Source organism: Anolis sagrei, chromosome 5, assembly GCF_037176765.1.
Source record: "Anolis sagrei isolate rAnoSag1 chromosome 5, rAnoSag1.mat, whole genome shotgun sequence".
NCBI lineage: Eukaryota > Metazoa > Chordata > Lepidosauria > Squamata > Dactyloidae > Anolis > Anolis sagrei.
Window position 1 is genome coordinate 160777367 of NC_090025.1, and position 120457 is coordinate 160897823.

At 40.5% G+C, this 120457-nt stretch overlaps 4 protein-coding genes across 7 annotated transcripts; 1 reads left to right on the plus strand and 3 right to left on the minus strand.

Moving 5' to 3' along the window:
• Nucleotides 1-783: 783 nt before the first annotated feature.
• Nucleotides 784-14370, minus strand: WBP2NL (WBP2 N-terminal like). The gene is made up of 8 exons (XM_060777147.2): nt 14216-14370; nt 10782-10890; nt 8762-8897; nt 7350-7442; nt 6398-6652; nt 4874-5017; nt 3671-3747; nt 784-2661 (listed from the first exon to the last, which is right to left on the minus strand). The coding sequence occupies exons 1-8, from the start codon at nt 14272-14274 to the stop codon at nt 2614-2616; spliced, it is 921 nt and encodes a 306-aa protein (XP_060633130.2). The 5' UTR covers nt 14275-14370; the 3' UTR covers nt 784-2613.
• Nucleotides 14371-18262: 3892 nt separating this feature from the next.
• Nucleotides 18263-56566, minus strand: SEPTIN3 (septin 3). 3 transcript variants are annotated; one of them, XM_067469167.1, is made up of 11 exons: nt 56461-56566; nt 53828-54752; nt 35324-35515; nt 34845-34973; nt 34153-34234; nt 32441-32578; nt 31416-31533; nt 30509-30604; nt 29014-29110; nt 28071-28122; nt 18263-27014 (listed from the first exon to the last, which is right to left on the minus strand). In XM_067469167.1, exons 2-11 carry the CDS (start codon nt 54729-54731, stop codon nt 26879-26881), a joined length of 1944 nt encoding a protein of 647 aa, XP_067325268.1. In that variant the 5' UTR covers nt 54732-54752; nt 56461-56566; the 3' UTR covers nt 18263-26878. The 3 variants fall into 3 exon arrangements, with proteins under 3 accessions (XP_067325268.1, XP_067325267.1, XP_060633127.1); XM_067469166.1 differs by having other exon boundaries at nt 29014-29113; nt 56461-56563; XM_060777144.2 differs by lacking the exons at nt 53828-54752; nt 56461-56566 and adding an exon at nt 49668-49894 and having other exon boundaries at nt 29014-29113.
• Nucleotides 56567-62051: 5485 nt separating this feature from the next.
• Nucleotides 62052-76298, minus strand: SMIM45 (small integral membrane protein 45). 2 transcript variants are annotated; one of them, XM_060777143.2, is made up of 3 exons: nt 75884-76298; nt 71786-71836; nt 62052-68242 (listed from the first exon to the last, which is right to left on the minus strand). In XM_060777143.2, the coding sequence occupies exon 3, from the start codon at nt 68238-68240 to the stop codon at nt 68034-68036; it is 207 nt and encodes a 68-aa protein (XP_060633126.1). In that variant the 5' UTR covers nt 68241-68242; nt 71786-71836; nt 75884-76298; the 3' UTR covers nt 62052-68033. The 2 variants fall into 2 exon arrangements, with proteins under 2 accessions (XP_060633126.1, XP_060633125.1); XM_060777142.2 differs by having other exon boundaries at nt 62052-68245.
• A 10925-nt stretch (nt 76299-87223) lies between these two features.
• CENPM (centromere protein M) lies at nt 87224-92729 on the plus strand. The gene is made up of 6 exons (XM_060777141.2): nt 87224-87531; nt 88960-89039; nt 89265-89363; nt 90396-90475; nt 90925-91016; nt 91954-92729. The coding sequence occupies exons 1-6, from the start codon at nt 87475-87477 to the stop codon at nt 92092-92094; spliced, it is 549 nt and encodes a 182-aa protein (XP_060633124.2). The 5' UTR covers nt 87224-87474; the 3' UTR covers nt 92095-92729.
• Nucleotides 92730-120457: the final 27728 nt, after the last annotated feature.

Here is a 120457-nt window from a genome sequence, read left to right on the forward strand (position 1 = left end):
GCTTGTATGGATTTTTGTATCTGTTTATGCTAGTAAATGTTAAAACATACCTATCCTTGCTCTTTGGGCTTGAATATAGCCCACAATAGATACTCAGTGATCCAGTCTTTTTTATTAAGGGTCAGCAGCTTATTAGAAAGAGACAATTCCAATAATTCTTCACAACTGATGGCTGGAAAGAATGGAAACCTCTGTCCATCAAAATCTGGAAAGCCATAAGATTGCCCACTATGCTGTAAGTCAGGGGTCCTCAAACTAAGGCCCGAGGACTGGATACGGCCCTCCAAGATCATTTACCCGGCCCTTGTTCAGAGTCAACCTAAGTCTGAAACAACTTGAAAGCACATAACAACAACAACAATCGTATCTCATCAGCCAAAAGCAGGCCCACAATTCCAATTGATATACTAATGTTTATATTTGTTAACATTGTTATTCATTTTAATTATTGTATTGTTTTAAAGGTTTTTTTGCACTACAAATAAGACATGTGTAGTGTGCATAGGAATGCATTCATGTTTTTTTTTTCAAATTATAATCCAGCCCTCCAACAGTTTGAGGGACTGTGACCTGGCCCTCTGTTTAAAATGTTTGAGGACTCCTGCTTTAAGTGGTTCATCTGTAGTTAGGGAATCCAAATACCTTTATTTCATATATACATTTCCACTTAGAAGCCCAGAGTTTCTCTCCCTCAGATGTTTCTTTCCCAAGTGGGAAAATGGTATGTGGACTATTTGCTTTTTGTGTTAGTCTTGGCATAAAGTAACCACACAGACCTTAGGATAGTTTTTATATGATTTCTATTGTAAGAAATAAAATCCTTCTGCCCTCCAAACCACTTCCCCAAATTCACCAAGTTATCAATACACCACCACAAATACAAATATTTCAATAATTCTGTATTAAAGTGCAATTCAAAAATATTACAAACAGATCTAAATATTTAAATTATAGAAGGCTATTAAAACCTCCTGGATGCACCTAGAAAGGTATATTAGAAAAGCTGTTATACTGAACCATATGCTCAGTTGCTAGGGGGAAAATAGATAGAAAATAATTTGTGAACACCAAATTGTATATGGCTTGTGATTTTTCTCATTTAAAAACATGGAGGGCAAGGAGGGGTTCCCTAAATAATTTGGTTTTATGAAAGTTCTATTCCCCATTACACCAGTGGAGTGAAAGTTCTCTTTAGAATAAACATAAGGAAAATATGAATGTAATATCTCACAGACAAATTAGTAACAGCTTAATTAAGACGGCCATTAATATAGGAACCTAATTGCCTATTTGACCTTCTTAGCGCAAATGTAATCCGTTGCCAGCATAGTTCAGCTTCAAAAATCTTACCCTATGATGACAAACAGCTCTGACCCAAACACCATTCCTCAAGTGGCTTTCTAAATATGTAAGGGCTTGGTTCTGCATATCTAGGGAACTGACAAGTTCAAATAGCTTCAGCAGACTGCTCAAGACTGTCCTAAACTACTTTCTAAAAATCATTTCAAATTCTGTAACAGAAACTGTACTTTTAGGTATCAAACATACATCTGTCTTATCATAACACCTTATCAAGAAATTATTGGCAGAGATTGATCCAATTCCCAAGAGGCCAACTGTTCTGCTTGAGTTTTGTTCTCAGACCACTTTGGCCAGTGTTCCTTGCTCTGACTTGTGTACTCAGTTTTTACTTTTTTGCTTAACTGCATTTAAATCTTTGTTTCCAATTCAGATCAATGGGATTCTCCCTACATTTCCCATCTAAAGCCATTTGAGATCTGTTGCTATATGCTCCATGCCAGGATACACATTTCAGATAGTGATCAAATAGACAAAACAAAAAGAAGCAGGGAACTTATTACATACAATTTCACATATGATCCCATCTTTTCACCTAATAGGGTTTTTGTTTTGTTTTGCAAGGGATAGGCTAATTAAGCTGCAAAAAGCATAGAGAAGAACTTTGCTGCAAAGATATATGTGGTTTTAAAAACTATAATCTGGAGATGTGGTGCTATTTTAAAAGACAGTATTCAATGTTTTGGTCCCTCTCTTTCTTCTCTAGCTATCTTTGGAGAGTTCCATCCCCCTACCTGATACTTTCCCAGGAAAGCAATACAAGTAACTACACGTTTACAATGTTCCCTCTTATGCATTAAACTGCACGGAGTGAGAATTGCAACATGTCAGACCAATGCTCCAAGGCATGCAGAGATGCCTGAAAACACATAATATTCCCCTCAGATCCAAGCATCTTTGTCACATTATGGAAGCAGTCTGTTTCATACAAAGAACTTCAGTATTTCTTGTTTATGTATGGGAAATGGCTTCATTTGGAGTAAGGATAATTCACCGCCCTCTTCCAAGTGAGGCTAAAACAGTCACGGCAGTCCTATCCTGGCCTCAAGAGAAAGAGCAAGCAGCCAGGAAAACATTGCTGACATTGCTTTTTTGTACTGCCATGCTATAACTTTAAGAACAGTGGGTTGCATATGTCACCCAATTTGGTGCGTGTTACTGACACAGGATGACCTGGAGACAGAACCAGGAGGAGGCGGCAACAGCAAAGTCTTCAAGGACAAGAAACATGGGAGGGTGACTATTGGGCTCTTGTTAGTTGTTCTTCTTCTCCTCTGGTGGTGCATAAGGAGGTGGCTGATCCTAAAACAAAGAGAAACTGCATTCAGTCAGCACACCCACGGTACATGGTGTTTTCCATTTTGCACAGTAAATCTAAGCTTTGCTGGTTTTCATAGCTTCTGTCTGCCATTAAGGATGCATCGCAGGTAACTAAACTGAAGGTTATATTAGCGCAGTGGTTCTCAACCTGGGGTCCCAAGATGTTTTGGCATAAAAACTCCTAGAAATCCGAGCCAGTTTACCAACTGTTAGGATTTCTGGGAGTTGAAGGCCAAAACATCTGGGGACCCCCAGGTTGAGAACTCCTGTATTAGATTAAGGTATTTGTGATGCCCAGCATTCAAGCTGGACAAACATCTAAAAGGAAGGACCTACACAGTATAATGTAGCACGTGAGAAATCACAATTACTTTGCAAGAATACACTACCCCGACAATACTACTCAGCACTGTAATGTAATAATACACTGCTTCGTGCCATTTGCATACACTTGGAGTAGGAAATGTAAGTGGTCAACTAAGAGGCCTGTCTGCCAACTGCCTCAAAAACAAACGGGAGAAGAAATACTTTCTAAAATGTTCAAGCATTGGTGGTATTCAAAGGGGCTTTTGTTATTCTTAATTGCAACCTGAATATTTTCTAAAGCTTATCTACTATTGGCACATACTACCAAAGATAAAAGCTGAATTTGTTTTCATGTAAATTTGTTTTCATAGTTGTGCAGTGGGTTAAACTGCTGAGTTGCTAAACTTGCTGATCAAAAGGTCGGCGGTTTGAATCTGGGGAGTGGGGTGAGCTCCCACTGTTAGCCCCAGCTTCTGCCAACCTATGCAAATGTGAGTAGATCAATAGGTACCACTACTGAAGGAAACCTTTACCTTTTTTTAAAAAAAGATGCATTTTATAATATAACCCGCTAAAGTATGTTCGCCTGAATGCCAAAGCAGCAAAAACTAAACAAAAAACTCCAGTATGTCACACTCCCTTGCTTTCCTCTCCCCACAAGACCAGCCTCAGAAGGATTCCTTACCATAGGCATGTAGACATTATGAGGATTAGCTGGGTTATAATATGCACTGGAAGCTGCCTCAGATGCTTTATTTCCACCTATAACACAATAATATAATAAATCAGGGTGTTTTGTTTGATTTTTAATCTATACAACACATAGACTGGTGTCCTGTTGGTTTATGCATACAAAGGTTCCTCTTTGGAAGTGCAGCTACATAGGTGCTCCCATTGTGCATACACAGGCAAAGATACCTTTGAGTGAACATTCACCTGTGCAAGGTTTGGGTAGCACAACAAATGCATAATTCCACATGGAAATGTTTGCTACACAACCTCAACATGGAATTTTAACAGTAGTTAAAATTCTCAGATCATTTTGGATGAAAGGAAAGAACATATTCTGCATTTTTGAGAAGAAGAAAGAACAGAGCATGACTAAGCACCCAGCAGCAACTTGGTTTTATATGTACTGAACCACATTGTATTTGGAAAGTCAGGAAACTTCAAAAGCCATCACAAAGAGTCTTAGATCAAGTAACACGATTACCAAGAGCATAGCATGCACATATCCAGGTACCAATCTATATTTTCCCAGGGATTAACTAACCACATTGGATTTTAACCAAACCAGTGAGTAATTTGGGATCCAAAGCACCTGAGAACTTAGACTGTTTCACAGGAGTCACTTCACATCACTCAGAAGTTCCAAACAACTTTGTTACTAAAAGGCCACTAACAAAATCTGCTGACTTCAGCAGGATAATAATCACTTTTAATTCATTCAGAGACGTTCCATAAAATATATTATTTTGGCTCTGCAGACTATATTCAGTGTTTTGAACTATTAGAAGAAGCTCCAGGATTTCATTTTAAGACAGGTGTTCCTCAAGCAGCAGAAAATGTGGAGGATCAAAAGAGATGCTCAGGCTCACAACATCTGGAAAATTCACGCTTCCTCAAAGAACCTACTGAAAATGTAAAGAAATTGATGCCTCCTCCTGAAAATGCTCATTGGAACTTGGATATTCTCTTGATAGGCCACACCAAAATCATTGGAAAAGACTTTCTATAACCAGAAGCCATCTCTGGGTGATTTAGGGTGATATATTTTCTGCTTTGGAGTAACAACAAAGTATTTTTAGTCCTAAAACGTGACTTGAGTGATGGGAAGCAGTGGGGGTACTCAGTAAGCCCCAAAGTGAAAGCCATCCTGTAGCCTTACCTGGCATTCCTGGTTCCGTCCAGGTTCTAGGGGCTGAAGGTCCTGCCTCAGGTGGTGCTGAAGGTCCTGCTGAAGAAGGGCCAGGGTACGGAGGAGGAGGAGCCATATACATGGGACCCATTCCAGGAGGTGGAGGATACATTCCTGGGAAAAGGAAACAAACTCCATTAACTGTCCATGCCTGCATCACTGCTTCTTAAACTGTGGGTCGTGACCCCAAATGGGGTCCCTTAAACTCAGTGTTGGGGTCCTGAAAAATCTGGTACCAATAAAAAAAAATTAGAATTTCTTGCAAATGCCGATTTGTTATCAGTAAATGTTTGAGGTTTATACCTATGTTGTATGTCTAAATACAACATATGTTGTATGTCTAAATACACTGGGTCAAAAGGGGGCCCAAGTGGAAAAGTTAAAGAAGCCCTAGCCTACATTACATTATGTTCCAATAATCAGCCTGGGAGTCTTCCCATATCACTTACTCACAAACAAGCTGCACAAATATGTGCTGGTCCTGCCATTATTCCCATTAGTTGCATAAGCCAGCAGAGGTCATCTGAGCTCTGCACAGATAACAGTGGAGCTGGTGTATGAAGATAAATCCTTACTTGTATCTTGTCCAGAGAAGCTTTCCTTTTCCTCAGTTAATGTATTCTATGTCATCTACACTTAACAGGATTGTTTCTACAATGGCAACTCTTTCATGATGCTGTTCATATTTACAATATGTAGGCCAGTTGCTTCAATGGTTTCATTTATATGGCATGGATAGTTAATAATTCTGTCTAATTCAGACAAGACTGAGCATTCCCTTATCAAAAATGTTTGGGAACAGAAGTATTCCATCTATCCCCCCCCCCTTTTTTTTTTGGATTAAGGAATACTTTAATATGCATAATGAGAAATCTTGGAGATGGCACCCAAGTTGAAACAAAAAATTCATGTATGTTCCATATACATTTTATAAGTAAAGATAAAGGTTTCCCCTGACATTACGTCTAGTCATGCATGACTCTGGGGGGGTGGCGCTCATCTCCTGAACAGCCGGTGTTGTCCATAGATACCTCAAAGGTCATGTGGCTGGTATGACTGCATGGAGCACCATTACCTTTCCACAGAAGCGGTACCTATTGACCTACTCATATTTGCATGCTTTCGAATTACTAACTTGGCAAAAGCTGAGGCAAACAGCAGGAGCTCACTCCACTCCCTGGATTTGAACCACCGACCTTCTGATCAGCAAGTTCAGCAGCTCAGTGGTTTAACTTGCTGCACCACCAGGGGCTCCAATGTATCTAAGGCAATTTTATGCAGTGTTTTTTATTATTCTGTGTATGAAACAGTTTGTATACATGGAACCATCAGAAAGCAGAGATGTCACTGTATCAGCCACTGATATGGATAATTCTAGATTATTTTGGAATTCAAGAAAAGGGATGCTCACCCCATATTATATATTACATGTAATATATATCACAAACGAGTACCATTTAAGCATGATATGAACCACACTGTTAATTCCTTCACCTTGAGGAGGTGCATATGGATATCCCATAGGCTGGGGAGCAGGTCCATATCCATTCATTTGCCTAGGCACATAAGCATATGATCCATAAGGAGCTGGGGGTGGTGCAGCATAGCCTCCTGGTGCAGGTGCATATCCTCCTGGTGCAGGTGCATATCCTCCTGGTGCAGGTGCATATCCTCCTGGAAAAGGTGCATAGCCCCCTGGAACAGGGGTATAGCCGTAGCCAAAGCTCTGAGCAGGAACTCCCCTGGAAGCTAAAAGTAATATCTTTATTAAGCAATATTCCCCACAGAAAATAATGCAATAATAAATAACAACAAAATTTTATTTATAGACTGCCCTCTCTCCCTGAAAGGACTCTGGGCAGTTTACAACACAAAAAGGCAAATATCCAATGCCCAGACAAATGCAAACAAAATTTACAATAATGCAATATAATAAACATAATAATGACAGTGAACTTATTGTATAAAAATATTGATGTCAAAATGAAAAACAAGATACAAATAATCACATAGAAATAAGTTACACTAATCACACATTCAACATTAAACATCCCAAATGATAAAACATTTAAAATAAATGGAAATTGGCTGATTATAGTTGTTCTTGAAGTGTACCCACGTGACCATGAGGTACAAGTAGGTCAGCCAACATTCCAACTGATCTGCAATAATTGAATGCAATAAACTTCAAATTGCTAGACCTTAATAATTGACAGACTGCATTTAGGCAAAATGATCTCCTCGTCTATCATATTGATGACATTTAACAGTCTTGTATGTATAGCAGTTATGGAGGAGACTGGAATGGCATATATTATTGCATTTAATGATTAAGTATTGCTGAAAACTTCCTTGAAGTACAGCTGTTGATTGGTATCACCTGAATCAAATGAAGCTCTAGAATACTTTGTATGGAGGAGTAAAGAAAAAAAGGAAAACATCTTACCATCACTTGCAAGTCTAAACATCAGCTGTCCGAATTCGATGGCACCTCCGCTGAAGAAGCTTATCTTAAAGGAAGCTTGCCCTTCCCAGTCACCTAAGAAAAATATCAGGTTCACATTTGAATGATGGTGGCTACTAAAAAGACCATGAGGTACACTGCTTTGCTGAAGTCACCCACATTTCTTGGCAAGTGAAGACAATTAGTTCGATTTGACTGCAGCAACCAAAGTTTAAAACATCAAAACCGAAGAAGTGTTTCAGGGTGCTAGCAGAAGGTATCAGTACAGACTCTCTATACCAGTGGTTCTCAACCTGTGGATCCCAGATGTTTTTGGCCTACAACTCCCAGAAATCCCAGCCAGTTTACCAGCTGTTAGCATTTCTTGGAATTGAAGGCCAAAACATCTGGGGACCCACAGGTTGAGAACCACTGCTCTATACCATCAGGTGCTTCTCCCACAGCCTCAAGGACAATACCAAGGATTACTGTGGTCTTTCTCACAGCCACCACAAGTGGTTCAAAAAGGAGCTATTATTCAAAGTACCATACAAAACTGGTTATTTTCTGATAAAGATTGGAAGAAGTCCAACTGATTTATTTTTACTGATTCATTTATGACTTTAATGAAGGCCTAACAAGAATGGGACTAAAACCTTCACAGCATTCTTACTTCCAGGAGGCAGGGAGGGGGCTCAAAAAATTCTGAAACATGCTTCAAAATTAAAACACATTTCCTTTCCCTTTCCAAACCAAACACAAACAATCAGAGAAGAGGACAGAAGACTAGAGCAAATTCACGGAATCATTTACAAGCCTAGGGTATTTTCATGCTACAAGAGAATCCAATTTCTCACATTGTATGGAGAGATGCATCAGAAGCACACTTGAACAGAAAGAGCATAATGCAAGTATTTTAATTAACATGTTACGCACAGTACAAAGATACATAATAAAGATCTCAGTCACTTATAATTTTCTAAAATTATAAAGAGAATAAAAAGAAAAAAGTAATTGATAAATTTCAATACAAGTGGACTAAATATCTCAAACATATAGAAGCACCTTGCAAATTGACATATTTTTAGACATTTGATCCTATTATTTGTAATGTAATACTAATTTTATAATTATGCTACAACTTGACAGGAGCACACTACAATGTGCTCTGCTTTGCTGCAATGGAAAAGCAAAACTGAATACTTCCAGTAGAGCACTGGTTCCCAATCTTTGGTCCTCCAGGTGTTTTGGGCTTCAACTCCCACAATTCCTAACAGCTGGTATGCTAGCTGGGATTTCTGGGAGTTGAAGTCCAAAACACCTGGAGGACCAAAGGTTGGGAACCACTGCAGTAGAGTTTATGAATGACCTGGACACAAGGAATTTGTTTGTCCCTGCAAGCGGTTAATACACACCTCCTGGTTCGGCCTGAATCACTCCTTTGATGTAATTAGCAGAAAATACTGGCTGTTCAATGGAGCACCCTTTTACAAGGTAGTACGGCATAGAAAAGGACATCATTGGGTCCTTGCCCTTGGACACAAAAATGATCTGCAAGATATTGAGTTATCAAACTTAGTCACACATTTGCTCTTTTAGAGAAGGTGAATAGCAGAATGCAGAAAATATAAAAATTATATGTAAAACAATCCACTACAAATCACTCATACCTTCAAGTTAGGCCAAGACAATTGCTCACAGCAAATTAAAAATGAAAAACTACATCACAGATCGTATTAAACATTTCTGCAAAAAATGGACCAAAAGAACTATATTTTTTCCTGTTCATTTATACAATGGTGTTCAGAAAGATCAACTTAGTAAGGTAAAGCCAACATGAGGACATCTTCCAAACTTACATATAAATTCAACTTAAGAACAAACCTACAGAGCCTATCTTGTTCGTAACTTGGGGACTGCCCGTAGCAATTTTAATTGTTTGTGGGTTTTTTGGGGAGAGCTGATTGTATAGAGTTGTACCTCTAGCTGCTGAAAGAACCCAACAGAATCCTGTCCAAAAGCAGCAGCAATTTAAAGCAATAGCTTAAATGCATGATTTTTTCAATATAGAATAAAAAATAAAACGAATGATTGCATATGTGGTTTGTTGCCCCTTCTTTGTTTTCATGCTTTTAAAAAACAAGCTACAGAGTAAGTTCTAGAGAAATGTAGTCACAACAGAAAAAGCTTTGTTTCCAGCTCTTACCAATCTGCAAGATCTTTGTGAAAGGCATTGAAAATTAGCTGAGAAGACAATTGTAAGGTACAGAAAGATTTGTGGAGCAGGCAGACTTCAAATAATCTGATTCCAGCTTTAAAGGTCAGCAACAGTTTTGGAGTTAGGTGCCACCTCTACGCTGCACACTGCACACTGCACTTGCCCTATAATCCTTACATATCACCTGTCACATTTTTAATCCTGTACCCTTTACTCTGGCCGGCCCAGTTTTATCTTGTTTGATGTATTGTTTATTGCTTGTGGTTTTGTTGTTTTAATACTGCTTTAATTGTTTAATTTGCTTTAAGTGTATTGTTATGTTGTGTATTGAGGCCTTGGCCTTTGTAAGCCGCATCGAGCCCTTCGGGAGATGCTAGCGGGGTACAAATAAAGTTTAATAATAATAATAATAATAATAATAACCTCGGGACCTAATATAAGTCTGGGGAAAATAGGCTGCTAATGCAGGTGTACTTTTTTGCATTATATACTTCAAATGTCTTTTTCTCATTAAAGCTTACACTTTAGAACCACAGAGCTGGTATTATGAGTACGTGCAAAGGAAGCACAACCCACTTTCTATAGGTTACAGGCCAGGTGGTAAATCAGGCTAAACTGGCCAAAGCATTCAATAGGTCCTAAGGTTAAGCCAGGCATCTTCAAAATACTGATATCACCATAAAAGACAGAATAACTCCTCCAAATGTTAAATTCTTTAGAATTTTCACTTTCAGAAAGATCATGAAGACAATTCCAAATTAACACCTCTTTCACAGAGGATGAGAGATCACAACCCTTCTCTTTGTTCTGCTGAGGAAACAATAATGGCAACCATCCAATTTCCATTTTATGCCAGTCAGCAACCTTTCCCACATCTGAAGTCCTCACTGGAAATAACCTGAAAGTTCAATCATAATAAGTCTGAGAATCCTCAATGAACTTGTGGCAGATGATCTCAATATTAATAAAGGGAAAGTGAAACCCCCCTTTTTGCATAATTCAGCTTTCAACTGCGGTAGAAAATCATTCAAGTGAAGAAATAATCCAGTGCTGAAAGACCTCAGAACAGTTGCAACTGAAAAAAGTATTTTGTCAGTCAACTATAACTGGGATTAGTGTGTACATCTGAGTTGTGTTCTCAACTACACAAATAAAGATCATTTTACTAGCATTTAAAATGTACTTGAAAATGCAACACATTCTTTCCCAAGACTTACCCTGTAAGGAGTGAGAAACACCATTCCTTTCTTGGTGCCCTTGAAGACTTCTGGTTTACTAGTCACATCAGAAAAGGTCAGCTCCACATCTTTACAGTGTTTGAGAATACTTCACAGAAAGAGGGAAAAAGTAGGTAAGTTAACATTTGCAGTGAATTTCACAGAAAAAAATACAGGAGAATCTTGGAATTGTATTTAAAACAACAACTTTTCCAAGCTCTGATTAGAGCCAAAGAAGCGGTTCCACAATTCCAGCCATAAAGAGCCATTGGCAATCCAAGGATCAATGCAAAAAAAGAAAATGTAATTCAGTATACACTAGCTTTTGGAAACTAGGATGCATTGCAATTCTATTGGACAACCCTAAAACTAACAAATCAATAGTAAAATTCACCAATCTTTTCTTCTGCTGACATTAGTAACTATCTCATCAAACCATTTTGAGTAGTGACTGAAAACTAAAACATTCCAGAGGGATTATTTTGTTATACCTCCCTGTCTAAAAGAAAAGTTTACATCAATGTCAATACCACTGTTCAAAAACAGCTTCGGTGATTAAGAACATAATCTTGTAATGCAAACTCTGTTGTTTGTTATGTGCTTTCAAACCATTTCTGACAACCCTATCACAGGGCATTCTTGGCGAGGTTTGTTTAGAGGAAATTTGCTTTTATCTTCCTTTGAGGCTGAGAGAGCGTGACTTGTGGGTTTCCATGCCTAAAGGGGGATTTGAACCCTGATCTCCAGAGTAATATTCCAAAGCTCAAACTACACTAGCTCACCTGGAATAAAATTCACTCAAACTGAATGTTTTACACATCAAGACATACATATTTCTTGTGATAAATATACTAAAGGGAAGTTCTTCACAGATAAAGGAAGAAGCAGACTGTAGATTATATTCAACAGTAGACTTCCTCAAAGGGGGTCTTTAAACAGAGACTGAATGAAAATTTTGGGAGATTTATTTATTTATTTCATCTACTTATACCCCGCCCTTCTCATCCGGGGGGGGGGGGGGGGGGGGGGACTCAGATAAGCCAGATAGTCCTTACAATGCCTTCTAACTATGATTCTTTGAAAATCTTCCCTTTCTCTATGGGTCAATTCTATGTATATCTACTTAGGAGGAACATTTGTTGAGCATAATGACCTGCATATGAGTAAACATGCATAGGACCGGATGATAAAGGAACACAATCTGGCTTCTTGTAGTTGCTGTGTATTTTGAAGTCATTTCTGACTTTTGGTGACCCTCAAAGTTTTCTTGACAAGATTTGTTCAGAATTGTGTTCCTTTTGCTTTTCTCTGAGGCTGAGAAAGTCACTCACTGGGTTTCCATGGCTGAGTAGGGATTCAAACTTTGGTCTATGTCCCTCTAAAAAGGGGCACAGATGCCAGCCATCCTATTCTTGCTGACAAATCACACCTTTACATAGCTATTCCCTACTCATTTTGAATCCTGTCAAATACACATTAAACCTTACTGCATTCTTATTAACACTAAGGATAGAGACACTGCTATATTTATTTCATTTATATCCCACCTTTTTCCAATATAGGAATCCTATTAAATGTATGTATGTATGTATGGATGGATATGGATATATTAAAATGTATTTAATATTAAACAACCTACACAATAAGATATATTTAAAATAGTTAAAAACAGACCTAAAGCACAATGAAGATAAAAATAAAGCACATCCTATTAAAGCACCATAAGAACAGTCACAGTAGCATGTGACCTTTTCACTTTCCAAAACATACATCAGAACTTTCTTATGGCCAGAGTGGTTCATAATCAATTTTAAATGTATCCCTTCCTCAATAAGTTTTGAATACCCTTTTGAGAATTTCCCTGATTTCCTTCCTGCCCAGGAACATTAACAATTGTTTGCCACTGCTCAAAAACGTGTTATGAAAGAGCCCTGCGGTGCCTTCCAATCCAGCTCTCTCACTGACTAAACAGAAATCACGTGACTCTGATTTAATTCTTGTTGGTTTTCCTCCCAGGTCTGTATCAGCACATAAAAAACAAATGGGTTTTCTAAAGCAACAAGATTTAATCTGCCAACCAGATGCGTGTGTTTTGTTCTTTACTGCTTGATGTTAGGGCTGACAGTACTTTTGTTTATAAACTAAAAAGACAGGTTATAACAAAAACCACTAAAGAACAAAACACATGTATCTTGTTGGCAGCTCTTTTTTACTTGGATTATTTACTTTAGAACATATGGTGGTAGAAAAGTGGCATCTCCTTTCACCGTTTTTATGTAAGAAGTGATGCAATGTCAGTACAGCAGTTATATGACTTAATTACATTGAAATGGTTCAGCAGACCATAACTACGGTCTACACATGCTTAATGTGATCTTATTTTAGAATCATAGAATCAAAGAGTTGGAAGAGACCTCGTGGGCCATCCAGTCCAACCCCCTGCCAAGAAGCAGGAATATTGCATTCAAATCACCCCTGACAGATGGCCATCCAGCCTCTGTTTAAAAGCTTCTAAAGAGGGAGCCTCCACCATACTCCGGGTCAATGAGTTCCACTGCTGAACGGCTCTCACAGTCAGGAAGTTCTTCCTCATGTTCAGATGGAAAATCCTCTCTTGTAGTTTGAAGCCATTGTTCCGTGTCCTAGTCTCCAAGGAAGCAGAAAACAAGCTTGCTCCCTCCTCCCTGTGGCTTCCTCTCACATATTTATACATGCCTATCATATCTCCTCTCAGCCTTCTCTTCTTCAGGCTAAACATGCCCAGCTCCTTAAGCCGCTCCTCATAGGGCTTGTTCTCCAGACCCTTGATCATTTTAATCGCCCTCCTCTGGACACATTCCAGCTTGTTTCCATTGGCAAATTTTTTTGTTTCCATTGGCAAAAAAGGGAGAACTCCACACTGGAACAATGTCTTATTCACAGATCATTTGGATTTCAGTAATGTGCTACATTGGGCCTGAGGCTGTTAGGAATGGTGGGAATTGAAGTCCAAAACACCTGGAGGGAGGGCCCAAGTTGGCTTTTGGCTGCTCCAGTGTCATCATTGCTTTCCCTCAGGATTTCCTCTCATTGTCCCCCTTCGCATCGAGCACATGACTCATGGGGATTATAACAAAGGAGTCACAAGGGGGGAAAGTGTGTCACAACTACTGAGAGCCATCTTTTATTTATAAGGAAGTGGGCTGGTCTCAGAGGGCCCTTCTTCCGGGTTAAAATACGTAAACAAGGCCCCTCAAAAGGCCCTCCTCGCTGCCACTTTTGGAGCCACAGCTGGAGAGAAGTCCCAGAAGGGCTTGCCTGTGACTCTCCGCCCACCAATCAGGTGCTAGAGCATCCCCTCTGACGTCACAGTCGCTCTCGGGACGGTGGGCGGGGCCTGCGAGGGCGCCCCTTTCCCGGCCGAGGCCTGAGCCCACCGCCCTCTCCCCGGTTACCTCTCCCCGTTGGGCGGGATGACCCCTCCGCCTTCCGAGTGGTTCCTGTTCAGCGCCATGTTCCCGGCCAATGGAGCCAGGCGGGGCGGGCCTTCCCTTTGGCGTCCCTCGCAGGCCGTGACTTCACGGCGCCAGGCCCGCCTCCCGACGCCAAAGATGGCGGGCGGCGTTAGAGCGGAGGCAGCTTGACGCCTCTCGAACTGCCCTGGCCGAATGGGATCATGGGAGTTGTAGTCTGGCGAGGCACCAGCGCTCTTGGGCAGTGAAAGCGGAAGGCCTTGTGGGACTACAGCCCCCAGGATCCCATTCATAGCCTTGATCCATGGCGGTTAAAGTGATGACAAACTGCAGACATCCTCAGAGATTGTGGGAACTAGGAAAGTGGAGTTTATATATCTGTACAGTGGCCCTTATTTCTCATGCCAGTAAGGTAATGCTCAAGATCCTGCAAGGAAGACTCCAGCAACCCATGGAGCGAGAGTTGCCAGATGTTCAAGCTGGGTTTAGAAAAGGCAGAGGAAGGAGAGACCAGATTGCCAATATCCGCTGGATAATGGAGAAAGGCTGGGAGTTTAAGGAAAACATCTACTTCTGCTTCATTGACTACTCTAAAGCCTTTGACTGTGTGGATCATAATAAATTGTGGCAAGTTCTTGGTGGGATGGGCATCCCAAGCCACCTTGTCTCTCTCCTGAGGAATCTGTACAAGGACCAAGTAGCAACAGTAAGAACTGACCACGGAACAACAGACTGGTTCAAGATTGGGAAAGGCGTACGGAAAGGCTGCATACTCTCACCCAACCTTTTTAACGTGTATGCAGAACACATCATGCAATGTGCGGGGCTTGATGAATGCAAAGCTGGGGTGAAAATTGCTGGAAGAAACATTAACAACCTCAGATATGCAGATGATACCACTCTGATGGCCGAAAGCGAGGAGGAGCTGAGGAGCCTTCTAATCAAGGTGAAAGAAGAAAGCGCAAAAGCTGGGTTGCAGCTAAACATAAAAAAACTCAAGATTATGGCAACAAGAATGATTGACAACTGGAAAATAGAGGGAGAAAATGTGGAGGCCGTGACAGACTTTGTATTTCTAGGTGCAAAGATTACTGCAGATGCAGATTGTGGCCAGGAAATCAGAAGACGCTTACTTCTTGGGAGGAGAGCAATGTCCAGTCTCGATAAAATAGTAAAGAGTAGAGACATCACACTGGCAACGAAGATCCGCCTAGTCAAAGCCATGGTATTCCCTGTAGTAACCTACGGATGTGAGAGCTGGACCTTAGGGAAGGCTGAGCGAAGGAAGATCGATGCTTTTGAACTGTGGTGTTGGAGGAAAGTTCTGAGAGTGCCTTGGACTGCGAGAAGATCCAACCAGTCCATCCACCAGGAAATAAAGCCCGACTGCTCATTGGAAGGAAGGATACTAGACACAAAGTTGAAATACTTTGGCCACATCATGAGGAGACAGCAAAGCCTAGAGAAGACAATTATGCTGGGGAAAGTGGAAAGTAAAAGGAAGAGGGGCCAACCAAGGGCAAGATGGATGGATGGCATCCTTGAAGTGACTGGACTGACCTTGAAGGAGCTGGGGGTGGTGACGGCCGACAGGGAGCTCTGGCGTGGGCTGGTCCATGAGGTCACAAAGAGTCGGAGACGACTGAACGAATGAACAACAAATATCTGTGTCATGTCCAGGGTGGGAGAAAGAACTCTTGTCTGTTTGAGGGACGTGTGAATGTTTCAGTTGGCCACCTTGATTAGCATTTAATGGAGGAAGGAAAGGGCCTCAAAGAGATCCCCTGCCAGAGCAGTGCCATGGAAAAATTGTAGTTAGGCCTTTTCAGAGCTGGAGAAGGGAGAAAGTAGACAGACAGCAGTCTCTCTGACACCCAAGCAACGATGGTTACATATACAGTGATATGGCACCTGGACACATCAGGTGCCCAAAATGGTGACAGAAGCTCCCTCTGGGCTTTTAAAAGATTCAAAACTAGAGCAGCGTAGCCCTTTTTATTCCACAACATATCCACCATTATCCCATCAGACTTATTTTTGATAACTCATTAGTTCAGAGTTTTCCAAACATTCATGCTGGTGACACACTTATTGAATATGCTTCATTTTGTGACACAGTTTTAGTAGAAAGCGATGGTTAAACCAAGCCTTTGCAAGAGATACAGACACATACATAAATTGTAATCACAAAATGTATAGGAGTATAACATATCTCATGAAAAACCTCTTTATTTTTAAAATATATGTGATTGATTGTTTAGTTTACATAGACTCAGATGTTTGTCATTACATTTGCTCAACACATCTACACACAAACATTGTGACACACTCTTTGGAAAGCTCTGCTCTAGTTTTTCAATAACCCAAGAGAACTAGGTTGTAGGCATGTGCAATCCATGGTTCTAAAGTACTTACAAAACTAAAACTCTGGTGGTGAAAACTAGGAGGCGCTGGTGCTTTGCTTCTACAGTGTTGCTAAAGTTCTGGTGATGAAAATTTCAGAACTCTAACAAAACTTTCAAAACTTCATTATTATTTCATTATTGATGATTTTTATGACAGAACCAATTCGGAAATGCCTATATCATCAGTTGGGAGGCTCCTCCCCCCTCTGGCACCAATTGCTGTTCTGGCCAGAGCGAAGACAGAAGGCAGCAGAAGACATTTCCATCTTGTCTTTACTAATAATATAGTATATTGTACATACATATAATATTTATAATATTATAATGTAATACAATATAATACTAGTAATAATAATACAATACTATAATTATAATTATATATTTACATTACATTACAAATAATATTACAATATAATGGCATAGTGCAATAGCATAATATATAATACTGATATTGTACTATGCTAATAATATAATATATTGTATGAAAATATATATTGTAAGCCGCTCTGAGTCCCCTTCGGGGTGAGAAGTGTGGCATATAAATATCGTAAATAAATAAATTTATAATGAAATTTTGAAAGTTTTGTTAGAGTTCTGAAATTTTCACCACCAGAACTTTAGCAACACTTTGCTTCTATAGCAACACTGTAGAAGCAAAACACCAGCACCCCCTAGTTTTCAACACCAGAACTTTAGTTTTGTAAGTACTTTAGAACCATTTAGAACCATGGATTGCACATGCCTACTAGGTTGCAAGTAAGCAACCAGGTGTGAAATGTGTAATATATTAGCACTATAGCACAGTACTATCTCATCCATTTTATAACAACTTGTTGGTATGTTATAACTTGATCAATAACTTTAGTTCTTTCATTAATTCTAAATTCAAATGTAAGTCCATCAGGTTTAGTTAATAAAGACAGTTAAGTTACTCCTACAATTGGTTGGAACAAATTAATGTCTGTGTCTCAATCTACTGCAGTGGTGTAACATTTCTGGTTTTTACTTGATCTGGCATTGTAAACCTTTGTATGTTGTTCTGCAGGACAGTAAGGTCTTGGCCTGTTGAAACAGCTGTAGAATATATTATGCCACAATGCTGAAATCAGGGCTGTAGCCAGGGGTTTTTTTAGGGGTTCAACCCCCCCCCCCCCCCAAAAAAATTTCAGGTTAAAAAAGACCTGGTTTACTCATGAATTTTAACTGGTTAACCAAATCCCCATGCTAAGTCTATGAGACACAAAAAATTAAGAGTCCCTCCAGAACTGCAAGCACTATCTCAAGCAAATATTGACAATTTATTCACACTGTCATTACTTGCAGCAATAGCCGATGTAGCGAAGCAACCAAGTTGGGGGGGGGGAGTGTTGAATGCTCTCATTAAGGAGGCCAGACTTGGTGGAGGTGGTTGACAGGGGCGGAGCTGCAGGCTATTGAAGGCTGCTCTGCCCCCTGCTGTGCTCTTTGCTTCAGTGTGAGCTAAGAGGCAGGTTTCACCCCCCCCCCCCCAAATTTTCAACCCTCCTGGAAATTTTTTTCTGGCTGAAATTATATCTTGAGTTTGCTCATTCTGAACAAGGTATGGAAGACATGTTTGTGTACAAATAACCAAATAAACCACATGTTCAAATAACTTCATTTTAATCAGACAACAGAATACAGAAAGTTAAGTCTAGCAACATTTACATCACTGGTATGTTTTGTTTTTTTGTCATTTTTCTCAATAAGGGCTGGACATATGAGTAGAGGACTTCATCATGATACTTTCATGGGATAGAGGTATTAAAAGGATCTAGACCTTGTTCATGCTTTCGTTTGTTTCTCTGCCAGAAAACAGAAACTTGCTGATCAATCTTCTATTAACTTGCTTCCAAAAGGATCTTAATTACAGTACCAAAACGATCAAGGTGTATCTCAGTATACACAATTTCAATGTGGGATTTGCAGAAGCCACAGTAGATTCTATTGTTGTCTTCTTATTGTGCGTGCCTGTTTCTCTTTTATGATCTATTATTATAATACAGATCCATGTAAAACATCACAGAATAAAAACATACAAGAGGGAAGCCAATATATTGCTATGAGATATTTCCTTTCTTAATACAATTTCAGTGATCATCATATTTATAGAGATCAGAGTGCTATAGAAGCACTAAGTGTACTCTGAGTGTCACTTGAATTAGGGGAGTTTTGGAAAAATTAAAATACAGTTTTATAATAATATCAGTTGCTGCCTGCTGCCAAAGAGGATGAACACCTGATACTCCCACAGTTCAATCCAAAAAGATAAAAAGATCCACACTGGCATGGAGTGCATGCAAACCTTTGCTTTCCCCCATTGCAATCAGCATTTACTATATTAGACAAATAGATAGTAAGTAGATGAGAAAGTCTTTTAAGGTAAATGGATCTGCTCAGTTCAGCATAAAGATGGGATTTTAAATCTAATCTGTGCTGAAAGTAAATTAAAAAAAAAAACAAGAGGATGTTACTTCTTTAGAGTGAAACAGGCAAAATTGTTCAGTATTAATACTCTTTTGATATACACAGACCAGACTTTCAGAGTCTTGAAACTGGTGGCCCCAAAGTAAAACACACAGTTGGAAGAATTTACACCAGCAAGAATATAGTCTTTTTTCCATGTCTGGCCTGAAGTACACCACACCTTCACTGGACAACAGCATCACTGCCTTGTATATTTTGCATTATTTGTTGTTAGTAAATGTCACCATCAAATGAACTGGATTTACAATTATGATGTTAAACACACCATACTTGACATTTAAAAAATCTTAAATAGCTAGACATTAAAGACATTCAAAGCCTTGCTCAAATTCAACTTGTTGCCATATGAGGCTTGAGTGACAGCTGCCAAGTCCACCCTACTTTAATTTATTCTGTGGGAATAATTCTCAGAGTATAGCAGTTTCTTCATTATTGCAAATAATAGAAAATAATGCAAAGTACTTCATAATGTTCAATGGTAACTTGGAGAATATTGCCAATCGACATCATAAATCTGGATTTGAGTGGCTCATAGTGTGGTGGCAACAAGGTATATGTGACACCCCACAAATATTACACAAGCTTTATTGGAATATTTATGGCTTCACTTGAAGTTCTTCAAATCCATCACTTTATGCTTTCAAATTCCTTGTAAACTTTGCTTTAGTAAAAATGTACAAGATACAATTCTCAGGAGATGTTTAAATCATTTCTCCTTCATTAAACCCTAAAACAGAGGTGTAACTAATCCAATACTCTCCCAAGTCTAGTTTAATATCTGATGGCACCCACAGCAGTCCCAAAAATGAAATAGTGGTTAAAGGTTCCCCCTTCATTATTATTTTTTTTTACTTTGACATTATTTTTGGGAGACCCACACCTCAATTACAAGTGAAACTGCCCTTCCTGGAATCCTTCAGAACTGGAAAAAATACCATTTAAAAATACTGGAAGAGATTTCAGACCTCAGGAGGGGAAATGTATTTTGACTACCTCTGAATTAAACATTCTTAGAGTACTTCCATTCCCTTTGTGTTATTTCTTATCTCTCTGCCTTGGGACATTTTTTTTTAAATCGAACTTTTCAGAGTACAGTTGTACTTCTGAGGCAGCGTACAATTTTTTTTAAAAAAGTTGTAATGTAACTAATTTGATAAAACTGAGCAAAACTATAACTGGAGAACATTAAAATACTAGCAATTACTGTGCTATTATTTTTTGCATTGAAATTCTTTCAATGCAATTTTTTGCAATGAAATTCTGCCTTCCCTATCCTACTTTAAGAAATCATTAGAAATTCCCTTTTTAATTTATTTCTTGATGTTCTAATTAACTCATTTTATGCTTTTTCCTACTCCTGGGTTAATTATTGCATAGTTTTGCTTTATTCTATTTGGTTTTGGCTTTTAATGTAGTTTAGCTAGTCCATAGCTTTCCATTTCCCCCTCTAAGTCCCTTCTCCTTTTGTCTCTTATTTTTTAGATTGCAAGTCTACACAAACAATTTGTTAATTTTGTTTGTATCCAGTGCAGATATTTTTAGGCACTTCCATATATGATGTTTTAGCTTCAGTCTATTTGAAAACATACCCATGGAAGAACCCACAAAATTCAATTTGAATGTGATTTAAGCAACGTTTAGGGTTCTCCATAAGACAGTTGAACTGTTTGCAGTAGTCCAAACTGGAACATATTTTGGAAATACATTTTCAGCTGTAGATTGTTCTTGATATTCTTAATTGGTTGGTTGATATGGAAAGGGAAACCATAAACATAAACTAAAACTGCAGATCTTAGAAAAGGTTAACATTTTTGCTTAGAAAGATTTTCTACCAAAAAGGCTTAGTTTACTGCATTAAATTAGTGGACATTTGAGACAGATGGTTGACAGAGGTTGAAATGACCACAAGCAACATTGCTACTCGATTACTAACAAAAGAGAAGGATGGATATATAAGCAATAATTCCAGGAAATAATGTTTTTTTAAAAAAGACTTTTTCTTGCTTTTGGAAAAAGTTTTTTTGCTTGAATGTAGATGAAGAAACAGCTGATATGCCTGAATTCCAGCACCATTCTGAAAGCTTTCCTAACTAACATGTTACACAAAACAGCGCTGATGCAGGTTGAAAGGTAGTACAGTGTTCCCTCACCTATCGCGGGTGTTACGTTCCAGGACTACCCACAAAAAGTGAAAATCCACTAAGTAGGGACACTATATATGTATATCAAGTTCTGAGGGTGAGGCAGCTATCTCTGCCTTGCTAGCTATCTCTGCTTTGCTTTGCAATCCCTCTTGATTGGCTGCCTCTTTCCCGAGGGGGAGGGTGAAACCCCCTTTCACTCCATCGTTGCCAGGCGGTGGGATTAGAATGCTACTCTGGGTAACTGCAACCATTCATAAACTGGGAGGCAAAAACTCACGAAATAGTGAGTCTGCGAAAAGCATACCGCGAAGTAGCACGGGAACACTGTATAACTCCTTTAGCCCATTTCCTCTACTTTGACTCCCAACAAAGCAAGCAAGAGCAGATATAGAAGCAGACCTTCTAGAAATGTCCTGCTTTGTCCAGTGATGCTTATGTATATGGGAAGACCAACATGATACTGAAAAGACCTCTAAAAAAGTACCTCAAGAATATCTGATAACCTCTTCTGATGTACACAGTTATCCTGATTATCATTCCTATCCCCAAGCTATATGCCAATGCTTTTGTTATTACATGGGAACATTTAGGCTGCCATCCTTTACACACTTACTTTAGAGCAAGCCACTCTGTGGAATTCACTTCTGAGAAGACATGTAGAGAACTGCGCTGTTTCTACATTTTAAAGAAAATTACAATGCTTCTAACTACTATGTTACAGCAATAATCGTTATCATAAAGAAGACTATAGTAATAACATGCACTTCCTGCAGCTATTACAATAATAAATGACCCTTATGGCTTTACAGATCTTCAGATATGTCATGAAATTAGATCTCACTCTTGAAAATCATACACAAAAATCCTCTTGACCAGATTAAGATCAACAAGCTCATTTCATTCATGGCATAAATTATGTTTGGTTAAGCATATTCATAACCTACTGATCTCACTGGCCTCTCGATGGCAGAGCTAGATAGATAAAGAAATAAGGTAGAATATAAATACATTAAAAATAAAAGCCTGTCTCAGTGATGTGCTTTCTTGAAGGCAGATCACAAGGATCAGTAAGACCTTTTTTTTCAAAATCCTAGGATCCGTGGACTGAATTTGAAACCAATAAGTCTACACATGCTAAACTAAGAATGTTTCTGTTGAATATTGTCTGTTAGCAAACAGTTAAATCAGTATGGAAATAAATGTGGAAGTGGCATAAGTACAGTGGGTGGTTCCAGATGGGGTTTTAATTCCACAAGTATCCTAACCCATTCACAAAATTTTACAGGAGATCCAGACATCATCATTTCCCATCCTGTAACATGTTTTATAAACATTTCTTCCATATTTTTTATTTTGACAAAATATCACAAAGAGGAAAAGACAGAACAGTTACACAGTATGTTTTGATTGGTAACACTAGGAGTTCTCCATCTGAAAACACCTTGTACTGGGGGTAAGGAAGAAATGTGTTTCCAGATTTTGCTAGATTGCCATTATCCATGGCCAACACAGCTAGTTGGGAAGGATCATGGGAATTGGAGTCTGTCAACATCTAAAGGGTAACACTTTTTCATCCCTGCTGTATAGATGGGTTTTCTTCAAGCAATAGAGGATAGTTATCTAAGGAAGAAAGGTCTCACTTCGTGAATTTAAACATAGAATAACAAGCCCATTGGAAATCCATAAGCATGGTTCCTGCAAAGATAGGTTCTGTCTCTCTAATATTTCAGAGCTATATGAGAGTATTAATAAACAAGTGGGGAGGGTTGGTCTGGTCAATATTATTTACTTAGACATCAGAGCCCCCAGTGATACAATGGGTTAAATCCTTGTGCCAGCAGGACTGCTGACTGACAGGTCAGTGGTTCTAATCCAGGGAGAGCTGAGTGAGCTCCCACCTGTCAGCTCCAGCTTCTCATGAGAGAAGCCTCCCACAAGGATGGTAAAACATCAAACATCCAGGCCTCCCCTAGGCAACATCCTTGCAGATGGCCAATTCTCTCACACCAGAAGTGACTTGCAATTTCTCAAGTCACTCCTGACACACACACAAAAACCCCTTAGGCATCTGAAATTCTTTTGATAATGTCCCTCACCAAAGAACCCTGATTATACTTAGCAACCATGGAATAATAGGAGGATTGCTTGTATGGATTGCTAACTTGTTAAACAGTAGAAAACAGAGAAGAGGTCATTTCTCAAAATGTAGAGATGTATACAGTGTGGTTTACCATGGGCTAGTATTGGGCCTGATGCTTTTAAATTTGCTCATATATGATCAATGACAAGTGAGCAGTGAGGTGGCTAAGTCTGCCGATGACACCAATTGATTAAAACTGAAACGAGCTCCTGTATCATCAGATGTAGGCTACAATGACAGTGCTCTGTTGTCATAAGTGCCAGTGCCATGTGTCAAAAGGCTTAGCTTTTAAGTCAAGGCAAAAACCCCGAAGGAGGAGTTTCCAAGGTGCTGCAGATCAGGATGCTGGGAAATGTCAACTATGGTACATTGCTCTCCTGATTGCAAACTGCATTGAGCTGGAGGGAGCTGGAGGGACCCCTGGGGTTCTACCAGAGCTGCATGTCTCAAAATGCTTTATGGTCAGAAAAGCACTGTGATTGTCATTTCCCAACAACTTGATCTGCAGTGCCTCATAACCCTTCAGCTGTCTGGCTCAAGGAGTAGGTTTTCGAGGCCACATTTGGTCACTGACAATCATAAATGTAAATCCCCAAAGTTACTATATAGTACATTTGTCTTACTGTCTTGTTAGTATTGGACAGTATGCCGCAACTGGCAGAGCTCTGAACTTATTTCTCCAAACTGGTAAAAATATGGAACCAGTGTATTGTGCAAGTGAGTCCCCCATCCCCCCCATCCTCCACCAAAAAAGGGCCAGATTTCATGATGGGCATAATTAGAAATCAAAAATAAAACTGCCAATACTATGTATCTTTTATACAAATCCAAAGTGTGGCCATACTATAAATGCTGTGTATAGTTCTAATGGCTGAAAAAGAAATTGTAGAGCTAGAAATAACAAAATAGTAGAATTTACCACCATAGCAAATAATTAAATTGTGGAATTTATAACCGCAATGTGCAGTTAAGGGTTGCGAACTTGGATAGCTTTTAAAAAGGTTACAAATCCATATTGGATGGCTTCAAAGGCAGATAGTATCAGCTGCAGGGAAACATGAGCAGATAGACAGAGTTGCCTTCATGCCCTGCTTGTGTGGTTCCTGTATGCAACTGGTTGATCCCTGTGTGGACAGTGTTCTGGAGTCTTTGGTCTGATCTAGATTGGCTTTCTTATGTTTTTGTGTATACATGCAAAAGCATGTGTATCTGGTATGTGGTCATCAACTTGAACAGATCTGGGTCCCTAGAGTAGGAAATCCGCTTGGAAGGGCCTTAGAGCACCTCTTGCCTTAGTCTTTTCAATGAGATTTAGAAATCACCCAAAAAGTGTTTTGACTAGCCAGCCCTCTGCATCCATGGATTTTCCATCCATAGATTCAACTAACTACAGCTCTAAAATACGTATTTGGGGGAAGGGGATTCCAAAAAATAAACCTTGATTTTGCTGCATGCTAAACATTACATTGAAGTGTAGGTATACCCTGTTGTAGCCTTCTGCCATTTCAGGTCCTTGGACTCTCTCTAGCACTCATTCTGGTTTATCTTTGCTTGCTGTTATCATCTTCCTCCCTCCACGTGCCCCCTTTTCCCTTGCTCCTCATCCAACACAATAGCCATTTTAGGGAAAACATGCAGGCTGTGGCTTGAGGTGAGGTAAGGGAAGAGGAAGTAGTAAGAGAAGATGGATTAGAAGGCAAAAGGCAGGATGCCAGGGAAGGAGATATGGCAGTGTCAAGTGAAGCAAAGGAGATGGAAGAAGAAATCAGGTGAGGCAGTAAGAGCAGGGGCAAGGAAGTGGTGAGGATACTCCCAGAAGTGGGGAGCAGCCTCATTTTGTGTCCTGCTCTCTTAGGCAGCTATCTCAACTTGCCCAATGAATGAACCTGTTGTTGATAAAAGATGTATAAATGTTTGAAAATGAGAAAGGGTGGTTTCTTCTTTGAAAGGAGTAGCAATACCGTTCAGAGTTCCTCACACCCCAGAAAGTATCATGATCACTTTCTGGAATGTAATAAAGGAAGGCAGAGTGGAACAGAGATTATCCAGGGCTTGCCCAAGGCAATGAAGGCCTCGTGACATTAGAAGACCACTTCTGCTTTCCAAGCTTTACAAAGATGTCCAAACATCTTCAGACTTTTCCTCCAGAGCCACAGAAGCTAGGCACTTGCTCTTACTTTTTTTTTAAAAAAAAGCATGGGATCAGGATTCTCTGAAACACAGAAGTTATATTCTGTTACTGGCAGTAAGTCAGCAATCCCATGGGTAGGCTACTTGGGCAAAGCCTATCATGAGTAAAGTCAGAATAAGAATGCTATATTGTGTCCTCAGAAGCCTCTTCATGCTGTTTGACCTCTCCCTGTATAATATGTAGGGACCTCTTGGGTGGGGAGGGGTAATATGCCCATCCCACGGTGTTCTCTGCTTAGCAGAAAGCTATCCCCTCATAGTCAATGAGTCAGAGGGAGAAAGGCACAATTGGAACATGTCCTATTTGTCATGTTTCTACCTGCTGCAACAATCCAAAAAGGACTGTCAGAATGATGTATCTTTATTTAAAGCATTCTTAGGGCAACTCTATAAAGCGCTCTTAGGGCAATTCTAATAGCAGAACCAAGAGATCGGACAATGTAATGATGACTTAAAGGTGGTCTTTGTACCTAACAAAAATTGTTTGCACCACAGTCTGAAATGTTTCTTTCTGCAAAATACTTTTTTTCTACACCAAGAAAACTATTACTTACAGATCAAATGTCAACTCTTTTTTCTTTCTTTCTCTACAGCTTTGTCTCCAATCAGTCTTTTGACAGAAAACAAAGAAACCCAAATCCATCTTTCCACACTGGAACATTATTTCTAATTAAACACATTTACCTGGCAACAAATCCCCGCATCAACTTCACTGGCACTTACTACCACACAACAGTGCTTAAATGCCAGTCTAAAATCTATTTTTCCTTCTTCTATGTTGAGAAGTGAATCTATGACACAAACCAACTATCACAGTGCAAAGCAACCCAATCTCTTCCAGACCAGTGACACTTGCATCCAAAGTATGGCTTTCTGTTTCCTCCATAGTGCTTACAACACCCCTCACTGATCTCATTTTTTCCCTCCTCTTTGGAAGCATTTCACATGCCCCAGAGATTTTACCACTTCCAAAATACCCCAAACATTTCCCACAATCAGGATGCACAACTGAATACTGGAATACAAAGGAAGACTAGAGTCTGCTGTGCAAAATACAAAATTTGAATAATAATAATATTAATAATAATAACAGAACAAAATGGGGACGTTTGGAGAAAGTGGAGGGCCACATCCCACATTCTTCCCCCTTATGCACACACAAAGGGTATTCCACATGCTTCTAAGAGAGGCCTGAATTCAAATCAAGGGATGGGGAAAGAGTGGATATGATTCCAAGACAGCAGACAACAGGATGGGTCATTCACAGGTTACTTTCGTGGTTTTCTTCTGTTTCTACGGTCACTGGAGGGAGTCCTCCATTGTCATTCAGTCGTTTAGCCCTGTAAGTCTCATAGTGGATGTTGTGTGTTACTTCTTTTAAATCCTGAAGATGGGTCCTGAGGAACAGCAGAAAAAGAAGAATGCAAGAGCAAAAAAAAAAAAAAGAGAGAGAAAGGGGAATTTTCCACATTATGCAAGTACAGCAGCACTTGTGCAACTCTTCGAATGTTCAAAAAACAGAAGGGATGGCAAAATAATATAGGCTCCACAAAGTCACCCGTTCACTAATTAATGCAACATTTCTTGTACTTTTATCAGTTTAAAAGGTGTACATGGCTTATTTTTAATTTCCTAATGATCAAGGTTATTTTATCCCTCATCATAGCAAAATTTGCTTCTGACCTCAACTTAACCTCTTTTAGAATTATGAGAAAGTTAGGCACCATCTTTACATGTTCCAGTTTTGTACTCTTTCTTGAATCTACTGCTAATCTATTTCTTTAGATGATTTCGAATACTTATATGAGAAAGGTAAGGAAAGTCTCATGTTGCCACTTCCTATTCACCATGCATGTTTTCCTATCATATCTCTCCCCCCACCTCTATTGCTTACCTCTGTTCTAACACCTTGAACGTTTTGGCTTCCCATTCTAACTCTATGATGTTCTTATTGAGAGTGCATATTTTTAAGATAACAGGACAATAAACAACATTACAACTGGAATTGTACCACTTTGGCCCCTTCCACACAGCTGAATAAAATCCCACGTTATCTGCTCTGAAATGGAATATATAGCAGTGGGGGTTCAGATAACACATTTAAAAGCAGATATTGTGGGACTTGTTGCCTTGATATTCTGGGTTACATGGTTGTGTGGAAGGGTCCCTAGTTAAATAAGGACATTGTGATACAGGTTGTATCATTTTCAGTCTCTTGCCTAATATGCATTCACATGGAGTTGTCAATTTTCACTGAGCTATTCAGCTTGTTTAAGATCACCTTTCAGGAGAGTAATAGCCATTTCAAATCCAATCAGTTCACTATTCCAACTTCCACGCTAAATTATATCACCACTTTAGTATAAGCATATTTTTTTTCTTTCAGTTTATATCTTACCAACAATGTATTTTCAGTTTAGTAGACATCATTCTTCAATAGGGAATCAACTCACCTAATGACAAAGTCTCGGAGTAGAGCAAATTCACAGTGGTTGAGATTCTCCACTGTAAATAAAGGAAAAGACATATATCATGCCTTAAATGGAATTCAAGTTTTTTATTATTTCAGAAGCAATTTGAGAATACAGTAATAATGTGTTTAAAACACACAATCAAAGCCAAAAACTTGGCATTATGCTAGAGTTCTTTTGACCAGAAGCTGGCCATCTTGAGTGCCTCTGGTGTCGTTGCAAGGACTCAATAAAAGAATAACAGAACTGAGAAGAAGCTTTCAAGATCACCCCTGCCTGAAGCAGCGGTAGTAAAAATAGAGTGCTTGAATTTAACATACACACTCCACCCCCAAGATCTGTCTAACATCTGAGATAGTGGATTTAGATTAGTGCATTGGACAACTATGGAGATCAGGGTTTGAATCGCCCCTCAGCCATGGAAACCCATTGAGTTGTCTTGGGCAGGTCATGCTCTCTTCAGCCTCAAAGAAAGATAGAGGAAACCCTCTTTGAGCAAATATTGCCAAATATGATAGGTTCATCTTGGGCAGCCATAAGTCAGAAATTACTTAAAGGCATACAGCAATAACAAAGCAAATATATCACTTAAACACATTTCAATTCCAAACTGTAACACAGAAAAATCTGTGGAAGTGGGGGTGGGACTCTAAGGCCTTTGAACATACCATAATCATCATGACCTTGGAAAACTAAGCAGCTTGACCCATTAACCAAACCAATTATTGATGGTTAGTTGACTATCCTTTTAAAAAGAGAAGGATCTGATAATCCCAGGGATGTCAATGTTAAGAGAGCAATACATTTCCTCCAACAACACTAGTACCATTTTAGGACCTGTTGATTTTTCTGTCTTTTCATCTGCAAGTTATTGATATCCAATAATAGATCACACAAAAACAATAGAACTGATGTGTATCTCTACCTTCAATAACTCCCCAAGGTGTCTTCCTGCCGAGGACCCTTTTCCCATTCACTTGATACTCCTTGTCGCTGCCTACTACTGCAAATGGCATACTTTCCTGCTGAAAATACATAGTAAAATGAACTTGTGTTAATTTTCTTCCTCATATTTTCTCTGATTTTTTTCTGTCTCTGTCATGACACCTTATTCCTGCAACACATTGTTTTATTGAATAATGCATACGTGTATCTATTTTTAATTACTCAGAATCAGGTCTTTACACTATAGACCATCATAATGGAAATAAAAGCAGTGTATACTTAAAAGTGTCCGATGAACCTTACTCCCCAATAAGTGTGTTAACAATTGGAGCATTAGCATTTGCACACCATTAACTTATTTCTGTACCGTGTAGGTACCTGTAGGAACTTTCTTAGACACACTACCATTTTTACTTAACAGTATTCACAATAGGATTGTTATAAATTAATACTGAACAAGTTGAAATGCTAGTACCAACTTAATAATATTGCTTAGACGCGACACGAAAACACCAGTTAAATGTGGGCCTGCACCAAATGAAGTGGATGTATGCTGCAATATATAAATTTACATGAGGTTAAGTCAGTGGGATATATTTATGAGTAGGTACATAGTTATGCTGTTAATAAACAACTGACCAACAAGTTCTGAAAACGTGAGGAATAGGCATATGTGCAGGTAATGCTCACACCAAGCACTTAAGAGCCACATTACATATTTAATATATAGAAATATGGTATCTATATTTCAATTAAAGCAATTGAGAAAAATAATCTGCAAAACCCTGAGAGAGCAGTGTGCGCCTGACAAAACGATTGTATCCAGAATTTGCTTTCTGTAGGCAGAAACGTTCTGCTCACAAAAGGTGCTCTACACCATTTGCAGGGATGTTCCTTCCCCTTCAAAGAACCCTTTCCCTCTACCAATCCAATTAAATATTGGCCAAATATAGATCCAATGCACACAATATAAACATGTGTGAAGACAGAAAGTTGACATTAATTTTTTATTTAGCCTGACCCGTCAAAAAATAAATGTGATCTAGTTATTACCAAAAGTTCAACCTAAAATAAATGTTATTTTAAATTAATTTGGAAGAATCTATAGTTTAACTGCGCCCTTCCCTCTGCCACTCTGTATAGTTGAAACGTTTAACTAGCTATACCTAAGTAATCACTCCAGTTCATATTAAGCAAGGTGAAAATTCATCAGTAATCATTAAATTCTGGTGATCATTCTATGATAGATAGCCAGTGTGGTATAGGGCTTTGAGCATTGGACTACAACTCGGGAGAGCCTCTGCTTGGCCATGGAAATCTACTGGATAACCTAGCACAAGCCCACACTCTCAGCTCATGTGATGGTTTCACTTTGTAGTTGCCATAAACTGGCAAAAAAACAACAACAACCCAAATCATTTTATGATAACAAGACCGATGCAATAGTCCATTAATTACTGTTGTAGACATCTTACTCTGATTTTGTCGTTCTCTGTCTTATCTTCAAGGTCTTCATCAAACTCTTTCTGGGGATAAAATTCAATTCCATTGACTTCTAATTCCTTGCGGACCTAAAGTAGGGAAACATTTCAAAATGAAAAGCTACACAAGAAGAGTATTTCTGACACATCTCTGAAACTGTGAGTGTATTTATAGGTTTGCTGAATGATTTCTCAATAAAGAGATACTTTTTAATTTATTTTGTGTCAAAAGTATTTCATAAATAAGTTTAAAACTGATAAAATGGAGCACAAGAAATTAAACAGTTTTAGACCAAAAATGGGCAATAGCCACTGCATCGTCTGTAGCTTTAAATAATTCTTCTTCTGTGCATGAGGCAGGGCATTGTGGGCAAGCATACACATACGAAGTTGTTTGTTCTGCTCCACAGTGGCACTAAGTGGAGGATTCTTCTAGTTAATGCCATTTTGCCAGGTTGTCTTTTGATCTGCCCACTCCGCTTTGAGTCTGTTTAGGGACTTCCAAGTTTCCCATTCTTGGTTTGCCCTGGGAGGAAGACACTAGTGGGGGCCATCCAATCAGAATTTCCTGGTTTAGCTTCCCAGAGAGATTCTCTTGCTGTTGCTGGGGGAACATTAAGAGAATGGTGCTTCTCATGAAGCTTTCCCTTGATTTGAGTCTACTAGGAGGAGGCTGCTAGCCATATAGTGAATGGCTTTCACAGTGTTCAACCTTATTTCTGTCACAGTTAGCAGCAACTTCCCATCACACATCAGGGGAGGGCAATGCCAGCTAGCTTATAGAGTCCATCAACAGGTGTAGGTTTGAGACATCCTGCGATTATTCTACATGTCTCATTCAGTGCTACATTCACCTGCTTTGCGTGGACAGATTTATGTCAGATGGGGCAGGCATACTTACCCTCTGTTTAAATTCTATCTTCTCTTCCAGGGTCATGGTATCTGCCTTGGCAATAACTGGGATGATGTTGACTACTTTGCTCAAATGTTTCATGAATTCCATATCTAAAGGTCGCAAGCTACAGCCAAGGGAATAAAATGATTAGAACATCATCATATTCCTATATACAAAAGAAATAACTTCCTGATAGTCCTAGCCTTCCCACAGAACTAAAATCTTATATGTCATATCTAAGCCACAAGGAGGAAGGAACATGAAGTTCCTCTGTGGTTATATGCATCTGCCTTTTCTTCCACGGCTATGGATTTCAATAGTGATTACAAACACAGAGAGAGCTGATAGAAGGAAAAAAAGATTAAACAAGGAGGCTTGGAAAGTCCAATGCACAAAGGAAAAAAGAGAAAAATGAGGGAAAGGGGGCTTTGCTACATGGTGTTGTGTGTAAATACTATACAGAGACATTTATTTTGCCAAATAGGCACTTGGAAACTCTTGACAGGTAGCAGATTCCCAATGAGCTTATACTGTCAAGAAAGTTGTATCATCTTAACAGAACTTAGAAAGTTACATTTGAGATGTAATTCATCTGCATTACTCATTATTTAGTATTTTGAAAATAATGTGTTATACTCAGTGTTGCATTTCCCATTGTTTTGGTTGTTACTTTTCATTGCACATATCTTTAGAAATTATAAGTATTTTGAAAATAATGTGTTGTCATTACTCATTGCAATGTTGACAAAACGACTTGTTGCATTGCCTATTACATTACAGTAGAGTCTCGCTTATCCAACACAAATGGGCCGGCAGAACGTTGGATAAGCGAAAATGTTGGATAGTAAGGCGGGATTAAGCAAAAACCTTTTTAATGTCAAATTACATTATGATTTTACAAATTAAGCACCAAAACAGAACGTTGGATGAGGAAAGGTTGGATAAGTGAGACTCTACTGTAGTTGTTATTTAACCACCATCAGCCCTATCCACAGAAAATTACGGACATACAGAAAAATTGTGATACATACGAGTGACCTGTAGGAGATATAAAGTAGAGGCAACAGTGAACTCTTGTGTCTGGGATTCGTTTCTTTCTTGCAATATTCACTTCTTCCTTCAGGAATTTCTCATATTGCTCATTGATATATTTCTCTATGGGTTCCCAGCTAAGAGAGTCGAAAAGAGGAGGGAAATTCAGGTATCATACACTTAGAGTTCCATTACTTGTTATAAGCCCAACAAAATAAATAATACTGATTGCCTTTTTATGTATGCCAGTGAATTTGCACTTGCACAAGGAGGGAATCTACTGTGGTTTTGGCATACCTTGGTCCTACATCAAAGTGATGTAGGGAAACCAGGTGTTGCAAGGCTGAAACACCAGCACTTTTTGATACATGGGGACAATAAGATCATCTGCTACACCCTTCAAGTTTTTCTGTTCCCTCTCGGGGTGGGGCCGTTAGGAATTGTGGGAGTTGAAGTCAAAAACATACAGAGGGCCGAAGTTTGTTCATGCCTAGTTTATACTGTAGAATTAATGCAGTTTGACATTACTTTGGCTGTCATGGCTCAATGCTAAGGATTCATGAGAGTTGTAGTTTGGTGAGGCACCTGTTCTCTTTGGGAAAAAAAGGCTAAAGACTTCATAAAACTACAGCTCTCATGATTCCATATCATTGAACCATGACAGTTAAAGGGGAGCCAAACTGCATTAACTCTACAATGTAGATGCAACCAGAATGAGATGCAGAATATATGCCCATTCATTCATCAACATAGTCTTGCCAGATCTGAAAACAAGGAAATATGATAGATTTTCTTAAATTGCCTATGCTGCCAAAAGTCTTCTAATCCTTCAGAAGTGTTCTTCAGTGTGGACTGAGGATCTTTGCCACCATTTTATGTGGAAGATACATGATTTTCCTGCTCCTGCACAGTGGTCCACAATTTAGATTTATGTAACCCCACTAGTAGGTCATGCTTTTGAACTATGGTGTTGGAGGAAAATTCTGAGAATGCCTTGGATCGCAAGAAGATCAAACTAGCCCATACTCCAGAAAATAAAGCCTGACTGCTCACTGGAGGGAAGGATATTGGAGTCAAAGATGAAGTACTTTGGCCACATAATGAGAAGACAGGAAAGCTTAGAGAAGACAATGATGCTGGGGAAAATGGAAGGGAAAAGGAAGGGAAAGACCAAGAGCAAGATGGATGGATGGATGGTATCCTTGAAGTGACTGGCTTGACATTGAAGAAACTGAGGATGGTCACGGCCAACAGGGAGCTCTGGCGTGGGCTAGTCCATGAGGTCACGAAGAGTTGGAGCAACTGAACGAAGAAACAACAACTACTAGGTCATGATTCATCTAGTGGAATTATATGTGTCCATAATTCCTGTTTTACATAGCTTCTTAACATTTCTGTATTATCAGAAAGTCCATTTTTACTGCTCATTGTATATATATTTATGTTGAACTTACTGACCTGGCACCTAACTGGTATATACAGTATAACATCAGCTTTGTTGTGCTGAGTAACTGAGATTTGAGAACATCTCCAGCCTTTTACTATCTCTCCACCTCAAGGGAAGCTTGTCTCAGAACAAGGAAATTTTGCCTATCTCTTTTGCCTGTCTATTTTTCCTGTCTAAAATCTTTATTCCTCTATTTACTTATTTGAGTTACTCAGCAGAAATAGAGATTAAAACTGAGAACTAATATAGGGACAAAACACTTACCAGTTTTCATTGTTGATCTGGTCACCAAATCCAGGTGTATCAATAACTGTCAACTTCATTTTGACACCACCTTCTTCAATAACTGAGAGAGAACATGTTGTTATTAATTCACATTTAAAACAAACATTTCTGCAATAATTAAGATGTCCGCATGTATATGCTTTCAAGTCACCTATCAACATATAGAGACCTCATTAATTTCATAGGCTTTTCTTAGGCAAAGAATACTCAGAGGTAGCTTTGCCAATTCCTTCCTCTGAAATATAGCATACAGCACCTAGAATACACTGGGAGGCTCCCATCCAAATACTAACCAGGCCTTATCATGTTTAGCTTCCAAAATCTGATGGGATCTCGGACATGAAGCTCCCTAAATATAGGACTAAATGAAAATGGAAGAGGTCTCTCTCAAAGTATAAATTCCTTTAGAAATAACTACAATTATTTATGTCTTTAGATATTCTAGGTGGATGATGGAAACTGAGCACAACAGAGCATGGACCCTTGGTATGATCCCCAGTTTCGCACCTATACAGACACTATATATTGGGCCTGATGTGTGGTGATTCTGGTGGACTCTCTGATGAGGTCCTGGCCATAGTGTCTTTCACAGAGAATGAAGATATACTGTTTGAATGTCAAGAAGGAAATGAAACAGCTGACTTTCAAAAGTCCACTGCCTTAGTTCTTACCATGCCCAATCGCTTTGATTTCTACTGTCTTGGGGATCTTCTCCTCCCGGTTCCAGCCTGAAGACTTGCGACTCACTTGGGATTTGAATAAGGTGTTCACAAGAGTTGATTTTCCCAGCCCACTTTGTCCTAGTAAAAGAAATGTACAGTATTTTTCACAACTCTTTCAAGTTCTTCCTTACTACTATGTTTCGCCTTGTTTCTACAAGAAAAGAGGGCTTCCTGCATTTTTGATTTAGTGTGTCTGCATACAACAAGTTTTGCAAACAGAGGCTCCTAGGAATGCTGGTCTGTTTGTGGCAAGGGCACCAAGACAGCCACACTGACAGCATATGGGTCACATAGCCCAAGCCTATCCCCTCCAGAACTTTTAATAATTACTTTTTTGGTTATGTAGTCCAAACTAGGTGTAGTTGAAATGTAGCAATTTTTTCAAGCTCTGGTCCCATCATACAGTCATTATACCCAACCCTTCCTACCTACAACCATAATGTTGAAGTCAAATCCAGTTTTCATGGTCTTCTTGCGCATTTGCTCGATGATGGTGTCGATTCCAATGTAGCCTAGTAGGTTAGAATTAATGCCAACAGGTTTCATTGGCACCACTGGCTTTGGCCTGGGCTCTGGCACCACTTCAGACATGGCTGCTTCAGGCTTGGTTTCTGCTGGGCCTGTAAGCAGAAGGGAAATAAGTGGTTAATTTCATGCAAAGACATCCACACTCACTAATCTGCATGCTGAAATCCTAATTCCATTTTTGTTCACATTGAACCACTGGTTCCAACCTTTGAACTTCCAGGTGTTTTGGACTTCAACACTCAGAAATCTCAGCCAGCTTACCAGCTATTAGGAACTGTGGGAAGTCCAAAACACTTGGGGCCCAAACACTGCGGGATTGAACAAAGTGCAAAGGAACTAAGGTAGTTCTACCTGTTTAAAGGTCCCTTTTGGATGTCATTTCTCTGAAGCCTCCAGCCACTGGTTGGGGAGATTCTGAGAACTGTAGGCTAAAAGCTAATCTTTGAGAGACTAGCCATAAATAGCAATATTTTTACAAATACAACACCAGCATGCATATTGTTCTGCACAGAAATTAAGAGAGATGTCTTAGCTAAAGGGTATCTCCTCATCTGCTACAAGTAAGTTGAAAATCAATGATGCCTTAGAACATTTTTCCACCCCACAATATGTTGGTAAGTTGAAACAGCATCTATTAAATCCAAACAAATGGTAATTACGCAGACCATTCCCCATTCTCTTTTCAAAACCCCATTACCTTCTTTTGAAATTGCAACACCTAGTGTTGTGTAGTGCAACCTAAATGTGATTTGGCCAACTGAACAGAAAGAAGAGTAATCACATCATAGCAACAATGTGGTACAACATACATGGCATAGAACATGCAGTAGAGATCAACAAGCCGATAACTCAATGTTACTTTGAGTCTTCTTGTGGAGAGAAAAAGCAGGGTATAAACAGAAAAATAATAATAACAACGCCATAAAATCCTTCAAATACAGAAAGATAATCTTTATACAATCCTATCCCTGATCATAAACAAGTCACTCAAATACAAAGTTTTCAACAATGCAAAGACAATGAATTTCCATCAGTTCTGATTAAAATCTTGCAATATATTGTACTCCTATTTACAAAATTGGATAAAAAAACATTATTTTCTTTGACCATGATGTTGGACAAATGGAATGGATCTAGGGTTCTGGCATTTGCCTTGAACCCGGTTCCTAGTCCACCTGCCTTGTATTTCTTTCTCCCAAAGGACAAGGGATTCATTCTGCTAGAGTTTATCTGCAACTAAAAATAATCCCTTTTCAAAGGACTGAAAGAAACCAACATCTTTTCAGCTGAATGAAAGTAAAGTACTTTGTGACTCTTACAGCACAGAGACAGCCATACTCCTTAAGAAATTGGTCTTACTCACTCATTGCCAATAGCAATGCCCAAACACTTCAAACAGTCTCCATATAGTGCTTCCTCTTTTCCTTTATTCAGTGCCAAGTCCTTTCAGAGAGTGCTCTGGGGAAGCCCTTTAAAACAAGTTTGTATGCTCTAAGGTCCAGAACTTGGAAACAAAACTTTTCTAGACTATCTCCAGAATCCTACTTCAAGCTGTGATCCAAAAATGGAATGCTCCCAAGGATTAGGATAGCTGATGAGGAAAATTATAAATCAGAACATCTATGGCTGTGGCTGGTTACGTCCTCTTACACAAGGCATTCTTTGTTTCTCTAGTTCTGTTACGCATGTAGCATCTTCTAGTAGTTATTGGAATCCCAATGTCTGAACATCATCTGTTTGCCATTACGTTGACCCCTGACTTACTTTCAGACCCAGGTTAAGACATTATCCTGCCCAAAATGAAGAACTAGTGTGGGCTCCCCCCTCATGTAGTCACCAACTAGACTGCCATTGAACTGCCTTCACACACAGTCTGCAAGAAATAGGAGGCAGCAGCTTCCCCCTGCAGCTATTGCCACCACTTAGGAGCAGCAGACACGTAGACACCTGGTCAACCCTGCCAATAGCATTGGTTTTTCTTATTCATAGCAACATCACAGCCATTCCCTGCAGGCAGCAATGGAAGAAAATGGGGCCAAGGGGAAAAAAGGATGGAGGACTCTGATTATTGTTTTTTGTTGTTGTTTTATTATTATTTTTTTCTTGATCAAGATCCACAGTGGCTCTTTAGGACTCGATCCAGAGTCAAACAGCCTAAAAAGCCAGAATATCATGAACTGGGGGAGAAATGAAAGCATCAGAGTTTTGTGGTACAGTGTGCCTCACAAAAGCAACCGTAGTCAGAAAAAAAATTAAATAGTTACCTGGATCAGACAAAGGAAAACTAGCTGCCAATGACAGAATGTATGTTTCATATGGATATGTGCATTACAGATAATGCATGGGTTATAAATAAAGATGATGATGATGATGATTTGATATATAACAAAATTAGTACACAGCAAACAAGATTACAATGCTGGCTTTTGTATTTGATCACACGTCGGACACTTCCCTAATATGCGTGATGTATCAATGAATAATGCGTGCAGATCTGAGTAGGTTGGCCTTTTGCATCTGACAGATGGTAATTTTGTCAGCGCTGATGGTTTTCAAGTGCAGGCCAAGGTCTTTAGGCACTGCACCCAGTATACTGATCACCACTGGGACCGCCTGTACTGATTTGTGCCAGAGTCTTTGCAGTCAATCTTTACATCTTAATATTGTGTCAGCTTTTCCAGTTGCTTCTCGTCAATCCTGCTGTCACCTGGGATTGCAACATAGATGGTCCATACTTGGTCCCCCCCCCCCCCCACACACACACACACAATTGTGAGGTCAGTAGTATTGTGCTCTAAAACTCTTGTCAGTCTGAATTCAGAAGTGCTAAAGTAGTTTAAGGTGTTCATTTTCTGTAACTTTTTCAAGCTTGTGATTCCACCAGTTCTTTGTCACAAGGAGATGGTATTTGTGGCATAAGTTCCAATGGATCATCTGAGCAACTGTGTGGTGCCTCTGCTTGTAATTATTATTATTATTATTATTATTGGTAATAATAATCATCATCATAATAATAAGTCATGTGAAGACAGAATTTAAATGCAGAGACTGGTATATGTTATCCAGCACAAATAAGGTTACTTTCACCTATTTGGATTTGCACACTTTTCAGACTATCTGATTTTAGTATAAGATTTTGTGGATTTCAGTCCACCCCCTCAGATGCACTGGTGAGACATGAAGGTCAAAAGCAGCTCTCCTCAGCTAGGAGCCTACCTTCAACATTTCACAGTTTGTGATTTCTGTGCTTGACAGGACATTCCCTGAGGCGTCTGTTGCCATTTGCTGTCTTGAAGCAGCTCCCACCCCTTCCTAAAATAATTCAGTTGCCTCACAAAACATGAGGAGGGGTGGCCAGTTCTCAGATGTCTTGTGCTCTCCCATCCCTTTTTAAAATCATGATATGATGTATACTGAAAATAGTTCAATCCTGCAAACCACAGGATTTTGCTTAAAATAACCCTGGCATCATGTGTACTCACTATATGTGTCAATAATCTATTTTAATTTAAGTTAATTATGAGCCACCCAATGCTTAGTAATGTGGGGTTTACAAAACAAAACTGGGCCCTGGGAACAGTTAGCCGAAATGTAACTTTCCCAAGCTCTGAAGAAAAAGAAAAAAGCTAAGTATCACAAAATCAAAACTAGCTTATTTACTCTTCCCAGGCTTGTTGTTCTAACTGGTTTTGTCCACTTTTCTTTCCTTCAGTTTCCATTGTCCCACAATAAATACAGCCTTTCTTCACAAACTTTGGCATGCTCTGAGAACCCAAAAACCTTCCCCCTTCACATTGTCTTTCTTCTGAATAAGCAGCTAGAATTCCTCTCGTCTACTTTTGCCAAGGTTTTCTTATTTTGCCAAGCAGCTGCCTCTGCTCTTAATTTTTTCCCCTCTTCTTCTTTAAATTTCCGCTATATCCTTTGGGGCTCTAGTGCAGTATTCGAGAATTGTTGGTTTAGGCCAGTCACTTTGTGGACGTGGAGCCAATCTGACCCCATGGTTTGCACTTGCTGGCCCCTTATTTTGCTAATCACTAGCAAATGTTGTGAGTCACTTTGCATCTCAATTAAGATAAAAGCAGGATATAAATAAATATAATAATAATAATTTTCACAGCTATGAAGTTTCTGATAATCTTTCCCAATATAGTTTTTTTTTGTTATCTGATCATTTATTTATTTAAACCTTTTAAATGGCATTTCATCTGTAAGATGTTCAGAACATCTGAACATCAAGCAAAAAGTGGGCGCTAGAAACAACATCATACGAAAGCTGACTGGCACAACCTGAGGATCACAACCAGACACAGTGAAGACATCTGCCCTTGCGCTATGCTACTCTGATGCTGAGTATGCATGCCCAGTGTGGAACACATCTCACCACACTAAAACAGTAGATGTGGCTCTTAATGAGACATGCCGCATTATCACAGGGTGTTTGCGCCCTACACCACTGGAGAAATTATACTGCTTAGCCGGTATTGCACCACCTGACATCCGCCGGGAAGTAGCAGCCAATAGTGAAAGGACCAAGGCAGAGACATCTCCAGCTCATCCCCTGTTTGGGTATCAGCCAGCACGTCAACGACTTAAATCAAGACATAGTTTTCTTAGATCTACAGAGACACTCGCTGGAACACCCCAGCAAGCGAGAGTCCAAAAGTGGCAGGCCCAAACTCAGCACCTCAATCCATGGGTGATACCAGATGAGAGACTCCCCCCTGGGCACACAGAAGACTGGGCGACTTGGAAGGCGCTGAACAGACTGCGCTCTGGCACCACGAGATGCAGAGCCAATCTTAAGAAATGGGGCTACAGGGTGGAATCCTCGGCATGCGAGTGCGGAGAAGAACAAACCACTGACCACCTGCTGCAATGCACCCTGAGACCTGCCACATGCACAATGGAGGACCTTCTTGCGGCAACCCCAGAGGCACTCCAAGTGGCCAGATACTGGTCAAAGGACATTTAGACCAACTACCAAGTTTGCAAAATCTGTGTGTGTTTTTTTCTTTTTCTTTTTAATCTGTGTGTTTGTTTTGTTCTGTTAGAATTGTAACACAATGGTATGGTTGCTGATGACACGATAAATAAATAAATAAATAAATAAATAATCTGTAAGATATTAGGTCACTCTACAAATATTATTAAAGTGACATAACATGATTGTATGTCTAAATAATATAGTTATTGTAGTTGGTGTGTGACTTTCCAACTTATGGCAACCCTAAGGCCAATCTAAACATTTTGTTCAGAAAAGGTTTGCCTTTGCCTTCCTTTGAAGCTGAGAGAATGTGACTTGCCCAAGGTCACCCAATGGGTTTCCATTGCTGAGCAGGGATTCAAACCCTTGTCTCCAGGATGGGAGCCCAAAGCTCAAACCACTAAATAATGCTGGCTCTCCAGTTAATATAATTCTAATGAGGGAATATAATTAAAACAGTACCCAACTCTGAACGATGTCATCGCAACAGCTAAAAGCAATAGGTATAATAAAACAGACCAGGCACTGCAAGAATGTTTGAACGTATTCAAGAACACTTGAAGTGTTGGTGCCAATAGCATCTTGGGTGAAGGGACTCCTTAACTGGAGAGCCACAGCTGACATGGCTGTCTCTCACACACTTAGTAACACATGATGTACTCCAGGTACATGGGAAAGATCTTGTGATTCCCATTGGTCACTGGCAGGCTCCTTGGCAGAATGGGACTCTTGTAAATTTTGGGTTCCAAGTTCTTTATAGCTTTACACAGAGCCACTGGCACCTTTAGTCAGAAGAAATCCCTGCCACTCCTTCAAAATAGGTAGGATGTGATTCCAAGTGATTATGCAGATTACAACTCTGGCAGATTTGCTGAGGTTTCAAAGCTGTGTTCAAGGGCCTGTGATAGACTTCTATCATACTTCAAGCCATAATTGAGTGTGATACTGCTAGCCTCCAAAAAAGGAAGTATAGGTTACCAAGTTCAGCACCAGTGAACATACCTTATTCCTTCTATGGTGGCTGCTAGTTTCGGTATCAGTAGAGTATCCACTCTGGGTTGTAATCTGAAGTTTAAATGAACAATCCAAGGCATTGAATTTTCACTTCAAATGAGGTTTGGCACTTTGGATAGCTCATTTACAGGCTGGGAGTAATTACCTCGCTCAATAGGGTCTACTAGGCATTACTACCCATGACACACACACACACACACACAAAAGTCCTTCATTTGAGGTAGAAGAACTCTAGCTCTCTCGTATACAAGAATGTAGATTTCTTTGATGCAGCCTTCACTTTGCAATCAACTAATTGGAGACTGGCAAAGACAGCCACAATTTTTGACATGGTCAATGAACTGGAAGCAAAAACATGGAACAGGGGAGAGAGTTTACTGTGGAGGGCAGGGTTGTCTTTTTCTGCTGCTGTTGCCCCAAGCACGAATGGCTTACTGTGAAATAGACAGTTCCAGTAATTTTTCCTTCCTTCTTTAGCAATAGGAGATGCAAGGAAAAACAGCTTTTGAGCATCTGGGACCCAGGTTTTACTGTCTGGGCTTCAGTAACTTCAGAAAGGAAAAAATATGTCAAGCAATAATGAGAAATCAGAACTGGAATTAGATGGGACGATGACCTATAATCACCACTGCAGGGAGAGAGGAGAGGATTGGTGGGGACATCTTCACATCTCATTTTGTGTACAAGAATTTGTGTTAGGTTTTGTTAGTTTGTCTATCACCAGAAATAATCTAGACTGATAGTTTTATTTCCTTTTTCATTTATCACCTATGGAAATTCTGATCGGATTCTGAAAAGAAGATTTTAAAAAATACAGTTTTGCAAGACAGGCTGAGTTAAAGGTTTTAGGAAGAGGATAGTCTGTATTACAAATGGCAAATTGGGAGGGGGAACTATAATTAAAATACCTGTCTGTTTTTATTGTATATTTTGCTATTGTATGTGTGTGACTTTGATGTTATTATTTGTTTGTTTGTATTTTATTTTGCTTGATTGTAATTCTTGGACTTGGCCTCATATTAGCTGCCCTGAGTCCCATTGGGGAGATGGCAGCAGGGTATAAATAAAGTTTATTATTATTTATTATTATCATCAGATGTTGCGGCATTTGGGTACATTTAACAGCAACAAATTATCATTTAGGTACTCTACTTTTATATACACACATTATTTTTATATTTTTTGTTTTATATTTATACATTTTAGTACATGTTATTTACTGTTGTTTTGTTGCCATCTTCAAGATGCTGTTTAGATTTTCTTCCTCATTAACAATATATCTTGGTTTGCCTTAAATGCATTTTATAATTTCCCCCTGAGTGCTCAATCAGATAATAAAATTTAACTGATTGCAATAGTTATATTACTCTGGTTTTTTTTTTTACTCTATCATTTGCTGCTGTGTTGGAGGAAAGGATGTCAACAACTTAAGAGAGATGTCACCATATTGCTGTTGTAAAGCAATGCTTTGTCTTACTTGACTGCTGAGCATGGCTGCCCTGTTTGGCACAAGTTGAAACAGGTGAATATAGCACTAAATGAAACATGTAGAATAATCACAGGATGTCTCAAACCTACACCTGTTGAAGAACTCTATAAGCTAGCTGGCATTGCCCTCCCCTGATATGTGACGGGAAGTTGCTGCTAACTGTGACAAAAATAAGGTTGAACACTGTGAAAGCCATTCACTGCATGGCTAGCAGCCTCCTCCCAGTAGACTCAAAGGAAAAGTTTCATGAGAATCCCCCCCCCCCAAACGAGGGTCTTCCTCCCGGGGCAAACCAAGAATGGGCAACTTGGAAATCCCTAAACAGACTCAGAAGTGGAGTGAGCAGATCAAAAGATAACCTGGCAAACCTAAAGGAATCCTCCTCCTTGTGTGACTGTGGAGGTGAACAAACAACTCCACATCTGTATGCTTGCCCACTATGCCCTGCCTCATGCACAGAGAAAGAGGTCTCACGGAATACCAAAGTCAGTGTTTTCCAAACCACTACATTTCCAATTTTTCTGAAAGAAGGAGACTGAAGAAGGCTGATACGAAGAGAAGCAATTCACTTGAGGTGTGGTGCTGAAAGACAGTTCTATGGATACCCTGGACTGCCAAAAAAGGCAACTGAATGGTTGCTGGAGCAAATCAAGCCTGAACTCTCCCTGGAAACCTAGATGATACTTTGGATGTATCATGAGAAGATACGACTCACTTGAAGGACAAAAACAGGGCAGAAAGAGGCAGGAAAAGAGGAAGACTACATAACATGTGGATAGACATGTGGAAGAAGCCACAGCCCCCAGTTTACAAGATCTGAGCAGGACTGTTGAGATAGGGTGACAGAGATCTCTCATTCATAGGGTTGCAGTGTGTCAAAGTCGACTTGATGGCAGTAAACCACAAAGGAAAATCTATGGCATGAGATTGTTTTTCAGAGGAGGTTTGCCACTGCCTCCCATAAAGGCTGAGAGAGAGCAACTTGCTCAAGGTCAAGCAAGGATTCAAACCATGGTCTCCAAAAACACTAGCAAAGAACTCAGATCACAGCACCTTGTTGGCTCCTTATCTGTGAACCACCTTTGGGTCTCACTTAATTGTGTATGTAAATAGATAGATAGATAGATAGATACTAGATGGATGGATGATAGATAGATAGATAGATAGATAGATAGATAGATAGATAGATAGATAACTTATTGGTTGCTGTTACTACCTTGGAACCAAACGAAAATCCATAATGTTTCTTTCTTTCTATACCTGTCATTCCATCTTGGACTGTATATGGAAGGCTTCTTTCCTCCTCTTCTGTTTTTGTGCCTCCCCTTCTACTGCCTCATGGGTTGTCCTCAGTTCCTTGGCTTCTTAATACATCATTGAAATGTAAGTAAAATGTGCAAGCTTCAGAATTCCCTTCCAAGTCCCTGTCTGAGTAATACTGTTTGGCATAATAATAATTCAGCTCGCTTCCAATACTCCTCCAGTTTCACCAAATGCTGTCATTTAGAGATCCGACTTTCCTTGAAGCTTTTGGAAGTGCCCACACATTCAATGCTTACAAAAGGTGCACACTGAATGTACAATTGTGTTAGCCAAGCACTTATTAGTGGAATAGTTTCCATATGATTTCAACAGAAAGGAAAAAACCATGAAAATGAACAAAATCTGGCTACCAGTTTTTTAAAAACTCTAAAATTAGAACAGATAATAATAACAACAACAACCACCACCACCACCACCACCAACTGGAAAAGCTGACAGGATACGAGGATTTAAAGATCGAACTGCAAAGACACTGGCACAAGCCAGTCAAGGTGGCCCCAGCCTAAAGACCTTGGCCTGCACTTAAAACACAATCAGTGCTGACAAAATTACCATCTGCCAGATGAAAAAGGCCACCTTACTGGGATCTGCAACCAGCCAGACTTTGAAGCTGCAAGGCCATCAAATGCTAATCAAGGTAGTCTATTGCAACATTCACACTTGCCTCAAGCAGACAATAGTTCTTTCTCGCACCCTAGACATTCCACAGATATATAAACCTAGTTTCCAACAGACCTCACAACGTCTGAGGATGCCTGCCATAGATGTGAGTGAAATGTCAGGAGAGAATGCTTCTGGAACATGGCAAGGCAACCCGGAAAACTCACTGCAACCTAGTGATTCTGGCCATGCAAGCCTTTGACAACACAAGTTCCATATGACTTTCCAATTATCAATTTTCTGAAATGGTCAGTTTTGTCCTTTACGGAAATATAGAATCATAAGTTCATAGTGCTATTTTCTTCAGTACTTCCGGATAAATGGCGCCTACTATTACACTACCAGTCAAAAGGTTCTGTACAATTATGCCATTTCCCTCTTCTTAAAGGATTTTTATAATAAGGGAAAAAAATAAAATGGAAGCAATACTGGAAAAACACGTGAGAGCTATAAATGGAAGACAATGCTGTCTGGAAACCGTCCCACCCCCCAGCCTGACTATTCATAGAGATAGGAAGACAATAAATACCTCGTATAGAAACCGTCCTCCCCAGAAAGCCATAAAAAGAGGACTTTTCACCTCTGTATAATGTGAAAGGCATGTAGATCTTTAGGAGAAGCCAATCTTAAATAGGTCACAGCCTCATAGGCTGGTCTCAAGTCCCATTCCTTTGTACTGCATGCCATTTGACTGTAAGCAAAATATGCAAACTCCCAAATTATTGAGTTCGAACTCCCAAGCTTCCAGTCTTCAACCGCATGTTTAATTCAATAATTCATCAGCCTTAGGATACCAAAAGAGATTTTCAAAAAGCAGCATTTTGGAGGATGTGCAGATCTTTTGAGCAGTGAATAATCCCAAATAGCATATAATCTAGGAATGGGCAAACTTTGGCTCCTGAATTGTTTTGGACTGCAACTCCCACCATTCCTAACAGCCTCAGGCCCTTTCCTTTTCCCCCTCAGCTGCTTAAGCAACTGAGGGGGAAAAGGAAGGGGCCTGAGGCTGTTAGGAATGGTGGGAGTTGCAGTCCAAAACAATTCGAGAGCCAAAGTTTGCCTGTGCCTGGTATAATCCCAAATATTTTCACATAAATATTGGATTTCTAGAACCACCAGACTATTTTATAAACACAGTTGGAATCCAGATGTTGCATTTCAGGGATATAGTCCTGGTTTATATGGGGTTTACTCATGGGGAAGCATTTCCAGGACTGCAGACTCCACTTTCTCCCTTCCAAGCCTTGAAGGCCACCTTGATCTACATTTGGATCCATAGAATGAAGGACAGAAAAGGGATCTTCTCCCCTTCTACCCCATTGATTGGACCGTTCTCTTGCTGTATTTCCCACACAGGCACGGCTGACATCTATGTCATTGCAATATAAAGAAAAACACTTGGAAACCGGTAATCGTGGGAGATATTGCTTTAAAAGCAGAACGCCTCAAGTTCATTCCTCATCCTTGCCCGGAAGGAGAGGGAAAAGTCGCTGTTTCAAAGCCACCCTCCTCAATCGGTGTAGACAAAAGAAGGCCCCCCAACCAGACTCTGTATAAGCCATCTTCCTATGAGATGGTTCACTGGAGCAGTAGGATACATTTGCCCAGCCCAGCAGTTTCTCTTTCCCCCTTGATTCATGAAATCGCCTCAAGAAACACGCACACAAAAGATACTAGCCCTGTCCTCTTGCAACCTAACAGCTTAGTCCCTTTAAATCACATCCATCCATTTGTGTTGTCAACGGCTTTCATGGGCAGAATCACTTGGTTGCTGTGAGTTCTCCTGGCTTTATGACCATGTTCCAGAAGCATTCTCTCCTGACGTTTCACCTGCATCTACGTCAGGCATCCTCAGAGGTTGTGGGGTCTGTTAGAATCTAGTTAATTGGGGTTTATATATCTGTGGAATGTTCATGGTGGGAGAAAGAACTCTTGTCTGCTTGAGGCAGGTGTGAATTTTGCAACTGGCCACTTTGATAGCCTTTCTGCTTCAAGGCCTGGCTCGTTGCTGCCTGGGGGAATCCTTTGTTGGGAGGTGTTAACAGGCCCTGATTGATTTAGGTCTGGAATTCCCCTGCTTTTTGAATGTTGTTCTTTATTTACTGTCCTGATTTTGTGGTGATTGTGTGGTGGAGGCTCCTTCTGTGTGGTGGAGGCTCCTTCTTTGGAAGCTTTTAAACAGAGGCTGGATGGCCATCTGTCAGGGGTGCTTTAAATGGAATATTCCTGCTTCTTGGCAGGGGTTGGACTGGATGGCCCATGAGGTTTCTTCCAACTCTATGATTCTATGATTTTAGAGTTCTTTAATACTGGTGTCCAGGTTTTGTTCATTTTCATGGTTTCCTCCTTTCTGCTGAAATTGTCCACATGCTTGTGGATTTCAATGGCTTCTCTGTGTAGTCTGACATGGTGGTCCAGCATTTCTGTGTTCTCAAATAATATGCTCTGTCCAGGTTGGTTCATGAAGTGCTCTGCTATCGCTGAATTCTCATGTTTCTTGATTTGTGTTTGGGCAATGCTCTGTTTGGTGGTCCCTATGTAGACTTGTGATTAATTGCAACATTCACACTTCCAACAGACAAGAGTTCTTTCTCGCACCCTGGACATTCCACAGATATATAAATCTCACTTGCCCAGTTTCCAAGAAACCTCACAACCTCTAAGGATGCTTGCCATAGATGTGGGCAAAATGTCAGGAGAGAATGATTCTGGAACATGGCCTACAGCCTGGAAAACTCACAGCAACCCAGTGATTCTGGCCATGAAAGCTTTCAACAACTCATTCTTCATCCTTGCCAGGCAGGAAAGTAAAAATGTTGCTGTTTCAAAGCCATCCTCCACAATCAGTGTAGACCTGTGTTTCTCAACCTGAGGGTTGGAACCCCTGGGGGGGGGGGGGTCATGAGGGGGTGTCAGAGGGGTTGCCAAAGACCATAAGAAAACACAATATTTTCTGTTGGGGTTCTGTGTGAGAAGTTTGGCCCAATTCTATCGTTAGTGGGGTTCAGAATTCTCTTTGATTGTAAGTGAACTATAAATCCCAGCAACTACAACTCCCAAATGTCAATGTCTATTTTTCCCAAATGCCACCAGTATTCACATTCAGTATCTGTGCCAAGTTTGGTCCAGATCCATCATTGTTTGAGTCCAAAGTGCTCTCTGGATGTAGGTCAGCTACAACTTCAAAACTCAAGGTCAATGCCCACCAAACCCTTTCAGTATTTTCTATTGGTCATGGGAGTTCTTTGTGTGCCAAGTTTGGTTCAATTCCATTGTTGGTGCGGTTCAAAATGCTATTTGATTGCAGGTGAACTATAAATCCCAGCAACTACAACTCTCAAATGTCAAGGTCTATTTTCCCTCAAACTCTGTCAGTGTTCACATTTGGCCATATTGAGTTCCCCTGCCAAGTTTAGTCCAGATCCATCATTGTTTGAGTGGTGAACTACAACTCCAAAACGTCAAGGTCTATTTCCCCAAAATTCCCCCAATGTTCACATTTGGGCATGCTAAATATCTGTGCAAGTTTGGTCCAGACCCATCATTATTTGAGTCCACGGTGTTCTCTGGATGTGGGTGAACTACAACTCCAAAACTCAAGGTCAATGCCCACCAAACCCTTCCAGTATTTTCTGTTGGTCATGGGAGTTCTTTGTGTGCCAAGTTTGGTTCAATTCCATTGTTGATGGAGTTGAGAATGCCCTTTGATTGTAGGTGAACTATAAATCCCAGCAACTACAACTCCCAAATGACAAAATCCAACCCCCAACCCCAACAGTATTCTAATTTGGGTGTATTGGGTATTTGTGCCAAATTTGGTCCAGTGAATGAAAATACATCCTGCATATCAGATATAAAATTACAGTTATGAAGTAGCAACAAAAATAATTTCATGGTTGATACAGTTCCTCCACAACACGAGGAACTGTATCAAGGGTTTGCGGCATTGGAAAGGTTGAGAGCCACTGGTGTAGACAAAAGAAGGACCCTGTATAAGCCATCTTCCTTTGAGATGCTTCACTGAAGCAGCAGGTACATTTGCCTAGTCCAACAGTCCCTCTTTCCCCCTTGATTCCTGTAATTACCCCAAGACACACACACACACACACAAAAGATCCTGGCCTTGGTCCCTTGCAGCCTGACAGCTAGGTCCCTTTAAATCACATCCATCCATTGATTCCTCTTTCCTGCTCATCCTTTGAATGTATGGAGGAGAGGCCATCCACACCCCAAACCCTCTCCCCCTTCTTGTGCTTTTCCCACACAGGCAGGGAGGTGTATTCATAGAGTTGGAAGAGGTTTTCCCTTCCTTGTGAGTGTCCTCGCCTTCCTTTCCCTCTTTCCTCGACTCCTAGGGTCTCCCCGCCGCCGCCGCCGCCCACCCGTGACCCACATCACAACAGCCTTGGATCCCAACGTGGCCCGAAAGGGGAGCAGCAAAGCAGCTTGCAGGCGCCACGCCAGCCCCAAACCCCACCGCTTGTCTCCTCTCCGCCTTGGGCCAGCTGGGCTCGGGCCAAGCCTGGGTGTTTGCCGCCTCTGGCCGGCTTTCTTCCCTCTTGACAGGCAGATGGGCCACGGCTGTGGGTCGGAGTTTCCCCCGCCCTCCTTTCTCCCTTTCTCCCGCAAAATGAATGGAGAGATGCCTCAGCATCCTTCCTCCTGCATCCATCCATCCATCCATCCATCCTTCATCCTTCCTTTCTCCCTCCCAGATCATCCGCATGGACCATCACCACCTGCCTGCCTGCCTGCCTATCTATCTACCTACCTTTAAACATGAAGCTCTCCTTTTGTCTCTGGCTTCGGGGTTGGGGTGCCTCCGTCGTCGTCCTCCTCCTCTGCGCCCCAAAGGCTCCCCCACCCCCGGAGAAGATGCAAAGCGGGTGGCGCCTGGCTTCCTCTTCCTCTCCTTCTTCCTCCCCCCACCCCTTTTCCCTCCTTCTTCTCCAAAGGAGATCTCAAAGCAACCCGGCTGCTGCCCAAGCCCAGCTCACGTGACCTGCCTCTCCCCCTCCCTCCCTCCCTGCAAAATCACACCCCCCCCCCCCCATTCATTGCCTCCCCCCTTTTCCTCTCCCTCTCAGGACCCCAAAGGCTAGGGCCGCCCTGGGAGGCAGGAAAATGGATGCTGGCTCTTGGAAAGGGAGGGTGTGGGTGCTAAATGAATGGGAAGGATGGGGCCAGAGCCATGTTTATTCCCCCCCCCCCAATCTTTTATTTATATATATATATATATATATATATATATATATATATATATATATATATCTTGTCGAAGGCTTGTATGGCTGGAATCACTGGGTTTTTCAGGCTATATGGCCATGTTCTAGAAGCATTACTATACAATATATATTACAATTTATTACTAATATTATATTATATATTATTATATTATACACACACACATATAGTAATATAATATTATATAATAATATCTAACCAGTCCATACGTCAGGAAATAAAATACAATATATATTACAATATATTACTAATATTATAGATAGATAGATAGATAGATAGATATTGATTTATAATATTATAATATATAATATTATAATATCCAACCAGTCCATACTTCAGGAAATAAAGCCCGACTGCTCATTGGAGGGAGGGATATTAGAAGCAAAGATGAAGTATTTTGGTCACATATTGAGAAGACAGGAAAGTTTAGAGAAGAGAATGATGCTGGAGAAAATGGAAGGAAAAAGGAAGAGGGGCCGACCAAGGGCAAGATGGATGGATGGTATCCTTGAAGTGACTGGCTTGACCTTGAAGGAGCTGGGGGTGCTGACAGCCGACAGGGAGCTCTGGCATGGGCTGGTTCATGAGGTCACAAAGAGTCGGAAGCGACTGAACAAATGAACAACAAAATACTAATAAGAATACAATATAATATTACAGTATAACGATTTTATCCTGGCGAATGGCTTTTATATAATTTTATGTAATTTATGTAATGTAATTGGTAACTTAACCTTGGAGGGCTGTGTCCCTAGTTTGGGGACCCCTGCAATACACCTATCAGGCCAATGAGTGACCATCACTCATAAAAATGCTGAAAAACACAGAGGAAGGGACTTAAAAAGCCAAAAAAGCAAAAAGATGCTACAGTGCATGTGCAAAAATGACTCCCCTGGCAAACAAAATATACAATAGCATATCCACATTCTCTTCCAGACTACATCTCCCAGCATCCCCTAGACTAGGCCCTTTAGGAGAAGAGGATGATCCAAATGCACTGCTCCCAAACTGCAAGCTTTTTTCTCCTTGGATTTTTTGAGAGCATCCCAATCCCTGCATATTTCCAATTTCCTATTCCTTGACTGCAACTCCCAGCAATCCTCCAGATGGATAAGATTAGATAGAGATAGATAGATAGATAGATAGATAGATAGATAGATAGGTAGGTAGATTGATCAGGAGGACTGCTGGGAGTTGCAGTGCAAGAATAGGTAGAAAAGTAAGAAAGGGGAGAAAGAGGAAGGGAAAGAAAAGGGAGGAGGAAGAGAAGAGGAAGACAAGGAAGGAAGGAGAGAATGAAACTAAATAAGGGAAGGAAGGAGGACAAGAGGGAGGAAAGGTTGACCATGGCAATGCTAGTCTTATATAAATAAAAATGTAATGTTTGTTTGTGGGATTAACTTAACTCAAAAACCACTGGACAAATTGACACCAAATTTGGAGACAATGCACCTATCAGGCCAACAAGTGACCATCACTCATAAAACACTGAAAAGACTTAAAAAGCAAAAAAAAAAAACCCATGACAACGCATGCGCAAAACCACATATATACACTAATATATACACACGTATACACATACACACACACACAAAACACATATACACAGATTGGGCCACAGCAACGTGTGGCAGGGGACAGCTAGTAACATATTATATTGTATTTACATATAACTTGTAAGCCGCTCTCAGTCCCCTTCGAGGTGAGAAGGGCAGCATATAAATGTCCTAAATAAATAAATAAACCACTTCATCCACATTCAGCATTTTAGCCCCACTGTTTTCAGTTTTTTGAGGATCTCAACATGGTGCAGAGCTTGAGTGTTAGGACTACCACTCAGGAAGACAGAGTTTGTCCCCCCCCCCCCCCCCAATTTGGCTATACCATCCCATTACATGACCTTGGGTATATCACATTCTCTTGGCTGCAGAGGAAGGCAATGGGCAATCTCCTCTGCACACATTTTGCCAAGAAAACCTCACAATGGGGCCTTGAATGCACACAATGACAGCAAATGGTTTTTTTGTGTGACAGGAGCGACTTGAGAATCTGTAAGTCGCTTCTGGTGTGAGAGAATTGGCCATCTGCAAGGATGTTACCCAGGGGATGCCCAGTGTTTTTGATGTTTTACCATACTTGTGGGAGGCTTCTCTCATGTCGGAGCTGACAGAGGGAGCTCATCCGCGTTCTCCCTAGATTCGAACCTGTGGCCTGTCAGTCTTCAGTCCTGCCTGCACAAGGGTTTAACCCACTGTGCCACTGGGGGCTCCTAGCAAATGAAAAGCCTTGAAGGCACACAATGGCAGCAAATGAAGCCAGTGGCTTATGGAGAGCGTTCTACCTCCATTTACACCTTCCACCATCCTAAGTCTTTGGAAACAGCAAGGAGCTGCTCCCAGCTGCATGGAGATGTGGAGTGTCTGCCAGCAATGATCTGCCTGTCGCCCAGGCGAGGGGAAATCTGCCTCCCTGTCAGTGTGCAGAGCGTGCCCAGGCGGTTTCTCCATGCGCCTGTAGGCATCCACATCTGTGTGTGTCTCGGTGCATTTGTCATGGTGAGCACGAAAGCCTCAGAGCCGGGAGGCGTGTCTCGTCCACACCTCCAGTTCTCCACATCTCTCAGACATTTGCATTTGCTTTGGCAGATGGAGAGACACCCACCATGTGCAAAGGGAAGCAATTTTCACAGGAGATGAAATAAAAAGCACAGCTCATGTAGAGATTGCTGACCACGACAGTTCTTTCCGGATGTATTTCACTGCATGTAGCCAGGCTGGGGAGCCATTGCCCCATGACCAAGAAGTGAAATATACCTCATATCAGTATTCATCCATGCAGTCTTCTTTACAAATGATGACTGATGGATATGCACAATATTTCTGCAAATCCCTCTGGTTTAACATTTGGATAGCTGCACTTAGCCGGCATAGCCGACACCTACATAATCTTATATCCTGCCTCTGAGAGAGAGCATATATCTCATTGCTTACATCCAGACAGTTACATCCAGAATGGACTACTGTAATGCACTCTGTATGGGGCTGCCTTTGAAGACGACTTGGAAATTGTAGCTAGTGGAAAGGTCAGCAGCCAACTAACTGGGGCAAGCTCTGAGGATGCCTGCCATAGATGTAGGTGAAACGTCAGGAGACAATGCTTCTGGAACATGGCCATACAGCCCGAAAAACTTACAGCAACCCACTGTCTCTGAATTAACCTTTTTGTCAATTTTCACAATCCTCTAGATTTATATTTGGCTAGAGGTCTGCTGAAAAAAAATGTACCTGTTCCAACTTACATAGAAATTCAACTTAAAAACAAACCTACAGAACCTATCTTGTTTGTAACTTGGGGACTGCCTGTACATCACAATATTGCTTCAGGGAATTCTGGGGTGCAGTTGCAGCAGATGGTCCTCATGTCAATGGGGTGGGGGTGGAAGGGTGGGAGTTATGCCACCCCAAGTCTTAGTTTAAACTTTAAAATAGCTATCCAAGGTACGGACCCTGACCCCCCCCCCCCCAATGGATCCTTTAAAGCATTGTCTAAAGCCCAAAGCCTACTCACTATACCACAGACATAAGAGGCACCATCTGCCGTCAGTGTGTGCATCGTGTTGTTCAAGACAGAGCTCACCACTCCACATATGTACACCAATGCCAGACCCATGCTCCCTGTTGGACTTACAGTCAAATGCATCTGGGTTTGTCTCAGGAGGAGAGGTGGAATCTTCAGAGATGAGATTGGCCTCCGTGGCTTCATCCTCAAGGCACTCTCGAGATCCAGTATCTGTGTTGTTTGAAACATCACATCTTCCCTCAGAAGCAGGTTCCTCTTGAACAGTTTCCTTCTTTGGTGCTGAAATAGTGAGATGTTTTGGAAGGGTTTCAGGAGATGACTGAGGGGACAATGATGGTGGGTTAGAGGGAGCCGCATTTCTCTGAGAACCTGGTATCTCTGTGTCTTTAACTTGATTTGCACCTTCACGGCAGCAAGCAGTGAGCAAATTTGTAGAGCTCTCATCTGCAGTTGGGGGAAAGATCTGTAATCCAGATGGTGACTGGGGGCTTGGTAAACGCGACTCCCCTCGCCTTGCTTCCTTTCTAAGGGGAACCTTCTTGAATTCTCTCTTTGCCATGTAGTGTAGGAGGAGTTGTCGGCCAGGTGGAGGGGTGCTGCTGCTCTTGTTAAGCGTAAATGAGAGCGAACTTAGTTTCCGTGGTTCCAAACCATTGGCTGCTGTCCACTCAGGGGGCTGTGATGTTGGGTGAGGAAGGCATGATGTGAGGACTTCATGGCTACGAGGTGGTTTGGGGGGACCAAGCCGGGAATTAAATTTGGGTATCCCTTGGCTCTTTCCTAAGGAGGTCCGTTTCATGGAGTCTTGCATGAATGAGTTGAGGCAGGTGTCCTGCTTCAAGGTGGGGTTAAGAGCTGCCAGTTTTCCACTTCCACTGCCATTGCCACTTCCACTTCCAACAGAGTGAGTTGAACGGCCTGGGATGCGGCTGGGATTGGACGAGGCTCCTAGAGTTGGAATATGCCTTTGAATCCGGCGGGAGGAATGAGAATATTCCTTCTCCATTGTCATGGCTTGTTATCTCTGTTCTACCTAAAAGGGGGGGGGGGGGGGGAGATAAAGGAAGATAAAGGAAGCACTAATGCAGGGTATTCATCATTCAGTTCTAAATAAAACAAAAAACATTGACTTAGCCATGACCTTCTGTCAATGACTGTGAACACAGCTCCCAGATTCTCCTGGCCAGTATGTGTCCATCTTGCTGTCTGGGAATTTAAAGAGATGCAGTCCAAAAAGTAGCTTTCCATCTCTATGATATTTTTATTATGTGGGACCTAACAGACAATCAGTGTGGTATAGTAGTGTGAGTATTTGACTAAAACTCCAGGAAGCTATGATGCATATCCCCAAACTGCCTTGGAAATACACTGGGGACCTTAGGCAGATCATACTCTCACAACCTAAGGGGAAGACAATGGCAAACTTTCTCTGCATATCCCCACTCCCCCTGTGATAGGATTGCCATAAGTTGGACTTGACTAGAAGGCACATGGCAACAATGGGACTCTACATTTGTTGCATAATCAGCCTGAATAAGCTTCAGCTTTCAGAAATCTACTTTGAAAATATGCAAATCCTGGGAAGGTAAGTTGCAGATGAAATATATCATCACAATTCCCTTCAGGCTGCAGCTTCAGTCTAAACTGAAGAGCCCTGAAGCAAGTTTTACCAAAATATCACTTTATCAAAAACCTCAGACACAAAATTTCCTTCTAATAAAAAGTTGTCCCTGAGATCAACATATTTATTATTGGCCCAGCCAATGGAAAACACATGCAAAAGTTTACATCAACATTTTGTTTGAATATTATTCACAGAAGCTTACAAGAAGGTATGGTTCACACAGCCATATAACCCAGAATATCAAGACAGAAAATCCCATAATATTTGCTTTAACTGGGGCCCCTTCCACACAGCACTAAGTCCCAGAATATCAAGGTAGAAGATCCCACAAATATCTGAGTGTGGACTCAGATAACCCATTTCACAGCAGATATTGCGGAATTTTCTGCATCAATATTCTGAGATATAGGGCTGTGTGGAAGGGCCCTGGGTTATGTGAGTCCACACTGCCATATATTCCAGTTCAAAGTAGATAGTGTGGGATTTTACTTAGCTGTGTAGAAGGCACCAGAGAGACATTTTGCTTCCCTGCTGCATGCAAGACAATAACCCACTTCTCAGCCTGTTTACTTGTCCAGTTTTCATATGAAGAATAGGAACAGAGACAAATGATAATTTGCAAGAATTAAAATGATAATTGTTGTGTAATCACTTCACTCTTATTTTGAGCAAACAGATCTTTGTAGTGGGTTGTTGTAGGATTTTTTGGGCTGTATGGCCATGTTCTAGAAGCATTCTCTCCTGGCATTTTGCCTGCATTTATGGCAGGCATCCTCACAACCTCTGAGGATGCCTGCCATAGATGCAGGTGAAACGTCAGGAGAGAATGCTTCTAGAACATGGCCATACAGCCTGAAAAACCTACAACAACACAGTGATTCTGGCCATGAAAGCCTTCGACAATACAGATTTTTGTAGTGTTTCAATCATTTTCAATTCCTGTTTGACTAGAGTTTGCATGAGACAACAGAAATATATGTAAACACAGAACATAATATCTATCTCGGTCTGCTTTTTGATATCTTAAAAATGATTGCCTGCTTCAATTGTTTTCCTTGTTCCGGCATTTATTCCCATCAGAGGATTCTTATGATGAAAGAGAGCATTAAAGGCTTACCTGGGATGTAGGTGTGAAGGAGCTGAGTTTCCACCATGAACAAGTATCCAATATCCCAGAGACTTCATAAATATTCCTGGGTTTTTTTCAAAGGACAACTGGACCTTCTCCTGGGCTCTTGTAGATCATAGCAAACTCTGCCAAAATAGTTGACTACATCAGCCGTTACAAGAAGCTGCAGATGTGTAATATTCAGATCTCCAGAAAACCATGGTGAGTGGATCCACCCTTCTTCCTCATGTGCTTTTTTCTTTTTCTATCCATTCTCTTTAACTGTGGAGTGTTTCCTCATCCTTCTAAAGTGAAAAACTAAGGGAAAGGGGAGAACTTGGAGCTGAACACAGCTCAACACAGAGACATGAAGGAGTGGGCAGGGGCACTGAATGGGAGCACTTGTGAAGAGCTCCAACAAGAAAATGAGAAAAAAAACACACACAAGTGAATGCATCCTAAAGGTCTCCTTGCATGGAACACTGTCAACAACAGCAAGCACTGAGAATATTCATTTTCCAGATAACAACTTAGCAAGCAAATCTCACATGCATTTCAGATACCTGTCTGGGTGGATGGAGAGTGAATAGAATCATAGAATCATAGAGTTGGAAGATACCTCATGGGCCATCCAGTCCAACCCCCTGCCAAGAAGCAGGAAAATTGCATTCAAAGCACCCCTGACAGATTTATTTATTTATTTGTTTGTTTGTTTATTTATTTATTTCATTTACTTATACCCCGCCCTTCTCACCCCGAGGGGGACTCAGGGCGGCTTACAGTGGGGGCACAATTAGATGCCCAAGGCAATTCACAAGCAATACAAATACAAACAATTCAACAATTAATTAAAAACATCAGTACATAATAAAACAATAAAACAGTCTCATGCTCAGGGTTCAGAGTCCATATATCCATTCCATTCCATTTGTCCTTGTCTATCATCAGATCCTTCAGTTAGCTGTCAGAATGACCAAAGGCTTGATCCCAGATCCAGGTCTTCAGTTTTTTCCTAAACGCCAAAAGGGAAGATGACGATCTAATCTAATCTCCCCAGGGAGTGAGTTCCACAGGTGGTCATCCAGCCTCTATTTAAAAGCTTCCAAAGAAGGAGCCTCCACCATGCTCTGGGACAGAGTTCCACTGCTGAACAGCTCTCACAGTCAGGAAGTTCTTCCTAATGTTCAGGTGGAATCTCCTTTCCTGTAGTTTGAAGCCATTGTTCTGCGTCCTAGTCTCCAGGGCAGCAGAAAACAAGCTTGCTTCCTCCTCCTTATGACTTGTTTTTTATCCTCCTGGTTTCAAATCTCACCAGCACTAAAGGCTTTAGGAGACAGATTGTGGATGGGGGCTCATTATGGAGGTCTGTTGTGAATCCGTCTTCACCCTGAGACCCTGTTCAGGTTCTGAATGTTTGACATGAGATGACTGAGATAACATTGGGATTCTGTTGCTGTACAAACTACCCTGGTGCCTAAAAAATGGACTTGCTACGGTGGTTTGTAAAGTAGCATTGGAACCCAGATTGTTGGTACTTGCAGACATGTTCACACTACCAAGACTTCTGAGTTAATTGTAGCTCAAGAATTTGCAGCAGACTTGGGGTTGATCAAAGGACACATACATCACGATACACATATATTTTGACATGAAAGAATTCTCCTTCAGACTAATTGAAAAGAAACAATTTCCAGCATAAGCTGTTATGGACTTTAGCCCATTTCATCAAATGCATGAAGTGAAGCCTCTGGGGACAGAGATATACAAATGGAAAGGCATAGACTGGCATTCTATCAATGACACATGCAGGCATAAGAATTTTTAATTTTAATTTGGGTTTTTGTGTGTGTGTCAGGAATGACTTGAGAAACTGCAAGTTGTTTCTGGTGTGAAAGAATTGTCCATCCACAAGGACATTGCCCAAGGGATGCCCAGATGTTTTGATGTTTTATCATCCTTGTGGGAGGCTTCTCTCATGTCCCTGCAATGGAGGGAGCTCATCCACGCTCTCTCTGGATTTGAACCTGTGACCTGTCGGTCTTCCAGTCCTACCAGTCGCAGGTTTAAATCCGGGTTATTTTTAATCTGTGGGATGCAGACTGCCAGAGTTGCAAGGATGAAAATCTGGTCCATGAGCCTAATCCTGCTTTATTTTATTTTATTTCTGCTCCTTTCACGCCACCTGCCATTCCTTCCCTACTGCTGACCATGGCATATGTTCTGTATCAGAAACTAGAGCTGATATGGTCTATCCAATGCAATTTTCTGAATTAGCACTCCAAACCGAATCTAAAGTTGACCAAAAACTGATTCGTAACCCTTTTGGTACTAGCGTTGGAGAGTGGTCCCTGGTCAAAGTAGTCCCTGGTCAAAAAAAGATTGGGAACCACTGCTGTAGATGTTGATATTCCCTTCCTCTATCTGTAGCAAACCTCTTCTCAGACATATCATAGTGCTGCTAAAGAATATGCAATAATCATATGTATGCATCATAGATCTATGTGTGTTTTTTAAATCATATTTTCAAGTTTCTGTAGATTTGAGGGTATGTTTTTAAAATGCATTTTAACAATACATTTAGTACATTCTATCAACAGGGTGGGAGCCCAGTTCCAAATAAGATGATTCTCCTGCACCAAATAAGGTTGATTCACTCCCCAAAGGAGGAGTGAATCAGAAGGGCCAGTGGGTTGACTTAACATAATGTGATTGCTCTTATTTTAAAATGCATCAAGCATATGTGGGTAGATAAGGCTTTGTAATTGTTCAGTGATTGATCTATGGTCAATTCTTCAGAAGGACAAGCAAGGTCAGCAAGGAAGGCAAGGCTACGATCGCACCAAAACAGCAACAGTTATAAATCCTCTTGACAGAAAGTATCACTTAAATATCACTTTGGTTATTCCTGTCACTTTAAAGAGATGCCAGAATTCAGAAGTGACAATTTACAAATTTACTGCTTATTTGTAATTCATCCCCTTTTATGATAATTAATGCAGTAGTATATTATAAGTGTTACATTAGGAGGAAAAACTTCACTACTTTTGGAGCATAACTCTTAGTTACTTTTATAGTTAGAGGGATGTGAATTCATAGTATTGTATGACTAAATCAGTGTCTTCTGTTACTTTCTTGCACTCTTTGGGTTGTGTTGTGGCAATGAGCAGTTGAAGCCAAGAAGAAACTATGTATGCCTCATGGCCTATAGCATTCATTTTAAAAAAAAGATTAAAAAGTAATTATTTTAGTTACTTTCAAGAATGCAAATAACAGCCTTTGAATTATAAGAATAACTAAGTTCTGGAGGGCTTGGAACTATAACTGTAACTAACTACTCTTCAGAAATAACTTGCCAAGCTCCAAATATTTATTTATTGTGTCAGAAGCTAATTGGGTACAGTTATAATGTATTTTAAAACACAAACAAAGTTAAAAACTTGGCATTATGCTAAATGTCCTTTGATCAGAAGCTGGTGACTTGGAGTGCCTCTGGTGTCGCTGTGAGAAGGTCCTCCATTGTGCATTTGTTAGGGCTCAGGTTGCATTGTGGTAAGTGGTCTGTGGATTGCTCTTTACTTCACGCACATGTCGTGGACTCCACTTTGTAGACCCATTTCTTAAGGTTAGCTCTGCATCTCATGGAGCCAAAGTGCAGTCTGTTTGGCGCCTTCCAGATCATCCAATCTTCTGTGTGCCCAGGGGGGAGTCTCTCATCTGTTATTAGCTACTGATTGCGGTTCCAGGTTTTCGCCTGCCACCTTTGGACTCTCACTTGCTGTAATGTTCCTGCAAGTATCTCTGTAGATCTTAAGAAGCTGTTTCTTGATTTAAGGCATTGGCTTGCTGGTTGATATCCACATAGAGGGTCAGCTGAAGATGTCAATGACCTGGTTCTTTCATTACAGGCTGCTACTTCCCGTAATGTAGCAACAATCTTATAGATGCCTTTCAGATACTTAGTTCTATAGTGCTTTTCTTGGATCTTTCACTATTTTTCTTGGCTCATAATTTGGAAGTGTTTAGCTTGGGAATAGAGTCTCCTAAGTCATTAGATCCTATGAGTTAGTCAGATTAATACATGGAAAGATTAATATCTATCCAATCATCATACACACTTCAATCTTCATTTGGTGTTTGTTTACAGGGCATAAAAGCAGGAAGGGGGTGGAACAATGTGCTCTCTGTGGAATATTCAAAGGGCTTGGAATCCTAACATTACTTCCATTCCAGGCCTTTGACCCTACCACATTCTTGCCAACCTAACCCTGTCATTCCCAGACAAATCTGCCTTAAGTGGTACACACTGCAGTGGATGATATGATATTGTTGGACTACAGTTTATATCTGCCTTACTCAGCAATTCAATGGTGAGAGATGATGGAATTTGCAGTCCTATAATCAGAATCCCTCTTGTTTCCCATCCCTGTTGTAAACCAGTGGTGCACAGATCCCTTAGTTTATTATAGTTTATTATAGGGGATCCTCAAAAAATCATGTTATTTATAATTTCTGTGCATCATTGAAGATAGCATACTAAAATGATTGCAACAATATCATTCAACATCAAGATCCCACCTTTCTTGAACCCGAAGGTGACTCAAGGCAGCTTTACAACATAGGCAGCTATTCGATGTCATTAAAACAATGTAAAAATTACAATAAACATTTAAAACAGAATTATATAATACATACATTAAAACTTTTAAAAACACATAAAACCGTTAGCTTCACTATTAGCCTCGTTGTCCAAAAACACTGTCCAAGCCATTCTAGTATTCGATTTCACATAGTTCTGTGTTTATCTATTGCACTTGGTTCCCAAAGACTTGTTTAAAAAGCCATGTTTTCACTTTTTGCAGAAGGTCAGGAGGGAAGAGGCTGATCTAATATCCCTAGGGAGGGAGTTCCACAGCCGAGGGGCCACCACTGAGGTGTATGTAAAATGAGAATATGTAATTAGTTGTAGGTTTGTAGTCAACAAAGATTATTAATGCATGTTGCTAGTTATCTTATGGTGACTTTATGAATTTAATAAGATCTCTTAGGCAAGGAATTCTAAGAAGTGATTTTACTATTTCCTTCCTATATACCTATAGCACCTGGGATTTACTGGTGGTCTCCCATTCAAGCAGTAATCAGGGCTAATCCTAAGAATAGGAAGCCATGGGTCCTAATCTAGAATGTGTTCTTGATCCTGACCAGGACCTGCGCCAGTTCCTGGATGAATATTGCTCCCTCTTGGCTGATATTTGTCCCCAAATGGTATTGTCTGCAGGTAACAGAGAAGAAATTTGTATTTTGTAACATGGAGTCATGGTGTAGTTTTTTGGAAAGGCCTTGAAGGTTTAAAGGCCATGGGTGACCTTGGGCCTTTCCTCCGCCTTGGAGGAAAGCAAAGGTAAACCCTTCTGAACAAATCTTGCTAATAAAACCCCATCATAGGTTTGCTTTAGGGGTGCCATAAGTTAAGAAAAATGACTTGAAAGCACACAATAATCTGAAAAAACAAAACATGAACATATGCACCTCATAGGCTTAGCCAAGGAAATCCCTGGTTCAAAAATTTCATATAAATACCAGAAATAAGAAACAACAGGAAATGTGTTTCTAATAGTTTATTACAATTATATATCTGTTCATATTAAAGCACTAATTGACATGTAACATGAAATAGCATTTCATCAGGAGCAGGATAATTCACAAATGAACAGCACAAAATTATGCTGAGAAAAATACTTTCCAAGACATCACAAAGGCATTGCACTGCTTTCAGCTTTCTCTTAGCTCCTGAGACAAATAAGTTCACAGTTAAATTTACAGTAAAAGACATCATGAGAACTAAAAAGAAATATGGTTTTGTAAGTAAACTAACATCACAGCTTATTCATATATTGTTGACCAATATTAACAGTGACCTCTGCAGCGTATTTGTAAAATACTACACCCACTTTATCTCATTATTGTTCATTTCAGTGCTCTCCTAATATCAGAATAATGCAGTAAATGATGAAATGGAGTGATCAGAATGAAATTAAATAATTTATGATAGAAGTCTAAAACACCATATATTTATTTGAGTGTTTACATCAAATATGGATATGTTTTAGGATTTGGACTATTTCTAGTGGGTTTTTTTCCAGTTCAATAGTCGCCCCAGATGAGGCCTAAAAGCTATAATCGAGGTATGACAATAACATGTTAATACATATATTCACTATAGAAAAGAAGTTATCAGCGTTTGAGATTGAGTAGATACAGGTTGTTGGTTGTTCTAATCAAGGAGTAAGAATTTGTGGCTCTCCAGATGTTGCTGAACTCCAACTCCTATCAACATAAGTAATGTTCTAGGATGATTATAGTGATAGTCCAACACCATTTGAAGGGCAACCGACCCCTCATAACCTCTGTTATAATTTCTATGTCTTTTTAACAAAAAGAAAGCTTGGATAAACAGGCTTTTCAGTTTCTTAAATCAAATAATATATATCAGCTCCCTCTATGTTAGGAAGATATTTCCAAGTATTTAGCTTGCTCTACAGATTCTAAGAAGTGTTGGCACGCAGAGCTTTGTCTGTTTAGTTTTTTAAAATATCTTATGCTACTAAAATAAAAATCATGCTGGTAACATGTGGGGGCAAAGAATTCCTGAGTTAACCCAGGACAGAAATAAAAAATTGCAAGCTTTTTTGAGAGCTTTTAGATCAGTGGTTCTCAACCTGTGGGTCCCCAGGTGTTTTGGCCTACAACTCCCAGAAATCCCAGCCAGTTTACCAGCTTTAGGATTTCTGGGAGTTGAAGGCCAAAACACTTGGGGACACACAGATTGAGAACCACTGTGTTAGAGGGTAAGGATATTAATGGATACTAGTCATATTGGCAACATATTCCTTCCAGTATTGAAGACAATATGCCTTTACATGCAAGTTACTGTGGAATACAAGTAAAAGGGTATATTATGCTCCAAGAGACCTCTCAAAGGCAACAGCTTGGCCATTAGGGTCCAAGATGTTGGACTGGATAGACATTTGGTTTGACATGGTACAACTGATGATCTTACATGTCAAGATTTTTCACTTTTTTAAAGAATGTTGGGGTTCAAAACTTCATGAGTATATGAAGCTCATAGTTGAAATGAAAATTTGATATTCCAATTACATGCATGTAGCTTATGCAGCTGGTTTCTTTTCCATCCATGACTGGACACCAGGCTAAAGTCAAATTCCATTTTACTTCCACATATGGCAGACCCGAGCCAGCATAATGTAGTGCAGTGGTTCTCAACCTGTGGGTCCCCAGATGTTTTGTCCTTCAACTCCTAACAAATCCTAACAACAGGTAAGCTGGCTGGGATTTCTGGGACTTGCAGGCCAAAACACCTGGGGGCCCACAGGTTGAGAACTACTGATGTAGTGGTTTCAGCACTTGTAAAGGCAACCCCCTCTGACCAAATGTTGCCAAGAAAACTCTAAAGGAAAACCCTGGGCTTCGTGGAGTCTCTGGAGCCACGCAGGCGGCAGCAGGCCAGGGAGGAAGGCCTTCCCCGCCATGCCTCAGGCCACCGCACTTCCGGGGTCCCTGCCCTCCACTGGATGTAAATATTTAATATTTAATATTTTTATTAATATTTTCAAAAACCCGCGAAACAGTGAGTCTTCTAAAAGGAAACAGCGAAGTAGTGGGGGAACACTCACTACCAATGCAGTGTATATCAGTACTCTGTGACTACTGCAGGATATATTCTGAAGTTTTAGTGAAATCACTGTATCTGTAAAAAGCATACAGCTAAGGGATGACTACATGACCTAAATTATTTTATAGTGAGAATTACTTTAGTTATATGAAAAACACATTTGCAGTACAATCAAAACACAGGATATACTGCAAACATACCTTCTCCCCTCTCACTATCACCATGTGATGCAGCCCTGAGAAAAGAACCTTCAAACATGAGCAAAATGAAGTGTTTTAGTGCAAAAATATTTTGTGTAACGAATCCCCCCCCTCAAAAGAACAACATAGAGTGTTAAATAACAATGTAGCCAGTTCAAAAAGTCATAAAACTCTAATAAAACTTTTATAAAGGATACTTATTGCTGCCCCATTGCACAGCCTGGGGTCCCTTTATTTGCATTGGTTATCTAGTCATCACAGAAGAAATCAAGGCCCAGAAAACAGGTCTCCAAGTGACACTCAGAGACTATGGCTATATTAGCAGTACCAAGTAATTGGTCATGGACACAGATGGATGACCATTCATTTCTATTCATGATAAGGAGCAGAATATCATCTTAAAACCCAACAATGCTGCCTTTTCATAGGGCCTACTCAGACTGAAAAATAACCCAGAACACATTGGACTTACGAATTGTGTAGTCTGCTTGTGCACCTGCTAGTTGTCCCACTAAGAAAAGGACTGGCTAGACAATGGCTTGCTTTTTGTGGTGTTTAATACTGGCATCGTTATTTCTTTTACACCAACAAAAGAAAAACATCAAAAACATACCACAATCCATTTATCTTGCTTGTCGGGAGAAAAACAAGCCAGGGAGTTGGAGTTGGACTTCACAATAAACAAATTGCAGATTGAAGGCTTGAGATTGTTTAGCCCATGAATGGGCAAACTTGGACCCGCCAGGGGCTGTTAGGAATTGTGGGAGTTGAAGTCCAAAACACCTGGAGGGCCCAAGTTTGCCCATGCCTGGTTTAGCCAGTATTCCTTCTAATGGGAGGAGTCAGGCACCATAAAAACAGTTTAATAAAAAGACCATTCTTCCAATTCAAAAAGGCAAATCTGATTGTGTGCATTCCTCTTTTAGTTTAATCCCCATTGTTACCTGAACAATCTTGCACATAGTTAAGATACCTATCACACTTACACAGGGATACTCAAGGCCCAGTGCCGAATCAGATTCATACATGCACTCACTAAACAGAAGGTGGCAGTACCATCTGATCTTTATATATCACAGAATGCCACTCAAAATGCTCTGTGATGTTTTGGTAACTAAGAAGAAATCCAATACATGCATGGACACATGCACACTCAGTATAAATAAATAAATAATTGTCAATTTGTCATTTTTATGTCATCCAAGGGCTGGTGCTTATTTTGCTTAATAGAAAGGCTGGTTCTTGGGGAGCCTGTTGCTACATGCAAGGACCTCTCAATTGGGGCCAGCAAACAACCAACTGAACAGTACTAGGAATAAATGGAATTTGTAGGTGCTTAAAAAGACACATATTCCATTAAGACCCATGGCATTTTGCTGTTTATAGCTTCCCAGAAATCTCAGTTAGTGGCTGGCCATACTAGCTGAGGGCTTCTGGGAGTTACTGGCCCCAAAGTAACCTTTCCAAATTCTAGTCAAGATCTATGGTGCAAACCATCCTGCTCTTTTAGCCATCTCAGAAACTGATGTTTTCTCTCACTGTCTGTTTGCCTATGTGAAGGGAAATAAATCCCATAGAAGTTTTTATGCAGCAGGTCAGATCTGATACGATCTTTACACCTGCATGGATAAAAAACCCCACATGCTAAAAAACCACCAAAAAAACAATGTTTCCCCTTTTTGTGCTAAAACTGTATTTGCCAATGTTAGCAGTGTCTTTAGGCAGTCACTTACTACAAATCACACATCACAATATACTCTACTCAAACTGCTGAAAGAACAAAGCATCCATTATCAGGCAAGAGTAACCACTGGGCAAACAATTTTATCCTACAAACATTTCATTGTGAGCTCACTGAAAAGACACGATAAATGACTGAGCATGTTTCCAGCAGGCTTCCAGGTTCCTGTGGTAGTATGTGCTCCATCACGGAGTATGGCACAGAATGAAACAATAGACACAATGGAATGTATTGAAGTATATGGGAAGGCAGCACCTATATATGGCAGGATAATATGGGAGACAGAGAAAAATGATGTGCTATTGGGTAGAAGTGAGTGTATTCAGCACCCAGTGTAAAGATAAGTCTCTGGTGTTGAGGGCAGAGTGAAATTTGGGGACTGTCTGGAAAATAGAGAGATGTTATTTTTTATGGTATCAATGTCTGTGTTACCTTCTTATGGAATGTATATGCATGAACACAGTGGAGAAGTAAAGGCACAAGTCCCTAACCTAAAATGGAATGTATACATGTAGAGCCGGTTATCACAAGACTAGAACATTATTATGGTAAAACAATGGAACATGTAACACTGTGCCAGAGAGTATAAAATCCACTTTGCAGTCAAAGAGGATAGGGGCTATGGAGACACTCTCTGTGCCATAAGTCAAGGGTGGGAATCTGTGGCCCATCAGAAGCTGTTGGACTGGAATGCTGGGCAATGCAATCCAACAACTTCTGGAAAGTCACAGTTGTCTGCCCCTGCCATAGGTTCTAGATTCTGCCAATATTATTAGTAGGCTATCTACACACTATAAACAGTATAGTTGGGATTACAAGTGAGTCTATTTTCCCTTTGGCAATGCAACTTCCCTATAAGAAGCATGGATCAAAGTGCAAACGCTCTGAAAGGATAAAAGAACAGTGCTACTTCATAAACACCCAATACAATAGAGGTATAGAAGGATGGTTAGTGTTTGGAACTGCATGGTCACAGCTTGCATAATAGTTCCTTTTAGAAGGCATGCAGAAAGGTAGGTTGTGTGAAGATACTTCACAGTTAGATGTTTTGTTGATCTGTCTAAAAAAATAAACAGTGACTGAGAGGATACACCTGATAGGTCTCCTTCAGAAGACAGCAGCAGGAAAGGATTGAAAAAGTGTTTTTCCCACTGTTGGGTTCTAGATCACACAAGTCCAGAAAAAATAGTTCTCATGCTTGCAACAAAAGCCTCAATAAATCATAGAGAAAGCCCCTTGCATCCTTATTGATGTTTAATTAGCATAGTTAATCCTAAAGTGATTTTCAGAAAAATGAATTTTGAGGCAGAGAGCGCTTTTGAGCACTGAAACTCTCTGAAATCCAAATGTATACAAATAGACAATGAATAAGCTTCACAAAATGTGCCATTCAATATATTGGAGCTCAATGATGGATGTCAGAGGGGAATTTGGTCTGTGTAATCAATCAATTCTGAGGTTTGTACTCAACTGAGAAACTTACAGCAATGACGTCGTGGCAAGAGTGGTCTTTAGGAGTTGGACACTTGCCCAGGAGGCAATCAAGCAATAACTTCAGATTACACTCACAGTAAAACATTGTATATTCCTGGGAAATAATATACAAAGTTTTAGTAAAGATCTAGCCATTCCAACCAAGCTAACGGAAAGTATTAACTTTGAAGGGTCAAAAATTCCAAATCAAGAGATGTCCCAATCTTTAGGGCAGTTGTTTAAAGACCGAAAACATGTGCTTTGAGATGACATCAGCCTAGAAGCCTTGTCTTAGAAGTGTATATGACAACAAAGTATACTTTTAAAGGGAATTCATGTCAGTAAGAAAGGAAGTTATGGTTTGACCACATCATTTGCAGTTTAAAAATGCCCTGAGTTAGCTCTCACTGTAACTTGAAAAAGAAAATGGACTTTGTATATTATAGATACTCTCACATTTCTATGTGACAGCAAGATTCTAAACTTCAGGCACTGCAAATGCAAGGTTATCTCGTATCATCAATGTTTTCCGAAGGTCTCGTTCCATGATTGGCCGTTGCGTCCGCCATTTGTGTGCTTCCTGTAGTCCTGGCTCAAAGTAGTATATACAGGCACCAAAGCCCACCAAGATCAGAATTGAGATCATCAAATACATTGGCACAAACCAATCCAAGAAATGAGGCATGGCTGCTGGAGAAAAAGAAGGCAAATATACATTCTATTAATATTGTGTATAGAGTGCATAAAATCACAATCAAGCTTATCAATATCAAATTAAAACCCACTGCAAATATTCAATACTCGTAAGTGAAATTAGTTCTGTAGTATTCAGAATGAAATAGACAACTCTAGTTTTGTCGGGATTTATAAAGTTTCCCCTAAGCATTCGGAACACAATACACACATGTAGGTTTTATGCATGAAGGTACTGGATAAAAGTTTGACCTGCACCTGGAGGTCATGTGCAACTTCAGCTAACATGATTCTTTCTGACTCTCTGTGGCCCCCAACAAAGACCGATAATGACCAAATTTGGCACACAGAGCCCCCATGACCCGTTCAGGAATTCAAACAGATAACAAACACATGTAGGGAAAAGGTCCAAAAGGCTAAAGTACAAAAGGGAAGAACAAGGAAACAGCAGGGCCTCTGTGTGGAGAAAATGATGAAATGCTGACAGGAGATAGGGAAAAGGCAGAATTACTCACAACCTTCTTTGCCTCAATCTTTGCCCGAAAGGAAATCAGTATTCAACCTGAGCAATATGGGGTGGACAAGGCAATAGGGAGATATGCAACCCAAAATAGGTAAAGAAGTAGTCAAGGAATACCTGGCTACTCTAAATGAATTCAAGTCTCCAGGATCAGATGAACTACATCCAAGATTATTGAAAGAATTAGCAGAAGTCATTTCAGAACTAATAATATTTGAGAATTCTTAGAGAATGGAAAAAGCCCCAGAAGACTGGAGGAGGGGAAATATTGTCCCTATCTTCAAGAAAGGAAGAAGAAGAAGAAGAAGAAGAAGAAGAAGAAGAAGAAGAAGAAGAAGAAGAAGAAGAAGAAGACAATTACCATCCAGTCAGCTTGACATCAATACCAGGAAAGATTCTGGAGCAGATCATTAAGGAGGGAGTCTGCAATCACTTAGAAAAGAATGCCATGGTCACTAAAAATCAATGTGAAATTCTCAAAAAATAAGTCATGCTAGACTAATCTTATCTCTTTTTTCAATAGGGTTACAAGCTTGGTAGATGTAGGAAATGTTGTGGATGTAGCATATCTTGATTTCAGTAAGGCCTTTGACAAGGCAAGGTTACTCATGATCTTCTTTCAAACTAACTAGTAAAATGTGGGCTAGGCAGTGCTAATATTAGGTGGATCTGTAATTGGTTAAGCAACTGAACCCAAAGGGTGCTCACCAACGATTCCTCTTCATCCTAGAAAGAAGTAACTAGTGGATTGCCACAGGGTTCGGTCCTGGGCCCAGTTCTATTCAACATCTTTATCGATGACTTAGATAAAGGTTTGCTGATGACACCAAATTGGGAGGGATAGCTAATACTCCAGAAGACAGGATCAGAATTCAAAATGACCTTAACAGATTAGAGAGCTAGGTTAAAACTAAAGAAATTAATTTCAACAAGGAGAAATGTAAGATACTACACTTTGGCAAAAAAAAAAATGCAAAGGTATAGGATGGGTGACGCCCGGCTCAACAACAGTACATGTGAAAAAGATCTTGAAGTCTTAGTGGACAGCAACTTAAACATGAGCCAACAATGTGATGCAGCAGCAAAAAAAGCCAATGGGAATTTGGGCTGCATCAAAAGGAGTATAGTGTCTAGAGCAGTGGTTCTCAACCTGTGGGTACCCAGGTGTTTTGGCTTACAACTCCCAGAAATCCCAGCCAGTTTACCAGCTGTTAGGATTTCTGGGAATTGAAGGCCAAAACATCTGGGGACCCACAGGTTGAGAACCACTGGTCTAGATCAAGGGAAGTCATAGTGCCTCTCTAGTCTGCTTTGATTGGACCTCACCTAGAATACTGTGTCCAATTCTGAGCACCATAATTTTTTAAAAAGATGACAAACTTGAACTTAATCAGAGGAGGAAAACTAAAATTATCAAAGATGTGGAGACCATGAATCCTTATCAGGAGCGACTTAAAATGCTGAGTCTGTTTAGTCTGCAGAAGAGAAGATTGAGAGGAGATATGATAGTCATGTATAAATCTATGAAAGGATGTCATAAGGAAGAGGGAGCAGGCTCGTTTTCTGCTGCCCTGGAGACTAGAACTCGGAGAATGGGTTCAAATAGCAGGAAAGGCAATTCCACTTAACAATAGGAAGAACTGACTGTAAGAGCTGTTTAACAATGGAAGCTCCTTCCTTGGAGGCTTTTAAATAAAGACTGGATGGCCATTTGTCAGGGGTACTTTATGTTTTTCCTTCAAGGCAAGGAGTTGGACTAGATTGTCCATGTGGTCTCTTCCAACTCTATTGATTCTATGATTTTACGAACACATTGTTAAACACTATTCTTTTTCCATAGCATCCTTACCATTTAATAATCTTCCAGTAGTAACACATAGCAACAACAGTAAGAACTGACCATGGAACAACAGACCCGTTCAAGATTGGGAAAGGCGTACGGCAGGGTTGTATACTCTCACCCAACCTATTCAACTTGTATGCAGAACACATCATGTGGTGTGCAGGGCTTGACAAATGCAAGGCTGGGGTAAAAATTGCTGGAAGAAACATTAACAACCTTAGATATGCAGATGACACCACTTTGATTGCCGAAAGCAAGGAGGAGCTGAGGAGCCTTCTAATCAAGGTGAAAGAAGAAAGCGAAAAGCTGGGTTGCAGTTAAACATAAAAAAAAAAACCAAGATTATGGCAACAAGAATGATCGACAACTGGGAAATAGAGGGAGAAAACGTGGAGGCCGTGACAGACTTTGTATTTCTAGGTGCAAAGATTACTGCAGATGCAGACTGCAGCCAGGAAATCAGAAGATGCTTACTTCTTGGGAGGAGAACAATGTCCAATCTCGACAAAATAGTGAAGAGTAGAGACATCACACTGGCAACGAAGATCCGCATAGTTAAAGCAATGGTATTCCCCATAGTCACCTACAGATGTGAGAGCTGGACCTTAGGGAAGGCTGAATGAAGGAAGATAGATGCTTTTGAACGTGGTGTTGGAGGAAAGTTCTGAGAGTGCCTTGGACTGTGAGAAGATCCAACCACTCCATACTTCAGGAAATAAAGCCTGACTGCTCATTGGAGGGAAGGATAGTAGAGGCCAAGATGAAGTACTTTGGCCACATCATGAGAAGACAGGAAAGCTTAGAGAAGACAATTATGCTGGGGAAAATGGAAGGAAAAAGGAAGAGGGGCCGACCAAGGGCAAGATGGATGGATGGATGGGATGGATGGATGGGATGGGATCCTTGAAGTGACTGGATTGACCTTGAAGGTGAAGGATTGACCTTGAACAGTATTCAGAATGAAGGCACAGCGTTTGTGGGTGGAATCCCTGTTGTTGGATAGATCTTACTGATTTAGCTGTAATTGTAACTTCTGATTTCTGCTTCTTTTTCTTCTTCTTTCCCTTTTAATTAGTGTCTCCATTTGAAGACCTTTTGTGTGGCACAATGCACTAGAATTATACTAGGGTTGTCAAAGAACAATCTTTGCTGATTAAGCAAAACAGTGGCTTACCTTGAACAACTGATCCTTTCCCACTTAAATGTTTGTTCTGTCACAGCATTCCTAATAGGAAAGACAGAATAATAAGACTTCATAATGTGTATGCATATATCTCTTTTTTAACTGGTGTATTATATATTAAGGACTTTATTAACTCTGAATAAAATACTTTGATCATTCTTTTCAGTTCAGGTCCAGAGCTGGCCCCATATAGTTTGATACATAAGGCAGTAAACAAGATGTCTGTCCTTCCCATTCCACGTACAAGAATTGATTGGATTGGCCTTTGAGCCTTTCTTCCATCCTTGCAGTGAGAGAGCATCATTTCCCAGGCCTGAAGGCAGCAAGCTAGGCTATAGGCGGTTGTCTTTTCTTCTCCAGCTCCATGCTGCCACCTTCCAGCATCTGCAACCAGAGTACTACTCAGCCAATACTGCTAAGGTTACCATCAACATCCAGATAAAATCAGTTGTAATGTAAGAATAATAATGCTACTACAGAATAAAATAACAGCCAACAAGAGGGGATTAAATCAATTCATTAACTTCATTTGAACCCCTAGACTCAAATACCATTTTTAAAAATCTGTGCTTCTTGTGATTGTCAAAGGAAAGTAGTGAAGTAGCTCATTTGGCCCCTCTGCAAAGGGTGCAGTGCCAGAATCCAACATCTAGTACCTGCACCACATGACTGTCTCTTCAAATCTGTCAAAACCCAGCTTTGCATCAAGTACATTATCTAGGCTTATATGCTGGGCTGTCACTGAGTTATCACGTGATCTAGGCTAGACCAAGGTGCCCGAAGTCCTGATGCATGCAAGTTATTGTGTCATGTGCGGAATAAGACCACACAAACAGCACCTCTCCCTTGACAGTCAAAATACAGTAATAACAAAGTAAACTATTAACCATTTTTTGCCTTTCTATTACACTCAAAATATTTCATCACACTAGAGAATGAATCCACTTTAAATCCGGTTGCTGCCTTCAGAATTCTTGGGTTTGTGGTTTAGGGAGGAGCCTTTAACAGCTTCACTAAACTACAAACCCCAGAATTCTGCAGGAGGCACAAACCGGATTTAAAGTAGATTCATTCTCTAGTGTGATGAAGTAGAAATCTATATTCAGTGACAGTTGCCTCATTCTGCCTCACCCTAAGTAATGGTAGATCTAGCCCTGGCTGATTGCATTATACATTGAATTCAATGTTTTCTTAAATCTGGTAAGAATAAATACAAGATGATTTCTTATCTTTTATAAATGGACTCCTTGAACTAATCGATAACACAATATAACAAAATTTGAAAAAAATGTTCATGGTTTGAAAGTGTTATTTGCTGTTTAGTTGTGCTATATTTACTTTGAAAGTATACTTTATACTTTTGCAGCTGCCACAAAGTATGTTAAATTGGTTAAGACTCTATGAAATATTCATTGAAAAACTACAGCAAAATATGCTACAGAATGTTCCACAAAAACAAAGTTTTTGCAATTTAATAAAAAAAATTCCCATGTTTAAATGACAGAACCAATTAGAAAATGAAATTTATAGCCCTTCAACAAAAATTGTGTTACATAGTGTAATTTATGAAATTATAATAATAACCAAGGTCACTGTGATTCATGATAAAGGGATATTCATTTCTTGTTCCTGTATAGAAAAATACTTCTAAAAATCATCTGAAAGTCAGTCAGTTGTTTCCTGTGAGAACATTTAATCTACAAATGAAAGGCCTTTCCTTCTCTGACCTTATTTTGTTTTTTTTAAAAAAAACCAGATACAAGATATGAAGGAAACAAAGAATAAAGGCATCTCTTCAGAAAGAAATGGGCGTGTTGTATGTTTGGAAAGGAAACAATACTCTAATCTTTAGCTGCAACACACTCTATCCTCTTTATTGAGTCTCATAATGGCAATGGAAATTTTCATTTAACTAAGCCCCAAAGAGGCTTCTATATTACTTACTCTAGCAACTCCTTAAGCAAAAGAGCTTGGAGATGTGACTTTTTTAATTTGAATACTAAGCCAAGCAAGAAGCAGGTGCCATACATATGACACATCAATTAAAAACAAAATATCATATCCTTTTATAAATGTAGCTACACAGAGACCTTTTATTCCCCTTTTTGTTCTGGTATTGTAGTACTACAATTCTATTCCTATTTACTCAGAAATCTCACTGGTTTTAATGGGAGTTTGTTGCATTCAGACATTAAGATTATAGTACAGGTAAAGGTTTCCTCTGACGTTAAGTCTAGTTGTGCCCAACTCTGGGGCATGATACTCATCTCCATTTCTAAGCTGAAGAGCCGGCATTGTCCATAGACACCTCCAAGGTCATGTGGCCAGCATGACTGCATGGAGCGCCGTTACCTTCCCTCCAAAGCAGTATCTATTGATTTACTCACATTTGCATGTTTTCAAGCTGCTAGTTTGGTGGAAGCTGGGCCTAACAGCGGGAGCTCACCCCTCTTCCCAGATTCAAACCACCAACTTTTCGGTTAGCAAGTTCAGCAGCTCAGAGGTTCAACCTGCTGCACCACCATATCATTCTGTCTATATTTACTGTATACTCTGTACCTACACATAGAAAGAATAGATCCCATTCAACCCAATAAGATTTATTTCTTTTTAGACACATATGGGACTGCACTGTAAATGTCAACTCTACTATGCAAGGTTCATTAGGGCTGGAAAACAATAATTCAATTTTCTTTTAAAACACACACAGACACCTCACTCACATTCTACACCCAATGTGATACATTTCCCTTTGTTCTTTCCTCAAAGATTATGTTTGAAGACTTTGAACATGGGTTGGACTGGATGGCCTTGTGGTCTCTTGAACTCTATAACTACTGGTTCTGAATCATTTTGATATAGCTTACAAAATTAAATGCTGTTAAATGACTCTAGGGAACAGAAACTAAAATGCCTTACATTAGAAAAAGAAATGTGAGCACAATAGAGCCTAATTGTTTAGACCTCTTGGGGAATTATCACCATCACTACCTACCTCATTTATACAGTACTGTAGAATACTGGCCAGACATGTTTTGATTTTTTTTTTCATATTCCCAATTGGTTGGGGGTGCGGTTGTGTGTGTGTGTGTGTCAGGAGCAACTTGAGAAACTACAGTCACTTCTGGTGTGAGAGAATTGGCCGTCTGCAAGAACATTGCCCAGGGGATGGCCATATGTGTTACCATCCTGTGGGAGGCTTCTCTCATGTCCCTGCATGAAAAGCTGTAGCTGACAGATGGGAGTTCACCCTGCTCCCTGGATTCACACCACCGACCTTTCAGACAGCAGTTCAGCTGGCACAAAGGTTTAACCCATTGTGCTTCCGGGGGTTCCTTCCCAATTGGCTATAAAAAGAATTCCCAATTGGTGAATGTCTATGACATATATATTCTTTTTCTTCCCCCTCCTCTAATGTATGCTATATGAAGTAGAACCAGTCACCCAAGTAAAAGTGCATAATACTCAAAGTCAGCCAAATTATTTTGACATCATGAATATAGCCGAGAAGCACCTCTCCTCTGGCAATCAAAATACAATAATAATAAAGTAAATTACTAGCCATTTCCTCCCCTTTTATTACAGTATATTAAAAATCTGCTTCTTGAGGCAGATGCGTCACCCTGCCTAGTGATCAAGTGGGCCATAGCTACTTTCAACCCCCTTTTGCTGAACTATTTTAACAACAGCCTACTTAATGACCTAGTTTAGGCATAGCATTTTCCTTTCCCTACCTGTCTTTTGATGGCTCTGCATTTCACCAATACAGTCACATAAATGTATCACATACATTGAGTTTCTGCGCAAAGGAGGGATTTAGGCATAAGAAGTAGCCACATGTCATACAATGGTGACATTCAGTTTGAGAAAACAATAAGATAATGATGATAATAATGATGGTGATGATAATGCCAGTTTTTTCTCTTTTAAAGAGACTGCATAAGTCTATGAAGGGATGGATTCCTAACTGATCTTTCCTAGGAGAGCGATCATTATGATTCCTTAAAACCTCTGACAGACCATCACCAAGTCTCATGCAAAAACCTCCAGACTTCTACGCATGTGTACCATGCAATGCAGATCACTTACCTCAATCCACAACCATGCTCCAGAAAAGCTCCTACAGTCTATGGTAGTCTAAGCAGGTTCTGGCCTCCAGCGATGTTCTGCTCTCGCAATGCTGATCTCTGCTCGTGTGTGTTGTGCGTCGGATGATAGAACAAAGTGCTTCTCTGCTTGAAGGCAGCCTGAGCAGCACATCGAAGTGCCGGAGGAGTCAAGAGCAAACTGAGCAGGCACTACCCACTTGCTCTGCATGCAAGCATGCTCACGTGCACAATCCAAAACAACATACAGTCAAGCGCACTGCTGCTGAGAAGGACCACTGCCCCCAATCCTCCTATACCAAACCATACACATCACACTGGCAAGAACAACGCCTTTGGCTTCTTTCCATCCTGTTCTCATTCTAGTAGACCCTCCAACCCACCCTCAACAAAAAGAGGCAAAACTGACCCTGACCAATCAAAATGCCACGGCAGAAGACTATCTACTGTTGCCATGGCAACAAGCCCAGCGAGCATTTCAATGCACATGGTACAAAAAGGAAGGGGAAAAGGAGGGCAGAGACAGAGGGGCTGAGAGAAATGCTCTAGGGTAGGGCCAGAATTGTACTCATCTATCTACAGCAGTGGCTCTCAACCTTTTGTCCCCAGATGTTTTTGGCCTTTAACTCCCAGAAATCCTAACAGCTGGTAAACTGGCAGGGATTTCTGGGAGTTGTAGGCCAAAAAAATCTGGGGACCCCAGGTTGAGAACCACTGATCTACAGCAAGAAGGAAAAGGAATTGTAGTCATTCTTAACTAATATTGTGTCGGGACCTCATCCTGAAGTCAAATAGTAACTCCAGGTCCCATTGTTCAGATGTGAGTTCTAAGTTCTAAGTAAATAGGTGTTTTTGTGATTCCTGATTGCCTTTTCAGCCCAAAAACTGCTGCTCAAAAACTTTAGTTGGTCTAAAGAGCAGCAGCCAGACTGCTAGCCGGGGCTGACTACAGGGAGCATGCAACTCTGTTGCAACAATTCCACTAGCTACCAACACGTTTCCGGGCACAATTCAAAGAGCTGATTTTGACCTACAAAGCCCTATATGGCTCTGGTTCAGGTTATCTAAAGGACTGCATCTCCTTCTATGAACCTGTCAGACATCTATGATCAGCTGAGGAGGGCCTTCTCACTGTCCCACTACCTGCTCAAGTGTGCTTGGTAGGAACATGGGATCAAGCCTTTCTGGTGGCTTCTCCCAAACTGTGGAACTACCTCCCAAGAGAGACCAGGATGGCCCCATCCCTGCTGGCCTTCTGCAAGTAGGTAAAGACCTTTCTCTGCCAGCTGACATTTGGAGGATAATGGGCACATTGTTGGGGAGGTTGTGGGTGGAATTGGGGGGGGGGGCTGTTTATGTGTTTTAAATGCATTCAAATTGTGTTTATTGCATGTTTATTGTATTTTTAACCTAACACACACAATACTGTTCAATTGTTGTTTTTTATTTTTTGTATTTGCTTTGTATTAAATTGATCAAAGTATTTGGTTGTTAGCTGCCTTGAATCCCCTTAGGGAGAAAGGCAAGTTAAATATAAAGTTAATAATAAGAATAATAAGAATACATTGTTTCACAGTGTTTGCATTCTCAGGAGAATTACTGAGATGTAGCTACATCATTGTGACCATTACACAGGCAAAGCCAGCAATGTGGTCACTATCCAGCAGCTTCCATTGTAAATCAGAACACCAGGTATGTGCCCTGGTATGGATAATCATAACTCACTAAAAGGGTTGCATATTTTATCAGAGGTGTAGCTGCATCACTGTACAAGTGATGTTGAGCATCAACCCCCTCCCCTTGTCAAATTATGTTGAATTCCTTTCCGGACCGACAGCGGAGCCAGCCAGTAGCAGCTACCAGCAACTTTGATACTTCTCACAACAATTTTCCCCCTTTTTATTAGTTTTATTACATAGTAACCCTTCAATAAATGTGCACCACAGTGCGTTATCCTCTTTATTTCCATCTTTGTATCTCCTTTGCCATTTGTGTCTTTCTCTCCCACTTTCGCTTCTTGCAGCTGGCCACTACAGCCCTTGGAGTGGGACACTTCTTCTTTTCCCCCTTATATTTACTTAACCTCCACTCCAATGAACCTCCAGTCACATTCACCCCTTGGGTACTCCTGGCTCCCATGATTAGGTCCCCCATTTGTGTATATGTTTAATGTGTTATATTTTCTGTTCTATATAAAACACTTTTTGGAGAATTAAGCCACCGATCTGAGGCTCAGGTAACCCTTCATCTGCACCCCTTGACCTGGGAGTCTCCGTCAATTCTTCCTGGTCATAATCAGAACAATAGGATCCATGCACCCTTTATCACTGGGATCAATCGATCTCTATTGATCCCCATAACCCCAAGTATGCAGAGGACGAAAAGATCTGTAAGCTGGGCTGCCCGCTCTTTGTGCAGTCACCTGGACATAAAGAGAACAATCCTCACCCAGCACTCCTCCAGTATGCCAGGAGGTCCTGTCCTGGTCATCCACAATGCCATTTCCCCTTTCCCAAGAACAGACTTCATGATCCCATCATCTTGGACAATATTCTGATTTGAAACTCAATGGACAGTAGCACCAGAGGTGCTAGACTCATTCGCTGAGTACTCATGAAACAATTATCTCAACAATAGAACTCATGGGATCTGAAGGCCCTTCTTTGTTTGTCCCAAAGCTGGGACATGGTAATCCCCTCATGACATTTTGCATTCATTTGCCTGGACAACCATTCTGCCCTGCCAGCCATTGGAGAGCAAGAATGTGCATTCGAAGCAGGGAACACTCTCTGATTGGCTGATGGGCGCTGATGTCCCACCTCTCAAAGGGAATCCTCCCCAGCTGGCCATGATGTCAACAGAGCTCCACCAATCAGCATGAAGCCAGCTCCAGCTGGAGCAAGTGTAGGAAAAACAAGGATTTCTATATATAAAAAGGTCTGTTTTTGCCATGCCAAATATCTCAGCTTCCTTTAGCGACTTACTGCAAACTGTCATCCCTTCCAGCTGGATCGCAGTAAAATATCTCAGTGCCTTTCTTCTTCAACTGGTGAGATCTCTTCATTAAGGAAAAATAGGTTATAGCTTCATAGGCGGTCTGCTGCTGGCAGGCATGTAGCCGGGGGGGGGGCTTGAGGGGCTTGAGCCCCCCCCCCCGAAATTCTCATGGTGGTCCGCAAGAAGGCCTTACTGGTGCATTATTTAAACTGTTATGTTTATTCATATCATGATCTGATCACCATACTCAATACATCCCACATGCATGGGGGTATTGGGGTAACAATACAAAAGGTTTGCTAGGGTAGACCCTCTTTCACTCAGACTCAGCCCCCCCCCCCCCCCCCAATCAAAATCCTGGCTATGGTCCTGGCTGGTGGTATCGATTCACTGCCTAACGGGTCTCGGTATCCATGCTCTGAAGTTTCGCTGTCCGCTGTCCTGATCTCACTATCAATGCTTCTCGTGCACAACTTAGACATTTATCTTTGAGAATAAGACTAGTTGAGCATACTTCAGATTAGTTGAGCATACTTCAGAGTAGACACATATAAGATTGCACCATAGCTTTCCTGTTGCAAAAAAAGTTGAAATCATGCCATTTTAAAATCTTGCATTATTCCCAATAGCAGTAACTAATTTCAGAATCATTTTAAAATGTTAAGCAAATTAACACAATGATTATTACAGTGATGGCAAAACTTCATTTTAGGAGACAAGCAAAGGAAAGAAATCTGGAAGAGATTGAAAGATCCACATCTCTCTCAGCTTTCAAAATTGTCCTCAAACTGATCATTGAAGCTGGCATACATTGCTACTTTCAACAAAAGGTAATAAGAAGTATTTAGCTACATTAAAAACAATAACAAATGACTTGTGAAAAAGGAAATGAACAGGAAACCTTGTTATTTCCACATTAATTCCCTACTAATACAGCATATGCTAGTACATACACTGTTGTTGCATGCTTTCTAATTGTAGTAATTCCAGCATTTTATGGTGTACAAAATATTTCAAATACCAAGGAATTACTTTGTGTATCTGTGTGTAGCATCAAGTGAGTCTCCACAAAATCTGCAAAATCAAGAAGTAAAACAAATTAAAACAAAATAACATAAAATTTGCCCATCTTCATTCTTAGACCAGCAAGTGAAAATTTCACTATAGGCAGAATATTAGATTTTTCTTCTTTTTTGAGCTTGGCCTTTAAATGCTGTAAAATTCCAGAATGTAGCGTTTAACTTTGCACTCTAATTTCAAATAGAAAACTTTTAGGGATACTCAAATGCCAGTAACACAAATTTTGGACTTTTTCCATTTATATTTTGATGCTATCCACACATCAATATTAGGTTTTCCCCACCTCTTCCTCAACATGCAACACTGCACTGTTTAAAACATAATCAGGCAGTGTCAAATGAGAACAAATAACTATGAGAAAGAAATATTTTGCATTCATTCTAATAAACCCTAGCTGAATCCAAAAAGGAACACAAATATTTCAAGATTCTTTCTGCTTCATTTATAATTTGTTCAGCACTGGCAATGAACAGAACTGCCAGCCTTTGTTAAGATTTCCAAAGAAGTGATGTCAGATTATATTAACATAAATGCCCCTTGCATCATCTGTGCAACTACTTCGCATGAAGACAGCACAAGATGTAGTTTAAAGCTTCTGCGCACAATATTTAATTATTTTTGTATTAAGTCCATGACATCACCTTGGAGCCATCTCTTCTCCCTTCAGCATAACAGGCTTTTATTAGCAAAAGGACATTCATGCCCAGAAAATACAAGAGTCCAACTGCTGCATCAAAGGATACACCAAATCTAATACTTTGAGCCCCCATTGTTTACTAGAATTAGGATCCCCTTGAAACTGCAAATAAGAAATGCTCTTTTGTATTTTCCTGCATGGCAAAATGCAGGTGGACTGGATGGCCTTTGGGATCTCTTCTCATTTTATGATTCTATGTTTTTCTATGATTCTACAAGTTGACCATGCAATCTTGCTGGAGAATCTATAGATATTATGACTCTAGCCTAGAACATGGGTTCTTATTTTTTCCCCACTCACAGCCCCTATCTGATTGAGAAATGTGTACATGCCCTCAGGTATATAGATACATAAAATAGGGATAAAAATCAGCACTGACATTTAATAAGTCAACATTTGCAAAGTTTGTAAAAGAGGGTAATTTTTCTTTTTATGGAGTACAGATAAATCATTTTCTGCAAAGTCCGCTTTAAACATTGCATGTTGTTGCTAAAAGATTTATGTAAATGGGTGGCATTCAGAGACCATTTAATATGACCAAATGTTTGTGCCCACAACACTGAGCTAAGGGGGGGGGGGCATTTGGGATTGGGGCCCACAGTTTCAGAAACAGTGGTTCAGAAGGTATATTACACTAGCCGCAACATCTAAACACTTTTTAAAAGCAGCACCACACAAACTGCATTACTGGTTCTGTGCCTTCAAGTTGTTACTGGCCTAGGGCAACCCGAAGGTGAACTTCTCATACGAGATTCAGACGAGTTTTGCCATTACCTTCCTCTGAGATCGAAGAATTTGCACAAGGTCACTCTATGGCTGGGCTCATAATCGATTGGATATTGGTAATCACTGGTAACATAACCAAATGGAGGATTATGACCTGTTAGGATCATAACCTATTGGATCATTGGAAAACCATAATCTTTATATCTTTTAAGAAAAGAAACGGTATCCATGTGCATTTATGCTTGACAATTGGTTTTCAGCTACTAGACTGATTTCCAGGTGACTCTGAACTATTAGGAACAGAGAATATGCCAATGGGCAAGATAGATAGATAGATAGATAGATAGATAGATAGATAGATAGATAGATAGTAGATCTCTAGAAATGTTTAGTGTTCAAAAACACATACTCTCCCATAAATATCTTGTATCCATTTCATGCTCTCAGGAGACAAAAATTCACGTGGACTTCTTTAAAATAACATGTTTGATGTACTCACAACTTCATGTATTTCAATATACAGGCACAATTCTTGTTAGATTAAACTTTAAAACATTTTAGTCTGTGTATTTAACTTTCAATCTTTATCATTCCCTTCAACACTATACAGTTCTGTACAACTCTCCTTTATAACTATGTGCTTCCAACTGTCATCTTCAACTGAGTTCTTTAACTGTGTTCTAAACAGACCCTGATCTGGTCACATGGTCAGCAGCCCCTCTTACAACTTCAAGAACATAGAGTTAGGAAAAACTGCATACCAAAGAACACGTATACACGTACTTATTTATGACATTTATATGGCACCCTTTTCACCCTGAAGGAGACTCAGAGCAGCTTACAAGTTATATGTACATGCAATATATTATATTATTAGCATAGTACAATATTAGTATTATATATTACTATATTGTACTATACCATTAAACAGTAATATTATTAGTAATATTTTGGGGGCAAAGAAACCAAAATATTTTCCCAAAGGCAGGAGCCCCCTTTCCAATGGGGAGGGCGAGGAAGGACACAATGAAAGTTGAATCTTTTAAACTGCAAAAACTATTTATTGCGTGGCCATAGCAATAACAACAAACAAGCATACCGGAATGCAATCAAAGGGTTTGTTGCCACCCCTATGGGGATGCAGGGATTTTATCACTTTGGTAGTAAATGGAATATACATTTTCATTGGTTTCCAAAGACAAATCATTCATTGGTCTAAGCTAGCTATACAGTTGTTCATTAGTTACTTATGATTTTGATTGGCATTATAGCACATGTGGGATCCTAACAATAGCACAACTATAGTCTATTGTTTTCTGACCATGACTGTCTTAATGAATCAATCTTATCTGTTAGTCTGTTGCAAACATGGCTCCAGAGCGACTAGGAAACTTGGGGAATACTAACTACCCACTAGCTAGCTGTACAATACTTATTTGGCCCAAGTCTGGCCATGGGAAATGCTGCAAGATTCAGCTCCATCTTTAATGTTTTTCATCTTACCAATGCATAGCTTTGCCAAATTACAGTTACTGTCTTTTTACAGTGATACTAAACACAAGCAGGTGTTTAAATGGTTCAGACTGGTGGTAACACTGGGCCCATAGCCTGTTGGGAGTTGTAGATATAAATAAACAGAATCTTTCACTGTTTTTGAGCCAAAATATATCCTGCAGTATAATAATGTGTCACTCAGATTTGTGTAAAGAGTAACAGTAACATTACTTCAGTTCAAAAGGTCAAACAGAGAAACAATATATACAGCAGTCCCTCTGAATTCTTACAGAACAGAGGGAATAAACAGTCTTTTTGTTGTTGTTGTTCATTCGTTCAGTCGTCTCCGACTCTTCGTGACCTCATGGACCAGCCCACGCCAGAGCTCCCTGTCGGCCGTCACCACCCCCAGCTCCTTCAAGGTCAGTCCAGTCACTTCAAGGATGCCATCCATCAATCTTGCCCATGGTCGGCCCCTCTTCCTTCCACCTTTCCCAACATAATTGTCTTCTCTAGGCTTTGCTGTCTCCTCATGATGTGGCCAAAGTACTTCAACTTTGTCTCTAGTATCTTTCCCTCCAGTGAGCAGTCAGGCTTTATTTCCTGGCGGATGGACTGGTTGGATCTTCTCGCAGTCCAAGGCACTCGCAGAACTTTCCTCCAACACCACAGCTCAAAAGCATCGATCTTCCTTCGCTCAGCCTTCCCTAAGGTCCAGCTCTCACATCCGTAGGTTACTACAGGGAATACCATGGCTTTGACTAGGCGGATCTTTGTTGCCAGTCTGATGTCTCTACTCTTTACTATTTTATCGAGACTGGACATTGCTCTCCTCCCAAGAAGTAATCGCCTTCTGATTTCCTGGCCACAGTCTGCATCTGCAGTAATCTTTGCGCCTAGAAATACAAAGTCTGTCACGGCCTCCACATTTTCTCCCTCTATTTTCCAGTTGTCAATAATTCTTGTTGCCATAATCTTGGTTTTTTTTACGTTTAGCTGCAACCCGGCTTTTGCGCTTTCTTCTTTCACCTTGATTAGAAGACTCCTCAGCTCCTCCTCGCTTTCGGCCATCAGAGTGGTGTCATCTGCATATCTGAGGTTGTTAATGTTTCTTCCAGCAATTTTTACCCCAGCTTTGCATTCATCAAGCCCCGCACATCGCATGATGTGTTCTGCATACAAGTTAAAAAGGTTGGGTGAGAGTATGCAGCCTTGCCGTACGCCTTTCCCTATCTTGAACCAGTCTGTTGTTCCGTGGTCAGTTCTTACTGTTGCTACTTGGTCCTTGTACAGATTCCTCAGGAGAGAGACAAGGTGGCTTGGGATGCCCATCCCACCAAGAACTTGCCACAATTTATTATGATCCACACAGTCAAAGGCTTTAGAATAGTCAATGAAGCAGAAATAGATGTTTTTCTGAAACTCCCTGCCTTTCTCCATTATCCAGCGGATATTGGCAATCTGGTCTCTTGTTCCTCTGCCTTTTCTAAACCCAGCTTGAACATCTGGCAACTCTCGCTCCATGTATTGCTGGAGTCTTCCTTGCAGAATCTTGAGCATTACCTTACTGGCATGAGAAATAAGGGCCACTGTATGGAAGTTGGAGCAGTCTTTCGCATTTCCCTTTTTTGGTATGGGGATATAAGTTGATTTTTTCCAGTCTGATGGCCTTTTAAATAGTCTTTAAAATATGCTTCATGCCTTAGAAATTATCAGGCTTCAGAGAACTGGCAGCCACTTCCTTCCTGGCAGTTCCTGGCAAAGCTTTCTTCACTCTCCAAGGTGAAAGTGGCAGTTAAAACCGTTTCTCACTAGAGACAGTAGTCAATCGGAATTCTGGCTCCTGGCATGCCCAGCCAATCAGCTGCCAACACGTATTTCCAGTCAACCCATCACATCATGGTGCCCTTTTACAAATCCCCACAATAGACTATAGTTGTGCTATAGTTGTGTTATTGTTAAGGTCCCACGTGTGCTATGATGTCTATCAAAATCATAAACAACCAATGAACAACTGTACAGCTAGCTTAGACAATGAAATGATTTATCTTTGGAAACCAATGAGAATGTGTATTCAATTTACTGCCAAAAATGATAAAAACTCTGCAACTCCATTGAGGGTTGCAACAAACCCTTTGACAACATTCCTGTATGCATGTTTGTCATTATTGCTATGGCTATGCAATAAATAGGGTTTTGGGGTTTTTTTACAGTTTGAAGATTCAATTTTTGTAGTGTCCTTCCTTGCCCTCCCCACTGGAAAAGGGGCTTCCTGCTTTTTAGAAGTATTTTGGTTTCAGTGCCCCTACAGAGGAGGCTTGAGAAGGTTGCCCATTTCCAAGAAGGAGATTCAAACCATAGCAGTCACAATGAATCCTACAAAGTGCATTATAGTAATCTAATTCAGGGATAGGTAAAACGTAAAGGTTTCCCCTGACATTAAGTCCAGTTGTGTCCAACTCTAGGGATTGGTGCTCATCTCCATTTCTAAGCCGAAGAGCCAGTGTTGTCCATAGACACGTCCAAGGTCATGTGGCCAGCATGACTTCATGGAGCACCGTTACCTTCCTGCTGGTGCGGTACATATTGATCTACTCACATTTGCATGTTTTCGAACTACTAGATTAGCAGAAGCTGGGGCTGACAGTGGAAGTTCACACCGCTCCCTGGATTCAAATCTACAACCCTTCGGTCAACAAGTTTAGCAGCTCAGTGATTTAACTTGTAGGGGCAAAGAAACAAAAAAAATTCCCCAAAATGAAGGAGCCCCTTTCCAATAGGGAGGGCGAGGAAGGACACCACGAAAACTGAATCTTTTAAACAACTATATTTTCTGTAAATATAGGCCTATTGGAGAAACGGGCCAATATGGCAGTAAATCATGACATACAGGTATTGGGAACATCTCTGAAAATTCCCCTTTTAAAACCACGTCCCCTCTAAACCCACTGCGCCACCAGGGGCTCCAAATTCAGAGATAATGAAAGCATAATGTTGGCATGCTGACCAAAGCTGGGCATTCCAGGCCACAGCAGCCCACCCTGGCCTTTCAGGAGTTGTAGTGGGCTCAAGATGTGATCCTGATCTTGCAGAGGCAATCCTATCCAGAATGAGGCATAATCCTGTAATAATCCAAGCCCAAGTGCCTTGGACATAAAAGCGTAATTAACAATACATAAGCCATCGTTAAAACAGTAAAACAGTCTCATCAGCCATATCGTCATTCCAGTCACATTCCCTGAAAGTGTTGCTTGCATCTATTGCCTGGTTCCAAAACCATGCTTTTAGATCCTTTTGAAAAACTAGGCTGGATGTGGCCAATCTTACCTCAGTTGGGAGTGTGTTCCATAGGCGGGGGGCCACTGCCGAGAAGGTCCTGTCTCTTGTCCCCGCCAAGGACATTTGTGCTGTTGACGGGAGCGAGAGCAGGGCCTCCCAGGATGATCTTAGGTTTCGAGGTGGGACATAGGGGTGGATGCGTTCAGACAAGTAAGCTGGGCCAGAACTGTATAGAGCTTTATAGGTCAAAACCAACACTTTGAATTAGGCTCAGAGGTGCACCGGCAGCCAGTGAAGCTGGCACAACAGGGGGGTGGTATGCTCCCTGTATGTCGCCCCAGTTAGTAGTCTGGCGGCTGATTAGCTGACGTTTCCGAACAGTCTTCAAAGGCAGCCCCACGTAGAGCACGTTGCAGTAATCTATTCAGGATGTAACTAGAGTGTGGACCACCGTGGCCAAATCAGACTTCCCAAGGTACAGGTGCAGCTGGCGCCCACGTCTTATTCAAGCTCCTCCAGCCCTTCCACAGGCTCCTTGGTACCAGCTGTAAAAGAAATAGAACTAGAGATGCTTCTTGCATTTCACCACTCCCTGGCATGCCAATTACCACAGCAAACAGCTCGCCTTATTTACAGTGTTGTTGTTTTGTGTTTTTTGTCATGTCAGGAGCGACTTGAGAAACTGCAAGTCGTTTCTGGTGTGAGAGAATTAGCCGTCTGCAAGGACATTGCCCAGGGGACAACCGGATGATTTGATGTTTTTATCATCCTTGTGGGAGGCTTCTCTCATGTCCCTGCATGAGGAGCAGGAGCTGGAGCTGATAGAGGGAGCTCATTCGCCTCTCCCCGGATTCGAACCTACGGTCTATCATGTGATTTTTATTAAGGGCCCCGCCCCCTCCCCTTCCCGGGAGGCAATGACGTCACAGGGCACGTGCCTCTTCTAACGGTCACCCCCCTCCTCCCTCCTCCCAACGGCGTCCTACATAAAACACCACAAAAAAGGGGGAGGGGGAACTGCGCGTGCAAGGGGTTGAAAAGGAGGCAACTGCGCATGCGTCCCTCTCAACATTCCACCGTCGCACACTGTGGCAGTTAACGCCTTTAATAGGCTCTATGGTTCTATTGAGCAACAACAGATCTTAGAAGCCAACGAGGCTCGCGGAGTGTTGAATTATGAGTCAAGCCGGCTCCCGTCCGTCTCCCGTGGCCACGCCCCCAACGATTGCCCGGTGACGTCACCATGACGCAACGTTGGCGGCAATTTGGAATCCGAGAGCGCGCGCTTCCCGTTTGTGGCCATGACGACCCTGGCCGCCTTTGACAAGTTGCCCACGCTTAATACCGCCACAATTTTGGTATGTATTTGAGAACAGGTAAAAGAAAGCGCGAAGGGGAGCTTCCTCCGTGTCACCCGCTCTCCTCCATTTGGCTTTTCGGCGACTCCTTCCTGATTTAAGTATTTTAGGTTGAGAAAAGCGAGGCTTCGTCTCAGCCTATTAGAATCATAGTTCAGCCCTTGAGCCCGCCTTCCGGCTCTCCTAATTGGTGGTTACCTTCTGTGACTTTTTTCTCATTGGTTCACTGGTTCTGTCATTGCCATCCGACAGGACAGTAGTAAGAGGTAAACATAATGGCTGTGGTCCATGTCTTCCTTCCTCGCAGGCTTGATTTTAGTGGAGAGATCTGCTGCTCAACCATGAAATGAAAGAAAGCTGCCAAATACACACGGGTTTTGTTTTGTTTTTTGCATTATGCCTGATCATTGTTACTATGCATTTTAATTTATTAAAATATATGTATTCTGAATTTCTGCATTCTGAATTTAAATTCATAGCACTGGTTAAAAATGTAAAATGTAAAATGATCCAAATAGATATAGAATCACATAATTATAAGTTGAAAGAGAACACATAGGCCATCATCTAGTCCAACCCCCTGCCATGCAGGAAAAGCACAATCAAAGTACCCCTGACAGATGGCCATCCAACCTCTGTTTAAAAGCCTCCAAAGAAGGTGCTTCCACTTATTGGGTGTATGTACACTGTAGAATTAATGCAGCTTGTTGTTAAAGGCTTTAATGGCCAAAATCACTGGTTTACTGAGAGTTTTCTGGGCTGTATGGCCATGTTCCAGAAGCATTCTCTCCTGACGTTTTGCCCACATCTATGGTAGGCATTCTCAGAGGTTGAGGGGTCTGTTGGAAACTAGACAAGTGAGGTTTATATATCTGTAGAATGTCCAGGGTGGGAAAAAGAACTCTTATCTGCTTGAGACAAATGTGTATGTTGCAAATGGCCACCTTGATTAGCATTTAATGGCCTTGCACCTTCAAAACCTGACTAGTTGCTGCCTGGAGAAATCTTTTGTTGGGAAGTGTTTGCTGGCCCTGATTGATTCTTATCTCCAATTCCCCTGCTTTTTGAGTATTACTCTTTATTTATTCAGTGCCGTTTGACAACACTTTAACAGCCTTGACTCAATGTTATGGGATTGTGAGAGTTGTAGTTTTACAAGTTCTTTAGCCTTCTATGTCAAAGAGTGCTGGTGCCTTATCAAACTCCCAATCCCATAGCATCGAGCCATGATAGTTAAAGTGGTGCCTGCAGGGCTTGTTCCTCAACAAGCATGCTGCGTCAACTCAGGTTTTCTGTGAAAGACTCCCACTGACCACTTTTCTGATTCTTATGGACCACTGGTTGGGAACCACTGGAATGTAGAGAATAGCGAGAAAGAGCGAATGCTTTTTGTTGTGTATTCTTAATTGTTTTCTGTCTTTTTTATAGCTAGTGGGAACAAATACTGTTTTCCAGCAGCAGTTAGCAGAGACAATTCTTAAGGAAAAACAAGATTTAAAAGTAAACATGTAAGTGGCAGAAATGGATAAACTTCTTTTGTTTAAGTTGTTTGAAAGGTAACAGCTTTAACTTTCACACCCGTTGTGTGTTTCTGAAAGTCATGGCCATTCTAAAGTAATGAATGTCTTATTCTATGAAATGGATGTGTTCTGTGGTAAAGTGCAGTTCCCTAACATGAGAGAAGGCTTCTGACCTCAACATTGATGAAACATATCACCTTTTTTTTCTTTCAGTCACTTGACAACCTTTCTCCCTTTACCTGCGGAGAGAGATCACATTCGACCCCGAATTGACCTGATTGTCTTTATCATTGACATTCAGAACAAACACAGGTATGTGCAAAAAATAACAACCACCACCTTTAAGGAAGGGAGGTATATATATTTGTTTTTGTTTGTAAAGTTAAGGCCATTGTAACTGGAGTATTTGGCAAAGAATATCCAGGCTCAGGTGCCTATATAGCTGTGAATCCCATAGAATATGTCAGGCAACTTAATATGTCCCGTAATGCACTCTGAGAAAATCCACTAGAGAAGAGAACAGCAGTGTGGACATTTCTTATACAATTTTACTAATAAAATGCTGGTCATATGATACCGCTGTTTTATTTTGATTTTCAATTATTTCAGAACCCAATAATATGCGATCTTACATTATTTTTGCATTCCATGTTATTAATTAGCCTAACTAGAAGTTGAAATAGTTTTCATACCAAACATACCAAAGCAGCATGTGGAAAGGTATCCTTCCTATTACACCCACTATTATCAATGGGATCTAGTACTGTATCTGAATAAGAATAGCGCAAGCAAAGCATCTTCAATCAGGCAGTACCTTAGCAAGTGATATCTTTTGATGCATCTGAAAAAATAGTTAGGTACTTTGATTGTGTTCCTGCAGGGCAGAGGTTGGATTGAATAGCCCTTGTGGTCTCTTCCAGTTTTATGATCTTGATCAGCGTAGGCACCTTCCACACAGCTGAATAAAATCCTACATTTTCAGCTTTGAAATGGAATATATGGCAATGTGGACTCATATAACCCAGTTCAAAGGAGATATTGTGGGATTTTCTGTTTGATATTCTGGGTTATATGGCTGTGTGGAAGGGCCCAAAGTCACGGACGTTATGCTTTTCTAATAAAAATAGGGTTGGCTTAGGTATTATGCTCTTATTGAATTCATAATTCCTAACTCCACAATAAATTTGTATGTAAATCTATTGAGCAGATTCTCTTGCCTTTCTCTCTCTCACTCTGTATGATATTTGATAGCCTTCTATAGTGAAAGTACTAGATCTCTCCAAGGAGATCACTCCAAATTCTCCTTTATAACTAATTTTATTATTTTATATCCTCTTTCATCAGTTTTAAAGAAATCGAAGCATCGCTGATACATATTGATGCCAATTTTTTCCTCGGAAAAGTGTGCTTTCTGGCCACAGGTGGTATGTATGAGACATCTTTCCTGTTTCACACATTATTCTTTAGGTGTTTTTCAATGGTCAGTGCCTTTAAAAGGAAAGTCAATAATTCTGCTCTACAGCAAGTATTTCACCTTCACTTGAATGGTGCTTTTGGACCGGCTTCTTCCTTCCCACTCTTCCAATTTATGACTGCACTCCTGCTCTACTTGGGGATTGCCTTGTGACCAGGCTTTGTTTTGGAGTACTATCAATCACACAGAAGAGTACACTGTTTGGTCTTGTTTTCACTTAAACAATAGTCAGCAGAGGTCTTGGGAAATTATTGTGCTTTCCTTACATAAAATTAAAAGTATTGGAAGGCTCAGCAAATAAAAAATTAAGATGCAATCCAAAAGAACATTGTTATTGTATCAGGAAAAAATAAGTTGCAAATCTGAACAGGTTTTCTTTTTTTGTTCCTCTTTTTGTAGTTGGTAGAATGAACCAAATCAGTGTGGATACAAATGCTGTCTTGAAGCTGGCAGATCGCTACTGTAGTCCTGTTCTGTTTTGTGAGCTGGAAGTAAGGATCCTTTAAAATGTTGTTTTAAAACTATATGTAGCATGAGTTAGTAAAACTTTAAAAATCCCAACAGCTTCAGTGAATCATATTGTATCTTATCTTTACTAGCATGCATCTTGTTTCTGTTCTCAACTGTTATGCCCTCTGGTACAACTTTTTAATAAGCAAATGGAAGTATCAGTTTGGATGAATTAAAAAAGGTCTGAGATACTTTCCCCCTTGGGGCTAACTTATCAGTTATATGCTTTCAGTGATTAAAGACACTTTATTTCCTTGCTGTCCCTGGCCAGTTGTCTGTCAGAGAAACAATCAACTACCTTTGCAAAAGGTATAAGATAATTTGAATATTTTTGGGGTAGCACGTGGCTGTAGTTTGCAGACTCGTGAGCAAGGATGATTTTTAAAAGGTGGCAAAGCCTCTGTGTTTGTTACACCTTTCACCAAGAAACCACCGTTTTTGATCAGCCATACCTGTATTTTTTAAACTTAAAATTAGATTTGTTAAGACCATGTTTTGCCCTGCACAGCTTGCAGATGGATGCCTCCTGCAATGCTTGCTTTCAGGAAGAGTTTCCTGGTTTGCTGTAGATAGCTTGGCAGCAGTAATTGAACAATCTTTGCTCCTAGTTTTGGAAGCGAGGAGAAGCAATAACTACTTGCTTTCATGGGATATTCCAGCAATATTACCTTTCAGGTATATTGAAGTAGTATCTGCCCTCTGCTTTTGTTAGATGGTGAGACTGGACTGTAATAAGCTAGGGCTGATGTGGAGTGACCCTGTCTTTGAAGCTTTATCTAAAAGCCTGCTTGGTCTCCTCCAGTTCTGTAAAGCAAGCAGAATTGATACTGGCTGCTTTTCTTTTTATGTAAGGCAATATTTCTGTGTATCTTCCTTCAGTCCGTTGGAATGTTTGTGTTTCTTTTTTTATTTTCCCAGTGTGAGAAGATCAGAATTGCCACAGCACAAAGGCTTTTCCGGATGTTGCAAATATGCAGTGGTCATGTGCCAGGGGTGTCTGCCCTCTCCTTCAGTTCCTTAATGAAAAACTCGATTGATGACTCCAGTTTCATGGCCTAAATAGATTTTCAAGTTAACAGAAGCACACATAAACCATTTAAAGGAGGAACATGAAACATTGAACAAACATACATGTTTCAAATATAAAGTTTAAATAATGATCTTAATATGGGTCAGGAACATTAGAAATGGAAATTAGATAGTTTCAAAGAAATCAGTTATCACCCATATTATTGGCTTTCTAGTTTAGTATTTTGTTCACCCACATGTATGTTTATCCTCGTAGGAAATCTCCAGTATTATGTGTTCAGAAAAAAAAGTATTCTGGTTTACAGCGAAATAGAAGATAGGTAGACAGCTATAATGCAAGCAAATTTAAAGATGTTGTTTTCCTAGAATAGATGTGGCAAGCCCTTTAATCCCAGAATTGCAACTAGTGCAAAGGGGAAGAAGCTATTCACAAACCTGTACGTCACAATATGGTAGGAATCTAGTAGACGCTAATAATGATGCTTTGCTGATTAAAACAGGGTTCTAATTATAACAAATAGAGCATAAAATTTCAACAACCCTAGAGCACAAAATGTCATTAGTGTGTTTTTTATGGAGATTCAACCATCCCATCTGAGTAATAAATCTGTTCTCTGTTATTTAAAATATGTCTACAAAATAAAGTAGCAAATATTTTCATACTATGCTCAGTGGTTTATTTTCCTTCTTGACATCTTAAAATTAAAGATTGGTATCTTGGGTTATGGGTACCTTGAAAGATTGTTTCAGCTTTACGCCGCCCTGAGGCGTAAAGGCAACTTCAGGCTGAAATGGGTGGGATAAAAATGATGTAAATAAATAAATAATAAATTTAGCGACGAGAGAAAGCAGAACTTACATTCTTGAACGCAACTGCAGTATGGATTAACGGCAACACAAGTTTGCAGCCTTTTGTTGTGCTATAGTGGGCATATTCAATTCCTTTAATCCTGCAAATCTAGTTGTATGAATTTGACTACAAATATTTTTCACAATGAGATAAAGTTGTCTGAGTCTTTATTACTGGTACATCTTAAATTTTTAGTTTGAATAACAACTTAGGGGAATGTTAGGATTGCCTTTTAGGCTAATTCCTAAGAAAATAAATTATGTAACATGTATATTAATATGTGTATTAATGATCATCTTGTGATATTTAAAATAATAGCTTCTGATGGCAGAGAAGTTGACTTCTTTTTTAGCAGTTTCCCATCCATTAGGTAAAAGAATAACAAAGTCACTCCATGAATGGGGAAAATATGTGTTTGCTATCCTCCTCCCCCCCCCCCCCCCCCGATTGTTTCTTTCTTTGGTTATGCATGTGTGTTCTTGCTTCTTTCTCACTTTTTCTTTTAAGTTCTTGCACTAATGGTATTCTCCAAATAAGCCCCAAAGTTTGGGAATCCTTGCCATGACCTAATTTGAACTTTACTAGGCTTAAGGTGCATCTTAAGGTGTAACTACCCTGCCTCAATTCTGTGGAATAATGGGAATTATAGTTCTATAGAATTTAGCTATCTCTGCCAAAGACTGCTGATGCCCCACTAAACTACAAATCTCATGATTCCATCGTATGGAGCCATGGCAATTACAGTGGCATGAGACTGCATTAATTCTATAGTGTAGATGCAGCTTTCATTATCCCCCCCCCCCCCCCAAATAACATTGTACATTAAGAAAGGGCAGCATGGCAACAGTCAGCAGTTATCTGTGGCTTGGTGGATCATTCCAAGAATATTATATTAAAGGTTGTCACTTTTGCAGTCACAACCCAAAAAATCCGAGCTAAATAGTAAAGTCCACAGCAAAGGCTAGAAATGGCAATGGAGAGAGTTTGAGATGATACAAATGAGACATTGTTACTGTTATCATGTCACTGCTACTGTAATTTCAAAGGGTCAGTATGGAATAAGTTTTAATGTTTATATTAAAACATGCTTATTGTACTTTTAAAGGTTGCATATTATTTGATGTCATAGCCTATGGCTGGTACAATAAACAATTCATTCACATTGTACATAGCATAGCCATCCTAAAAGGATACTTCTTGCCACCTTTGTCCAAGGTAGGAAGACCTTCCAAACCTGGTCCAGGGACATTGGGAATCTCAATCCAGATCACATTGTTTCCCTGACAATAACTGTCTTTTCTATACTCAGTATCTGGGCTGCCACAGATTCCCAGGGGCTATTCCAATTCTTCAAAATGTGGAGATGCTTGAATATATGGTTAGTCAGAATCCAAAAATTACAGCAGTACAAGCAAGTCCACCAGCACCACCTTCTGGCTGTTGAAGATGATCAGAACTCTCTCCCTCTCCCTCTCCCTCTCCCTCTCTCTCTCTCCCCCCCCCCCCCCCAGGTTTAACCTGACAAGCCCCTAAAAGAATAGCATGTTTTGAAAATTAAGACGTTCAATGGATTCTCTGCAGCCATGACTAAATTCAGTAATCACAGTAAACCAAATGCTGAATTGGAAGTATACATGGATTCGATTGTCCACAGCTTCAAGATGTACAAATTGAAAAGTCTCTACAATTATATGTTAGATCAGTGTTTCTCAACCTGGGGGTCGGGACCAATGTGAGGGTCACAAGGGGGTGTCAGAGGGGTTGCCAAATACCATCAGAAAATTGTATTTTCTGTTGGTTATGGAGGTTCTGTGTGGGAAGTTTGGCCCAATTCTATTGTTGGTGGTGTTCAGAATGCTCTTTGATTGTAGGTGAACTATAAATCCCAGCAACTACAACTCCCAAAAGCCAAGGTCTATTTTCCCCAAACTCTGCCAGTGTTCACATTTGGGCATATTGAGTATTTATGCCACTTTTGGTCCAGATCCATCATTGTTTGAGTCCACAGTGCTCTATGGATGTATGTGAACTACAACTCCAAAACTCAAGGTCAGTGACCACCAAACCCTTCCAGTATTTTCTGTTGGTATTGGGAGTTCTGTGTGCCAAACTTGGTTCAATTCCATCGTTGGTGGAGTTCAGAATGCTCTTTAATTGTAGGTTAACTATAAATCCCAGCAACTGTAACTCCCAAATGACAAAATCAATCCCCCCGCAACACCACCAGTATTCAAATTTGGGCATGTTAGGTATTTGTGCCAAATTTGGTCCAGTGAATGAATATACATCCTGCATATCAGATATTTACATGACGATTCATAGCAGTAGCAAAATTACATTTATGAAGTAGCAAAGAAAATAATTTTATGGTTGAGGGTGACCACAACATGAGGAACTGTACAGGGTTAGTCAAAATGCATAGGCCAATAAGCCATTCAATTGAATGGCTTATTGGCCTATGCATTTTGACTAACCCTGTATTAAGGGGTCGCGGCATGAGGAAGGTTGAGAACCATTGTGTTAGATCATGTCACAGCTGCATCAGTCTCCGAATCAATATTAACTGCATTTCACTTCATACACAAATTGTTCATCAAATTAATCAGTGTGCCCTCGAATACTTTGGTGCTTTAACCCTGAAACCTACATAAGAGGCCTCTGTTGTTATCACCATCAAATATGGCAAAATTAATAGTAATCCCTGTTTCAAATTATATTGTAACTTTTTGGGAAGATGACCTTTGCAGTATCCCAATAAATGTGGTACACTGCATGGGCTTTTGGAATTTTTCTGGTTTGCCACATGGCTGTCACTTTATTTTGTATGTTAAATTCCACTTAAGATCTCCCAATGAAAGACATTCAGGGATAACAACACCGAAGAGAGTGACAAGAAAGAAGGGTGTAATCTAAAATAGGAAGTTTTGAGCAGCAAGCCAAAGGCCCTTAGGGATGTTTCTCACACACTACAATACAGATGGAAGCAAGTCTCTTTAGCGTATATCCACGGGTTAGCAACTGCAGTCTGCATAAATTGTCTGACAGGAATGAGGTTACCAGCTGGGCTCAGCAGGAAGCTGGCAGAAACAAACCCTGCTAGCAGAACCCTGCCATCTTTACCACTTTCAATTAAGACACAGCAGTCACAACTGTCACGTAAATGGTAAATGTCGTCTTGGCTTCAGGGAATGATAACCTGAAAACCAAAGAGAGTGAGGAAGGGTGCTTAGTGGCTAGACACAGCTGCACATGCATCCATTAGGACCCTGCTGGCTTCAGCAGTAACCACACAAGTTCCTCTTGGCAATCCATGTTTAAGCTCACTTACTATGAAGGTGGTTATTTATTTATTTATTTATTTACACTATTTCTATCCCGCCCATATCATCCTGAAGACGACTCAAGGTTACGTGGCAAGGATAGTATGAATACCTCCACCAAGCAGTTCTCTTATTTTTAAGCTGAAGGGATTTACTTAACAGCAGCTTGAAAGGAAGAATTAAACATTGGACTAATGAAACAGCTTTTAAAACTGTTGTCAAAGTCTTTCATGGTTGGAATCACTGGGTTGCTGTGAGTTTTCTGGGATGTATGGCTATGTTCCAGAAGCATTCTCTCCTGAAGTTTCACCTACATCTGTGGCAGGCATCCCCAGAGATTATGAGGTCTGCTGGAAACTGGGCAAGTGAGGTTTATATATCTGTGGAATGTCTAGGGTGGAGGAAAGAACTCTTCTATTTTAGGCAGGTGTGAAAAGGTGGCCAATTACAACATTCACACATGTCTCTATCAGACAAGTTCTTTCTCCCACCCTGGATGTTCCATAGATATATAAACCCCACTTGCCTAGCTTCCAACAGACCTCACAACCTTTGAGGATGGCTGACATAGATGTGGGCAAAACGTCAGGAAAGAATGCTTCTGGAACATGGCCATATAGCCCAGAAAACTCACAGCAACCCTTTATTAAAACTGTTCTCATCTATAAACCGAGGTGCCACCACCACCCAATTTATTGTTGTAACAGCACTTCTTAAAGGAATTAGAATCAGTTACAAGGAACTAGGAAGATAGATTTATCCCTTCCACTACAAAAAAGCACATTTCTGTGACAAAAGATAACATGTGCCACAACACATTTTTGTATACTAGTGCCTACTTCACCAAATGCACAGAGTGTGCTTTCTGTGAGTTCATGCTGCAAAGTACATATGCACAGCTACACTGAGAGGGAAAAATATTATCTATCAGGCCGAATGGACAGGCAAGGCAAAATGGGCCATACAGCGGATTGGCCATACTTGTTTGCCTCTCCGATGCCTTGCAGTTCTCACCAGAACCAGAAGATGGTGGTAAGGTCTTTACTAAAAGCTGATTGCTTTAGGCTAAGCTTCCTAATACTGCAAATGTCGTTGAAATGTGTCTTATCCATGAAACAGATTTTTTTTAAATCGAAATCTCTTAATAAAGTATTTAATAGCTATTATGTCTGCACCATTTATATCTAAAACAGATGTTTAAAACTACAGGTTTCTTTCTGCTTTCAGCACTATCCTAACAGGCTAATAAGTCATGGTTAATACCAAGAGACCAGAAATAGGTTATTCTTTCTCTTTCAATTCTGAATTTATCAGGGAGAAAAATTCCACTCAATTTCTCTACAATGGCCCAAGACAATAACTCCATCCAAATGGAAACAACAAGAAAGTCTAACATTTCACTTTATCCACCTAGCTACTTTTGACACATCTGTAAACAAGTTTTTGTTACAGTAAGTTGTAACAGGATCAAATATGTATGTGTGTTAAAGAAAATCTTATGCTGTTAATTATAATGTGCAGCTGCTAATGTAGGTCAACTAGTAAGTTTGGATCATACCCCGTGGGGTATAACTGTATGGTTTTTTGAATACAGTTCAACTTTTGCTCTGAGGAGGCTTTACTCGGGCATTTTGCTCAACCATTTCTACTGCTCTCTCATTTGGATGAAGATGAAGAAGCCTTATTCTGTATTGCTTACAAAGACTGTAAGTTTGTTGCACTGTTTGTACCATTGCAAGTTTATGTTTTAACTCTACTGATAAGAGTAAAGTTATTCTGTTCTTTTTCCTCTTGCCTGGGTGCAATGTTATTGTGTCTTCTGCCTTGGACTTGCCTGAAATATGCTTAGTGCAACAGTTTTCTTGTCTGATATATTCTGTTTCTTCAACCAGAAAGGTTGGTTTCTGCTTGCCACATTTCCTGCAAGTTGTCAGTGACATCCTGAGGTGAGAGGACCAATCCGATGATTCTTGACATGACTACTGAACAGAGCTTAGAAAAACAACATTTTGGCTACAGAAGTTCCCCAGAAAGCATAATACCTCCTGGAGATTGTAGTCTAAAAAAGTAACTTTTCCATGCTGTTCTTCTAATACTCAAACAGGCTGTACAATCAAAGCTTGCCAAGCAATAATACATCAAAATGAGCAAATGCTGATCTTAGCAGGAGCCAGCATTTCTCTCAGGGAGATATACAGCTGGCTGGGGAAGCACATCCTAAGGGAGCAGGATGGAAATCGTGTTACTAAAGCTGTTTAAAACACGAGTCGACAAGAGCCCTGGAGAACAATATGTGGAGAATAATTCTGCACATTAGCCAGAGGTGATTGCGCATGAGGAACAAACATGACCTACTCTGCCAGACCGTGTCTTTCCTCATCTCTTAATTCCTTTGATTTTTTATGCTGCTCACCATAATAACACACTACTTAGTCACTCCTTTCCCAAGAGTGCAGGGAAGATTAATTAGCCAATGTCCATGCAGTGCTTTGAAGATGAAAAATCCTAGACACAGGCAATGCTCTGTGCATTGAACTTGCTGGAGGATGAAAGCTTATTCCAATGGGTTCTGTTCTTTCAGGTTCGGCATGCTGAATTTTAAATGGGAGCTCAAACAAAATAATCAGTGGCTATACTAGAAACGTGTTATAAGAAAGGAAATGTGTGTGTGCGTGCACACACACACATTTACAGGCATACATGTGTGTTTTCCTGGACTAGGAGTTCCATTGTCACACAGAAGAAAGGGCATTAGATGCTGTTGCAATCGTGTTTAATTAGTACAATTTATGGTGAATGCAACTCACAAATAACATGCAATTCAGCATTAAGGACACAGATCCTGCAGGCAGCACCTCTATTATGAAGGTGAGGGCAAGGAAATGAAACCTCAAACAAAATCCCCATCTCCCCTCTGCCTCACCGATTCCATCCAATCTGAGTCAAATCATGTGTGTCCTGTCCTCCCATATCTCTGTAAACACAATACCCCAGGGGGCTGCACTCATTCTGTGGTCCGAGCATTGCCTGCAAATACAACAGTGTGCGTGCAAGGCTACCCTAAGAATCTTCAGAGTCTGAGACGAAGGACAAGTTTGTTGTTGCTGCTGTTGTGTGCCTTCAAGTCATTTCTGACTCATGGTGACCCTATCATGGTGTCTTTGTGGCAGCATTTTTTCATTGGGGATTTGCCTTTGCCTTCCTCTGAGTCTAAAAGAGTGTGACTCACCCAAGGTCACCCAATGGATTTCCATGGTTGAGTGGGAATTTGAACTCTGGTCTCCCAGCATATTAAGTGGCTGAGGGGGGAAAGGAAGGGGCCTGAGGTTGTTAGGAATTGTGGGAGTTGAAGTCCAAAACACCAGGAGGGCCGAAGCTTGCCCATGTCTGCTCAAGTGTGACCCGCGATAGCCCACCCATTAAGTGTAACAGACTAAAATCGGCACCTGCATTAAGCAGTTGGATAGCATCATTCCAGAAATTTGGTGGTGGTAAACAAGAAGGAACACTTTGTGGGCAATAATATATTTTTAATAATGCTTCTTGTCCCTCAGCATGGGTTGTCTAATGCAACTGCCTCATTCTGCTGACCGGCCCTGTTTTTGTGTGGTAAAGGAGTAACATCAGGTTCAATTATGCTTCCTTCTCCAGTACCAACTGCCCACAATTATGTGTACAGCACTATCCTATCCATTCTTTCCAGTGGAAGTGTATGTATATTTTCCAGATATCCACCCAACAGCTCATTGTGCCCAATACCCCAGCATTCATTTTATTTAGCCCAGAATGCCAGTAAATGTAAGTCTCTTTTGACTATGTCTGGTCTAACAAACAACTAGATGAAAAGACACAAGATGTGTAGTGTGTCTGAAGAAGGATGTGTTCTGCATCCAGGTCCGAATCCTATTAGTAGTCCAACCTAGAAGAGAATAATTGAATTGATGTGGAGGTATTAGTAAATATAGATTTTGTATGCACATTAGAAGCACTGAAATGTAGAAAAATCAGATTCTCTCTGTATTAGAAAGCTGAGCTGACCAGACAAAAGGACTGTGAAGGAGATCTGTGTCCAAGGCACAGGCGAGAGGGTGGTGACCATTCCAGGGGGAGATAGGAACGGCTTGGTACAACTATGGACTTTAGGTAAGAAGAAGGTCTCACTCTCTCCCCCCCACCCCCCAGACAGGTCAAAAGTAGTCCTCTTAATGGATCTCTGTAGCTGAACTCTAGTATCTGTTACTTGCTGTAAGCTGTTCCTTAGCTAGAAAAAAAATGCTCCCATATATGTAGAATTTGATATTTCTATGATGCTAAAGTGACATAGTGATGATGTTAATGTATGTAGGAGCATGTTTCTAATTTGCCTGTATTTAAAGATGTATAAAAGGGAAAGTCAATACCTTTATCTTCACTCTGGTTTGCTTTTGGAAGAAATTCCACGCCAGGGTCTCAGCTGAAAATAAAAACGTACTATTCTGTCTCAACAAAGGATAGATCTTGATATTATCTCCCCTATCAGCCATAACGAGACAAGAGACAGGGCCTTTTTAACAGTGGCTCCCCAACTGTGAAATTCCCTTCCCAAAAACATCAAACTGGCCACCTCCCTCCTGTCCTTTAGAAGGAAACTCAAGACTTGGCTGTGGAACCTTGCATTTGACCATTGAACAGCGGCTTGTATGAAGAAGACATAAGCAATTTCAAAGTGACAATGAATTGACCTGGACCCAGATTTTAATTGGCGTGTTTTAACAACTGTTTATTTAATGTTTTGTTTGAATGAAATTGTTGATTGTTCTTATCATTATGATGGCACCGAATGGTGTTTGCTGTGAGGCCACCCTGAATCCCCCCTCAGGGGTGAGAAGGGCGGGGTACAGGTATATAAAATAAATAACAGAATCAATGGGATTTACATGAGTATTCATTTGCCATTCAACAACCTATTCAATGTGTCTACTTGACTTGGGATCATCAAAATAATTTGGACTTAATTAAAAAAACAAAACAAATTTCTCCTTAAAGCTTATTCATGAGGCAAAAGTTTCATAGCAGGAAAAAGAGAGCTTTGACAAGAACATAAATGTTTCCTAACCTAGACAGTTTGCGACTTTGTAAAACACACCCACCCATATGAGTCTATTTATACTGTCTGTTGAAACTGTCCCTAACAAAATAGGTGTTGGGGAGGGGAGCTAAAAACAGATTCACATTACACAATTATAGAACTTCGATAGTAATGTGGGGGGTTGGAATTTCTGGAGGAACTGACAAGGATTCATAGCTTTCTCATGTACCCTATCCCTGTATTTTATATGCTAAAGGGGTGCATAACATAGTAGCTGGCCATTTACTAATCAAACCAGGCTTCTAAAAAATAATAGCAAGAATGTATATTTAAGTAGGTTTGGGTAAAGTGGACCTAAATACCCTAAAGGCACCAGGTCCTATTTCACCATGGAAGCTAAGTGAGATCTGCCATGGTCAATACCTGAATAGGAGACTATCAATGAATCACAGATAGTATAGGCTACATTTCAGAGGAATGACTGGCAAAACCACCTCTGATAATACATTGCTTAAGAAACCGTACAAAGTACATGGGATTGTTTTAAGTCAAACAGGCAACTTGAAATTGCATACACCATACATATATAGACATATCTGGCTGTGCAAGATCAACTCGTGCTATAGAGACAGGTAAGGATGTTACTGTCCTACGATACCTAGGAAACCATTCCTTTCTTAGAGTGGGCTGATCTTCTATGTCTGTGAAAACGTTAGCACTTGTCAGACAAAGGAGCGAGAGTATTTAAAGATCAGAAAGAACTGGGTCACTGCTCTGATCCATGGGTAGGGCTGCATTTGGCTGTAATCCAGTCCAGGAATTCAGTCCATTTAGGATAGTATCTAGATCATTGTGTAAACTCTTGTGAAGGGCAGCTGTGTCAAAGGACAGCTTCAATTAGCTGAAGGTATGTGAGCTAACTTTGCCTTTGCCTTAGGTTTTATTGCTGCGTTCCCATTAATACCTTTATATAATCTGTTGTTTTGGAGCATTTAACTGGCCTGGGATCAAAGCCCTAGAATCATTACACATCCCTTTTAACAACTCCATCCTACGAAATCCTGGGATTCAGAATATTATGAAACATTTAGAGTTGTCTAATAAAGAGATGTAATACCTCCCATAATTACATATCCCAGGATTCTGCAGGATACAACCATAGCAATAGCAATTAAAGTGAAACCAAAGTATTTATTTATTTATTTATTCGCTACATTTGGATACCACCTTTTTCAGCCCAGAGGCGGTTCACAGTCGGCAACAATTCAATGCCTCAACAATTATAAAAACAATTGAAAGAATTGTAAAATACAAGTAAAACATTTAGCATATAATATAAAAACCATACAAAGCCATAAAAACATGAGTGTCTCCTTACTAAAGTCATTATCCAATTGCATCGTCAAGTCGTTCAATTATTTCATATTTACCTGATTATCCTGCATTAGCGAAAGCTTGCTCAAAGAACCAGGTTTTAGCCTTTTTCGGAATGTCAGAAGGAAGGAGGCCAATCTTATATCCCTAGGAAGGGTGTTCCATAGCCAGGGGCCACCACTGAGAAGGCCCTGTCTCTCGTCCCTGCCAAACACATCTGCGAAGGAGAGATACGTTCGGATAGGTAAGCTGGGCCGAAACTGTTTAGGGCTTTATAGACCAAAGCCAGCACTTTGAATTGTGCCTGGTAGCAAACTGGCAGCCAATGGAGCTGGCTCAACAGAGGAGGTGTGTACTCCCCGAACGCCACTCCCATTAGCAACCTGACTGCCGCCCATTGGACCAAGTGAAGCTTCTGAGCAGTCTTCAAAGACAGCCCCACGTAGAGTGTGTTGCAGTAGTCTATACGGGATGTAACCAGTGCGTGGACTACCATGGCCAACTCAGACTTCCCAAGGTATGGGCGCAGCTGCCACACAAGTTTTAACTGTGCAAATGCTCCCCTGGGGTTCCAGGCTCAGCGATGAATCCAGGATCACTCCCAAGCTACGAACCTGCGCCTTCAGGGGGAGTGTCAACAACCCGCCAACAATTATTCAGTGTAAAAAGTACAGTTGTGCAGTGTAAAGAGACTCCATTACCAAGAGCCTACATCCCATTGCGGGGATGGTTTCCCCTTTTTCCAAAACAGATTCCAGACAAAACAGTGACAAGTTCAATCAATCATTGTATGTACGAATTGTTGTTTCCCCCTTTTCATTGCTGGCTACAACAAGTGCATCATAAAGGACCGGATCTTGGACCAAGGAGGATACTATGGGGTTTGAATGTCCAAGAAGTAGACTGCTCTCCACATTAAAGAGCTGAACTTTGAGCCTTTCATTGTAGCAGCTATCACGGTGCCCTATTCACATGGTTCAGCCTACAATTTAGGGTGCCACTTTGAAAAAATAGAAAGCATCAAGCATATTAACTAGTTATCCCCTCCAGATTCTTGGAGACTTAATTGCCCTGCACTGGGAATCAGACAAGGAGGAAATCACTCAGCCGCAATTTGCCATCTCTCCCCAATTGTGAATGTTTAATCAGGACTGGGGAGAAACTGGACCAATGAGATAAGTCAACAAATAAATTTCGAGGTAATGACAGTTGAGTTTCAACACAATGGCTGACTGATTAAACTATGATTGTCAAACTTCCTTCACACAAAAGAACAGTGGAAACCTCAGAATGACTCTGAAAAATTTGGACTGTGTGTGTGTGTGTGTGAAAGAACAAGAGGGAAGGAGAGAGAGATGTGATGGGAGGGAAGATTTGAACTGTCCTGTTATCTGATTGAAGTAATCAGTATTCGAGCATTAGTCCCTGCATTAGAAAGCCGGCTGGCAAAATGAGCAATTAATCAGTCGCCTTTTGAAAAGAGCTGAGGGACCTTTCCAGAGGCTTTGGAGGACATCAGTCTCTTTCTGCAATCCCAAGGCAAGAGCACAGAAGCAGATGTTTAGTACTAAGAAATGTCTCCAACCATAACACAGTTTTCTTTCTCGATAGTCTTTTCTGGTGGCTTTAGTTCTCACAGCCCATTCTCATAACATGGATGATTTTAGTTTTAAGGGAAAAATAAATTTATTTTTCTTCTTCCCCTTCTGTTACTGAACCTGCTGTACTGTGTTAATTGCCATCATGTAATTACTATTACATTTCAGAGGGGCTAAAGCAGTGGAGCAAGAAAGGGATTTACACAAATCTTTGGTGAAGCCTAGCAGCTTCCTTATTACAGAGATCCTCTGAACAAGGGCAGTCTCACAAGTGAAAAATAGTCATTTTTGGACTGCAGTTTAAAGTAACCCCAGCTGGGATGGTTGGGGAATTTGGGGAGCCATAAACCAAAAAGTTAATTTTTCATAACTCTACTTCAACTTCAAAAAGGAATGGCCAACTTCTGATTCTGAATCACTTCATCAACAGCACTGCACAGATATTGCATGCCTGTCCAAATATATCTTCCCCTATGAACTCCTCAGAGATTAAGGTCATCTGGGGAGGCCCTGCTCTCAGTCCCGCCTTCCATGCAAGCACGACTGGTGGGAATAAGAGACAGGGCCTTCTCAGTGGTGGCCCCTCAGTTGTAGAACTCCCTCCCCAGTGACATTAGATCAGCCCCCTTCCTCCTAGCCTTCAGAAGGAAAGTAAAAAACTTGGCTTTGGGATCAGGCTTTGGAAGAATAGTGCAGTATAATAACAGATTTGGAATATATGCAATGACTACTGAACGTCTTTGGACTACGATTACAGATGGCATGATTTTATATTGAATGTGATGTTTTTAAATGTTTTAAATGCTTAATATAACTGGATTATATGGCAGTGTAGACTCATATAGTCTATTTCAAATCAGATAATCTGGGATCAGATACTGGATTATATGGCAGTGTAGATCCAGACTAGGATTGAATGTCTTATAATCACATATCCACCTTTATTTATTATTTCACCGCTTCTGTGCCGATGACAAGCAGACCTTTCCTATCTCTTTCTTTTAATGCCAAAACATTTTTGCTAGCTACATTTCTGCATAGATGTCTGATCCTAAAAGAAAAGGATCAAAATCTGTAAACTGTTGCCAATCCTAACATTAGCTTCTAGGCTTCCTTCTCACCATTTCCTTCTCCAGACATTTTTATTCCTCGTGCATACCTTGCATTTATAGGTATATGAATGCCGGGTTGCAACTCAGGAGATCAGTGTCCCAAATCATGGAAATCCACTTGGTGACCTTGAGTAAGTCATACACTCTCAGTCTCAGAGAAAGATTTAAAGAAAATACTACAGATAAAAAGCATTTAATGTGTAATGTTGTTTTAAAATATCTCTATGCCTACTGTCATTTCCCTTACAGCCAGAATATTTTTCAAATATTTCTCAAATAACTTTCAAACATACATATGTGCATAGATAAAATATATAAGCTATAATATCTCATTCCCTTAAATCCGAGCCATTAAACAGCAATCTAAAAACATTTCTCAGTCCACTATAATGTTCATATAAAATTAGCTTAAACAATTAAGATGACTTCTAACAGTTGATTCTCAAATGAGCTCATTTCCAATTTGCAAAGTAATTTCCTTCCACAGTAGTCTGAGGTTGGGTAGATGGAGAGGCTGTGTCGGTAGACATTGTAGAGAAGGATTTGCACAGGATAAATCTCATTCATTTCTTCCATAATTAAAAGCTGTTGCTTAATTGGACTGAAGAAACAAGAACTTAGTAGCCTTTATAATACAGGCATTGCTGAAACTGCAGGGATGGCTTTTGGCTGTAAAGGGAAAGACGCATACATTCATATCCAAAATGCTTTGTTACCTTGCCAAGATATACCAGTGTTGTTAAAGTTTTCAGATGACTAAAGTACTCAAGAGAGCTCTGGCCAAGGTAGATACAATACATTCAAAATCTTTCCCAGTACAGATTCTGGCATCACAAAAGAACATTGTCTCCACTGAGTCTCCTTATCATTTCTCTCAATTCCTGGTTTAGAAGAAGATTCATATGCAGTCATGGTGTATGACGGGGATAATGAGGATGCTGGAAGAGAGAGATGGGAATGATTTGGAATCTATAAAAATCTGCCATTCATTGAGAAGCTGGATGGATTTAGCTCATCTAAAATAAGGTTAATAAGGTCTTACTCATGGTTCATTCATCCTATTCTGGATGCTGGCCGGCACACCCTTTGTTAGCATGATGGCTGACCAGCAGTCCAGGACGGCTGTTTTCTCAGTGGAAGCAGATGGGAGGAGATGACCTCTCAATAGATGGAAACTCTATCCAGCATTGGGAATGTGACACCTCTCAGGGCTTGGAGACAATGACACTAACACAGTCGAGACAAAAGGGCAGCAAAACACAAAAAACATCTGTCAGATTGAATTTAGAGGGAAAGGACAGAAAGACAGAGAAAGAGGGCCATCTTCCACTTTTGTCTGTTATTAGATTTGTAAATGAATACAAACATCACAGAAACATTGTGATTTCCCCAATGTGCTGTCACCATAAAAACAAAAACAAATCCTGGGCTCCTCCAAATGGGACAGATGTATCAGAAAGTTGTATTTATTTATTTCAAAAATTTTTACCCTGTCCTTCTCAACCCCCGAGGGAGGACTCAGGGAGGTTTATTTATTTATTTACCTTACTTATATACCGCTGTTCTCAGCCCGAAGGCGACTCACAGAGGTTCACAACAAATACGAACAGCAAAAATTCAGTGCTACAGTTTACAAAGGCAACAATTCGATGCGAACACATACCAAACCACAATACAACATGACATAACAGAGTAGATGAAAACGTTAGGTTAAAAACCATTTAAAACATTATTATCAACCATATTGCCATATCCGAGTTCAATTCAGCGACCAATGACCTAGTCCAAAGCCTGTCCATAGTCTGTTCTAAAACATTATGATTGCTATCAAGCCTGTTACCCAAATGCCTGGTCCCAAAGCCATGTTGTGAGTTTCTTCCTAAAGAAAAGGAAGGATAGAGCTGACCTAATTTTGCTGATAAGAGTATTCCACAGGCGGCGGCGGGGGGGCACCACCAAGAAGGCCCTGTCTCTTATCCCTGTCAAACGCATTTGCGAAGAAGGCAGGATCGAGAGCAGGGCCTCCCCGGACAATCTTAAACTCAGAGGCGGGACATAGAGGGAGATACATTTGGACAAGTAAGGTGGGCCAGAACCATATAGGGCTTTATGGGCCAAGACCAGCACTTTGAATTGTGCTCGGAAGTGGACCGGTAGCTAGTGGAGCTGGCACAACAGGGGGTTGTTCCCTCTTTGTCGCTCCAGTGAGTAATCTGGTACCACCCATTGGACTAGTTGGTGTTTCCGAACAGTCTTCAAAGGCAACCCTACATAGAGTTTTGCAGTAATCTATTCGGGATGTAACAAGGGCATGGACCACTGTGACCAGATCAAACTGAAGTGTTTGTTGTTATAGTTCCCATAATAACAATTTTAAAAACAGTCAAATGACTTTCTTCTTTTCCCAGACTATTATCTGGCAATTTCCAGCACCAACTGCAACATAGTACTCCTACCATCAAATTGAGTTCTTTTTAATTCTGAGACAAATTACAACAATATGTTTCCTTCTCTTCCTTCTCTGCTTCCATTATAAAAATTGTGAAATATGGTGGTGCTATAATGCATACAGGAAATAGCACTTTTAGCATCTCAAGTTTATATATATTTAAAACTATTCAAAAACTCAGAATGAGACACTTTGACCTTCAAATTGTAGGGCCCATTCAAATTGAAGGGCCAATTTAACCTTCAAATCACACGGCCAATTCAAAGAAAAAATTAAGCATCCAAGCTCAGATCCAAGAAGCTGCTGCAAACAGCCTTCCAAAAGAATTAAATGAGTGGACGTGGAGATGACAACTACCAGCAAAAAAATTAAAAATAAAAATGGAAAATCCATGGGACAATATCATGACAACTTGTGCTTCTTTCAAATGATAAGTAGCATTCCGAATAGAGTTTATCATTAATCAAAAGAGTGCACAGCACTTCACAAAAAATTGGAAAAGTTACCTTTTTAAATATAAGAATCCCCAGGCAGAATTATCATTGGTTCTAGCAGTACTGTTTTCTGTTCCTGATTCTCAGAGATTAGTCATGTCTCAGAGAGAGTTTACATGTCACTTTGGGGCAAGGAGGATCAAAATCTTCTGACTTGTGCTTATACTAAGTTGGTTTGAGTAGACATTACAGGCTGTAGAAAGAAGTATTCAGGCTTATTCCAAGACAACTTTAACGCAGTGCCTTGAAGTCCTAAGCTATCTCTCCAAACAAACTTCAGAGCTGCCGCTTCTCAGCTCACTCACTTTACTCCTCTCCTTGGGAACACTTTCTGAAAAAATAATGGTTTCAACTTTTTCCCAGCTGAATAGAAGTCTAAATGTATTAGAATGTAGCCTAAGAGAAAGAGCAGTTTGATTGCCCTTTAGCTTCTTTTGTTCCCTGTTCATGTCTTCTGAACAACATCAAGCTTTAAGAGAAAGAGCAATTTCTTCAACATTGCTATAATGATGTGGTAATTGTGACTGTAAGCCAACTCATTAAACTAGCAATGCTATAGGAAGAGCAAGAGAGTATGTTCCACCATCAATTTTATTGTGATTGCCATCTTTGAATCCATCCCATGACACCAGGCACCCACTCCCCTTGGTTAACAATAAAAATGTGCAACAGGAACATAGAAAGCTGCCTTATCTGTATCATATTGTTGTTGCATCCAGCTTAGTGTTTTCAGCTTTATCTGGCTGCTGCTCTCCAAAATTTAAGGCAGGATTCCTTCTTAGTCCCATCAGGACATCCCTGGTCTTCCTTGATGATCTTTCATTCTAGCAACTAATTAAACCTGATCCTGCTTAGCTTCCAAAAGGCCTATATCATCAAGTACATTGCAGGTGCTATTCTTGCAATGTGGGTGTCTGAGAAGACATATTGACTTTGGAATTGACAGGAAGAAGGTGCATAGATGAGTATAGCAGGTGACATCCTTGTTTTGAAACATATGACAGAAAACCTCTCTCCAAGTTGCCCATCTTGATGTATTCAGTAGGTTTGATTGTGTCAAAGAAATGAAGAGTAATGCCATCAGGAAAGTAGACTTTATGATATGGATATAATGTCCAATGAGAAGAACCTTTGACAGCTGTGTATATTTAGCCTGGCGAAGAGAAGGTTAAGAGAAGACTAGGACATGGAACAATTGATTTGAACTACAGGGAAATAGAGACACAGTGGGTTAAACTGCTGAGCTGCTGAACTTCCTGACTGAAAGGTTGGTGGTACAAATCAGGGGAGTGGGTGAGCTCCCACTGTTGGCCCCAGCTTCTGCCAACCTAGCAGTTCAAAGACATGCAAATGTGAGTAGATCATTAGGTACTGCTTCAGTGGGAAGGTAACAGCACTCTATGCAGTCATGCCGGCCATATAACCTTGGTGGTGTCTATGGACAACACTGGCTCTTCAGCTTTTAAATCGAGAGTCGGACACGACTAGACTTAATGTCTGGGGAAACCTTTACTTACAGGAAAATAGATTCCACTTAAACATTAGGAAAAAAAACTTACTGATTGTAATAGCTTTTCAACAGTGTGATATGCTGCCACAGAGTGTGACGGAGTCTCCTTCTCTTGAAGTTTTTAAACAGAGGTTGGATGGACATATGTTGGTAGTGCTTTGACTATATTTCTGCATGGCAGGGAATCGGACTGGATGGCCCTATGGTCTCTTCCAACACTTATGTTTCTACAATTCTAGACTCCTGGTAGGGCCAGCCAAAATTGGGATATGAGACTAAAATGCATTCATTGTCTTTAGGGGATAACAGCCACACCAACAGTCCAATGTTTAGGGCAAGAGAGCAGCTCTGAAAGAGAATTTACTGGAAGACAGTGGGGAAAGGGGGGATACTGAATTATAGGTGGACTGGCTCAGTCAAGGCATTCATAGCCCAAAATCCACAGGCCCTGAGCTTCGCTGCGAAGAACATTCTCTCTTGGAAGTGCCTCACCATACACCCAAAGCCAATCTGACAACTCATAACAGTGATGGCAAAAATATGTCAAGTGTTTAACAACTTGAAACAAATTAGCAGATATATCCCCTAGCTAGAGGACGAAAGTTACTTTTTTACTATAGCTCGTAGCATCCTCTACGAATTCTAGAAAAGTACCTTTTTAAACTTCTTCTGGAGAAGTACCTTCTTATAACTACAATATTTCCAAGGAAAGGTTTGGGGCCCATTTAGTATGGCCAGAAAGAATAACTCATGACTCAGTTGGGTGGAGATCCTTGTTCTGTCCCTGCAGATGAATAACAAGAACCACAAGCTTAAAAGTGAAACCTGAACTCATATAGAAAAAACATGCTTCATTTATTTTACACAACAAAGCAGATTAATCATTGGGCCAGATGATCAAGAACTGAAATGAAGCTTTTACTGTTTGTAACCATGTTATGTAGTCAGTGTGGTGTGTTGGTTTTAGTTTTGGTTGGGCCAGGAATCTGCAAAAGCAGAGTTCTGTTCACCAATCAGGCACTGAGTGATCTTGGGCAAGCCACACTTCTTCAGCCAAAAAGAAAGACTGGATCCCATAATAACAAAATTCTTTGTATGTACACCATAAACCCTTGGTTTTATTTCACAGTGTGGTCTTGTACCCATGCATTTTTACATAGGATTGTCTTTGAGGGGGAGGGGGGTGGTTGATCCTCCCTTAAGACTAGGCAAGCCTGAAATGATCTGGCAGAATTGGACCTGAATAAACTCCTCTGTCATGTAACCTCTGACAGAATTATCAATCAGGAATGTACTGAATGATAGAGCAATCACTTCAAAACATAAAGACAGTTGTTGTTCTTGACTCTTCTTGGAGTATTAAAGTCTTCATGCTAACTATCCTTTGCACCACTTTCTTGGAAGTAAGCTAAAATGAACACATGGAACAGCTTCTAAGTTGACATTGTGCTTATAAGACCTTATATGACCTTTCAGTGATAATGGATGGGCAAAGGAATTTAAAGATCCTAGAATAGAAATAAAATACATACAAAAGCTGACTGGCACAACCTGGGGATCACAACCAGGCACAGTGAAGACATCTGCCCTTGCGTTTTGCTACTCTGCTGCTGAATACGCATGTCCAGTGCGTATTAAAACAGTGGATGTGTCTCTTAATGAGACATGCCGCATTATCTCAGGATGTCTATGCCAAACACCATTGGAGAAACTATAATGTTTAGCTAGCATTGCACCACCTGACATCCACCAGGAACTAGCAGCCTGTAATGAAAGGACCAAGGCATTGACATGGATATCAATCAGCATGCAAATGCCTTAAATCAAGAAATAGCTTGCTAAGATCTAGAGAGATATTCGCAGGAACACCTCAGCAAGCGAGAGTTCAAAAGTGGCAGGTTAAAACCCAGAACCTCAATCTGTGGCTGAGACCAGATGAGAGACTCCCCTGGGCACACAGAAGACTAGGTGACTTGGAAGGACTGCACTCTGGCACCACAAGAAGCAGAGCCAATCTTAAGAAATGGGGCTATAAAGTGGAGTCCACAACATGCGAGTGTGGAGAAGAGCAAAACACAGACCACTTACTACAATGCAACCTGAGCCCTGCCATATGCACAATGGAGGACCTTCTTACAGCAGCACCAGAGGCACTCCAAGTGACCAGCTTCTGGTCAAAGGAAATGTCATATAATGTCAAGTTTTTAACTTTGTGGTTTTTCTACACATTATAACTGTATTCTCAATTCACTCTGACATGATAAATAAATAAATAAATAGTGATAATGGATAGGAAAAGGAATTTACAGCCTGCTGGCCAATAGTGATTCCCCCCCCACCCACCCCCACCCCCCCCCCCCCCCCACACACACACTGGAAAAACAGTTCTGTGGGCCCTGAACATGTAACCTTTCCTTCTGCAACGATGAGATGATCTTTTGTGGAGCTTTCTTTTTCCTTACTGTCCCCACTCTGGATTTCTTTTGATCAAGTATAGGACACAACCAAGCCAATATTAAGAGTGTTTAAGGTTCATTTATTGCAGCAGAAGAGTTAGCAGTGGGCCTGATTCCCCCCACCCCATTCCCATCTATAGGATTGAAAACAGCCACACCAGTGTCTAGTTTTTAATATGCATATAGAAGACTGTGTTATGTGAAATGCAAAGTCTTAAAGTGTTAAAAGTGTTAATATTTCAGTGCTAATTTGGGGTCACTAAAATTAGTCTGTGCCAATGGTTTTCTCAATACATAATTAGGTCTAAAATAGTTTAATGTGATGCATATCCCTGAAATTCAACATTAAGTTGAGGCAAGCAGCACTGGAGAGTGAACTGGATGGAGTGTAAGAGAGGGGGAAGTGAAAAGAAGGAAGGAGGGAGGGGGAGAAAGAGAGGGAGAGAGAGAGGGGTGGGGGAGAGAGAGAGAAAGAGAAGGGGAATATGTCCCCATTACTGTTCTCCCAGGGGAACGGTGGTCTATGTGCACTCGGCCACATTCTCGGATTCATTCATTCTTCAGAATTATTTAAACAAGTCTCACAAATAATCTTCAGGCTGTTGTTCAGCCATGGAAAAACTCTTGCAAACATGTCTTCTGTTAAATGCAAAGTATGTTACTTAATTGACTTTTGATGTGACTCAGAGTAATGCAGGGTGGTCTTTCTTGTTCCTTGTGCCTTTTATAGAAAAGAACTGTGGAAACTTGCAGAGCATCCCCTGTTAGCTAATAGGTATTAAATTTTCCCCTCCATTGAATTGTCTACTGTCTTTTAAAGCCCTCTAAATCAGGACAATCAGGACATCTTAAAGCCACAAATTCCATAAATTAACTATGTGCTGCTTTAAGACTACCTCATTCGATTATTGTTCCAGAGTGGATTTAGGTGTAGATATTTTTGCTACATTTTGCTACATTTTCCCCAAGACCCAATCTGCTGAGTTTACAGCAGAGATCCAAGGAAAACGCGGATGAGCTCCCTCTGTCAGCTTCAGCTCCCCATAAGGGGACATGAAGCATGCCACAAGGATGGTAAAACATCAAAAACATCCGGGTGTCCCCTGGGCAACGTCCTTGCCGACGGCCAATTCTCTCACACCAGAAGCAACTTGCAGTTTCTCAAGTCGCTCCTGACACACACAGAAATGAGCAGAGATAAGGTTTAACTGGGGCTTCACCTGGAATCCTTTGGAGGTTGCTAGGGGTTCTGCAGGAGATCATGATTGGGGGGAAAATGGTTTCAAGCAGAAGCTTTCTGAAACCTGAATATTATTTCAGGTTGAAAAAAATATGGTCTAAAGCAAGGATTTGCTGTTACAGTTCAGTCTCTTAGCCATAATAACTTTCACCAAAACTATAAGCTGACTTCAAGATGGGCAGTCCTGGAGATCTGAGTAAAAGACCATTAACAAGTCTGTTTACAGTTAAAACAGTAGGAAGAGGAAAAGGGAATCACAGCCCCCTTCTATACTGCCATATAATCCAGATTATGGTTTAGAATCAAGCCTCACACTTTGTTTATAAGGGGGCAGAAACTCTGGATTTCACATTTCAAGCATTTCAGGCCCCATCTACACTGCCATATAATATCCAGATTATCTGCTTTGAACTGGATTATATGGCAATGTAGACTCCTATAATTCAGTTCAAAGCAGATAATCTGGATTTTATATGGCAATGAATAAGGACCCTCTGTCTCCACTGATCTAAAGGCCTTTCCACACAGCCCCATATCCCAGAATAGCAAGGCAGAAAAACCCGCATGATATGAATGTGGACTCAGATAACCCAGGGATTTTCTGCATTGATATTCTGGAATATAGGGCTGTGTGGCAAGGCCCTCCATCTTCTCTTCCCTCCTCTTCTGTGATCCAACAACAACCTTCCTGGCAACAAGGCACAATGGGCCCTTTCACACAACAATATCAAGTCAGAAAATGCCACAATATCTGCTTTGAACTGGGTAATCTGTGTCCACACTGCCATATATTCCACTTCAAAGCAGAAAACGTGGGATTTTATTCAGCGGTGTGGAAGGGGCAATGAGATGCAAATAGAGTGTTCATTTATTCAAGCAAAAACTTGAGAGAATTATTTTGAGGCATTTCTCCTGCCCCAGAAGTAAACCACATTTTTAATTGCTACTTTCATATTCTTGCTGTTTTATTTGTTTAATAAAACCCACTTGCCTAACTAGACCCCAGAGCTCCCGGGGTTTCCATGTCCTCATAAGGAAAGTGAGAAATGTAAGTTTCCTTATGGAGTGCGCCAGAGCTCTGCCTCTATTAATTTGTTTTAGTCATGCTAATAGTTGTTTGTTACATAATGGGATTTTTCTCCGTCTTTTGTTTTGTTTTCAAACACTCCCCTGACAGAAGCCACTTATGTAAAATGGGATGATCATTACCATTTGAAGATACAGGATGGTGTCCTTCTTTACTGCAGCAAGCAGCTGGGCAGTTCAGATTAGCCTGCCTTTAGACATCGCATGCCAGGCTTGTCAACTGGTGCTTTCTTGATGTGTTAATTCAAGCTACAATTCCCATCATTCCCCTAATGGCCAGCAGCAATGGGAATTGCAGTCCAGCACATTCGGAGAACATTTATTTGAAGGAGGCTAATAGGCAAAAACACAAGAACGGCACTGCTTGCTCAGAGGAAACGATCCTATTATGTAGAATTTCTGTCCACAGCGATGTCTAAAATATATTGTTGACGTGTCAAATGGATACCATATTTCAAGAATCTATTCTTCACATAGACTGATGGAAAACATCAGTCATACATTCTGCAGGCTTAGAGTTGGCATACTGAGGGTATTTGGTTGGTAAGGGGTCAGTGTTTTGGGGATACTTGTAGGAGGACGGTCTGTTTCTCATAGCACATCTATGTCCCCTTCCACACAGTTGAATAAAATCCCACATTTCTGCTTTGAACCGGAATATATGACAGTGTGGACTCAGATAACACAGTTCAAAGCAGATAGTGTGGGATTTTCTGCCTTGATATTCTGGGTTATATGGCTGTGTGGAAGGGCCCTAAGGCAAAGGTGAAAACTCAGAACTTCAGAGTTCTTTCCAATGTCACAAACATATGATCTGTCACTGTTTGCATGTTCAAGTCAGTGGCCAGCTTCAGACAATAGTCTGGCGTTTGTCACCAACTCTGCAGTTAGAGCAGTTCCAATAATATTTATCAGGGCCCTTCTGCATACCATGCAAGTGTCCCAATCTGGCAGGAAAAGTCTGTTAATCTCCTGCCATCCCCTTTTTTACAGCTGCTTTTAAAATGTTCCAGTTTCTCCTCAGGATACTTCAGTCCAGTATACAAAGTAGTTTTGTACTCATTTGAATCAACGGGGGGGGGGGGGGGGTATAGAATATTGCTCTTTGCTTGTGTGTTCTTCCTTGTTAGTAACTTTTGCCATATTGACCACACTCTGATGTAGCTTGGCTACACAAGTCATGGGGAGGTGAATTCACACAATTCAGTCTGAAATGTTTGGATGCATTAGCATAATTTGACCAATAATCACACATGGAGCAACTGAGTCATGAAATAATTCATCCCAAATAGAGACAGGAAGAAAACCATTGAACTGAAACACAGAAAGATGAAAGGTGAAACAAACATTGTGTAACTGACATATTCCATGAAACCAAACTAAAGATTGAAGAGATTCAACCACTCACCTAATGCAACTAATTCTCAGACCTTTCTCCATATGTTTAATAATAATAATAATAATAATCTTTATTTATACCCTGCCACCATCTCCCCAGAGGGGACTCAGGGCAGCTTATGTGAGGCCAAGCATGATAATATATTACAGCAAAAAATAACATCAAGATAAAATAAGAAAAACATAAGACTAAAACTCTCTGTTTAGACTAGTTACAGTTCTCCCAAAAACAACTTTCCCATAGTAACTTCTGATGGGCAACTTCACAGTCAATCCCACATTCGCTTCTTATTGTTGTCATTTTTTAATCTTTAAATGAGACCTAGTTTGGGCATTCATCCAACCCAAAAACTGGCAATTACAAGGCTTCCCTCCAATACCTGTATACATCATGAAGCTGGTGATGGCAATTGAGGCTGAAGCCCAGCAGAAGGTATACTTTGCATTTCGAAGACCTGGAAGTTGACAGGTGAGATTTCCCTCCAGGCAATTCTATGATGGCTGCTAACAGCAATGTCCTTTTAAGATTGCACTAGCAGATTTGCTTATTATGTATGACATATAAATGCACCATCTGAAAAACAAAAGAAGTATATACCATCTTTGTTGTTTTCATGCATATGCAACATTTTGTGGAATTAATCAATGAAGCAAAGGAAATGGACCAGCTAGAAGATAAATCTTTAACTGGGGTCAGTCTTATTTATTACATACTAACTCAAACTGCTTCCAGTTTTAGTTTAAAGAAAATAGCAGTGTATCTCAGCTGTCAGGAAATTGGAAGGGAGTTCTAATTTATAATTTGAAAATAAAAATCTAAATGTATTGTCAAAGGCTTTCATGCTTTTGTTGTTGTGAGTTTTCTGGGCTGTATGACCATATTCCAGAAGCATTCTCTCCTGCATCTATGGCAGGCATCCTCAGAAGTTGTGAGGTCTCTTGGAAACTAGGAAAATTGGGTTTATATATCTGTGGAAGGTCCAGGGTGGGTGAAAGAACTTTTGTTTGTTTGAGATAGGAGTGAATGTTTCAATTGGCCACCTTGATTAGCATTTAATGGCCGTGCAGTTTCAAGGTGTGGCTTCTTACTGCCTGGGGGAATTCTTTGTTGGGAGGCTATTAGCTGGCCACGATTGTTTCTTGTCTGGAATTCCCCTGTTTTTGAGTGTTGTTCTTTATTTACTGTTATGATTTTAGAGGGTTCTTTTTTTCAACAGAAAGGAAGAAACCATCAAAATGAACAAAATCTGACTACCAGTATTAAAAAAACCCTGTAAAACTCTAAAGTCAAGGCCCATTGTTATTTTGTTTCTGAGCCAATAAATCGTGGTTTATCTTGGTCCAAACTGGTCTTTAGATAGATGCATTTGGGTTTTTTAAATTCTGGTACAGCCGGAAAACTCACAAGCCAAAAATCTGAATGTTTAGGAGAAAGATCATGGACATTTCCTCAATCCCCTTTCTTCTACAACTATAACAATCTACCTTTATTTCTATTTGTCATGATAACATAATATTCTCCTATTAGGAGAAGGAGACCATATGGTCCTACAGATGTGGTCGAACTAAAACTTCACCATCTTTCACCGTTAGCCACGCAGGCTAGGTGTGGAAACAGTTGCAGTCCAACAGTATTTATAAGGTCACATTTCCTGCACCTCAGTCTAAATCATTATAGCTTTTCTTCCTGCAGCTGCTGCTTCTTCTCTTTCTTCTGTGGATCAAAGAAGTGAAAGAGAAAATATTCTCACTGACTCAACTGGGATTTGAACCCTTGTCCCCCAAATGTATTTTGCCAATGTGATATCCAATGGACCAGGCAGGCCCAGAAAAGACAGAGCCAGAAAGAGTAGAAATCCCATGGGCTTCCTGAAGGCATTCAGCCAATGTGAACTGGGATGATGAGATCTGATGTCTGCATTCTTGAGTGTCTGGTCTTATTTGATCCCAGAAGCATTCAGTTTCCTAGACTCATGATTATGGCAGCACGAGAAAGGCAAGTCTAAGGGACAGCAATGAGGAAGGGGGAAGGATATCAGAAAAGAGGCACCAAGGTATGATTCACATGCAAGATGTTTTCGAAAGACAGCATGTCAGACATTCTGTCTTGCCAGCTTTGGCAGGAAAGGAGGGAAACCCTTAATCAGAAGGACAAATGATCTGATCCGAGCCGATGGTCCCCAAATTACTTGTCCACTACAATTGCGTATCCAGAATATATGATTCTACTTGACCAGATGCAAGTAGTAGTCATGGCCTCCAACATAATCACAGACAACGAATCCCCAATGGTCAGTAAAATCTAATCCAACAAGCTCACGGTGAGAAAAATTAATTATGCAAATCCAATTTGTCTAATGCTGTTTGATCTAACAAATAGATCATTTCATTAATCTTAGTCAAAGGCTATAACATTCAACAGATCAGTCAGGTTTTTTTGACTGATTAAATGTCTTACCAAAAACTTGCTCATCATCAACAGAAGTGGCTGATTAAGAATGTCACCTAATTAAAAACCTTTAGTTGATTAATTATCCTGTTTAAAAAGATGAATCGATTATATTTGCATATAGTAACATGGTTTCAAAACAATTAAGAAGATGAAATATTTCATCAGTGCAGTAAAATAAACAATCTAAAGTGAAACCTGTCTCTGCAAATTTTATGTAAGCTGATCTAATTGCCCCCCCCCTCTTTCTGCCACCAAAAACTCTCTTACCAAGATTTTAAGTATTCATGAAACTTTCCAAAGTCAGAACAGAGTCAAGTAAGTACGTCTTGTTTTAATTTAAATGGTGTCAATTTATCTGTGTAAAGGCCAGTTTGTAGCAAGATAAACCATGGTTTATTGGCACAGTAACAAATTCCTTGACTTTACACACTCCACCTTTCCTTCTGCATAACAGTTTAGAATTACATGTAAAAGCTAAACTGTGAATAATCTTAACAGTTTTGTCTGAAACTTTTCCACTCCTATAACAAGCCAGATTCATAGCCCATAGTTGGGAATGGGATCTTAAAAATAGCTAATGTCAAACTTCAGAAGACTCCCTGATTCCATCTACCAACCTCTTCCTCCTGCATCTGATGTCTAAACTGTGATTAATATTAGCCCAAGCTTAAGGGACAGGGTCCAGTACTCCTGGAAAGTCTGGGCACAGATCACTAACCCACTAACATGGAAGCCAATATCTCAGCAAACTAATTGCTTCAGAACACTGTTGATGTATCAGGCCACTGATTAGTTTTACTTTCTTTTCAAAATTAATTTTTTAAAAATCTTTTAGCCAGCATAGGCAAAATCTGGAAATTAAAGTTCAAGAATGTATTGTCAAAGGCTTTCATGGTTGGAATCACTGTGATGTTGTGTGGATTCTGGGCTGTATTACTTTTACTTACGGAAGCAATCCCTTGTAGTCTGAGGATGATGGCCCTCCAAGTTTAGTGACTTAGTGGTGAATATGTAGGTGGCTGTGGAGATCTATTCTTGATCTGCAGGATCAGCTTGATGCGCTTTTCTCTTAGCACATTGCTCCCTTTCAGCCTCCATTCATGCCTCTTCAAATTCCACAGCACTGCTGGTCACAGCTGATCTCCAGTAGGAGCGCTCAAGGGCCAGGACTTCCCAGTTCTCAGTGTCAATGCCACAGTTTTAAGCTTCAATCCCATTTTTAAATCTCTTTTCCTGTCCACCAACATTCCATTTCCTTTTCTTGAGTTGGGAGTAGAGTAACCGCTTTGGGAGATGGTGACTGGGCATTTGGACAATATAGCCAGTCCAGCAGAGTTGATTGCATAGGAGCATCACTTCAATGCTGGTGGTCTTTGCTTCTTCCAGCACACTGACATTTGTCCGCCTGTCTTTCCAAGAGATTTGCAGGATTTTTTGGAGGCAACACTGATGGAATCATTCCAGGAGTTGAGTGTGACGTCTGTAGACAGTCCCCGTTTCGCATGCGTATAGCAGGGTTGGGAGGACAATAGCTTTATAAACAAGCACCTTGGTATCCCTATGGATGTCCGGATCCTCAAACACTCTCTGCTTCATTCAGGCTGTATGGCCATGCTCTAACAGCATTTTCTCCTTACGTTTCACCTGCATCTGTGGCTCGCATCTTCAGAAGAGCTGGTGGTAATCAAGCAAGTGGGGTATATCTACCCATGGAATGTCCAAAGTGGGAGGCAAGAACCATCATATGTTAAACAAGTGTAAGGAGTGCAATTAGCAAGCTAGATTTTAATGTCTTGGGTGGGATTCACCCATTAGCATGTGAGTAGGACATCTGCATGGAAGTCACCTGGCCTTTGTTCCCTTTGAATTGTTTGCTGCCTAGAAACATCCTTTGCCTGGGTGGTGTGTACTGGGCCTTAATTGCTTACTACCTGGAGTCCTCCTGTGTCAGTGGTGTTCTTTATTTACTATTATAATTTTAGAGGT

Bases quoted from the DNA above. Each gene is read 5' to 3' on its own strand.
- SMIM45 (XM_060777143.2), bottom strand. From the start codon at position 68,240: ATGCCTCATTTCTTGGATTGGTTTGTGCCAATGTATTTGATGATCTCA.
- SEPTIN3 (XM_067469166.1), bottom strand. From the start codon at position 54,731: ATGACAATGGAGAAGGAATATTCTCATTCCTCCCGCCGGATTCAAAGG. The intron at 32,579-34,152 runs GTAAGTGTTTTG...CGACTCTCTTAG, and splicing joins CAGATCAACAATGAAAACTG to CTGGGAACCCATAGAGAAAT. The intron at 27,015-28,070 runs GTGAGTTGATTC...GCTGTTCCTCAG, and splicing joins CTCCGAGACTTTGTCATTAG to GACCCATCTTCAGGATTTAA.
- WBP2NL (XM_060777147.2), bottom strand. From the start codon at position 14,274: ATGGCGCTGAACAGGAACCACTCGGAAGGCGGAGGGGTCATCCCGCCC. The intron at 3,748-4,873 runs GTAAGGCTACAG...ATTGTGTTATAG, and splicing joins GACGGAACCAGGAATGCCAG to GTGGAAATAAAGCATCTGAG. The intron at 2,662-3,670 runs GTAAGGAATCCT...TCTTTGTTTTAG, and splicing joins ATAATGTCTACATGCCTATG to GATCAGCCACCTCCTTATGC.
- CENPM (XM_060777141.2), top strand. From the start codon at position 87,475: ATGACGACCCTGGCCGCCTTTGACAAGTTGCCCACGCTTAATACCGCC. The intron at 87,532-88,959 runs GTATGTATTTGA...TCTTTTTTATAG, and splicing joins TTAATACCGCCACAATTTTG to CTAGTGGGAACAAATACTGT. The intron at 90,476-90,924 runs GTATGTATGAGA...CTCTTTTTGTAG, and splicing joins GTGCTTTCTGGCCACAGGTG to TTGGTAGAATGAACCAAATC.